This window comes from Vicugna pacos, chromosome 7 (assembly GCF_048564905.1).
Source record: "Vicugna pacos chromosome 7, VicPac4, whole genome shotgun sequence".
Lineage (NCBI taxonomy): Eukaryota > Metazoa > Chordata > Mammalia > Artiodactyla > Camelidae > Vicugna > Vicugna pacos.
The window spans coordinates 85,550,277-85,692,086 of NC_132993.1; the positions used below are offsets into that span (position 1 = coordinate 85,550,277).

Consider the following 141,810-nt stretch of genomic DNA (forward strand, 5'->3'; position numbering starts at 1 on the left):
TATCTAATATAACAACGGTATAGAGTTAGTCTAGGACTGTTAGACACATTGGTCCAATGCTGCTCTCAAAGACAGGAGGTTCTTTTTACCTTTCTTTTCCACCATGTTCAGTTTGACTTTATGTTCATGGATGCAAGACTGTAGTTGATTCAGATGAAATATTAAGATATAAAAATATGCAGGTGAAGAAAAGGACTATCTCTTTCCATGTTCTCTAAGGAGAACTGAAAGTCATTGTAAAACTTTTGCTCACAAATCATTTGCCAGGATAGGCTTGTATGTAAATCACTGCCGAGGGGCATAGGATTGCCATATTGACCAAGGTAAGTCATGTAGAGTGGAAAGGATGTTGGAAAGTCAACCACAAAAATCACCTTAATCATACACTCTTCCATTATTCACATATAAAGAGTCATCATATGTATGCATAAATCTTAACATGAAAATACAGGCTTCTGAGATGGTTTCTTAAAAAATATTCAGAAGCCAGAAAAAATCCTGCACTCCAGATTAACACCTAAGTAGCTTTCAACTGATAAGTAAAAAAAAACAAAAAAAAAATAAGAATTTTATTTATTTCATCTGACCTCATGTAGTTGTTAATTACACATGCTTCTGTTTTCTCCATAAGGGTTCTCTCTTCATGCCAGAAAAAAAACACTGAGTTACCTACTTTCCACAGTTTCAGAAGGCAAGATGTTCACCAGGTGGTCAAAATATGTTCATTTCACTTAATTTCAGAATTTACAAGTAAGAGTAGTTGAAAATCTCAGCTTACATACTCAGAATTTTAGCATTTCACGATCACATATAAACAAATGAAAAAAAAATTATCAGATGTTTGAAGAAAGCCTCTAACATAAAAAAGTCTTAACAAAGAAAGGGGAAAATGGGAATTTGGAGGAAATAGAGAACAATTTGTAAACAGAAATCTCAGAGAGAAAATTTAAAATGATTATATGTATGAAAAAAATAGAATCCTATGATAAAAAATATTTAAAGAACAGAGTTAACTCCGTGTGTATAAAGTGTGTATGTATAACTATATATATAAAGATACAGTTGATAAAAATATCCAGTTTTAAAATCAAAAGACATGGGAATATATAAGAAAAATATATCAGTTAGGGAACCAGTCCAGAAGTATCAATAGCTAGAAATAAGAGTTCCAAGAAACATAACAGAGAATATGGAAGTGAACATTTATATTTAACAGCAAATGTCCCATAACTGAATAATAGTTTCCAGAAGAATCAGAAAAGCCCCCATAGCAATGACCAGAAAAACACCTATACCAAAACCAGTCACCCTAAAATTTCACAACAGTGGATATGAAGTGAAGAGTCTAAACTCTTACAGAGGGAGAGAAAAGAAAACAGGACCCTCCACAGGATCATGATACAGAACATCCTTAGCCTTCTCATTGGAAACTAGGAGAAGGTGGAATGATGTTTTCAAATTTCTGAGACAAGATGGTGTGGATCCAGCCAGACCACCAACCATGTATGAAGGTTGTCTAAAGGATTTTCAGATAGTCAAAGTCTTGATGCACATATTCATCCTCAAGAAGCTGACTGGAGTTTGTGCTCTGCACAGAGAAAGTGGAAGAACGGATACACTGGAAAGAGCTTTCCTGCAGAAGAGGAGTGACAGCTGATTGGCAAGAGAAAGAAATCCCAAGATGACCACCCAGCAGGAAGTCTAGACAGCAAATGATTCAGACTGGAGCTGGAGGATGAAGGACTTCAGGAGGAAGACCTCCAAGAAAGAGCAAAACTGAATAGGAACGTATTTAGGTCCTTTGAGGAGACATTTAAAGATTGTTTGAGGATGAACTTGTGATGGTCACACTGAGAGGTGACCAAATGAAAAAAGTAACCCTAGGGCAACAATGAATTGGGCAGAATATGAAATATAATGTTAATATACTACATGGCATATTCTACGTGGCTTTGCTATGAATACTATTTACATAGTCACATAATGCAAATATTGACTATTGAGTTAACTGCTAAATACTAAGAATCTGATTTATGTAATTTTTTGGGAAGAAACGTTGTGTGTGTGTATGTGTTCACAGGTATATGCTTATACATGTGGCTGTAAATACGAGCTCTTGCAGAGAGAGGGCAGCATAAGAAAGCTCAATTTTTCTCCTGTGTTTTCCATTTTGGCAGGTCCATAGATACTGCTTATGACTGAATAATTAAGAAAGAATAGGATACCCATGTGATTCAGAAAATGGAGTAACTAACAGAAGGAACAGCTGAAATGTTAAATGGAGTATGGTATCTGGGGTTTACAATCTGAAGTATGGGAGAGCAGAACAAAATACCTGTTTTGGTGCAAGATTCATAGAGCTATCAAACTCTTTCAACAATAAGTGGTCTAATTTTGCTAAAAATAAGAATCAAAGAAACAATGGGTAGAATACTCCTGAAAATGAAGTAGCTCCTAGTGAAGAAAGGAAATGAATGAATGGCCATGGAACAGTTGTTTTTTTTAATTTGTCAATTATTTTATACCTGTAAAATAAGTATGCCATGTGTATATATAATCTATTCAAAAGTTAATCATATGATATGTAAAGGGAAAAAAAACACAGAGACTATGATGTTATATAATCATGCCCCTCCAGAATATATACACAGTTTTAATGAAATGTTGCCTGAAATGCAGGCACAAAATAGACCATAAGTATGTGTGGGATACCTTGAAGGAAATGTCATATAATGAACTTATCACCTTCCATCTTACGGTATTCCATTATGAAATATATAGCTTAAAATTTGAGACTATATCTTGAAATTAGTATCTCTTGAAAAAACTTTTGCTGGACACTTACCTACTTTTTAAATTTTCTATTCAATAGAAACAAATGATGCTTCATCTTAGTGATTTCATAATTGATTATCCTGAAAATTAACATTTTCAAGTTTTGATATTTTATGCAGTAAAGGCATTCCATTTTTTACATTATTTGTATTCCACCATGGGAGTTTATAAATATAAGATGGATCTATCCCAGAATAGCAACTACCTAGTAAATAGGTCCATATGTTTAGGAGAACAACTTTCCACCTGCATGTCTGTAGGACTCCTTTGCCTTCTCCCTCTCCACCTCCCACCAAGTCCCCTTCTGTCATATCTTACTTGATGTAGCAGATGTGGATTAACTAGAGATATACAACAGCTTTTAAAAAATTGAATAATTACAGATTTTATCAGCATGGTAATAAAAAGTTTTATCTTTCAAACTCAGAAAACCATTGGGTGCTAGAAAACATTTAAATAAGTTTACATTTCTCACATTAAGATTCCCTGATTTTTCAAAGAATAATTCATACTGACAGCTACAAAGAGCTTTACGGAGGGGAGTGTTTTTTTTCTTGTAATATACATAGTCCAATCTAAATGTAATGGCTGCATTTGAACCCACTTAGAGTTAGAGACACGGGGAAGCTTAGTTTCTTGAGTCCTATGTAATATAACAGTATGTCTTTAGAGAAATCTGTCCTGTTGGGAGAAAGGGAACTCTAGTAATATCTTGAATGTACCCCAGGGTGGATCTATTCTTATGCAAATACAATAACCTCGGTTCTGTATTTCTATGCATGATGCTGCTCCTGAGCCAAGCTACTAGGGGAGAGAAAAATGACTGTACGGTATGTCAAATTGATTCTGCCTCTCTTGTGGAGCATGTCAAATACATTGCATTTTTCCTGAGCCCATTTAGATGGAGTATCATCCTGCTGTGTTCCTTTGGATCCTGTACAGACTTCTGATTGCTGAATTGTAACACTAATCATAATAATTATCTATGTAACAAGTTCACAATATGAATTGCTACAGATGGTCACATTTTCTTTCACAGAGCACTCAAGCTTATTTGTACAATCTACTTGCTCCCAGATAAAACAAAAGGCAACATGTAGGTTTTTGTATTTCATCACATAATATAAGTGGCAATTTAGGCCTAGTACATCAGAGGAAATGAGAGATGATAAGAGAGAGTGCTAAAGAACTTTTCAATAAAGCATATTTGGATTTTGCTATTAGTTTTACAGATATTATCATTACATCTCCAATTAAATACTAAGGATTTGTTTTTTCACAGCAAGCAATTTTGTTTTTTCTATCTAGAATCTGATATTCATTTTGACCAAAGAGGACATGCAAATGAATTATAATTCAAATATAATACTGTAAGTATAAGTTATTGAAATAGAACATAGAGCAAATTTATGACCTTCAAAAAATGGTCTTCTAGGATTGACTGCAGCTGGAAACAGTTTACCCTCCCTGTCACTTCAACAATTGCCATGTGGGCCTTTAGTTCCAATCTGGTCACCACTTAACAGGTGGCAGCAGGACTGGAGAGAGATTTTGCTGATATTGACACTGATGCTCTGCTGAAGAGATATTTTACTTTTGTCTTGTTTCTGATTCTGAAACATGGCCCATTTTGCTGACCAATGTTTTCTACAATTTGTATGCCAACAAATTCACTACAGCAAAGGGGAAATTCCTTCTCCTCTGACTTTTATTTAATATTTTATCAAAATCAAAGGAGCCTCTGGCATTATGAGGATAAATGCACAGAACATGAAAAGACTAGGAACCTTAGTTGAGTGTCTTACGGTGTCTAACTTGTATCTACTTATGACCAAATAGAAGCAAATGTTCAATATACATCTATAAAGGTGACCACATCCCATTTCTCTGCTCTGAGTTCATTTTTGGTTTCACTAGTGGTTTAATTTTTAGCCACTAGGATTTTATATGGTCCATCCTGAAATAAGAACCAGACGTGATTTTTGCATAGTAACTTCATACCCTAGTCACTGGTCTATACTGTGCCTTCTGCACTGTGTCCTCAGTATTGAAGTAGTTGCTGAAGTATCAGGAGTGAAATTATGTAACAGCTTTTTAATTAATCATGTGACTCATACATTTTAAACTGAACATCATAAATCCATTTGAATAGACACCCAACAGTTGTAAAGCCTGAGAAGTGAAGGGCTCAGATATTCTTTAGAAAATAAAAACATATAGAGTACATTTTTCTTGAGGTCCATCTGATAGTTTATCCTCTTCACATTAAAGTGTACATGATAAAGTGAATGCTATCTTGTAACTCTTTTTTTCACTACCACTGCCATTTTTATTTCCTGAAAACTTGATTCCTCTTTATTGTAAAGAATAAAATTTAAACTTCCTGTCTTTCTAACTTGAAAAACCAAGGAATGAAAACTCTGTTCTGGGACAGCTAGAAGATGTCAATTAATTCATTTAAACTACAACAGGAAATAACAGAGTAACAGACATCAGATTCCTTTGGATGGATGGCAGATAATTAACCAAATGATTTCAAAATGGGGGGTGAGGGTATAGCTCAGTTGGTAGAGAGCATGCTGAGCATGCATGAGGTACTTGGTTCAATTCACAGTACCTCCATTTGAAAAAGAAAAAAAAAAAGAGAAACGAAATGATTTCAAAACGTTCAAATATAGATAAATAATTCAAAGTCAATTTTATTTTTACTAGATATTAAAGGATGCATGATGCAATACAAGCCATATTAATATGCCACAGAGATTTCCATACCTATGCTATTTCTCTCTGACTCCCAAGGATGTGCCTTCTTATAAGACCATGATGATATATAAATGATTTTTAAGCTAATATATATATTTCTTTTGATATTTTTCAAGAGTGAAAGTTACAATAGCTAACATTTATTTTTATAAGATAAGAAAGACATCTTTCTCATTGCAGAGTCGCAAAATACTTTTCAAGGAAAGTATTTAGGGGTATAGAGGGTATAGAAATTAAAAACTTATCTATAAATAAATTTTCTTACAAAATATTGCTTCCAGTTTCTAGATATGGAATCATAATTTTCTCAAGTTAAAATATTTGCTACATCCAAATACCAAGTGCATGCTTTTCAAAGATTTATTAGCTCATTAATGATTGAAATAGTTAAAGGGTAAAGCTGTTCCAAAGAGCATTTTGAGGAACCAGGCAAGCATAGGCATTTAAAATTCAGGACTCAGTGTGCATGAAGACCCCGAACAGGTGAAACTATCTGACTGTGACAGAAGCCCGGAGCATCTTATGGTTCAGAGAGAGACAAGAGAAAACTTATGAAATGCTGAAGGTGCTCAATGTCTTGAACCATGTCTTGGTTGCAGGGGTTTAACCCTATGTCAACATCCACCCAGCCGTAGACGGGATTGGTGTGCCATCTCTACACGTTACCTGGGTATGGATTTTATAGCCTGAGTGAAAAAAAAGAAAGAAAAGTCCATTCTACTGACCTCGTGATACTGGTTAGCACAGTGCTTCAGCACAGGCTCTGAAGGCAGGTCAAATCAGTCCACCCCTAATAAGATATCTGACCTTTGATGATAGACTTAACCTCTCTAAGCCTTGGATTTCTTCTCTCTGGAAGGGAGATGCATGGTAACACCGACCTTGTAGAGTCCAGGGAAGAATTCAGTAAAACGGTGTTCACGAGGCACATGGCACTCACCCTGGGCCCCCCCACCTGGCCGCGGCCCCCACGTACCAGCAGAGCCTCCGGGAGGTTGTGCCCCTCCGTGAAGGTGATGATGGCAGAGGTGATGCCCAGGACGCTGAGCTCCAGAGTGGCGGTGCTGATGGTGTCGGCATCCTGGGCCCAGCCCGCCTGGAAGAACACGGCCACCTTCCTGAGCAGAAGGCCCGAGCGCACGCGCTTGAACAGGTGTCTTGCCACAAACCTCGTGGCGCCCCCGAGGCTCCTGCTGCCGGAGGGCACTGCCAGGGCTGCGTCCCCGAGCGCCCGCAGGAGCGCGGGCCTGCCCCGGTAGTCGGAGAAGCGAACCAGGTGGTCTGTTCTGCTGTCGTCTGAGACCGCGGCCACCCGGGCCCCCGTGGGGCAGGTACCCCCACTTATGTCCATCTTCATCAACAGAGAGACAATGTCTATCCTCCTCTCAAACTCCAGCTGGGAGACGTCATTTGATGTGTCCAAGGTGAAGACCAGGTCAGTTGGGAACACTGGGCATCTGGAGACACCTAGACACACGGACACGCAGATTTGGGATTGTCTGCAAGGCCTCTCAACAGGGGAAGGCGGGTGTGAATAAGAAGAAATGCTATTTACCTATTGAACAAGCTGGAAGGGGGACGATTTGGGAGAGAAGAGAAGACACCGTTAGTTACCACAGGCAACAGCGTGTTTGACACGCGAGGTCTTCGGCTGAGAACCATCTCCTCTGAGACACTCGAGCCTCCCTGCCTCCTGCCTGAGTGTGGCAGAGACCTTGACTTGCTCCCCAATGCCCACTCTCCCTTTTTTCCAGAACAGAACCCCAGTCTCTGGCCAGGGGTCTGGCTGCCTGGAACAAAGACGATATTTCCCGGGGTGGGTAGCCAACTTACTTAGTTCTGGATAATAGAATCAGAAACCTGGCGGGCACAATGTTCTTCTCCTTTTCTTTCCTTTCCCTGCTGGCTGAAGCTTGATAGACATCTTGGACCACGAGGTGACTGGGAAATAGCATCCTCGCCCCAATGGCAGAGCAAGAGAATACAAAGAGCCTGCCTCTCTGAGCACCGTGGAGTTCCAGTAGCACTGACTGGCCCCGTCCAGGCTCCAACTTGGGAACTACATTTGTGTCTGTGCTTCTGGGCACTGAGCTCACACTGTGCTCACCTTCAACCTGATACCCTGAGCTACTCTGCAACTGTATCCACACATACCCACGCACATACACACACACACCTTAAAGTACATACATATAATACAAAATACATTAATTAAATTATGTGAGTGTGTGTACACAAGTTATTTTCATGGAAAATAGCAGAAAGCAAAAAAATTAAAATCACCCTTAATTTATCATATGTATGTGTACATATGCACAGATATACTTTGTTGTTTTATTTTATAAAACTTGGAGCTCAGGGTATGTTCTATTCTGAATCTTTTTTTTCCCCCTTATTGTGTGATAAACATCTATTCTTTCCAACAATAAATTGAGAGCAAAGTCATCTGGCGTAACATGGACATCTCATAACTTCTTCCGCCAGCATCCCTTACTGGAACGTGCATCTGTGCATATCTGTCCAATTACAGCCCCATATTCTGATAATGTTGATGTGCATTGCCCAATGGCTCTTCAGAAAATGTGTGCCAATGGACGTTTTGGATTTCTCAGCTTTGGATAGGGATTTTTTTCCCCTCATTTTAAAAATCTTTCCAATTTGAGCCACAAAAGAGTATCTCATTTTAATTTGTATTTTTTGACTTCTCGTGAGGTCAAACAATGGCAGGTTTATTGTATTTTTTCTTTTCTGAATCCTCATTTATGTCTTTGGCCTGTTTTCAGTCTAAAAGACCTTTTTGCATTTAGGTTTAGCAAATATGAAATCTCCATGTTTGTAGATGAAAATGGTTGAGTAGCAGCAAGTTTACATATTTCAACATGATAGGGTAAAGAAGTTAGGACCTTTGCCTAGGTTCATGGCTTGTAGTGCATATTTTTTCCCCCTTTTTCTGTTTGGTTTTGACTACACAGTGCTCTTGAATGCAAAAGGGGTTTAACTTTTTATACAGCCAACTCTGAGACTCTTTCCCTTGGTGGTCAAGATGATGGTATTATTCTTTATGATTTCAAGGAAAAAAGATTCCAGATATCCTTGAACTGCAACTGGATGGGAATGGACAGAACGTGGAAGAGTTAGCATCTTACAGGGCAGGATGATAGTGGAGAAAATCCAGCTAAGCAATTTGCCAGATCAGCATTCTCTTCCTGTTGCCAGTGAGCAGAGAAATGTGCATATTATAGGATGCAAATATCCCAGAGAACATTAAGGACAGTAAAGGAATTCCAATCTGGGAACGTGACAAGGCATTACTTAGAATTCAATGATTCATCTTTCCATTTTTAAAACAAATGTTAACTCAAAAGGTCACATTCTGCAGAATAGATAAACAAGATTATACTGTGTAGCACAGGGAAAAATATATAAGATCTTGTGGTAGCTCATAGTGAAAAAATGTGACAATGAATATATAAATGTTCATGTATGACTGAAAAATTGTGCTCTACACTAGAATTTGACACAACATTGTAAAATAAGTATTACTCAATAAAAAATGTAAAAAAAAAGATATGCAAAAGGTCACGTTCATTACTAAAGGCTCTCCATTAATCCCTCTTCTTTAAATGGAGGAAATAAAAGAACAGAGCTCCTCTCTCCCTGTCTTGTGATAAAGAAGTGCCAAGCTTCAGACACGCAGGTGCGTAATTGTCAGTGTGTTGCATGAGGCGCCATATCGTGGTGGAATTTTTCTTCCTGCCTTTCACCCACTTCATTTCTGAGACCACACTTGGGATGATGACTTACCCAAGGTGGGGACTGAGCTGAATGTTAATTTATAATAGCCTTTTATGATGGACCACCTCAGTCAAATCCCCAGATGACTTCTGTCCCCAGCCCACGATCCATCCCCACTTCACACCACTGGCTCCTTTGGAGCCTTTCCCACACAACTTACGGCAGTTTTCTTGAGCAAGATGGATGATTTCGCAAGGCTGTGAGAAAGATGGAGAAAGAGAGGAAACGGTATTTAATTTGAAGCATATCTCTCCTCACCCTCATGACTTAGAAATGCCATATGGATGTTATCAGTGCCTATCTTAAGCTTCTGAATCCACAAAAGGAAACCCAAAAGTTCTTGCAGCAGATGGAACTCCCCAGAAGACATCATTCTAGATCCAGTGGATATTTTAAAATATTTGTAGCATTTTATATACAATAGAGTGCCCATATGATTAGAGACAGGCAGATGAGGGGACCTCTTTTTTTTTCCCCTGAAGGAATCAAATCTGCTTTTGAAGAAGCTGAGTTCCAGGAATCTCAGCCCAGAAGGCAGAGGAATGCCTTCAAGTCTTGGAGCTTGTGTATTAGTGATTTCTGTGACACTTCTTTAGAATGGCGGCCAATATCCTCCAACCCCAACACCTCCCCTAGAATTCTGTTTCATCCTCTCAATCCTGTTCTTCCCTCGACCTCACCACTTCTGGCTTCTCAAGTGCCCCGAGATCTGCCTCCACCTCTCCCATAGGTACCTTGCTCCTGGGAGATGAAAAATCATCGTAACTTTTGAGAGTGGTTCCAGGTGGACCATAAGACAGAGTGGTCTGTACTACACTACATGTTGACTTATAAATACTTTATAAGCAATTTTTGAACTTACAAAAAGGCTTTCTTTTTTTTTTTTTTTTTGCACAGGGCTAGTAGCCTCAAAGTCTTTCATTTTACGTCAACTAGTGTTACTTTAAAATATCGAGATTTAGACTCTTATTCTACACTTTAAATTATTTAAGATATTATTTAAGCATTTAAAATATTATTCTGCTCCTTTGATTTGGTCATAACCTACCAGAGCAAAGTCTATAAACTAAGAACTTGTGAAAGAAGAAACTAAGGAACCTTTACAGAGTTCCATTTTGTGAAAGTGGAAAACTCTGTGTTCTGAAAATAATCAAGTCTAGAATTAAAATCTTCACATACCGTCATATCTGCCAAACCTTGGGGGCCCTTGATGCCGTGGAAGGAACAGAAATGGGTTCAAAATGCAAGATTCTGGCATTCCAATACATTATGGTGAAGATGGGATCCAATTAAATTTAAAAGCTTTTGCACAGCTAAGGAGCCCATCAACAAAACTAAACGACAACCTACAGAATGGGAGAGAATATTTGCAAATGATGTGACCGACAAGGGACTAATTTCCAAAATACACAAACAGCTCATACACCTTAATATCAAAGAAACAAGCAACCCAATCCAAAAATGGGCAGAAGACCTAAATAGACATCTCTCCAAAGAAAACATCCAGATGGTCAACAAGCACATGAAAAGATGCTCAACATCACTAATTGTTAGAGAAACGTAAATCAAAACTACAATGAGGTGTCACCTCACACCTGTCAGAATGGCCATCATTAAGAAGTCTACAAATGATAAATACTGGAGAGGCTGTGGAGAAAAAGGAACCCTCCTACACTGTTGGTGGGAATGTAAACTATTGCAGCCACTATGGAAAACAGTATGGAGATTTCTTAAAAAACTAAAAATAGACCTACCATATGATCCAGCAGTCCCACTCCTGGGTACATATCTGGAGAAAAATATAACTCTCAAAAAGACACCTGCACCCCAATGTTCATAGCAGCACTATTTACAATACCCAAGACATGGAAACAACCCAAATGTCCATCGACAGATGACTGGATAAAGAAGCTGTGGTATGTGGTATACAATGAAATACTACTCAGCCATAAAAAAGAATAAAATAATGCCATTTGTAGCAACATGGATGGACCTGGAGATCATCATACCAAGTAAAGTAAGCCAGAAAGAAAAAGAAAAATGCCATGTCATAAAGCTAGTATGTGGAATCTAAAAGACACAAATGAACTTATCTACAAAACAAGAACAGATTTATGGACATAGAAAACAAACTTATGGTTACCAGCAGGTAAAGAGGGTGGGAAGAGACAAATTGGGAATTCAAAAATTGCACCTCTTGGAAAGTGATGGAAATGTTAGCTACCTTGATTGTGGTTGTGTTTTCTTGGGTGTATACATCTACCAAAATTCATCAAACTGTACATCTGAAATGTGTGCAGTTTGCTGTACAGGAACCATACCACAATAAAGGTGTTAAAAAAAAAAGTTGGCAAGAGAGTTTGAGAAGGTTCACCGTGTTACACAGAACACCTTCTGCATCACTTGTGGGCCTGGAGTTCTGTCTGACTCCTGAAGGAAGGAGTCAGAGTGTGTAGGGGATGAGTCCCAAACCCTGGAGTGCAGGATGCCCAGGGAGATGGTACATAAAGACTCCTAGAAGATCATTCATTTAGAGACCAAGTCACAGTCTGGGACAAATTCAGGAAGGGACCATTCAAGACCCCAGGACCATTTATAGGCAGCTCTCAGGTAGACCCCATTCCTCCCATCCTTTCTCCTCCGGCCACCCCCCACCACTCTATCTACTCCCTAGTGTCGCACGAGCCTTCAGAACAGAGCCGCCTGACCCCAGCCACTCTGGGAGTCTTAAGATCTTTGTTCTTATTTGGACTCTGCAAGGTAGACATCTGTGACTTCCAGCCACTCATTAAAATCTTCTCAGCTTTTGTTTCCTCATCTGTGAAATGGGTATGAGTGGTCCTTCTGCTTTTAAGATGTTTTTATTCTACTTTTGATTTCAGCTGCACCCCTCCGGTAAACCCCAAACTGCAGTGAAATCACCTGGTCCAGCCCCCGGCTGCCTCACCATCCCATCCTCCACGAACGATGGCCTAGCCTCTTAGGACGAGATATGGGGTGAAACAACAACAGCCTTGAGACTTTCCTTTCAGACCAAGTACCTTCCAGGGAATTTTAGAAAGCTCTGTGGGCTTGCAACATCATCTGTTCAGGTAAGATTATATAAATGTCAGATTTTGTTAGGAGTTCTTTCTGTTTTTTGCATAATTATTGTTATGCATCTGGATTACATGGATAAACTCACTCTCCGGTGAGTTTTACAAATTGTTTTTTGTGTATTTAGACAGATTCATAAATCTCCACCCAACAGTGTAAATCAACTGTAATTCAATAAATTTAAAAATAAATAAATCTCCAGCCACTCTAAAATCTTCCCCACATTAAGTCAAAATATCTATACTTAATAAGTACCATACTGTGTAAGGACTTGAGGCTAATGTCCTCTAAAGCAAATCTGACCCACCCCCTATGTTGCTCCAACTGTGCATTTGAAATGTTCATTTCTTCTTAGAGATGCCTCTTGTCAAATCCTTATTTGTTTTTACAGAAAGGTTGAAAATAAATGAAAGGAGAAGTCCACGTTACCACTGGTCCTGGAGGGCCTGGGTCTCCTGGAGGTCCAACAAACCCAGGAAGTCCAGCATTCCCCTAAAAAGGAGCAAAACCAGAGGAATAAGCCGCTGCCCCCACCGTGAACACAACGTGATTAAAACCAACAGACCCGCTCTGGGATTCCAAGGTGTCATATATCTAAGGTCCAGCGAGGCTGCTATGGACCAGCCAATTTATGAACCATGATCAGTAGAGTGAGACTCAGAGGCTAGAAAGAGAAGGGGGTCTCTTTGAGGGAACCTTCTCAATCCCCCTACATACCTGACCCCTGGCAACAGGTGTACACACACGCACGCACGCACACACATCCGAACAGTTTTAAATCACTTCTCAATCCTCCGCTGAGGCTCCAGGTCATGTAATTAAAAGAATGCAGGAAATGTGTATTGAGGGCCAGGCATCAGGAGAAAAGAAACTCCCCAATTGCCTTCAGGTCTTCAGTGTCTAAGAAAAAGTATATGCTAACCACCGACTCACTGCCCGTCTTACAGGTATTTGAATGGATACAGTGTGATTTGCATGTAATTGGTGCTTTATCTTTTTTTTAATTTTAAACAAGAGAGAGAAGTCCTTCTGAGCAGGGAGCAGGCTAATCCTAGCCAGCAGCAAGCCAAGTTAGGCATAGATCAGATTTTTCTTTATGTCCTTGCCAGGGTATAAAAACATCAATTACTGAGTGCCCAGAGGGTACACATCCTCTTTCCATTCCCCTTTTCTGCCCTGAACACTAGTCCATGGCCTTTTCCCAGAAGGCCTTCCTCTCTAATGTTTATCAGCTAAACAACCAAAGTTCTAGATATCCACAGGGTTACCCTTCCCAAAAAGGGCTGCTAATGATTGCGGCTCTTTAAGACTGACTCTTCTGAACCTAACAGAATGGGCTTTTCCTGGTAGATTCTCTAAAAAGCACAGTGAAAACATGACTCAGAGTCCACCAAGATGGCAGCCACATTCTTGACAGTCTAACCTGGAAGAGTCTAATCCTTGGACGAATCTTACAGAAATGGTAATGCTTGCCTTGCTGTTAAAGCAATACCCTTCCAAATGATGTTCAGATTTACCAAAGACAGCGGTGCCCCCAACTTTGGTTTTTTAAGGTTGATATTGCATAACTGAACCTCCAACTTCAATTTCCTGTCGTTATGGTTTGGTGAGCTGCATTTGCATTCAGAAGATGAAGGACAGCAGGACTAAGTAGGGAGTGACCAAGGAAGGTGCAGGATATCCTGAGGAGGACACAGGCTTCCTGCTAAGAAGTCCATTAACCCAGTGGAAGTACATTCCTGTGAGGAAAGTGTCATGATGTGACCTTCTGTGGATTTGGGGACATTCCCTTGGTTCTTACCTTCTTCCCTCTGATTCCTTTTGCCCCCTTTTCTCCTTGGGGGCCTGGATCACCATCTTCTCCCTTAAAAGAATCAAAAGTAGGACCTTGAGTGTAAAGAAAAATAACAAGTGCAAACAAATGACACATTCTGCATACTGGAGTGCCAGGTACTTAAAGATATCTTCTTACTTGTGCACCAGGGTAGCCAGGAAACCCAGGTTCACCCTAGTGTCAGAAATGAGATAAGGTCTTATTTAGTGTCATGTGATTAAGATCTTTCTTTGACATTCCTTGGTGGGGGGGAGGGAGAAGAAGCTATCATTGGAAATAGACTCAAAATAGGCACCAGAAAAAAAAAAAATTATCACGCAAATGTTTTCTTGAGTTACTCCCAAATGGACATATTGTATTTCAATTATCCAATGTAATTGAGTTTTACAAATTCTTCCTCCCTCCTTGATAATGAAACTTTCCTCTTAAGCATTTTTTAATCTACAGGTTTAAATAACCAGATGGATGATCCAATGGAAACCAAAGGGAAGGGAAGGGCCACCACACCGATTGCTGGGAGGCAGGTGCTCACTGTCAGACCAAAGACGGACTACAAAGCAAGTATTCACTCAACAAATATTCACTTAGCACCTACTCTGTGCCAGACACTCCTCTCGGCACTAGGAAGTCAGTGGTGAACAGACCAAAGACCCTGCTATCAGGGAACCGACCTGCTAGTGAGGAAGAAATGCACAGTCTGTCAGGGGGAGCTCAATGCTATTCAAGAAAAAGGACTAAGGAATAAAGAATGACACGGGTAGGGGCAAGGGGGGTAACTATTTTATATAAGGAGGTCAGGTAAAAGCTTTTTGTAAAGGTGGCATTTGGGTAAAGACCAGCATGAACTGAAGAAGCAAGCCAAGCAGATATCTGGGAAGAAGAGCATCCCGGGGGAGGAGAGAGGATGTGAAGACTGTGAACAAGGGTGTGAGTGTGTGCTGTGCTGGAGGAGCAGTGAAGCAGAATGAGGGGCAGGGGAGGGGCAGGAGGCAACGAAGTCAGAGAGCTCACGGAGGGGCCAGCTGACGTGGAGTCTTGTAGGCCATCTAACAGTGGGGCAACTCTGAGTGACATCAGAAGCCACAGCCAGGCTTCGAGTAAAAGAGAGACAGGATCTGACATGTTTAAAGGATGGCTCTGGTTCCTGCAAGGAGAGCTCACCATAGGAGGTGGGGGCAGAAGCAGGGGGAAAAGGTCGGTGGCTGTTGCCTTAATCCAGGTGGAAAATCACATTGGCTTGACTCAGAGGGTGGCAATGGCGGTGGTGAGATGTGGTGCAATGGTGGACAGACTGTGAAGACAGACTCACCATTTGTTGATGGATTAAGTGCAGCGGGTAAGAGAAAGAGACTTATTTAAGACGACAGAAGCATCTGTCTTGAGTAACTGGCAGGATGGAGTCTCCACTCCCTGAGATGAAGGAGCGAGGTGCTTTATTTAGGAACACTGCATTGTGCATTTAGGAGCACCATGCATTCTGTCTGGGGAAACTCAGTGGGGCATCCACATGGAGAAGACGGTGGTCTCAGAAAAGGAGTCCAAATTGTCCAGAAGAGGGAAATGGGGAGGGACATCTCAAAGAGAAGCAAGAGTATTTGCAAAGGTAAGACACGGACAAAAGGTCTGGCACACCCGGAGCTGGGGTGGGACCATCCGGCACAGATGGAAGATGAGGTAAGGAGTTTGGCTTTTAAATAAGGGAGAAATAAAATCAGCTTTTATTTTTTAAGGAGGGAACTATGGCAGCTATGAAATGTCATAAACAACCTATAGAAATGATTTCCGGCATATGCTTGGGTAATAACCCTTATTCTAGTAAAATAAAATAAAAACTCTGGTCCTTGGTTGAGAATTCTCTGAAAGGTAACCCTCACCTTTGTTCCTTTTCTTCCTGGACGTCCATATCCATCTGGGCCAGAAAGACCCTAAGAAAATAATACACAATGAATCGTAGAGTCATCCAGATCAATAATTGGTCAATAAAATCATCTGAACACAGATAAATCAGCAGCACAAAGAGGCAGGGGAGGCAGAATGGGCTTGGCGGAGGTTTATCCCACCTTTGTAGGATAAACTTTAGACTGCCTTCCTAGGGTTAGGAGGTGATAAGGGTTTAAAACTTTGAAAGACCATGAGATAAGTAAGCTTGTGTGGGTGTGTGCTTTAATTTTTAACCCCATCTTCAGCAAGATTCTGACCTCAGCAAGAGGCTACCTAGGTTGCAGGAAGCCAAATCATTGCACAAAAGTTCCCCTCGAGCTAAACCTGCTTTCTTTGTAGGATAAAGTAACAAAGGAAGAAGCTCGCAAGCTGATAGATCTCTAGGTATGAAGACAAATTTGGAGGGGAAAGGATAGAGGTAATGTCATTTAGTGAATAAGTGCTTATGATATAAACCCAGACAGACCTGAATTTTTATTCCACTTCCAACACTGATTACAGAAGTGACCTTGGGCAAGTTACTCAACCACTGTAAGTTTCAGTGTCCTCATCTGTTAATTGGGGATAATAATATCATCTAAGTATCAGGGTTTGGGGAAAGATTAAGTGAGATTGTGCATGGAAAGCATGATGCCAGGCACACAGACAGTACTTGTTAAGTGGCCCTGATTCTGCTGCTCACAGTGGCCGTAGTAACAGTGATGCTGGTGGGGGGTTAATGGTGGTGGTGATGGTGGTGGTGGAGGTGCAGATGGTTCACGGTGGTAGTGGTGATGGTGATGATGGTGTTGTTGACAGTGGAGGCAGTGGGGAGGGAAGTCAATGTGGTGATGTTCATAATTATGAAAACGTTGATCATACTGCTGGGATCCTTAGCATCCGAACATACAGACAGTGAGCATTTCATAATAAAGGGTGAATTCAGAAACCTTTGAGATATTTTTTGCCAAATGGACAAAGATGGCACCTACATCAAGTAGGTCAACTGAGAAGAAAGATTTTAAAATTTTAAGCCATAAAAATCAGTGCTATAACTAAAGGAGGAAAATGTGAACTATTAGAAAAGAAAGAAAACAAGATAAAGAAAATGGCCCAAAATAAATTATCTGCAGGGGGGAAAGGATGCAAATGATATTCAGTTGCTGTTATTCCAGCTTCTCTCTCACATGCCGTGTCCCCAGCACTGGCAGCCCCAGGTGCCCAAACCGAGCATTTTGGAGATGTCCCCTCTGATGTGACACCTTCAAGAAAGGCATTGCTGCTCAGTTTGTCTGGCCCAGGGAGAGGTCAGGACACAGAAGTTTGCATTGTTTTAAATCAGGATTCTTTATAAAGTTTAACAGTATTAAGGTCATCATCTGAGTTGAGTATAGATGCTAAACGTTATTTGCCACACTTGATAGTAATCCCATTCTTTCATTCTTTTCTTTCCCTTTCTGCATTAAAGTTTAAGTTTCTTAGGCCTGTTTTTTGTTTCCTCTCGTTGCTAACAACAGATGCAATTTCAGTGCTGAGTGCAGAACAACAGCAGGTCCTCCCTAATGAAAGAAATCTCAGAAATGTGAGCTGCAGGAAAGACAACATTATGCCCTATCATAAAGCTAATTCCCGTGAGGCAGCAAATTGGAAAGAGTCATGAAATAACTAACTTACTCTCGTGTTTGGAGAGATGACTGAGGTAAAAATGCATAGCCTGCAGACCATCCTTGGTCTCCAAAGACTCTTAAAATTTAAGTCTGCAACTCTGATTGGCTGTCTTATTTATTTCTCTGGGGGAAAAATATTGTTTCCTTGAACATTTCCGTATTCCTAAAGGCTCAAATGCTCCTAAGACATCTTGGTCTTCCAAAGAGAAGAGGGTCCTTGGAACTTCCCTCTTCGACAACATGCGAGAAGGCAGGATAAATTCCAAAGCATCTTTGGATTCTTTATTAATCTGAGGAGTTTGGGAGTCTCTGGACTGAGTGGATTCACAACAGCTCTAGTGATGGTCACATATTTGTAACCCCAAATATTCATCAAGAATATTAGAATTTTGTGTGAAGCAAGAACAAACAACAAAAAATTCGATCAGGAATCCAAAACAAAGACTGAAGGCTTACAGGTTGCCCTCTTGGTCCTTGTTGACCCAGTGGTCCTCTTTCTCCTGGAATACCACGTTCTTCCTTGTATGATGAAAAGTAAACACAAAATTAATTTTCTGCTGTGAGTTCATGCAATGATATGTCATTTTCCTCAGATATGTTGCAGTCACTCTTTTGAAGTCCTATTGGCATCATCCTACAGTCTAAGGTCAGTATCTTCCTCTAGACTTTGTTAAATACAGGTTAACTAGCAAATCTAGGAAAGATTTTGGTGCTGAAAATTAGCAAGCTCAGGTACGCAGTGCCAGTTACAAAATTTCACATTACCCTGGCTTTCTCTAGGGGTGCGTGTATGACTCTATATTTGAGTCCTTATGTTTATCTATCTATTGATGTGTCCTTGTCTACTAATCTATGTAACCCTCTATCTGTCCATCTTTCTGTATGTCTTGTCTATACATCTTCCCTTGTCTATATCCACCTATCCAGCTGTGAGGTAATGGACAGTCAGTATCGTTACCAATGACATCAGACACTCAAGCCAGAAATGATCTCATAATTCATAGAAGAGACCCCAAGCTGCAGTCAAGGAAAGGTGTGTTTTGTGACACTTACCTTCATTCCTCTTGGTCCGTCTTTTCCTTTGGAACCATTTGGCCCTGGAAGCCCAGCATTCCCCTGTAATGACACCACAACCCAAATTATCCGTAATGTTTTAGACAATTAATTTCATCTTCCAAAGTGCAACATATACACATGTAGCCTCTGAGCTGGGGGCTTGGGGCGGAGGAGCAGTGTTCTGAGCAAGAAGTCACCTCCCCCACATATCAAGAATGGGAGGGAGGATCTGGCTACCAGAGGGGAAGAACACCATCTGGCTAAGAGATTAGGAAGACAAATGCCTGGACTTTTAGTCACTCTGAATTAAAAATACGATCAAATGAGAATGAAAACAATACCATCGGTTATGAGGCTAGACATTTCCCGAACAAGAGAGAGGTGGCTCAGGCCTTCTTGGAGCTGCTGTTTGAGTCTCCAGGTACTCTAACCCCTGACTTACATCATGCTGCTCAGGTGTTTCAAGCTCTCTCAAATACTCCTTTGCCGCGCCTGATTGCCTGCCTCCATCTGATCTGACCCTTCCACGAGCCCCTGGAAACAGAGTGGGCGAGGCTCTCATCAGGCTCCAGAAAGAAAGACCCGAATTGGAGGCCAAGTTCAGCCACTTAAACGATCCAGATGAAGAGTCATTTCATCTCTTTGAGCCTCAGTTTCCTCATCTCTATAAAAGTAGGGTGATTTTAAGTAATGCTTCCTTATATGATTTTGAGGAAGACGTTAGTCATTTACACCCCTTTACACTACTGTTTTTCTCTTGAACTCTACATAAGGATAAGCCTGTGTCACACACCTTTGAGCCTCAAGCCCAATCTCATTAGTCAGTATATCCCCCAAACACCTAGAGTAGAAGGGGGACGGAGCTGGTGATCAAGGGCTACTTCCTTGAAACAGCTCTTTTTAGAAATTCCTGATGCCCACAGATCCCAGAACAAATGGGGTAGCCTTATGTTGTTTGCCCAGGAACATGCAGGTGCATGAACTGGCCCTTGGTAATGAGCAGCTATGTTGTAGCTGTCAGTGTCTCAAACCTACCTGAGCACCCAGTGAGCCTTTTTCTCCCAAAGTTCCTGGCGGTCCTTGCCTTCCTCTTGGTCCCTGGTCCACAGATGAAATTTAAATTCAACCAATTTTTATTGAGCTATTTCTTTTCCATGTACCACAAGACCATCTTGGATGCTGATGGAGGCACAAATGAAGGTGCTCTGACCCACCATGATCTCATTCATCACACTTGAATCAAGCAGCCTCATCACCCTGAAGCACCCACTCCCTCCAAACTCCCTCCATCAGGACACGAGTCCTCAGTATCTATATTTTTAACCTCCTCTCCAGCTGAATCTGACAAACACTAACAATTGCTTCCGTGTTTTAATTCACCCAACTAATTTTAAATCCTAAAAGGGGAATGAGAAAAGCTGTCAGGAAATTGATCTCCTTTGAGAAATCAACCTTTTCTTTCTCCACATAAAGGCTAAGGACAAGCGTTCACATTCTGATGTTATCAAGAGTCCAAACACATGGAAAAGTGGGCTAATCTCACTGTGCACCTTGCTAGGGGGTGTTCATTTTCTCCCCGATCTATTTTACTGTACTTACTTTACTGACTTTTTCTGCCACTTTAGATTTTCTCCCACTTTTCTGAGAGATGCTTTCCTCTGTGAAGGACTGACCGGGCTTCTCCATCCCTGGGTGAGGTTTTTTAATCACCATCCCATACCATCCGTAGTGGGAAGGTGAGAATCCAGGGGAGCTTTTACCGATTATCTCCCTCATGGTTCACGACATGACTTGCTCTCCTGTGTTCAGCCATACAATAAAGTGAACCCAAAGGAGAAACCCAGGACACAACAGTGGTGGGGGGGTCCACAGTTGAATTTGAATTGAGCCAGTGTTCAAGAGGAAAGCCGTAAGTATCTCTCAGCTCTTTCCCCCTAGGTTGTGGACACTATTTTCTACCATAAAATAAATACAATCGCATCTCTAATTACACTCTGATTTGATCCAGCTCTTTCTTCAGTACCTTTGTCAAGTGCCAAAACAGCAGAAACTTTCTTAAATGACCATCTGACACTCATAGGATTTTTAACGTTACGGAGAACGATTCAATGCATTAGTAAAATTTGTTGTTACAAAGTTTTTCCTTTTAAGGGTACTTGGAAATAATGTGGTTTAAAAAAAAATGTAGAAAGTGTCCCAGAATGGTTTACAGAATGACAGATTTGGGTTATGCTTAGGAGATTTCAAAGGAACTGGTTATCACTCCATAGTTTACAAGGCCCCACCGGACTGAATCCTTCAGGGTGAGACCCTGGCCTTCATGGTCTAAACGACCCAGCCTGTTTGCAAAGTGCCCTGTGTATACTGGCTACTCAGTAAACACTCTGCTGATTTTTCCTGCCAAATTGATTCCAATTTTAAAGAATTAAATCCTATTTGAGTAATTTGCACTCACAGCTTCAGAGGCAGTAATTCAGAGCACAGGCTTCATAACTAGACTGCCTGCGCCTGAACCTGGCCTCCATCACTTCCTAGCTGTGCGAGCTTGGCCAGTTTACCTCACTTTTCCAGCCCGCCCCCCTCCCCCGCCATTTCTCCCCTCTAAAACGAGGAAGATAAAACCTCCCCACTGAAGGCTTAAATGAGTTAAGATAAGTGTCTAGGGCCGTATCTAGGACACAACAAAAGCTCAATAAATATTAGCCATCGGCATTTAACCTCCCCAGAAAAGACGCTACATATTTTGCTTAGGGAGGCCCTGGCAGGGAGCATCGTAGAACATTCCAATACATGTTAAATTCCTATCAGAGAAGGTAAAATTTCAAACGAATATTGCTGAGCACTAAAAGCAAGTTCACTGATACAACCTGTGAGCCTGGATGGCCAAGCTCTCCTGGGTAACCTTGTTCGCTGGATTCTCCACCCCATACCCTGTCGAAAGGAAGAAAACTCAGTGAGTTCTCCAGGCATCTTCAGTGTTCCTGTTGAAGGCAGCCTTCCCTGCAAGAGGTCACTTGAAAGCCACAAGAGAAAGGCAAAATAATCTGAAGGTCTGCGCTCAGTCCTCTTAGGACACAGAATCAGGGAGGAGGTGTGTGAGGGGGGTCCCACTTATTTGCTTAGGACATTCTTATTGTCTTTTCCAGTCTCCTTCCAAACAGCTAGTTGTTTAAATATAAAAGCACTTTGTTTAAATAACCCAAACCCCCAATTTACACAATAACAGTTCCTAAAAGCCCATCCATCCCTTTTAAGGGCTAGATGGTCCCTGGTGTTAAGGACCTTTATCCCCTGTGAGGAAACTCAGAATGTCAAGCACAGCAGCAAGTGTGGCATTTGGGGACAAAGGCACACACAGCACACAAAGAAATAGCAGAAAACTGGCTTTAAAATCCTACAGATCCCTACAGCACTGAGCTAGCTCTCTAGGCACAGGGTGAGCTATTAAAATAATTCATCTGGTAACTGATTTAATTCCTCCCTCAAATTAATATTTCCATTTCTACAGAGAAGATACATATTCCAAGATTGAGGACAATACCTGTTTTGTGACCAGTGCTGCCTTCTTTTTCACACTGCTCACTGTTGACCAGGCTACTGATTAGTTGTAGATTTGCAAAGACAAGAAACCCTAAGCTCAGAACAAAGCAATACGTGGATCAAAGACTTGTGCTTCTTAAGTTTTTTAAACCATTCAGATAAATGGGAAGCTCTCCTACTAATCATTCCTGTTAAATTGTTCTATTCTTCAAGAGTTGATTTCTAGATTCGTAAGTGTGAGTCACATTTTAAAAGGCATGTAGCTAGACATTTTGAAATCGTTTGGAAGATGTGGGCCAATTTGCTCATCACATTAGTGACATTTGTAGTACAACAGATTGGAAAATGATGCGGCTCTGTACAGCAAAGTTCAGACTCTTTCACATTTATACTAGGGAAATCATTACAGCAAAGAAAAGCAAGAACAGAACAAAAGCCCTGTAATACAGCTTTTTCTTTTCATCACTGTCATATTTAAACAAATAGAAATTATCTAAATGTTCAATATTAGAATGGTTTAGTAAATCACTGTTCTTCAACAGAGTAGAATATAATGCATTAAAGTGATACTAGTAAGATTTGGAAACATAGAAAAGCAGAATATAAACTAGTATATACATTAAAAACAGCTCTTTATTATGTATGCAAATAAAGGAAACATACAAACAGGAAAATAATTGCAGGAGGGCGGTGGGTTTGTGCACATTTAAAAAATTAATGATATTCTTAATTTTATCTTAAGTAACAAAAAGTTTTCCCTTATTGCCAAATAATCTGTGCATTGATTTGTTTGCCATAGTACAATCTTTTCCATAAATAAGATCTTATTTAAAATTTCATTTTATTATGCACCTTGCAAAAACCAGCACATCTAATTTATACCCAATAACTTCCCAAGGTCAAGGGATACTGTAATCTGGAGTTCAGCACCTCTTTAAGCCACATTTTCCCAATAATACTGACTGATCTTTAGCAAGTTACAGCCTCAAAACTTAAATGAGTCCTATGACCACGGCTCCAACACTGGGTTAACTAGCAAACCACTGACTTGTTGGATAAACCTAGTTCACTCTAGAACCTGCAAGTAATTATAAATTTTCCTCTTATTAAAAACTCAAACTTGAATAGAAACAACAACAAACAACTACAGTGATTCTTGAAAAGAGCAAAAAGTACAGGGATTCATCAAGATTATGATGCATTAAAGGGAGAGGTTTTCTATTAAAGATGGCCATGGTCACACATTTTCCCCAGCTCCCAAAATGAAAGATTGTTGTTCAAAGTCTGTCCCCAGAAGACAACAGTGCAGAGGCCCAGAGAGCAATCAGCCCGGATTAGAGCAGGAGGACAGAGGGCTCAGGAAGGAGGAAACTAAGAAAAATAAACCTCACATGTTAGAATATATTGGGAGGTTAGCAGTTTTGTGGAAAACCTTTATGATTAACTAGTAATAGGCACCTGGGGAGAGAGGGTGACTCAAGGAATACAAAAGTGACGGATAAATATCACTTACAGCCATTTGTGATGTTTATCAGTCATCATCTGAATGATGAATTGATTTGACCAAAAGTAGAGAAAATAAGTGTATTATAAGGATGAGTTGAGGGGAAGTGTATGGAAGAGATGGACAGGTTAAGAAAAATCTTTGTTCTCCATCAGAAGAATTCAATAGAAAAACATTCAAAATGGAAAACAAAGAAATAGCAAAGTAAGCAATCTGACTTTAAATTTATGCACAGGCTGAGCTCTGGTTCAAATTAAATAAAAAGGAAAGACATAGGAGACGGAGTTCAGTTTAACAAACCAAAAATAACCAAGACCCAACTGGGCAGAGGACCCACTGCCGATGGCTAGTTAGATAAACCACACACAGGATTGCAAAAATATTAAATAATTCAAGAGTAAGAAATTCTTTCCACTGAGCCATTTAATTTCTCCAGAACTTAGCCTAGTCAAGTTGTAGTCTATTTCTTTCTGCCTTTTGGGGGCTAAAAACAATAGGCTACAATGATAGTTCAAGACATTATTTCACAAATGTTCAAACTGAATTAAAAGCATAAGAATCTATTTCAAGCCTCAACATTTTATGAGAAGTCATATTTTACTTAGTGTCAACAAAGATTGTTTGCATTTTTGAGACTTGAAATTTCTCAGTAGCCATGCTTTTCCAACATGTTTAGTTTGAAGACACAGGAGTCTCACCTTCTTTTGTTCTGAGGAGGTCACTGCCCACCCATCACACACACACACACACATACACTCAGCCATTCCCAGGCTCAGAAATGACATAAGTCAGTCTCTGACCTCTCCTCCACCCCTAAATCCTGAGAATGCTAGGGGGAAAAAAATACCAGCAGAGCAGGACCAAACCACATTAGAGAGGAGTCCACGTAACTCTCGTTTTGAACAAAAATTTCCAAGAGCATCTTGATCTTTGGATTTGAATCCTGTCTCCACCACTTACTTATTAGCTATGTGGTCTCTGACAACTAACTTCACTTTGCTAAACCTTTATTTCCTCTCTTATCCATAAAAAGTAACCAATGATGCTCATAACTCCTGGGGTTGTAGAAAGGTTACATGAGGTCATATAAATAAAGTGCTAGACAAATGCTTTGTAAAATATGATTCCCCTACAGAGATGCCCCACCCCACCCTCAGATAACACCCACCAACCCTTCTTCGGAAATTGTAACCGCTTGGTCTTTTCTCTTTATTTAGTGACTATGAGACCCCCTTATGCACCTGTAGTAAGTCCCACTTCTTTAAATGAAAAAGTCACTATTTCAGAGGTAAAAGCAATTCTTTAAGATGTTAGCTTATTTTCAATCTAGGTGAACTGTTACAGCAGGTTGGGGAGGGAGCAGAGAGGAACCATATAAACTTTCCCTTCTCCATGGAAACCTCTCAGGGATCACGCAGCCTCCATCAGCCCAACCAACACCTGCCTTGACCCCAGACAGAACTATTTACAGAAGCCATATGTGTGGAATAAGAAGTAACTCTTTCCAGAAAACACTGACCTTCAATCCTGGCAGACCTTGTCTTCCTCTTGGACCCTAAGGATAGAAGGAAAGTGGAGACCTTAGAGAAGGAAACAAGCCAGTTTTCACCCCAGCCTCTCTCTCTCTCCCACAAAAGCAGATAAAATACATCCAACAAGTGGCTATACCTACCTGAGGGCCAACACTTCCTGTTCCCCCGTGAGGTCCATCAATATTAGAACTTCCCTGACAAGAAAGAGGTAAAGTGATTGGTTTAGATAGCCACACATTTCCGAGTTTACCCTCTAGATATGGGCTGTCCCACACAGAAACCACTAACTAGCCTGTGGCTCTTAAATTTAAATTAACCTAAAGTAAGTTAAATATAAAATTTAGTTCCTTAGTTATAGTAGGTACATTTCAAGTGTTCAATAACCACAGGTGGCTGGTGGCTACCATATTGGACAGTACAGATACAGAACAGTTCTGTGATCTAGAAAATTTTGTTGGTCAGCATTCCTCTAGAAGCAAGTGGATTTAATTTGGTGTTCTGAAATATCCACATTGTGGGCATTTTCTCCCCAGATTGTTTGTTTGCTGAACAATATCCAGCAAGGGTTCACCATGCTGGGACAGTAGTCATATGTACTTGCCAAGAAGCCAGGTTTAATACTTGAAAAATGTGCAAAAGGAAACAGAAGACTGGTCTCTGCACATGTGGAGTGATGGGTAGACCAGACGGTGCAAGGGGAGGCTATTCAGTCATGATGGGGACCCTTCCTAGAGCTCTCACCTATTTAAGGTCTGAAGTGGGAAAATAAGTGGTGTCCAGAGAAAACCAAACTGAGTCCACATTTCAGGAGAATGGAAAAAAACATCTTGGGTCCCAAATAGGGATATTTTAGATAATTACTCAGTGAAGTTGCATGCTAACTCAGTAAGAATCCATAAATTGGCAAAGAATATGAAATACAGAAACATACAAAACAGAAACAGATTCACAGACATAGTAAACAATTTTATGATTAATGGGGGAAAGAGGGTGGGAAGGGATAAATTTGGGAGTTTGAGATTTGCAAAGGTTAACCACCATATATGAAAATAGAGTAAAAAACAAGTTTCTGCTGTACAGCACAGGGAACTGTATTCAATACCTTGTAATAACCTTTAATGAAAGACATATGAAAATGAATATATGTGTATATATATACATGACTGGGACATGATGATGTACACCAGAAATCAATACATTGTAACTGACTGTACTTCAATTAAAAAAAAAATTTTAATACAGAAACAAAAACAATTTGTGCAAAGCTATTCTTCTGTTATTTACAACAGATCAAATTCTGATACAATCTAAATATTCCATGAAGTGAGAGATGTGTTAATTACATTATGGTAGAAATGCTTTTGTAATCACATAAAAACAATCAAAAACTATATTTATCAGAAGTTTATAAAGTAGAAAAAAATTGTGCTATCATGTTGTTCTTTCCAAGTATGCTAAATTTTGTAAGTAAATAATTTATCCAGATAAGGAGAAAGACAAAATGGTGATTCCTCATTTTTTATATTGTTGTAGAACATTTCTTAATAAGCTCATGGGATCCTCATCTGAATGTCTCAGGGAGAGTAACTTTGCCATCAACAAGTTAGGAAGGTCTAGTAAGCTGATGGTTTTCTTAGTCACTGGAACTCCTGAATTTTTTTCTCTACATTTTACATTTCTGTACTCTCAAATATCTGTGGTGTTACTTTTATAATCAGAATTTTTACAGTGAAGTAGATTTTATGAGGGAGAAGGCTTTAGGTAAAACACTCACAATTTGTCCAGATGTAATAAAGATTCTTTCTTAAAATGGTTATCATTTTCTCATTTCAACAGTAAGTAATTTATTTGCAGCCAACATAGTAAAGAAATTATTTGGGCAGATGCTAGAATCATTGGGTAAAAGATGGTTGGTAAATAAGAACTATGCAGTCTCAGGGTGTCATCTTCCAAATTAATCACTGGACAGAGGGAAAAGTATGTTCACAGTGGATGAATCTGGTGGACACCATCTTAATCAGATGACAAAATTAATGCACCAATAATGAGGGAGACTGGCAGTGTCCCACCTGGTGACTGAGAACGGTCCAGCATTGATTAATCTCCTTTCACAAATGCTAACCTGAATCTAGCCATGAGGAAACAATCAGGTAAATTCTAATTGAGGGATGCTGGTGTACTGGTCTAGATCATCAATGTCATGTGAACAAACAAATAACTGGGCAATGGTTGTGACCAAGACAATGAAATGCACCACATAATCCTTGACTGGGTCCCGGGACAACAATAAAAATAGTTGTAAAGGGCATTATTGAGGCAAGTGTGGAAATCTGAATGTGGGCTGTATATTAGAAAAACATTTTGCATTGATACAAAAATTTTTCAAATGTGATGACTGTATTTTGCTTGTATAGGAGAATGCCTTTGTTCCAATTAGTCCTCAAATGACTCAGCAAGATATGTACATATATTACCCATGTATTTGTACAGAGAGACGAAAAGCGGGGTCAGTGGTAACAATTGGTGTCCATTACACTTGTCTTGAAACTACAAATTTTTTTGCAGGTTTCAAATTTTTCAAAATAAAAAGTTGAGGTAAAATGTAGAACAGGTTCATCACATACTATTTCAACAATTCAGAGAACAAGGTTAAAGAAAATAAATGCACTTCTGGCTGTTTATCCTTCTAGGAAAAATAGATACGGGTATCTTCTACCCATTTGGACCCCTTGTGGAGTACAGAGTTTTGTAATCTGGTTTTTTTCACTTAATATCATACCATGAATGTTTTCCTTGTTAGAAATAGTCTTCTAAATTATTTTTCATGGCTTAATAATATTTTATCGTGTTGGTACACCATCATTTATACGAACAATCCCTTTTCATTGAACACGTAGGCTTTGCAGTGATTAAAAATCATCACCTTGACCATCTTTGGAGTTAAAACCTTGTTTGATCCATGATATGTTTCTGGATAAATTTTTAGAGCTGGGAAGACTGGGTCAAAGGATGTGCACATGTTAAGTCATGGCAGGCACAGTTGGCGACCATGCAACAAACCCTCCCCTTTCTTCCTTGCTGACAAAAATCTCAGTTTTGTTTGGTGCAACAACATGCCCCACTCTAAGGGCTGAGTTACAACAGGTCGAAGCCAATCATGACAATCTCATCTCTTCTGTCAGAGACGTGCTTTCTCTGGTGCTCTTAAAATGGGGTGAGGGTGGGTGGGGAGCCCAGGACCCAGCCAATGAGCCAAATGAGCTATAAACAGAGTATTGCTGGGAGTGCCCTGATGAAGGCAAGCCCCTCTCCTGCTGCCATTTCATGTAACAGTGGAGATGAAATCCTTAATGCCCAGCCCAAGAACCACACTGCAGATGGCACCCTGGAAAGAAGGAGCTGAGCCCCTGATGACATCACTGGGTTTTGATGACATCACTGGGTTTTGATACACCGCTGAGCTCATGTACCAAACCTGCCCCCACCTGGATTATCAAACACATTTATCAGCTAAAGCCTGCCAGTCAGGCTTTCTGTCACTTGCATATTAAAAAACACAAACAAAAAACGGCTGTTCTAACTGACATATGTTGACTGATTGCCTTCCACAAAGGTTGTATTGCTTTTCATTCTCCCGGAAGTGTGAAGCCGTCACTGGTTTCCCATCCCTTCCCCAAATTCTAGGCATAGAATAAAGTTCCTCTGTGGTTTGAAAGACGGCTTCATCAGGGCCCCTTCTCCAACCAGGTTACAGTCAATCTGCTCTTTGGTAAAACCGAGGAAAGACTGACCCCTAGGGGGCTCTCGTCTCAAAGCACCTAACAGGCTAGGCCGTCAGCATGCACCGGCTGCAGGCTTGTGGAACTGGCAGGAGTGACTTCCATCATCCAAATCTACGCAAAGAACCCTTAGTTAGGAGCCTTCTTTGAGCTCAGCATGGGAGTAGCGAGCACAGGAAAGGAAAATGCATCATGACGTGGCGCTGTTTCAGGTACCTTTTTGCCTGTACGCACAATTCAGGCATCCGGTGTTCAAGGTTAACCCTTTAGCTAAAGTCAGCAATGGACACCTCAGACACCTCGGAAAGCTGTGAGCAGGAGGGTCCCCCCGGTGCCGAGACGGATGCAGCAGCGGACAGTTTGTCTAGAGACCTGAGTTCCTTTCCAGCAGTGAAACCATGAGCAAATCACAGCTGATACAGATCAAGACCTTTCTTGCCATGATAACCACTGACTCCTGGAAACTTTGAAATGGTTTCTCTACTAGTCCCACCCTGCGGATGAGGAAACTGGGGCCGGGATGGGTTCAGGGTGGCTGCCCTGCTGTTCCCTTAGCTCAATCCCATAGCTGATTGAGGCAATTCACATGGCTCTCTGATCTCAACTCACCAAAGAAAATCCTCACAGTTGGTCCAAAACAACTGTAATCGACAACAGGATGAGAAATTCTTGCAGCAAGTCATGACGATTTTCTCACATAGCTGTGTAATAATGATCTTGTTACAAACTGGACTTTATTCAGAACCTGGGCGTATATAAAATGGTTGCGAACTAGCCAAAATTCATGAAGGAGAATGGATGTCCTAAGGTTTTTGTCAAAGGATGCAAATAGGAGTTCTAAGCAAACGGAAGTTCCTCTACAGTTGTGAACATTTTGCTATGCACACCCCATTCCTGGAAACTGGGAAGGATGAACTCTGTGGATGGAGGTACCTGGGTTATTTCAGTCATTATTCAGAATCTTGCATTTTAATGTCTTGGGAGTAAAAATCTAAAAATACCTTTCAACAAATCGGTCTCTGTCAAGATAGCAAGTCTTTTTCCTTCTGTGATGACTCTTATCACAATGCTTCTAGTATTTAGAACTAGACAAAGATCTTCTCTTTAAAAATGGATGGTACCCCATACACATCAATTGACAGTTGCCATGACAGAAAGCAAGCCAGCGGGGTGATGACCCTGAGCATTTTTTAAATCGAGGCATCATTATAAAATTGGAGAATTTTAAAACTGAAAGGGCTTAGGCATCATTGAGTCCCATATTTTCAATTCGGAGATGAGGAAACCAAGGACAAAAGAGGTAAAGTAAATTACTAATGCTGTGGGAGGTAAGATCTGTACAAAAAAATAATAATAAACCAGGAGACAAAAATGCTAGGACAAGGATATAAGTAGAGATTAGCATTCAGAGCTCCTGTTCCCATGGACAGTGGAGACCATACATTTTCACTGTGGTTTTCTCTGCTGATCCAACCTGAATGCCCACGACTCCTGCCCCAGCCAGCATCTGCTCCCAGGGCACCAGTATCCCCAGAGGGAGGGAGACCTTCTTACCTAGTGTCCATGCCTCCCTTTTTCCCCCTTGGGGCCTTGGGTGAATCTATGAATTCCAGGATCTCCCTGGGAAAATAAAAGGTTGCTTAGCTCAAATGGGTAGGAAAATTATGATTATTAAAAAAGAAAAGGCACCAAAGTGGACCCTTTCAGTTGTCTGAGCCTGCTCAGTATTCCAAATACCCAGTGCAGTTAAAATTCTAAACACTTTAAGAGCCCAAACGTTGTATAAGATGGACTTCCTTTCAAATCTCCTATTGGTCACAATACTAAGACAGGCTGAACAGATGCCTCATTAATGAATTATTCATTGTCCTCTGCCTTTGTGCCCAAGCAAACAATTCACAGTCCCTGGATTAGAGCAGCAGAAATCCCTGAAGCCCCACTACTCACAAAATCTCCCCTCTCCTCTCCATGCTCACCAGGTCATCCAGGTGGCCCAGGCAAGCCCTTAAATCAAATTTTTAAAAAGTGTCACTTTTTAAAATCATCTATTGCCTAAAGGGAAATGGCAAATGAGATTCAAATTAAAAGAGCAATGTAGTACGTGAACTTTAAAGCATTAGCTGCCAAAGAGATGAGGTTGAGACACAGAAAAGAACATACTTTTATTGGAAATCTGGGATACACTTGGCCTTATATGTGCATTGCCTCACAATTCAAGAATTAACCTGCTACATATGAGGAAACTGAGGCTCAGAGAAGTCAGACCCTGTCCCCCTACCACCAATACCCTGGATCTTTTCACAACTTCCTGATGCTCCTACACAGAAATACACGTAAGGAAAAGAAGGCTTTCTCCATCAGTACTAGCAGCGCAAGATCTTATGAAAAAGAGAAGAAAAGAGAGAGAAATGCTTCTGGAGCTCCTGACTGCTACAGGCAGGGAACCAGAGAGGTGGAGGAACTTGCCATTAGACTATGACATGAAAAGCAAATGGTTGCTTCTCTTAAAACCTGCTGTTAGATACACATGACTGTATCTAAAATAGATAAACACAAGGTCCTACTGTATAGCACAGGAAACTACATTCAATACCCTGTAATAACATATAACGGAAAAGAATATAAAAAGAAAAAAATATATGTGTATGCATATGTACAAATGAATCACTTTGCTGTACTCTTAAAGCTAACATTGTAAGTCAACTACAATTCAATAAAAAAAAATGTTTGTTAAACCTTGCTGTTAGTGGTACCACCTCTGTGCCATAGTTCCTACAGAATCACAGAATTGGGGAGAGCCCCCCCATGCAGGAGCCTTCCTCGGATGATGTTATGTACCTGGTTCTGGAGGGTACACACCACGCCCTGAGAATAGTAAAGTGGGGCCCCCTCTGAAATCTGACTCTCAGACACACAGGAAATGGGATGTTCTCTGGTTTCCACACGAAGTCACCTCATAATGTCACTGGAGACCTTTCTTCACGTCTTCCCCGGTCTGATACAATGGTAAGAAGGAATTAGTTAATTCTAAATTTTAATCCTGCTGTTTAATTGACAACCAAGGCAAATTTCTTTGACTTCTCAGTTCAAAACAATTTTCTCATCGGTGAAATAGACATACTTATCTTATAGGGCTGTTACAGGGATTCAATGGAATAGTAAATTAAAATGCTGAGTACAGGGCCTGACATATGGTGCCTATTATGTTTTGTCCAACATATAGTCCTTCCTTTTTCTGACCCAGACACTGGCTTCCAGAGTAATCTTCCAAATCTGTAGCTTTGAACACATGTCTTACTTGCTTAGAAACTTTCAACAGCACCTGGTGACTCAGCAGAAAAGAACAAAACCCTTAAAACATGGCATTAAACCGGTTCCGACTTGCCCTTCCAGACTGTCCTCCCACTCTTTATACTTTTGATCTCACCCTCCACTTCTGTTGAAGTGGAATCTTTGTTTGTCCAAAACCACTCTGAGTTCTTTTAATCTAAGCCTTTTCTTTTTCTTAACCTGGAATACTGTGTGTGTGTGTGTGTGTCTCTCACAGAAGTCTCAGTGGAGAATGTCTTGATTTCCTGTGTTCCCTGGGAATGCCTGAGTCTTCTCCACCCTGAGCACATTCTCAAATGCCACAGGACCTCAGTAGGGAAGGCTGGTCTCACATCCCCTTCCTCCTCCCTCACCATCTTTTAAATTTCATTCCATCATTACTCCCTCACTGAAGCCTTCCTGACTGCACAGGCTGGATCAGATCCCAGTGCCATTTCCCTGCCTTTCATGTACTTATCTCAGCAGTAATCTTACACCTATTTCCATGATTATTTCATTAATATCCGTTTCACCCCATAGAGGCAAATCCTGAGAAACAGAACTTATGCCTATTTTGGTCCCCATTCTACAGTCTTCCCTAAATTACAATACATGCTCAGTGAATTTTGTTGACTGATTGGATGGAGAAAGGCCACTCTACCTGAGATTCCTCTCCAAGTCACTGGGCTCCCATTGATTCTTTATTTGTACCATTCTTACAGCCTTTTTCTTATCCTATCTTGTATTAGAGTTATTCCTGTACAAATCTTATCTCCTGCACCAGCAAACCAGCTCTTTATTGGTCATAACCTTGACTCATTTACTTCTGAACCCTTCTCTGTGTCCGCCAAAATGCCCTACAGCTAGGAAGCACTTGACAGGCGTTTACTGAGTTCAACTAATTTTGGTGGAAACTGAAGGCTCTCCAGTCTTGAAGGGAATGTAGCGTGCTCCACCTTCTCCAAAATCTGACCCACAAACTGCAGGTTGGAAATTAAACCTCAATAAAGAGTCATGTCTTGCGACTCTCTGTTTCATGTATCAGGAAATCAATCCATGCCTAAGGGTAAAAACATTGCTCTAATTCCATAGGGGTAATAGAAACATACGTAAATAAATTTAACCCTCTTTATCTAATCCAGTGAATCAACAGAAGCTGATTACAGTGCTGTGTCAAGTTGGATCCTTCAGGCTGGAATCCATCATCAGTTAGTAATGTCTACATGGGCATGGGAAGGGAAATTGATAAGTAATGTCTGCCTGGGCACAGGAAGGGGGAGTTGCAGTACATACACCAGGAACCTGCCCTCCCTCACATGGAGAGAGTGACCAGCACAGTGCACAGTCGCAGTCAAGCAGATAGTCCAAACAATGGACACTGGGAGATGCAGAGAAGGGGGAGGTCACTACAGACTGACATGGTCAAGGAGGGCATCATTAGGATGAAAGAGAGGAGGTGGAAACTGAAGGAAAGGTGAGGTTCAAGTAAACACTGAAGATGGATGCAGGGGAAAGGCGTTCCTGGATGAAGTACTGAGTGAGGGTGAGACACAGAGCTTGGCATGCAGAAGGAATCTCCAGGGGACAGTGAGGAGCCCAGTTTGACTGGGAAGGACACTTTTGGACTGAGATTAGTGAAGAATGTGGTTGAAAGGCCTTGCGTGTCAGACTACATCACTGGTGACAGGAAGCCATGAAAAGCTTGAGCAAAAGGGAATGATGCCCATGATAAAGCACAAAAAGTTAAGTAAGCTGGTTCCCATGACCCATTTCACTATCAGCAGAGTCAGGCCTTAAGTAGAAGTTCCAAAGACTAATCTAATATTTATCACCCTTTCACTCCCAACCCAGTACTAGTGCTACCAGACGACGCTTTCCCAGAGCTTAGAAATAAGCTATCCAGGTCAGTTTCTGCAGCAGGAATCTGAGAGATGTGGGAGAAGAATCTTCTCACACTTTACCCGATTTCCCATTTCCTTTTCCTCCAGATGACCCTGGGACTCCACGATCACCCTAGAAAAAAACAAAGAAATACAAAAAGAATCTGTATTACATAAGTCACACACACCAGGAAATTTTTTCACATAGTTTCACATTCTAGCCAAGAGTAGAAAGTTCTAAATCTGACTATGTGGCAGACTATATGCCCTGAACAATCTTCCCTTCAAAAAACAATTTAAAATCCAAATAACAAATTAAATTACATCTTACATGCATCCATGAGCTGATAAAGAAAAAGAGAGATGCTTAGAGTTTAGACAAAGAGAAAGCAGGAATCTAGAAGAGTCACAGCTATTGGCTGCCGGAGGACTCCTGATCACTCTGGACATGTGTGGTGTGAAAACCCACAAGGTGATCACTCATTTTAAAGTGGTCCCAGGAGGCAGTGCCACCAAGTATGTGGCAGAAGCAAACAACCTCCACTCAGTGGCTTCTCACAGATAAAGTTCCATCAAAAATGAGTGTCAATCAAAAGTTACAACACATAGGAGGTAGACACCATGAGGGAGAAGCCAGCAGATCCAACAGACAACAAATTAGACTTATAATGACTATAGATTTTGCAATTATCACAATGTAAAATAAATATCTTTAATCATTTAAATAACTCAAAAAATGAGCTAAGGAAAAAAAAGCATCTATATTTTAAAAAAGGGTGGGGGGCAAGCAGATTTGAGAAAGAATCAAACAGAACTTCTTGAAGTGAAATTAGAATAAATGAAATCAAAACTCCAATCAGCAGGTTAATGGCACATTAAACATTTAACATAAGGATTGGTGAACTAGAAACTGAAGAAGTTATTCCGAATGCAGCACAGAAAGATAAAGAAATAGAAAATATGAAAGAAAGGCTAAGAGACATTGAGGATAAAGTGAGAAGGTCTCCAAATTTCTAATTAGACTTCCAGAAGGAGATACGAGAGAAAGTGGGAAAGATTAAAATTTCAAAATGATCATCTGCTAAGGATTTTCCAAAACCTGGAGACACAAATGCTCCGATTCAAAAGCTTACTAAGTCCCAAATAGGATAAGTGAGAAGAAATTCATGCCTAGAACACCATATTGAAACTGCAGAAAACGAGAAACAAAGGAAAGCTGTAAAGCAGCCTGAGATTTTTTTCAAAGATTGCTAACAAAGGGACAACAGTTCCTTGACGGATAACTTCTTAAAAGCAAAGATGAAAGTCAGCCAGGAGAGGATGAAATTAATTTCCAAAGTGCTGAGAGAAAATAATTGTATACCCAAGAGTGATCTTTCAAGAAAAATGGTGAAATCATGAAATTGTCAGAGTAAAAAAAAACAAGGAGCATTTACAACCTTCATCAAAGAAAAATATCTACAAGTTGTATTTTAGGCAAAAGAAGCATATGATCTTTTCACGTTCCTTTGAAGGCATCAGTGATTAATAAATGCGATGGTAAAGCTAGGTAAGTACTGATTAAATAAAGCAATCATTATAACAATGTCCAGTTACTAGAATTAACAAAAGTAAAAGGTGAAAATAAAACTCCGACAGCAACATGTGATATGAGAGCTAAGTTTATAGGTTCCTTGTCTTTTGAACACAAGAACAAACACACAAATTAACTTTAGACATTGGTGAGCACGCATGTTTATTTAAATTTCCAGACTAGTTGTGAGAAACATGGAGAGTATTAATTGCAAACTCATGAGGGTGGGGATAGCTGGGGAAATAGAATGAGAAACTGTCTGTACCTGTTCTCCATCCAAGCCGTCAAGACCCTCCTCACCAGGGCTGCCCTGTGGAGCAAAGGAAGATGAGGACATTAGGGACCAGAGGACCAGGTATCCCTGGTTACTGCTTGCATGTTAATTTCCTTGCTAATATTATTCTCAGAAGGTAGAAGAATCTAGGTCTTCCAAACAACACTTATATTCGGCATTCAAGTATTAAAAAAAATGTTAAAAAAAAATAAAAAAATAAATAAAAATAAAGCTTGCTGTAAAAAGCAGTGATTATTTTCTTCCTGAAATGGATATTAGCAATATATACTGTTTTTCCTGACAGTTTCAGATGCTAAAGAAAAATAGAAGAAAAAAAGAAATTCATATTTTGAATGGATAGAAAGGCTTCCTTTTAAAGTTTTACACTGGGACAAGCATGGTAACTCTCACCGGACCGAATGAAACATTTCTCACTGGTTGTCTACGATGGTCCTTGTGTCACTGACCTTTTTTTTTTTTTTAATGTAAAAAGACTGGCAAAGAGAGGAGGGTATAGCTCAGTGGTAGAGGGCATGCCCAAGCATGCACGAGGTCCTGGGTTCAATCCCAGTACCTTCATTAGAAAAATAAATGAATAAATAAACACCCCTATTTATCCTCCCCCAACAAAATAAATAAGTAAATAAAAAGACTGGTAAACATGCCTGAATTCATCTGCATAATGGAAACTCCAAAGATCACAGATTAAGCAGGAATTAAATGAGTGTGTTTGGACGTGTGTGCATTTGGAAAGACTTATGACTTAAAAAAAGAAAAAAAGACTTCTTTAGAGAAGAGCTGAAAAGCTGGGGCTGACTACGATAAGAGTAAGAACTGGCCGCGGCATTGTGCTACCCCATCAAGCTTTCCATCGCTTTCAAATCACAGGCTCGTTGTTTTACCAACCAACTCAAAAGGACAGAGAATCTATTTATTATAAAGCATCTTCTGAAGAAAAAACAAAAAGATTCAGAGTGTTGCAAGCAGAATAAAATGCATTTTACACACGTGGGGTGGTCGATGTACTCCTACTGGCCACATGAGGAAATCAAGTTTCAGGCATTTTTGTTTTAGCCAAAGGACAGCTGATTTTAGTGAATGAAAATACACATAGGAAACTCTAGGACTAAATCCCGTGCTACATTTGGCACAGGACATAGTGGTCCCAGGAGACCTGATAAATGAGATCCATCAGCCCTTGTCTGATCCATTCATCACTTGGTATTCATTCCCTAGGATAATGCGGGGAACATAGCGGGTACCTAATACATGTTTGTTGAATGAATGAATGAATGAATGGGCAAATGGGTACTTGGCTTCTGAATCTGGATGTAAAGCCACTCCCTGCTGCACCAGCACCTTACCAGCCCTGTCCTGCATCCCTCTCCCACGTGATACCTCACGTGACCAAACCCTCCTGAACATACCTTGAATTCAGGACCAACTCTTTCAGATAAACATGATAATCTTGTGGCTCCATCATTGTAGTCAGCAAGGCTTGAAATTTATCTTATAGATCCAGATTCAAACCTGAAATACTTACCTTACAGACAGCCATTCATTAGCATGACAGTTTGGCTGTTAACACCACCTGACACATCTATCCCCAAGTATTAAGCCCCTTTGCTGATTACTCAAGCAAAGGAAAAAATCAGTGAACTTGATGTTGTGTTTCCCAAAGAAGCCACCCCCAGTTTGAGAATAAGGAAGACCACTCACCTTTTCTCCAGAAAATCCTCTTGCTCCCTAAAATTCAAAACAAATAAAAACAACTGAGCTTGAATGACACTTTTAAGCCACTGTTTCATTTAGGAAACCATATGTTCCCTAATTTCAAGAAACTGCAATTTTGATACACACATTACTATATATAAAATAGATAAACAACAAGAAACTACTGTCTAGCACAGGGAACTATAGTCAATTTCTTGTAATAACACACAGTGGAAAAGAATCTGAAATATATATATGTATGTATGACTGAATCACTTTGCTGTACAGCTGAAATTAACACTGTAAATCAACTACACTTCAATTGAGAATAAAATTTTAAAAAAAGATACTGCAAGTTTTGGATCAAAATGGAGATTTCTTCTCTAGTGACCATATGGACATCACTGATTACTACCACTCCCCTGCACCATGATGTGGAGAAAAGTGCACCTTGTAACTCCTCCCACAGTAGGGGGAGAGCCAGAAACAGCAGTAACCTGTAGTTTATGACAACAATCATACTCTTCCAAACAAAAATGGGAATACAGAGTCACAAGCATGCAAAGGCTTCCGGGAACAATAAGACAAAGTAATTGAAAGACAAACTTGGTAGAAGATACAGAATATGGTCACTGTGATCAGAAGAACTCCAGAGGACTCTGAAGCTGGCTGTAAAAATAATTCTCTGGCCTTATTAAAGGACATTCTCTAATCCTAGAAGGTTAAGAGACATTTAAATCAACCACTAAAAAAGGGTTTCCCACTCATGATCCCTAAATTTGGCTTTTAATTTATTTGTTTGTTTGTTTGCTTGTTTGTTTGTTTTAATGGAAGCACTGGGGATTGAACCCAGGACCTTGTGCTTGTTAAGCACAAAGTCTACCACTGAGCCTTTAAAATCTCATTGTTCTCAAGCCCAGCTTCCAACTGCCACCTCTGTGGGTCTCCTCCTGAGGGCTTTTCCTGGTATCGGAAGTCTGTCCACACACGAGACCGGCCAGAAGTGCTGGGGTACCAGTGTCCCCTGGGAGCAGCCCTCAACTAATGCCCAATGGGATCTGGTGCACACATACCCCCGCTCCCTCCCCCTGGGGGTGAGTTGTGCTCACTGCCCCCACTGCTTCTCAGCAGGATTAAGCTCTATCCACCCACAGTGTAATCAAATAATAATGCACTCTTTTTAGGCCACCTTCCCTTCTAACTTCTCTACTCCCCTACTTGGGTTTACTGTGACCCCCAGCCCCACCCCCCAAATAAACACTAGATTTTGCACTGGATGCCTTTCCTCGGGCTCCACTGCTCCACTCCCTCAGTCTGAGAAAGAGCTGAAACACCAGAACTATGCTGAAGAATTAAGATTTTCCTCAAACTCCAGAGACAGGGAAAGATCTCCACAGCTTGAGGCCACACTCACCTTGGGTCCTCTCCTGCCCCAGCATCCATCCTCACCTCGGAGTCCAGGAAGACTTTGGGGACCTCTTTCTCCCTGTGGAGTAAAGATACACATGGAGACAGTCAAGCAACAACCTCTGTCCCCATCCAACCAATTCCAGCCAGCAATGAGCAACTGTCAGAACGGGTAAAATAACAACATGGTCCTTGCAATCACTTTTACATCCTCAAAGACGTGGTTGGATGACCTGCAAGGCAATCAGAATGTTCACCCATCAACTGCCCACACTGATGACTCCAAATCACACGAATCTGAACTCTCTCTATGTTCAATCAATTCAGTCAAGGCACATGAGCAAAAACTTAAGCATTCAAATCAAACAGAAGTTGTCTCTGAACATTTCCTTCAGGCAGCTAAAACTGGATGAAGGTTTCCTCATGGCTCCACAAAGAATAAACCACTATTTAACTCTTTCTTTTCTAGATGAAATCCAGCCTCTGTCTAAGGTGTAGATCATAGGTCATACGTCCTCTCCTGAGAAGCTTTTACTGTTATATTGCTTGTTATTATGTTTTTGTGTTCTATTCCTGGTATATTGTGAGCTTCCTGGAGACAAGGACAACGTCTCATTTATTTATCTCTGGATTTCCAGCCCTAAGTACAGCGTCTGGCACACAGTAACATCCAATCAGGATTTGAAGAATGATTCCCTGAATTATGTTAATGAACGTAACCTTTTGATCTAGGTATTGAATAAGGAATGGAATGGGAGATGTCAGGCCTTTTACTAAGTTGATCAAATATAAATTAGAAAGCACTATACATCCCAAGACCTTTCATCAAAAAGAGGGTCTACAAAATGTAATATCTAACTTTCTCTTAACAAGGCTGGATGACTTCCCTGTGTGAGCTGCCCAGGACAGCAAAAGGGATCACGGTAAAGTGAGAGGTCCTCCGGATCTGGAATGAAAGGACCTGGGTTTGAGTCCCAGCTCTGCCTCCAGCAAGTTTTGTGAGCACATGACTCTGTGAATTACAATTTCCTCCACTGGCAAAAAAAAAAAAATATGGATCTGGATAACATGGATTCTAACCACTCATAGGATTGTTGTATTGAACGCATGAGCTATTGTATTGAAAGGATGTCACAAACCACATGGATTGGACAAATGAGGTGCTTTATGCCTAACAGACTGCAAGTGATAGCAGAGCACAACACAAGACATGGGTTTGGACACACCTGCAATGCTGTCTACCTGACCTTAGCAAGTCACTTACTCTCTCTGAGTTTCTATTTCTGAATATACATAATGAAAGTATTAACACATATCAGTAGAGTTGTGATGAAGGTTGTGTCAAAATATACACAAAGTGCCTAATGCAGAGCCTAACACACAGGAGGTGCCAAATAAATGTCTGTTCTCCTCTTTCTTCCTAGCCTATAAGAATTTTTACGTTCAATATATGGTGTTTAAGCTTCATCTGGAAAACGTAACCCTCACAGATCTGCTGGTTTACATTGCACTATCCAGTGTCATCAATCATGAATAAATGGTTGTCATCTTTATTAGAAAATAATTGTTATATATAAAACAAACATCCCTAATAAAGCAAGGACACTGAGGAAAAATTCTTAGTTTTATTTTTAACAAAATGTTAAAAATAAACCCATTCAGAATCTTTAAAAAAATGATACAAATGAACTTACTTACAAAACAGAAAGAGACTCAGAGACTCATAAACATAGAAAACAAACTTACGGTTATCAAAGGGGAAAGGGGGGAAGGATAAATTAGGAGTTTGGGATTAGCAGATATAAACTACTATCTATAAAATAAACAAACAATAATGTCCTACTGAATAACCCAGGGAACTTTATTCAATACTTTGTAATAACCTCTAATGAAAAAGAATACCAAAAAGAACATATATATATATAGGTGTATCACTATGCTGTGCACTAGAAACTAACACAACATTGTAAATCAACTCTACACCAATAAGATGAATAAATAAATAAAGTAAGTAAGTAAGTTAATCTTGGAAATAAAAAATAAAAAAATTTCTAAAAACTCACTCAGGATGGCTATTAGCAAGAAACAAACAAAAACAAATGTTGGCAAGGATGTGAAGAAGTTGGAACCCCAATGCATTTGGGGTGGAAATAGAAAAGAATATAGCTGCTATGGAAAACAGTATTGTAGTTTCTCAAAAAAAAAAGTAAAAACAGAATTACCACTTAAGCCAACAATTCCACTTTTGGAATATACACCCCTAAAGAATTGAAAGCTGAGTCTCAAAGAGATCTCTGCATACCCACAAACACAGTAATCATTCACAACAGCCAAAAGGTGGAAGCAACCCAAGTGTCCATTGATGGATGGATGGAGACACAAAAGGGGACATACAGATACCAAGGAATATTATTCAGCCTTGAAAAGGAAGGAGATTCTGGCATGCTACAACATGGATGAAACTTGAGGACATTATGCTGTGTGAAATAAGCCAAAAAGACAAATACGGTGTGATTCTACTTAAAGAGACATGTGGAGTAGTCAAATTCATAGAGACAGAAAGTAGAACAGTGGTGGCTAGGGGCTGGGGGAGAGGGGAACGGGAAGGTAGTGTTAATGGGTACGGAGTTCCAGTTTGCAAGATGGAAGAGTTCTGGAGATGGGTGGGGGGAGGGGCCACACAACGTGAATGTACCTGACGTCACTGAGCGTCACACTTAGAAGCAGTTAGGACCATCAAGTTTACGTTACCTGTGTTTTACTACACTTAAAAATTAAAAAGAAACATGATGAAAAAGGAAAAGACCCACTCCTATGACTTCTATTTATAATTTCTAAAGTTCCAGTTGTTGTATCTACATGATTAGGTATCTGTTTTTTTCAAAATCAGTCCTCAGGGAAAAAAAGAGTATCCTTAATTTGAGTCTTCACAAAGTCTCCCGTATTTCAGAGCCCTCTCTCCATTACTTGGCTTTGAACAGCGTAGGATTGACACCCAGTCAGAGGTAATTTGAGATATTTATGGGATGTTTATGGAAGTCACCTACCAGATCAGTTAAAGAAGAAAGGAGATAAAGAAATCTGACAGAGATTATTTATTATATTTGAGGGTGAGACCTCACAATTTCAAATGTTAGACCATGAAACAGGACTTTTAAAAATCACTTTTACAAACAGCAGAATTTGTAATTACATTCCTGAGTGCCTAAAAATACTCTCACAAGAAAAATGAGGCAACAGGTTTTTGAAGCCAGAAGTAAAATTTGCAGTGAGATTTCATAAATAGACTTAAAAGTGGTTTATCTGAAAAACATTTAGAAGTGAACACAATATACTCTAGAAAACCTGGTGCGATGCTTCCAGAAAGTGGCTCCAGGAATGCCAAAGAAATATAGAAATTACATGGAATGAGCTACAAAGATATGTTGCACAAAACAGGGAATATGGTCAATATTTTATAGTAACTATAAATGGAGCATAACTTTTAAAAATTGTGAATCACTATATTGTACACCTGTAACATATAATACTGTACATCAACTATACTTCAATAAAAAAAGAATAAATATACTTCAATAAATTAAGAAAGAAATTACATGGGAAGAGTTTTGAAAAAAACGGCTTGATAAAATATGAGGAAAAAAAAGAATTTCCAGGGCTGGGCCTCATCCTTCCTCCAGCTGTGGATCCGGCCCCCAGGAGGTGTCTCAGGGGAAATCAGAAACCCAGCAGGGGCCACTGGAGTGCCCAGTGCACATAGGCTTCTTATGTGTCACTTCACCAACCTTCACAACATCCCTACATGGAGGGGCTTACACTGTGCCCATTTTCCAGATAGAGAGACTGAGACCTGGAGAGTCGACTCATCCCCCAAATTGATACAGGTAAGTGGCAGAACCCAGGACAGGCTGAATCAGGACCCTTTCCCAGGATGGACGCTGGGTACCATGGAACCGCAGCTGTAACTAAGTTAAATATTGTAAGTAAATAGTTGTTCAATTCACCTGCATCCCTAATAGATCCTGTTTTCTAATTGGGCAGAACAGCTCCAGGATGTTCTCATAAGAAATGGAAATTGCTTTATGATGGGCAATAGGCTAAATTGTTTTGAGAGGGCAATTTGGGCTCCCTGTGTTTCTCATTAGGAATTAAGTTCTACTGCATTTAAAAATCGATGATCGATTGCTCACAGGGGCTGCTTAAAGCTATTGATTAAAATCAGGATAGTGGAGAGAATTACATCAACAAAGCTTTTCGAATGCTGGGCTGGTGCAAGTTATTCTATGAGAAAAGGGAATAAGATGAAGAAAAGCAAATTATTTTGTGGATGAGATAAGAAGAGAAAACATACGCACGTGTAGCCATGCAACTAACACATACAAAGCTCCCAACAAACGTGAGCTGGTTGTGTTTGTGTGTGTGTGTGTTTTAAACGTTTTACTTTGAAATAATTTTAGATTTATAAGAGTTGCAGAGACAGGACGCAGGGCTCCCGGACATGAAGGGCGGTGCAGACTGTCACCTGGAGGCCTCTTGTGGGCAGTGACGTCGGAGAACAGGCTTGAAGGAGGTGAGGAAGGAGCCGTCCAGGCAGAGGGACAGCCAGCCCGGCCCACGAGGCGGGAGAAGCCTGTGTCGTCCCAGAACATCCCGGTGGGCTGAGGCCGTCGGAGCCCGAGGGTGGGTGCGGTCCTCCGGTGCGGCCCCGGAGGGGCCTCACCAGGTTTCCTTCTCCTCGAGGTGAAACCAGCATCCCTGAGCAGGGGAGGGGTGAGGGTCACCACCAGACAGATTCCATCTGGGCCCTTCTGACCGCTGTGCGTGTTGGGGGGGCTCCCGCAACCGTCCAGGCGAGAGGGCAGGGCGTGCGCGCGGGGAGCGGGAGGAGTGCCGCGTTCCAGGCGCGTTTCCCCCCCCCTCCCCCGGGCTGGGCTCAGTCCACCGCTCTCAGGGCGCTTCTGCCTGGAGGTGCTTCCCCGGGTTCTTGGTTCTCCTTCTGTCGGCTGCAGCCCGCGTTCTCTCCCCGCACTGACCACAGCTTCCATCCTCTATGGGTAGAGAGAGTCTAAACATTAAGGCCCTATAAGGAACTTCTATATAACATGTACACTTTGTGTAATCGTGACATTTCACTGCCAGCCAAAAAGCTGGCTTCCAGGCACCACAACTTCCGTATCCAGGTCTCCAGGAGGAAAGGTCTAGACTGCTCCCCACTGTTTGCTGGTAAGTAATCACACTAGTACACACATCTTCACACATGGATTTTCTTATTTCTTCCCTATCTGCTTTCCCAGCCCACCCTCACGCAGCAGATGCAGGTTTCTGACTTCCACCCGCTGTGAAAGGAGGGCTCAGTCAACACCCACCATCCCATACAGACACAAAGACAAAAGATAAGGGAACACGCTCTTTGCCTTGTGATGAGAACTCAACGTTGACTCTCTTGACAACTTTCCCGTGGATCACACAGCAGTGGTAACGGGAGTCACACGTGGCCCATTATTCCCCTAGCATGCACTTACCTCACACCTGGCAGTTTGTACCTTTTGGCCACCTTCCTCCAGGTCCCCTTCCCCCACCCCGCTGGTAACCAAGTCTCATCTCTTTTTCTATGAGTTTAGTTCGTTCTTTTTCTTTCCTTCTCTCTTTCTTTAGATTCCACATATAAGTGAGCTAAAGCAGTATTTGTCTTTCTCTGCATGACTTGTTCCACTTACCCCAATAGCCACTATACATGCTTTTTTTTTAACATTTTTTTGAGTTATAGTCATTTTACAATGTTGTGTCAAATTCCAGTGTAGAACACAATATTTCAGTTCTACATGAACATACATATATTCACTGTCACTTTTTTTTGTGTGTGAGCTACCACAAGAGCTTGTGTATATTTCCCTGTGCTATACAGTATAATCTTGTTTATCTATTCTGCATATGCCTGTCAGTACAGATTTTGAACTCCCAGTCTGTCCCTTCCCACCCCTCACCCTCTTGGCAACCACAAGTTTGTATTCTATGTCTATGAGTCTGTTTCTGTTTTGTATTTATGTTCTTTTGAGGGGGGTTCTATATATGAGCGATCTCATATGGTATTTTTCTTTCTCTTTCTGGCTTACTTCACTTAGAATGACATTCTCCAGGGACATCTATGTCGCTACAAATGGTGTTATGTTGTCAGTTTTTATGGCTGAGTAGTGTTCCATTGTATAAATATACCACTTCTTCTTTATCCAGTCATCTGTTGATGGACATTTAGGCTGTCTCCATGTCTTGGCTATTGTAAATAGTGCTGCTATGAACATTGAGGTGCAGGTGTCATCCTGAAGTAGGGTTCCTTCTGGATATATGCCCAGGAGTGGGATTCCTTGGTCATATGGTAAGTCTATTCCTAGTCTTTTGAGGAATCTCCATACTGTTTTCCACAGTGGCTGCACCAAACTGCATTCCCACCAGCAGTGTAGGAGGGTTCCCTTTCCTCCACAGCCCCTCCAGCATTTGTCATTCGTGAACTTTTGAATGATGGCCATTCTGACTGGTGTGAGGTGATACCTAATTGTAGTTTTGATTTGTATTTCTCTGATAATTAGTGATATTGAGCATTTTTTCATGTGCCTATTGATCATTTGTATGTCTTCCTTGGAGAATTGCTTCTTTAAGTCTTTTGCCCATTTTTGGATTGCGTTGTTTGCTTTTTTCTTATTATGTTGTATGAGCTGCTTATATATTCTAGAGATCAAGCCTTTGTTGGTTTCATCATTTGCAAAAATTTTCTCTCATTCATTTTGTTTTACTTATGGTTTCCTTTGCTATGCAGAAGCTTGTAAGTTTCATTAGGTCCCCTTTGTTGATTCTTGCTTTTATTTCTATTGCTTGAGTAAACTGTTCTAGGAGAACATTTTTGAGATGTATGTCAGATAATGTTTTGCCTATATTTTCTTCTAGGAGGTTTACTGTATCTTGTCTTATGTTTAAGTCTTTGATCCATTTTGAGTTGATTTTTGTATATGGTATAAGGGAGTGTTCTAGCTTCATTGCTTTACATGCTGCTGTCCAGTGTTCCCAACACCATTTGCTGAAGAGACTGTCTTTATTCCATTGTATATTCTTGCCTCCTTTGTCAAAGATTAGTTGACCAAAAGTTTGTGGGTTCATTTCTGGGCTTTCTATTCTGTTCCATTGGTCCATATGTCTGTTTTTGTACCAATACCATGCTGTCTTGATGACTGTAGCTCTATAGTATTGTCTGAAGTCTTGGAGAGCTATACATGGCTTTTTAATAGTGGGTTTGCTGGTCAAAAAACAGGCATTGTTTAATTTTTGATAAATTCTTCCAAATTATCCTGCAAAAAAACAGGTGTCTTGCAATCAACAGTGATGAGAGTGGCCACTTCCCTGCCCCAGATATTATCAATCTTTTACATTTTTTCAATCAGGCTAGCATAAATAGAATATGTTCTTATTTTCATTTTCCTGTATTTTTACAAAGTCAAACCTCTTCTTGGGTACTTATTTTCCATTTGCATTTCTTTTTCTGCAAATTACTAGTTTATCCATTGTCCACTTTCTATTGAATTTCTACCTCTTACTAATTTATAGAACATTTCTGTGTGTTCCAGATATATTTGCACTGTTTAACTGGTACATTTCTCTCTATATGTGATGCTCGTCCTTCTAACTTTATCCATGGTGTCTGTCCTTAAATGCAACTCTTAAATTTGGAGTCAAAACTATCAATTGTTGCCAAGACTTGGAAGCAACTTAAATGTCCATTGACAGAGGGCTGGATAAAGAAGCTATGGTATATTTATACAATGAAATACTACTTAACCATAAAAAAGAATAAAATAATGCCATTTGCTGCAACATGGATGGATCTAGAGATTGTCATTCTAAGTGAAGTAAGACAGAAAAAGAAATAAAAATACCATATGATATCACTTATATGTGGAATCTAAAAAAAAGAAAAAAGAGGACACTATAAACTCATCTACAAAACAGAAAGACTCACAGATACAGTAAATAATCTTATGGTTACCAGGAAAAGGGAGTGGGAAGGGATAAATTTGCGAATTTGAGATTTGTGATTATTAACTAATATATATAAATAGATTGAAAAACAAGTTTCTTCTGTATAGTGCAGGAAACTATTCAATATCTTTATAATAACCTTTAATGAAAGAGAATATGAAAACAAATCTATGTATGTATGCATGACTGGAACATTGTGCTCTACACCAGAAATTGGCACATTTGTCACTGACAGTACTTCAATAAAAACAGTAACAAACTATGTGTTGTTTCCATATGACTTCTGTTACTACTCGAACTTTCATAACTAAACGCTCACGATTGGCTCTTGCATCTGCAGCAACTCTGGTCTGTGTGGGGTGAAGCGCTCTCTCCTCTTACACCCCATGAAGGACCACTTGTCCCGCGCCAGGTATTAATCCTACGTCACACTAATCTTCATATGCACTGAAGTCCTTTCTTAGAGCCCTTGCTCTGTTTTTAAACACCACGCTAAGGGCTGTCCCCGTGATCTGTGAGGCAGGCTCCCCAACACACCAGCATCGCTCAGCCCAACAGCAGGACCAAGTCACGCCCACTGACTCCATACTGGCACCACACTGAACTACAGTTCCGCCTGACAGAGCCTGGACTCTCCCACGCTGAATCTCCCATCCACGAAAATGGTGGGTGACTCCATTTGGACCCATTACCCAGTCTCCTTTGTGTTTTCCATTAAACTTTCATCACGTTCGCGCCTGCTTTTAGTCATTTACTGCCACGTTGTCTGTGATGCTTCTTGCTGCCGTTAAAAGTCATAAATGCTGTTTACTGTTAGAGCTTTTAGTTGGTTTCCAGCGGCACTGCTGGTCCCAGGGATGCTCACCCCACTATCTGCGCCCCTTGTTGTGTGTCTTAATGATGTTCTCCCCTGGGTGTGGTGACCAATCCTCCCCCGGGTGCGGTGATCAATCCTCCCCCACCCGTGGCCAATGGGCTGCAGCAAGGTGTCCTGGTGCTGGCCCTGGAGGAAGCTTGCTTGGAGGAAAGGCCAGTTGGACGAGCCCCGCGCTCACTCAGAGGATGCGTCCTGGTCGCAGGGTTGGACGTTCAAGTCAGAGAGCAGCCGGAAAAGCACCACCAACAGTAACAGCATTTGCTCCCTGCTGGACGCTGTTCCAAGTGCGTTTCCCACCTTGGCTCATTTAGTCCGCACACCTAGGATGCAGGTAGGGCTATCCTTCCACACAGATGAGGAAACAACACAGTCTGTACACTTCAAGAGGCAGGAAGCTGAAGTTCCAAGAGGAAGAGGGCGACGCCTGTGGAAGGGTGGGCAGATGCCAAGAGCCAGGTGCCAGTTTCTTGCGAGAAGGCGTGCCTTGCCTCGCGGCATGCCGGTTTTCTTACGTAACTATTTTTTGTGACCGTAGATAACCTGACTTTTGTACTATCTAATGAAGCCTTCATGTGTGACCAGTTCATATTTAAACCACCATCTCACAGTAGGTAAATTTTGAAAATACATTGAATCCGTGATTCTGACCAATTGTGCTTTCCAAGGATGGCCACACCAAAAGCTCCAAGTTCTCCTGCCATGCACGTGACCTTGCACTCCCGTCTCAAGATGAGGGTTCTGATCGCCCACCTTCTTTTGAATCTGGTCAGGCCTTAGTGATGCCCTTGGACCCAGCAGACTGTGGTCGGCAAGTTACCGCCTGACTTCTGAGCATGCTCAGAGCCCGGTGGCTTCAGGCTGATCCCTTGGTTGCTCCCTCTCAAGTCTGCCACTCCCTGTGAGACCCAGCAGCCTTGCAGGACCACCTCTACCTGCCCTTTCGCATTCGAAGCTCACCAGGGCAGGGAAAGGAAGTCACCTCGGGTCCTCCAGCCCAGCTGAGACCCTAGACACCCAGCATAGGACTGCCCACTGTTCCCCTCTCAGCTTCATCACCCACAGAGCCCTAGAGGGTGACTGCTGTTCTGCAACACTAAGGGTTGTGTCTGGGTTTGTTGTTGTTGCTATTTGGGAAGTGGGAACAGGGATGGAAAGATAATAGGAACAATGAGTTAATTATCTGTCTTCCTACACTTTGAACGTTCTTGAACCTATGAATTCTGGGCAGATTCTGAAACCTGTCAACCAGCAAGAGCTGTCTCTGCCATAGAGGAGACCAGCCTGATCTGCTTTGCGGAGAAGTGACATTAAAAGCCATTGTTATACTAGGTGAAGTAAGACAGGAAGAGAAAGAGAAATACCACATGATATCACTTATATGTGGAATCTTTTAAAAATGACACAAATGAACTTATCTACAAAACAGAGACAGACTCACAGGCACAGAAAACAAACTTATGGTTACCCAGGGGAATGGGAGTGAGGACGGATAAATTGGGAGTTCAGGATTTGCAGATACCAACTACTATACATCAAATAGATAAACAACAAAGTCCTACTGTATAGTACATAGAGCTATATTCAATACCTTGTCATAGCCTATAGTGAAAAAGAATGTGAAAAATAATATATATGTATGTGTATAACCAAATCAATATGCTATACACCAGAAATTAACACAACATTGTAAACCTACTATACCTCAATTTTTAAAAAAGCTATTCATTGGGAGTTCAAAATTTGTAGATACTATATATAAAATAAGCAACAAGTTTCTACTGTACAGCACAGGGAACTGTAGTCACTATCTTGTGGTAACCTATAATGAAAAAGAGTATGAAAATGAATGTATGTATGTATATGTATGACTGAAACATGCTGTACACCAGAAATTGACACACTGTAACTGACTATATATACTTCAATTAAAAAAAAAAAGCCACTCAGAGGGTGATGTAGTTTGAAGTCACCTCTCTTGCGAGAAATGAAACAAAAAAAGAATGAGTCCTACAGAAGGCAGTGTCACAATCAGTAACCACAGGTGGCTGCTGAGACCTTAAAATGTGTCTAGTCCAATTGAGCTCTAAATGCAGATACACACTGGATTATGAAGTAGCATATTTTTAAAAATAAATTATCTCATCAATATTTATATTAATTACATGTTGAAATGATTACATCTTGGATATACTGGGTTAAATAAAATATGCTAATAAAGTTAACTTTGCCTGTTTTTTTAAATTTTTTGTTTGCTACTAAAAATTTTTCATTATATAAAATTACATACGTTGCTCACATTCTATTTCTAGCTCTGTACTAGACGGTCTTTATAAGATATGTTGGTTTTGAGATGTTGAGACAGCAGAGAAAGGGGACAAAATCATCCTCCACCCTAGACAGGCATTGCTGGCTTATCCAAGTTGTCTGAAATTGGCGTCAGTGGTCCTAATGGGCTAGTCAGACCTTAAGTTATTCTCTTAACTTTGATCAGGCATATTATGAAGCCAGAGGCCAAGCAGAAAAAATAACACTTAAAAGACATTTTAAAACATCTTAAAAACAGGAAGAAATAATTTCACTACTGCTCAGCAAAATCATGTAAGCTCACAATTCACATTTCTGAACATATTTCTAACATCTGAGACTACGCTTACTGAAGCAAAATAAAGAGGAAAGTGGAGTGATTCTCCCACAAACATCACCAAAGAAAAGGGTGGGCTTACACAAATCTCAGTGGCTACATTTTTCTCTAATTTCTGCTTCCTTTCCAAGCTCAGGCAACCTAAAGATTCTAATAATCAACAGACTACTCTAACTGGGGCAATTAAAACACTAATGCTTGTGTATACCAGGAGTGTGAAAAGTTTGGCCCAAAGACCCCTCAGGCCCCCAAGACCCTTTGGGAGGTGATGCTCACAAAGTTAAACCTTTTTTCCCAATTACACTAAAATGCTATCTTTTCCTTTTTCATTCATATTCTTTCCCAAATGTGCAGCAGAGTTTTAAAAAACTTTATTGTGGTATAATTTCTGTACAGTAAACTACACATATTTCAGATGTACAATTTGATGAATTTTGATAGATGTGTACACCCATGAAACCATGACCACAATCAAGACAGCTAACACTTCCATCGCTCCCCAAGAGATGCAATTTTTGAACTACAAATTTATCCCTCCCCACCCCTTCTACCCCTTGGTAACCATAAGTTTGTTCCCTATGTCTGTGTACAGTAGTTTTTAAGAGGTCACAAAGCAAGCGATATCACAACAGACTCTACAGAAGTGGATATAACAATCCAGCTGCCTTCTAATAAGCTAGACATTAAAGACATTTGAAAACACATAAAAGAATGCCACTCTTCTCACTAATGTATTTTGTTTGGGAAAATAGTTATTTTTTATAAAGGAATATGTGATTTATGTTATGGGTTTATTTTTATTATTTTGAAAGAAAATAAATGATTTTAAATTACTTTGATTTTAATTTCTAACATGGTAAATATCAGTAGCTAGATACCACACCAACAAAAGCTCTTCGAGCTCCATAATCTTTTAGAATGCAAAGCTATCTTGAGACCAAAAAGTGTAAGAAACAGTAGTATATAAAAGTCAGATTTAAAATTGACCCCTGTGGGTGAGTGGTTTCCCATCATCTAAAATTAACTGAAAATGATGGGCTTTTAAAATCCTTTCAGTATTTATATGATGTAATAAAGATGGTCCCAACCACATTCCAGTCCCCAAGCTAACAACTGTCTCTGTGACACACATTGTTCTCCACAGCCAATCACATGGTAACTTTTCTTTGCCCAGGGATGTGTCCAGGGTTACATACAAATTGTCAGCAGGTGATGACAACTCCATCACCTTTTCAGTCACTCAGGAAGGCATCTGAGTGATCTTGTTGTAAGAACAGCCTTAGTTCTTTAATTGATTCTGTTAAACCACTTACAAGCATGGCTGTCTCCTTAATGGTAACAAGCTACCTGTTATTCAGCTCATGATTAAGAACTGCTCTTCAATGTATGCCTGTCAGACACAGAGCACATTTTCAGTTGTCCAAGAATCACTGACTGAAAACCAAAATGACCATACTTCATCACCAAACACCTTCTGGAGATTATATCTTTACAAACTCAGTCCACCAAACATTTGTTGTAACAGATGATTATTTTTATATAGATATTTTAAATCCACCTTAAATGGCATGGATGTGAAGAACTTTGATGGCTTAATGCAATTAAGTATTCCTAATAGATGACCCATTTACCATACTCCCTCAAAGAGAAAAACAGATTCAGTACTTACAGGACCACCTTCTTCACCAGGGTGACCAGATAATCCATCAAAACCCCTCTCTCCCTGAGAAAAAATCAAAATAAATATTTTGGACTCCTAATCCTTCATTTCTCAAATCTATGTGAAATAAAAATGGTTACTAATAGATACCCTTGTTTCACTGAGTTGACGTTTTACTGAGATTCTACTAAATGTGGAGTGTAACACACAGAGACGTAGAGACACTGTTGGCCTGTCTTAGAGTGAAACTTGCATACCTGTTTGTCTTCATAGTCCGGGACCCCAGTCTATTTTTATTTTTCTAAAATATCTTTTAAGCCATGCTATTGTGAAAACCAAAGTCAAAACTAGTTTCTAATTAAACATTTCAGGAAGACTATTACTTTAAAGGGGGCTTTGAGCTGGTTTTACAAAACATCAGTAAACAAAGGTGTTACAGCCCGCATTACTTATGAGAAATGGTTGCTTATTTCTGTGTGACTAAACTGTTTAGTCTCTTTTTTTTTACTCTTCTTAGATAACTAAACCCACAAACCATTTCCTGTCAAGGAAGTTTGGCTTAACATTTTATAGCCAGAGGTTTTTATTTAGTCGAAAACCTGGTCAACAAGATGTGGGAATCATAGTCTCCTTGTAATTAACAAAGATATGAAAGTAACATGACCAAGCACTGAATTCTGAGCAGAGAAGTCAAGAATTCAGGACACTCCCGTCTTTGGCCTTTGAGGCATGGTCCTCAAGTTGCCAAAAAACATGTCAAGAGATTCCCAGGCTTGATTTTCTGAACCTCCAATCCCATATTTAAGAAAAACAAGAGGGAAGAAAATTCTAGTGCTGGGGCATAATTATAATTTATTTTTCAAAAAGTAATTACACAGTGTTCAAAATTAAGATTGATCTGCAAAGGCAGGAAGAGCTCGTTTCAACCACCTCATGGGAAACCTTACAACAAGAGAACATGAAAGCCCATGGGTGTGATTCAACCTTACATGTGAATTGGTGATTATACCCCCATCTTAAAGCTGTCGTCCCATGAGAATGGAAGCCTGTGTCCCTGGATAGCTGAGGACCATTTCTAACAAGAGTCTCCCTGAAAAGCATGAAGTGATCTTTTTCCTACCACTCAGTCCTACAGTTAGGGAAAGTGTCTGTAAAATAAATATAAGTAGAGCACAATAGGGTGGACAGGAAGTACGCCTTGGAGTCAGGGAGACATAGGGGCTTAAATCCCAAAATATCTCTTGGCAACCATGCAACTTTGGGGAAAGTGGTGTTCCCTCTCTGAGTCTCGATTTCACACCTGTAAAATAGGTTGTAAAGAGCACAGAACTAAAAAAGGCATGTTAAAGGCATAACACAGGCTGGTGTGCAGTGGATACGAAATGTCATCTCTCTCCCACACACCCCCCCAACAAATCCTCACCTTCCTCCCAGGGCTCCAACCATCACCTCTGTGCCTGTCATCTCCAAAACACTTTGCATATGTATTGCAGCACGTTCTTTCTACAATTGCGTCCTGAAAACAGAATCCACATCACGTAAAATTTTTTTTTTCATCTGTATGAACCTATGTCACATGACACACTAAAGAAACAAAATTCCCTCAAGGTTTTTAAAGTTATTAGAATGTACAGATCTGGTGAAGGATGGTGTCAAAACAAACAACCACCAGAAATTGACACAACATTGTAAACTGACTATACTTCAATAAAAAAGTAATTAATTAATTTAAAATCTAAAAACAACTTACAAGTTGCTTCTGTAAGATGCTCGGGAGGGATGGCAGTGTGATGCTGAGAGGCTGATGATACACAAATCCTCTGCCAAATTCTAGCTCCTGGACCTCCTCCAATTTATACACACCTTCCAGGCCAATAGTAAGGAGTCCAGAGAATCCTTCAAAACACCAACAGGTGGGGGATTTCCTTGCACATCTTTTGAATGGTCTGTCTTTGGGCCCCAATATCCATCACCGCTCCTACAGCCTCATCAATCTTGTCTCAAACTGCATTTCTTTTAAAATCAAAGCTAGCTCATGACATGCCTTCTTGAAGAATTGGTCTGACATCTTTCAATCCCTGCAGCTGAAAGTCAAACAGTTACATGGAACCACAAAGGACCCTCAGGGCTCTTATAGCCCCAGTTTTCTATTTGAAAGAGTTTTCCTCTGTTACAGTATGAAGTTACATCCTTTAACCCCATGCTTGAAGTAGACTTGTGGTTTACTCTGTGACCATCTTGCGGGCTGTTCACAAATATTCTGGTTCCTCTACTGAAGAGGACGAGGTAAGACTTCACTTTTTGGGGGAAATTATAAGCTTTCATTAAGCCCCAATTCTTTACCTGCAAAAATACTATCTCATGAAATTTACAACTGTCCGCACGGCTGGCTCTGACCAATGAAATATGAGCAGAGGTGACACTGGTCACTCCCTGGGAGAAATTTTAAGAGCAGTGCACACTTCAGCCCATTTTCTTTCCCCTCCCACAGAAACAGATCCCTCCTTCAGCCTGGGTCCTCGACTGATGAGAAAGAGGCATGGATGAAAGGGCACGAAGTACAAGATGGAGACAATCTTGCTAGTTTAAGCCACTGAGATTTGAAGGTGGTCATTGCAGAATAACAACAGTCTCCTACTGATGCAGACACTGAGAGATCATCTGGGTTTTTCCATGTAACAGAAAACATAGTGACAAGAACATTTCTCAAATCTGGCCAGAAGTCAAGTAGAATTTCCAAACAAATATTACCGTTAATACTTAAACAGTAAATTCACACACACATGCACACACATCAGCTCTTGGCTATGGTAAACAAACTGCTTTAAAATCCTGTGGTTAACAGTTGTATACAAATTCTTAATTACTCCTCAAAATAAATTCTTGGAAATGGAATTGCTGATCTAGCTCGTAGGCAAAGTTTGCAGTCCTTTGTCATGAACTCCCAGTTCCCTTCGAGAAAAGTTGCAATGTTTTAAACTTTCAGTGGAAATCTATGCAGTAAATTTAGTTGAAAGCAAATTGTCAGAAAATATTCCACTTAATGCAATCCTTAGTAAAGTACCCATGACAGTTTTCACAGAACTAGAACAAATGATCCTAAAATTTATATGGAACCATGAAAGACCCTGATTTGCTAAAGCAATCTTAAGAGAAAAATAACAAAGCTGGAGGTAACATGCTCCCTGACTTCAGACTATATTACAAAGCTACAGTAATCAAAACAGACACATACTGGCACAAAAGCAGACACAGAGATCAATGAAACAGAATACAGAGATCATAAATAAACCCACACACCTAAGGTCAACTAATCTATGACAAAGGAGGCAAAAACATACAATGGAGAAAAGACAGTCTCTTCAATAAGTGGTGCTGGGAAAACTGAACAGCTACATGTAAAACAATGAAATTAGAACATTTTCTCACATCATATAAACCTCAAAAATAAACTCAAAATGGATTAAAGACCTAAATGTAAGACCAAAAACCATAAAACACTTCAAAAAACAACAGGCAAAACACTCTTTGACATAAATTGTAGCAATAATTTTTTGGATCTGGCAAGAAAACAAAAGCAAAAACAGTATGATCTAATTAAATGTAAAAGCTTTGCACAGCAAAGGAAACCATCAATGAAACCATCAACGAAACCAAGGCAATCTACTGAATGGGAGAAATATTTGCAAATGATATGACCAATAAAGGGTCAATACTCAAAACATATAAGCATCTCATAAACTCAATATTGAAAAAACATACAACTCAATCAAAAAATGGGCAGAAGACCTGAATAGACCTTTTTACGAAGAAGACATACAGATGGCCAACAGGCACAGGGAAAGATGCTCAATATCCTTAATCATCAGAGAAATGCAAATGAAAATGACAGTAAAATAAAACCTCACACCTGTCAGAATGGCTATCATCAAAAAGTCTACAAACAACATACTGGCAAGGATGTAGAGAAAATGGAACTTTTGTACACTGTTGGTGGAAGTGTAAATTGATGCAGCCACAATGGAAAATAATATGGAGGTTTCTCAAAAAACTAGATACAGAACTAACAAATGATCCAGAAATTCCACTCCTCGGTATGTTTCCAACAAAAATGAAGGCACTAACTCAAAAAGATACATGCACCCAGTGTTCATAGAAGCAGTTTTTTAAATAGCCAAGATATGGAAGCAACCTAAATGTCCATCAATAGAGGAATGGATAAAGAAGATGTGGTATATACAGTTGACCTATGAACAACATGGCTTTGAACTGCGTGGGTCCACTAACATGCGGATTTTTTTCAATATATAACCACTATAGTCCTACATGATGCGTGGCTGATTGAATCTGTGGATTCAACTATGGATGAATTGTGGATACAGAGGTTATATTGAGGTGGGAAGCCCCATAAAAAAGACCGGCAGGACCCCCAGGCATGGCCACTACTCTCCTGCCAGCACCATCCAGTTTCCTGGCCCAGTGGCTCTATCTCACTTTTTGCCTCTGAAACAGCTTACTTCTAGGAAAGTGGAACTTACCCCTAAAATTCTATTTGTTCCCTGAGCTCACTCCTGATTGGTTATTTCCTTCATTCCTGATTGGTCCATTTCCCTAACTTCTGATTGGTCCATTTGTAGTACTTCATTTGCATGGAGCTTACACCTGATTGGTTCTTTCTCTCCCTCCTGATTGATCCTAATTAGACAACTATTGTTATATCTTATTTGCATATGATGTTGCAAAGTGTAAACTGACAGCCTATTAAAAGCCTGTGTAAACCTACAGATGGGGTCCAGAGCTTGGAGTGTTAACTCCTCTGGGCCCGCTGGCATAATAAACCTGAGTTCTCCTACTCTCCGAGTGCTGCTTGGTCTCTCACCCGGATCCAGGCTGCTGTCACAACTGAGCTGTAACACTGAACCATAACACTGAGCTGTACCACTGAGCTGTCACACATTTTTCTGCAATAATATAGTTATACATGAGTCTTCAACTGTACTCAGGGTTGGTGCCCCTAACCCCCGGTTGTTCAAGGGTCAACTGTATATTCAAAGGTATACTACTCAGTCATAGAAAGAATGAAATCTTGCCATTTGCAACAACATAGTCGGACCTGGAGGGTATCACTTTTAGTGAAATAAATCAGATAAAGATAAGACTATGTTATTTATCACTTATGTGGGGAACCTAAAAAATAAAACAAACAAATGAATATAACAAAACAGAAAGAGACTAACATAAAGAGAACACACTAGTGGTTACCAGTGTGGAGAGAAAGAGGGGAGTGGCAAATTGGGGGAGGGAATTAAGAAATACAAACTATTATGTATAAAATAAATAGGCTACATGGATATATTGTACAGCACAGGGAATATAACCAATATTTTATAATAAATTTAAATGGAGTATAATTTGCAAAAATATCAAATCACTATGTTGGACACCTGAAACTAATACAGTAATGCAAACTAACTATACTTTGATTATATACATATATATGTACATATACACGTATGTATGCAGCAGCCCTTGGAGATGGATAAAGAAGAATCAAGGAGGAAGGACAGTAGAAAAAGTAAGACGCAGCTTTAGGGTGATTTTAGAGTTTAGGAAAGAGAGACGGTTGGACCCCTGGGTAGCTCAAAAGAGCAGAGAGCACCCACTTCCCACGAAGCAGGGGTTGTACCCACAACCTTCTGAACCAGATGCTGGACTGGTAACTGGTCAGCCCTGTCTCAGTCAGAGAGACCCAGGGGTCTCTCAGCCCTCAATAGCCCCCTTTTTCATACGAAGCCAGAAACTGGGCAGCAGCCTCGTGGGCACTGAGCTCCAATTACCTGGCTTAGCCTTCGGGGGCTCAGAGATCACTGGGCCCTCCGGAATCTGAAAGACCATCTCTGCCCCCATGGGAGGAACAAAATCATGCACTTACCTTTGCTGCGGAGAAGCTGGGACGTTTCCTTCAGTCTCTCTAAATCATCATCCAATACGTCTGTAAACACTAAAAGGACCTGTTGTTTATGAGAGGGGGTTATGGGAGATGCAGGAACAGAGGGACCAGGGAGAAGGAAGAAGAAGGGAGGACAGAGGGGAGGGGCAATGGAAAAGATGGATGCTGTAAATCGCACGTTTCTTAAAAAATGCAAGGGTAAGCTATAACCAGCCTTTCACCCTGTTCTATTCCATTTTACCCATTCATTTATTACTTTATTACACACTCACTTGCCCTCCATGTCCTCCCACACACACCCCCACCGCTGAAAAAGAATTTGAAGCAGCTTAATGTGTTCACTTAAAGATATCGTCCAAAAATTGTCTTACAATGTTCTTTACCTCTGTTACCTTTACTCATAGAAAAACTGAATTTAAAAAGTGAATTACATTTTTTTAAGAAATAAATCCATCGGATGCATGATGGAAGGAAAAAATCAATGTAACTTTCAAAGTTTGGGGAGGTCGTTTCCTAATAGATGTCATATGAGATCTTTTTACCCCTGTGACTTCTGTGGGTGCATGGTTCTGGGGCAGCAGAAAAGAGAGGAGGGGGGTTATGCTAACATGCCATTAACTGTCACTAAAGATGGTTCAGGGGGCTGATTACAAAAACAATGGGTCCTACAAACTTACGGTTACCAGAGTAGGGAAGGGGTTGGGAAGGGATAAATTGGGAGTTTGAGATCAGCAGATACTAACTACTATATACAAAAAAGACAAACAACATGGTTCTACTATATAGCATACGAAGCTGTATTAAATATCTTGCAGTAACTGATGTCAAAAAAAGAATATGAAAAGGAATAGATGTATGTATATGAAACATGATGTTGTACACCAGAAACTGACCCAACATTGGAAATTGACTATATGTCAATTAAAATAAATAAATAAACAAACAAACAAATAAATAAATAAAATCATGAAAGAGAGAGAGTGAAAGAAAGAGAGAAATAATGGGTTCTTACAATGAGTGACCATGAGGAGCTAACATCTTCCAAGCTGTCTTTGGAAGGAATTTATGTCATGGAAAACCTGGATCGCTAAGCTGTGGGCAACCCAAGGGCAGTGACTTTAACCTTTTACATCTAATGACATTCAGCAAAGAGCCTCTAGCACTTAGTAAATACTTCTTGATTGAATGAAAACACATCTCTTGTCAATCTTGACTGAATAAGACTAGTATTCCTCTATGCAAGATCCTTTGTGAAGAACAGTTTATTTGTCCTTAGTCCCAAAATCCTTATCCCTCTCCATGCCTAATGTTTCGATAATGTGGGTTCTCAGCATTTGTTACCTTCACTTTAGCAGAAGAGAGACGGAGAGCACTATATCCCAGGGACTGCAAAAAATCCACATCCATGTGGTTACTATTGGTAGCCTGCAGAATCAAGAAATTCTGAATTCTCCCATCACTGTGCTTTTCAAAACCTGAGTCAAAGATGAGCTGGCCACTTGAGCCAGGAACCACGTAGGAGAACATGACGTTGGTCTGACCAGGAAGGCTACAGCTGATGTTGGAAAGCAAGGCTAGCACTCCAGGGAGCCTCCAGGACTGGGGTCTTCCTTCCTTCATGTGGGTAGTGTCTTTCCCCTCCAACCCCATAGCTGCTGTCATCTGCAGGGACTGGGATCCTCCAACTGACATCTCATCCTTGTCTGGCTCCCCCTCCACCACATACAGCCCAGACCTAGCCCTAGCCCTAGTCCTAACACTAACCCCTAAACCTAACCCCTACCCCAAGTCCTAACCCTAACCCAGCCCCTAACCTTAACCCTAACCCTAGCTTTAACCAGAACCTCAAACCAGAACGAGACACAAACCCTAACCCTAAATCAAACCTTAACTTGACCCAACTGCTAACTCAAACCTTATCCAACTCCTGTTTCTTCTCCCCTCTAACCTTAACCCTTCTCCTCATTCTCCCATAACTCTAACCCCAACGCCTAACCCTAACACAAACACCTACCCTAACCCCAAACATATCCCTAAACTCCTGCAGCTCCTGATACTCCTGAAGGTCCCGCATCTCCTGCTGCTCCTGAAGGTCCTGCAGCTCCCGCTGCTTCCAAAGCTCCTGAAGATGCTGCACCTGCAGCTGGACCGCTGGGCCACGGACAGCCAGTTCAGGCGTCAGCAGCCCCTGGGGCTGAGCCCCCTCTGCGCCCACCCGCACCTTCTTCTTCAAAATCCCACCGTGAATCCCCTCCCGCACCCGACCTTGACTCCCATTCCCCTGAAGTGATTTGTGTTTGGTTTTTCTTCACTTGCCTCTGTTTCTTTCATATCGGTTATGGCATCCTTTATCTTGCCTTTTTAAGTTTCTTTTAATAAAATATAGACTTTGTCCCTCTGAAATTGTGCAATTCAGGAGCACTAGGTGCCTTCACGATGCCGTGCGACCATCACTGCCATGCAGGCTCACACCATTCCCTTCTTCAAGGTAAAAACTTGGATCCACAACACGCACTGCCCCCCACGCCCTCACCCCCCAGCCCCTGACAGCCCCGAGTCCTCTTCCCCTCTGGGTGTCTTTACCTCTCCTGGGTGTTCCCTGTCAATGAAGCCACAGGAAAGCTGGCTTTGCGTGCCTGCCCACGTGGCTTAAGCGGGGGCTGGGGATGTTTTCTTTTGTTTTCAACTGAAATCGCATTTTGATTATTGGAAAGGGAAATCCAGGTGGGCTAAAGATGTCATGTGCAAAATGAAGCCCTTTCGGTAACTCTCTGCATAACCTCGGGGGAGGCACTGCTCTTCCCCCTGGGACGCCACAGCCACAAGACAGAAGGGAGATGCTTAGCTCTTCCTGGGGCAAAAAGAAAAGCACACAAACCAAGAAACCAGCAAAAGCCCAGAAATATACCCGGAAAGAGACTCCACGACCCGCGAGGTCCCAAGCTTGGAGAAAGGCTACACATCCCCGGGGTCCAAAAACCTCTCGAAACCCAGCGCTCTAAACAAACACAACACAAACGGGGAGTTCCAAGGAGAGGCACAGCAGGTGGCCAGTGTGCGTTAGACGAGCTCAATGTCTCGGGGGAGGACACAGGCAGACGGACACACTGTGGAGACAGCACTGGTCACCATGACGCTGGCAGGTCTTTACCCTGGTTTCAGTCAGCCGTGGTGACAACGTGAGGAGGCAGAGGCCCCAGCAGATCCCCCGGAGGAATGAGAGAACAGACACACCTCTCCAGGGAAACAGTGTGCAGGATGCATCACAGGGCCATAGGCTCATCAGCCCTTCCCCGGCAGTGCCGATCCTTACAGCTGACCCCACCAATGTGCTCGCACAACTTGCAAAGAAGTTTTTACTTCAGCATCATGAAAAGAATCAGGATGTCATCAAGCCATTTTGAGAAGTGACCTACCATGGGCCCTAACAATACAAACACGTAAATACACAGATACGCACGTAAATATACATGCACATGTATCCCGGAAAAGACACAGAGAGACTGAAACACAGAGAGGCAGACGGAGAGAGCAACAGAGAGAGAGAGATAAGACAGGTGCTGAGAGACAGAGAGGGGTAGAAGGAACACCGGAGCTGGGAACGAGCAGAAGTCACACCCATTTTCAAAGCAAAGATACTGAGGATGAAAAGCTTATTTCACTTATTCCAGAAACAAAGCTACTCATAGTCTATTTTTGTTGAGAAAACTAATTCTCCCCATCGTTATTTACTACCATAATATATTGAATGGAATATATATATGTTCTATTCGACGTATACATAGGTATATGCTACACAATATATGTTATACACAAATATACATATTTACACACTCAATTTTATATTCCATAAAAGGATCCTGAAATAATTTGAAGGGCAGAGTAAACACTTGTACAAAAACCCACCTTTCAAAACACATTAGGCGATGTCTTTCCTATTTCTCTGTAACTCCTATGCTAGCCAAAGGAGCCACTAAGCAACCTAAAGATCTGTAATGAAGGGTGCCTCTCTTTGCTACTTTTATGCTTTTCACGCGCACAGCATAATCGGTGCTAGGAAGAAACTGATTTTTTCGGCCTTGGACCTAAATGTCACTATAAATTTGGTTGGCTTAGCCTTTCCAAACAATCAAATCATGCCTATGTCACATCAAAGTAACTGCTAGAAAACAAAATTGTCAAAGGAGAGTTATAATTTCCTAAAATGGAAAAAGAACCTACCTTGTGAGAATGGGAGTTTTTCCAAATCATACAGGAGTCAGATCAGTGGGGTGGGGCGGCGGGAGGCAAGGGCACCAGCCCCTTCTGGCCCCATAGGGTGCGAGCGACTTCAAGAGTCCAGGTGCGGGGCAGGCTCAGTGGCGGGCTAAGCCCCACTGAGGCTTCCGCGCCCATCCTCAGAGCGCCCAAGCAGCGGGGGCACAATTTTGGGGCCGCGGGAAGGGTGCGGAGCGACAAGGGCCCCGGGGTGCCCAGTGTGGGGAGCGACAAGGGCTCGGGAGTGCCCAAGGTAGGGAGAGGCAAGGCCTCCGGGGTTCCCAGGGTGGGGAGCGGCAAGGCCTCCTGGGTGCCCATGGTGGGGAGCGTCACGGGCTCCGGGGTGCCCACGGTGGGGAGCGACAAGGGCTCCGGGGTGCACAGGGTGGGGAGCGAAAATGGAATCCTGGTGCCCAGGTTGGAGAGCGATAAGGGCTCAGGTGTGCCCAGGGTGGGGAGCCACAAGGGCTCCGAGGTGCCCAGGTGGGAAGCGACAAGGGCTGAGGGGTACCCAGGTTGGGGAGTGACAAGGGCTCCTGGGTACCCAGGTGGGTAGCGACAATGGCTCCGGGGTGCCCAGGTGGGAAGCAACAAGGGCTCAGGTGTGCCCAGCGTGGGGAGTGACAAGGGCTCCTGGGTACCCAGGTGGGGAGCGAAAAGGGCTCCGGGGTGCTCAGGGTGGGGAGCGACAAGGGCTCCCGGGTGTCCAGGGTGAGGAGCGACAAGGGCTCCAGGGTGCTCAGGGTGGGGAGAAACCAGGGCTCCGAGGTGCTCAACTGCGCTCACAGCCATGGCCCCTGGCGCCCAGAGTGCCGGCGCCCGCACTCCCCGCCCCGCGGAGGCCCGCGGGGCCTCCCTCCCCCCGCGCGGACCCGGGGCGGCAGCCGCCGCATCCCCCTCCTTCCAGCGCCCCGCGACCTGCCGCCGCCGCCGTACTCACCTCAGGGACGCAACCGGCACAGCCGGCCGTCGGCCTCGTTCCCGCCGAAGCGTCTCACTGCGGTACTCCCTGCGTGGGCGGGCTGTTCCCTGGCGGTCGCACGGGGTTCCGGGCTGGGGGTGCGGGGAGCAACGAAACGAAGCGCCGCCTGCTGGCATTTTCCACAGGCCAGCGCCACCGCAGCCGCCTTGGGTCCGCACAGCCCCCTGCCGGCCGCAGCTCTTGCTGTCTCGCCGAGCCGACAAGCCTCCGAGGACAGGGGACGGAGCCGCGGCGCGAGACGAAGGCCGGCCGGGGGTGTGCGCAGACTCTTTCCTGTGGGGACTGCGCGCATGCGCACCAGTGGGGCGGGGCGAACGGCCGCTGCGTGGGGGCGGGACCCGTGACCGCCGCGTGGGGGCCGGCCCCGCCCAGGGGCGCTGGTCCGGCTCAGCCAATCGCGATCGTCGGGTACCTCTTGGCGCGGGCGGTTTGAATGGTTCGTGGACCGCCGGAGGCAGCGGCAGGGTGGCCACGCTGCTGCCGTTTTGGGAGCTTTTCCGAGATCGGGATGGGAACTCGCCCCTCATCCTTTCGCAGGAGCCCCTGGGAAAGTAAAACAATAGTGACTTCAGGTAACGGTTACCTCGCGCCCTTGGGGGGGGGGGAGTCTCAGTGGCCTCGCCCCCCAACACCCCACCCACCCCGCCACTTGACAGCACCGCGCCCGCCTCCCAGGAGAAGGCTGCCTGCGACACGTGCACCCCATGAACATGGGGAAGCAAGACCGGCGGGGTCCAGGCCGCGCGGGACTAGGGCACACATCCAGGGGCTCGCACCGGGCAGCCCCCATCCCCCCGCGGCCGCAGCCGCCGCGGCCCCGAGACCGCACCGCACCCGCCCCCTGGGAGCAGGCCACGGTCTGAGAGCCGGTCGCAGGTGCTCCGGGGCCGTCAGGAGCCCTCCCACCTTCCGGAGCTGCACCTGCTTCTGCAAACCCCGGCATAAGTGGCAGCGGAGACGCGCCGTTCAGGGGCTACTAATGTGGGGAGGCGGGGTACACTACGAACCAGGGCGGTGAGCCCGGACCCGCCACAGGGCCCTAACGGGAAGCGCGGCCGGGACCTCACCACGCACCCCTCACTGTGCGCCTCCCCAACGGCACAGCCCAGGCCTCACCCGCCGACTCCCCGACCTGCGCGCCCCCACCAGCGCCCCCTTACCTGCCTGGCGGCGGCAGCGGAGACGACTACCCGCGGCGGCCCAGACCCCAGGCCGCGTTCCTCCTCCGGGAGCTGGTTCGGGAGCACCTGGCTCTCGCCCAGCTTCTACACGCTTTGGGCGGTTTCCGGGGTCTGTGCGTCTGCGCGTGCGCGCCCCTCCTCCTCCCGCCCGCAAGGCGGACGCTGGGGCGGGGTCTCTTGCTGTATCGCCCTTGGACAGTGGGGCAGGGCGGGACCGGGCTGGAGGGGCGGGGCCGGGCAGGGGACCGCCCCCCCGGCCCGCCCTACCTGCCCTGCCCGCCCTGCCTGCCCTGCCCGCCCTGCCAGGTCTCCATCCCCAATGCCCCCACCCCACCACCCCACCACCCCACCAGCAATCGGGTCCGCACTCAACCAGGACTATCAATGGCCCGGGCCGGGGACACATCGCTCGGCCCCACTTCCCTAGGCCCCATTCCCCTCGGCCCCACTTCTCCTGCTCTCCTCCCTCTCCCCGTTACTGCCTCCCAGACCCGGGCCAGGCCCAGTTTCCAACTGGACCTCCAAGATGGGGCTCCCTCTCTTCACACCAAGAAGCAAGCACAGGGTCTCCCTGCAGGGCTGGTGGAACTGGACCCAGTCCTGGACCTCCTGCAGGAGCAGGCTCTGGGTTAGTGTTGGGGTTGTGGTTGGGGTTGGTGTTCAAGGTTAATGTTAGTGTTGGGGTTGGGGTCGGGATCAGGTTAAGGGATTTGGGGTTAGGGTTAGGATTTCAGGTGAGGGCTGAGGGGTTAGGGGTTAGGGGTAGGGGTAGCTTTAGGGTTAGTGTTTAAGGGTTAGGCTTACTGCTAAGGTTAGGATTTGGGAGAAGGAGGAGTTGTTAGGGTTAAGGCTAGGGGTAGGGATAGGGTTAGGTTTAGGGGTTAGGGTTAGGTTTAGAGCTTAGGGGTCAGGAACAGAGCCAGAGTTTAGGGATAGGTTTGGGGTTAGGGTTAGGGGTTGGGGTTAGCGTTAGGGGAGAAGGAGGAGAAGGGTTAGGGTTAGAGGGGAGGAGGAGCAGGAGTAGCATAAGGTTAGAGTTAGCAGTTGGGTCAAGTTAAGGTTTGTTTTAGGGTTAGGGTTTGTGTTCTCGTTCTGGCTTGAGGTTCTGCTTAAGGCTAGGGTTAGGGCTAGTGTCTGGGTTAGGGTTAGGACTTGGGGTAGGGGTTAGGGTTAGGGGTTAGTGTTAGGACTAGGGCTAGGGTTAGGGCTGGGCTGTACGTGGGGGAGGGGGAGCCAGACTAGGATGAGATGTCAGTTGGAAGATCCCAGTCCCTGCAGATGACAGCTGCTATGGGGTTGGAGGGGAAAGACACTACCCACATGAAGGAAGGAAGACCCCAGTCCTGGAGGCTCCCTGGTGTGCGGGGGTTCCTGCCATCAGTGGTCCCATCACCGGGAGGGAGAAAGAACCACTGGGAGTCATACATAGCTATCAAAGGAATAAAACCAAACACAAAATAAGAATCAGCAGAATGCGGTAATCCAATCATAAAGGACAGTCAAATGTGCTTATACATATTCAAGAAATAATTCATGTTAGTTATAAATAATAAGTAGTTCTTTTGTGTCATTATTATTATTATTATTATTATTATTATTATTATTATTTAGATTCCTCATATAAATGATGTTATATGGCATTTTCTTTCTCTTTCCGGTCCAATTCACTTTGAATGACATTCTTCAGGTCCATCCATATTGCTGCAAAGGCATTATTTTATTCTTTTTCATGGCTGAGTAGTATTCCATTGTATATATGTAACCAAGCTTCTTTATCCAGGCATCTGTTGATGGACATTTGGGTTGTTTGCATGTCTTGGCTATTGTAAATTGTGCTGCTATGAACATTGGGGTGCAGGTGTCTTTTGAGTTATATTTTTGTATATATTTATATAATGAAAGGTCATAATATATGAATATCACTCATAAAGGAATATTTTCCTTGTATCAATGTAAACATATCACAAAAAGTTAATTTGCATAAATGTATAAAATGCTGTACAGTAATAGTATAAACTGATTGTCACTATATAAAATCAATATAGACAAATGTATTAAAAAAACTCAATAGACAGGTCAAGATAAATAACATTGTGTGAATTTCTAAACACTGTGATGTTAGTATGGCTTTGTTCTAGTGGCAAAGGCACTCTTTCATATGAGAGTATTTTGAGTGAAAAACAATGCACAGTTTTAGAAGTGAAATAAGTATATGGTATGAACAAACTTTATAAAATTCAATATAGATAAATAACCCAAACCTTTAAAACTATTACATGGTCAGCACTCAACAGTACCTAGTGTATAGATAATGCAAAAACAGTCTCTTAAACTGTAATACTTTATTAACTCTAAAATACCCTGTGATCCTAACATGTATATTAATTATGAATATCAAAATGTATTTTTGAGAATTTCTTTTTGGTGACATTTTTACAGCCTATATATTCTGGCAAGTAAAGATCAAGATCATTTTCTAATTTATCTAAGATGAAACATTTATATCTCAAAATTAGTGAAATCCTTATTTGAATAAAAGTTACATTTAAATGTGAATTGCTGGATCATGTTAATCAGTCAATCAACCAATCAGTCTAGAATTTATCGAGCAAATGACCCTCAGTAATGATGCTTAAGACTTATGGTCCACTAAGCAGGACCAGGTGAGGAAGGCAATGAAAATGTCTTATTTACTTATTTATGTATGTATTTATTTATTTTTATTTAACATTTTTTATTGCTATATTCATTTTACAAGGTGGTGTCAATTTCCCATGCAGAGCACAATTTTTCAGCTATACATGAACATACATATATTCATTGTCACATTTTTTTCACTGTGAGCTGCCACAAGAGCTTGTGTACATTTCCCCGTGCTGTACAATATAATCTTGCTTATTTATTCTGCATATGCCTGTAAGTATCTACAAATTTTGAACTCCCAGACTGTCCCTTCCCATCCCCCTCCCCCTTGGCAACCACAAGTTTGTATTCTCTGTCTATGAGTCTGTTTCTGTTTTGTATTTATGTTCTTTTTTTTTTTTAAATTCGACATAAGAGTGATGTCATATGGTATTTTTCTTTCTCTTTCTGGCTTACTTCACTTAGAATGACATTCTCCCAAAATGTCTTAATATTGCATCTAATTAGAAGAATGGTGGATGATCTGGGGTCCACCTTCAACCACATATTATGCTCCTGGGAAATAAATAAATCTTATGGGATTGTCAGCTAGAATCCAACTTAGATGTATGATTTGAAGCAGACCACTTAATTTATTGTTTTTATGTGTATAAAGTTAAGACTGTATCAATTGTAAACAATTATCCAAATCTAAAATCTATGCTCACTTCATTCCATGAAGTCGAGGATATCACAGACAGCAATGCCTCTTTCAAAGAAAAGCGGTAAATCTAAAATGCTGAAAATTGTATTATCACTTTTAATAATGTATTAAATCTTTCAGTGTAAAAATTGCCACACATAATACGAGAGAGAGCGTGTGTGTATCCTCCATGTATTTAAAAGCATGAGTCACTATGAATGGAATCATTCTATCAGTTTGCCACATCCTCCTCTAATTGCTCACTTTCGGTGGTGATCAAAGCAGACCTGGGACCAGGTGACGCAATGGACTGCAGCAGTAGCAAAGGAAGGGAGCTCCTTTAGTAACGACAGTCCTAGAAGGCAGTTCTGAGGTGATAGTTGTGTTGACATGTAAGTAACTGATGAGCAAGAAAAGTCATGGGAATGGTCATGTGAAAAGCCCTGTAGGTCAAAAGGACAGGAAGGCAAAAAGTCTTCATGTCTAAGGGAGAGAAGGGCAGACATAGAAACAGACCTGAAGTGGAAAGAGAAGCCAAGGAGAGAATACAGAGTCTTCTGGGCTGTGATAGGTCATCTAGAAGCCTCACTAAGGATGCTGAGATACCACTAGGTTAATAACATTATCTGATTTAAATACATACCGGACATACTCTGACTGCTATGTGGAGGATGGAGAGTAGGGGAAAGACTGAAGACATGGAGATCAACTATGAGACATTTTTCATTGTCTCAGTTGAGAGATGTTAGTAACCTCAGCAGTGGAAGAGACAGCTAAATTGGAGACTAAAGAATAGCATGAGAATAAATTTTAAAGTAAGCTGGGTTTGCTGGGGGTGTGTGTGTGGGAGCCGAGTGAGAGGACATTGGACTGTCCTTTATGATTGGATTACCGCATTCTGCTGATTCTTATTTTGTGTTTGGTTTTATTCCTTTGATAGCTATGTATGGCTCCCAGTGGTTCTTTCTCCCTCCCGGTGATGGGACCACTGATGGCAGGAACCCCCGCACACCAGGGAGCCTCCAGGACTGGGGTCTTCCTTCCTTCATGTGGGTAGTGTCCTTCCCCTCCAACCCCATGGCTGCTGTCATCTGCAGGGACTGGGATCTTCCAACTGACATCTCATCCTAGTCTGGCTCCCCCTCCCCCACGTACAGCCCAGCCCTAGCCCTAGCCTTAGTCCTAACACTAACCCCTAACCCTAACCCCTACCCCAAGTCCTAACCCTAACCCAGCCCCTAACCCTAACCCTAGCCTTAAGCAGAACCTCAAGCCAGAACGAGAACACAAACCCTAACCCTAAAACAAACCTTAACTTGACCCAACTGCTAACTCTAACCTTATGCTACTCCTGCTCCTCCTCCCCTCTAACCCTAACCCTTCTCCTCCTTCTCCCCTAACGCTAACCCCAACCCCTAACCCTAACCCCAAACCTATCCCTAAACTCTGGCTCTGGTCCTGACCCCTAACCTCTAAACCTAACCCTAACCCCTAAACCTAACCCTATCCCTACCCCTAGCCTTAACCCTAACGACTCCTCGTCCTCCCAAATCCTAACCTTAGCAATAAGCCTAACCCTAAAACCCTAACCCTAAAGCTACCCCTATCCCTAATCCCTAAGCCCTCAGCCCTCACCTGAAATCCTAAGCCTAACCCCAAATCCCTTAACCTGATCCCGACCCCAACCCCAACACTAACATTAACCTTGAACACCAACCCCAACCACAACCCCAACACTAACCCAGAGCCTGCTCCTGCAGGAGGTCCAGGACTGGGTCCAGTTCCACCAGCCCTGCAGGGAGACCCTGTGCTTGCTTCTTGGTGTGAAGAGAGGGAGCCCCATCTTGGAGGTCCAGTTGGAAACTGGGCCTGGCCCGGGTCTGGGAGGCAGTAACGGGGAGAGGGAGGAGAGCAGGAGAAGTGGGGCCGAGGGGAATGGGGCCTAGGGAAGTGGGGCCGAGCGATGTGTCCCCGGCCCGGCCCAGTGGTAGTCCTGGTTGAGTGCGGACCCGATTGCTGGTGGGGTGGTGGGGTGGTGGGGTGGGGGCATTGGGGATGGAGACCTGGCAGGGCGGGCAGGGCAGGCAGGGCGGGCAGGGCAGGTAGGGCGGGCCGGGGGGGCGGCTCCTTGCCCGGCCCCGCCCCTCCAGCCCGGTCCCGCCCTGCCCCACTGTCCAAGGGCGATACAGCAAGAGACCCCGCCCCAGCGTCCGCCTTGCGGGCGGGAGGAGGAGGGGCGCGCACGCGCAGACGCGCAGACCCCGGAAACGGCCCAGAGCTTGTAGAAGTTGGCGAGAGCCAGGTGCTCCCGAACCAGCTCCCGGAGGAGGAACGCGGCCTGGGGTCTGGGCTGCCGCGGGTCGTCGTCTTCGCTGCCGCCGCCAGGGAGGTAAGGGGGCGCTGGTGGGGGCGCGCAGGTCGGGGAGTCGGCGGGTGAGGCCTGGGCTGTGCCGTTGGGGAGGCGCACAGGGAGGGGTGCGTGGTGAGGTCCCGGCCGCGCTTCGCGTTAGGGCCCTGAGGCGGTTCCGGGCTCACCGCCCTGGTTCGTAGTGTACCCCGCCTCCCTACATTAGTAGCCCCTGAACGGCGCGTCTCCGCTGCCACTTATGCCGTGGTTTGCAGAAGCAGGTGCAGCTCCGGAAGGTGGGAGGGCTCCTGACGGCCCCGGAGCACCTGCGACCGGCTCTCAGACCGTGGCCTGCTCCCAGGGGGCGGGTGCGGTGCGGTCTCGGGGCCGCGGCGGCTGCGGCCGCGGGGGGATGGGGGCTGCCCGGTGCGAGCCCCTGGATGTGTGCCCTAGTCCCGCGCGGCCTGGACCCCGCCGGTCTTGCTTCCCCATGTTCATGGGGTGCACGTGTCGCAGGCAGCCTTCTCCTGGGAGGCGGGCGCGGTGCTGTCAAGTGGCGGGGTGGGTGGGGTGTTGGGGGGCGAGGCCACTGAGACTCCCCCCCCCAAGGGCGCGAGGTAACCGTTACCTGAAGTCACTATTGTTTTACTTTCCCAGGGGCTCCTGCGAAAGGATGAGGGGCGAGTTCCCATCCCGATCTCGGAAAAGCTCCCAAAACGGCAGCAGCGTGGCCACCCTGCCGCTGCCTCCGGCGGTCCACGAACCATTCAAACCGCCCGCGCCAAGAGGTACCCGACGATCGCGATTGGCTAAGCCGGACCAGCGCCCCTGGGCGGGGCCGGCCCCCACGCGGCGGTCACGGGTCCCGCCCCCACGCAGCGGCCGTTCGCCCCGCCCCGCTGGTCCGCATGCGCGCAGTCCCCACAGGAAAGAGTCTGCGCACACCCCCGGCCGGCCTTCGTCTCGCGCCGCGGCTCCGTCCCCTGTCCTCGGAGGCTTGTCGGCTCGGCGAGACAGCAAGAGCTGCGGCCGGCAGGGGGCTGTGCGGACCCAAGGCGGCTGCGGTGGCGCTGGCCTGTGGAAAATGCCAGCAGGCGGCGCTTCGTTTCGTTGCTCCCCGCACCCCCAGCCCGGAACCCCGTGCGACCGCCAGGGAACAGCCCGCCCACGCAGGGAGTACCGCAGTGAGACGCTTCGGCGGGAACGAGGCCGACGGCCGGCTGTGCCGGTTGCGTCCCTGAGGTGAGTACGGCGGCGGCGGCAGGTCGCGGGGCGCGGGGCGCTGGAAGGAGGGGGATGCGGCGGCTGCCGCCCCGGGTCCGCGCGGGGGGAGGGAGGCCCCGCGGGCCTCCGCGGGGCGGGGAGTGCGGGCGCCGGCACTCTGGGCGCCAGGGGCCATGGCTGTGAGCGCAGTTGAGCACCTCGGAGCCCTGGTTTCTCCCCACCCTGAGCACCCTGGAGCCCTTGTCGCTCCTCACCCTGGACACCCGGGAGCCCTTGTCGCTCCCCACCCTGAGCACCCCGGAGCCCTTTTCGCTCCCCACCTGGGTACCCAGGAGCCCTTGTCACTCCCCACGCTGGGCACACCTGAGCCCTTGTCGCTTCCCACCTGGGCACCCCGGAGCCATTGTCGCTACCCACCTGGGTACCCAGGAGCCCTTGTCACTCCCCAACCTGGGTACCCCTCAGCCCTTGTCGCTTCCCACCTGGGCACCTCGGAGCCCTTGTGGCTCCCCACCCTGGGCACACCTGAGCCCTTATCGCTCTCCAACCTGGGCACCAGGATTCCATTTTCGCTCCCCACCCTGTGCACCCCGGAGCCCTTGTCGCTCCCCACCGTGGGCACCCCGGAGCCCGTGACGCTCCCCACCATGGGCACCCAGGAGGCCTTGCCGCTCCCCACCCTGGGAACCCCGGAGGCCTTGCCTCTCCCTACCTTGGGCACTCCCGAGCCCTTGTCGCTCCCCACACTGGGCACCCCGGGGCCCTTGTCTTTCCGCACCCTTCCCGCGGCCCCAAAATTGTGCCCCTGCTGCTTGGGCGCTCTGAGGATGGGCGCGGAAGCCTCAGTGGGGCTTAGCCCGCCACTGAGCCTGCCCCGCACCTGGACTCTTGAAGTCGCTCGCACCCTATGGGGCCAGAAGGGGCTGGTGCCCTTGCCTCCCGCCGCCCCACCCCACTGATCTGACTCCTGTATGATTTGGAAAAACTCCCATTCTCACAAGGTAGGTTCTTTTTCCATTTTAGGAAATTATAACTCTCCTTTGACAATTTTGTTTTCTAGCAGTTACTTTGATGTGACATAGGCATGATTTGATTGTTTGGAAAGGCTAAGCCAACCAAATGTATAGTGACATTTAGGTCCAAGGCCGAAAAAATCAGTTTCTTCCTAGCACCGATTATGCTGTGCGCGTGAAAAGCATAAAAGTAGCAAAGAGAGGCACCCTTCATTACAGATCTTTAGGTTGCTTAGTGGCTCCTTTGGCTAGCATAGGAGTTACAGAGAAATAGGAAAGACATCGCCTAATGTGTTTTGAAAGGTGGGTTTTTGTACAAGTGTTTACTCTGCCCTTCAAATTATTTCAGGATCCTTTTATGGAATATAAAATTGAGTGTGTAAATATGTATATTTGTGTATAACATATATTGTGTAGCATATACCTATGTATACGTCGAATAGAACATATATATATTCCATTCAATATATTATGGTAGTAAATAACGATGGGGAGAATTAGTTTTCTCAACAAAAATAGACTATGAGTAGCTTTGTTTCTGGAATAAGTGAAATAAGCTTTTCATCCTCAGTATCTTTGCTTTGAAAATGGGTGTGACTTCTGCTCATTCCCAGCTCCGGTGTTCCTTCTACCCCTCTCTGTCTCAGCACCTGTCTTATCTCTCTCTCTCTGTTGCTCTCTCCGTCTGCCTCTCTGTGTTTCAGTCTCTCTGTGTCTTTTCCGGGATACATGTGCATGTATATTTACGTGCGTATCTGTGTATTTACGTGTTTGTATTGTTAGGGCCCATGGTAGGTCACTTCTCAAAATGGCTTGATGACATCCTGATTCTTTTCATGTTGCTGAAGTAAAAACTTCTTTGCAAGTTGTGCGAGCACATTGGTGGGGTCAGCTGTAAGGATCGGCACTGCCAGGGAAGGGCTGCTGAGCCTATGGCCCTGTGATGCATCCTGCACACTGTTTCCCTGGAGAGGTGTGTCTGTTCTCTCGTTCCTCCGGGGGATCTGCTGGGGCCTCTGCCTCCTCACGTTGTCACCACGGCTGACTGAAACCAGGGTAAAGACCTGCCAGCGTCATGGTGACCAGTGCTGTCTCCACAGTGTGTCCGTCTGCCTGTGTCCTCCCCCGAGACGTTGAGCTCCTCTAACGCACACTGGCCACCTGCTGTGCCTCTCCTTGGAACTCCCCGTTTGTGTTGTGTTTGTTTAGAGCACTGGGTTTCCAGAGGTTTTTGGACCCCGGGGATGTGTAGCCTTTCTCCAAGCTTGGGACCTCGCGGGTCGTGGAGTCTCTTTCCGGGTATATTTCTGGGCTTTGGCTGGTTTCTTGGTTTGTGTGCTTTTGTTTTTGCCCCAGGAAGAGCTAAGCATCTCCCTTCTATCTTGTGGCTGTGGCGTCCCAGGGGGAAGAGCAACGCCTCCCCCGAGGTTATGCAGAGAGTTACCGAAAGGGCTTCATTTTGCACATGACATCTTTAGCCCACCTGGATTTCCCTTTCCAATAATCAAAATGCGATTTCAAGTGAAAACAAAAGAAAACATCACCAGCCCCCGCTTAAGCCACGTGGGCAGGCACGCAAAGCCAGCTTTCCTGTGGCTTCATTGACAGGGAACACCCAGGAGAGGTAAAGACACCCAGAGGGGAAGAGGACTCGGGGCTGTCAGGGGCTGGGGGGTGAGGGCGTGGGGGGCAGTGCGTACTGTGGATCCAAGTTTTTACTTTGAAGAAAGGAATGGTGTGAGCCTGCATGGCAGTGATGCTCGCACGGCATCGTGAAGGCACCTAGTGCTCCTGAACTGCAGAATTTCAGAGGGACAAAGTCTATATTTTATTAAAAGAAACTTAAAAAGGCAAAATAAAGGATGCCATAACCGATATGAAAGAAACAGAGGCAAGTGAAGGAAAACCAAACACAAATCACTTCAGGGGAATGGAAGTCAAGGTCGGGTGCGGGAGGGGATGCACGGTGGGATTTTGAAGAAGAAGGTGCGGGTGGGCACAGAGGGGGCTCAGCCCCAGGGGCTGCTGACGCCTGAACTGGCTGTCCGTGGCCCAGCGGTCCAGCTGCAGGTGCAGCATCTTCAGGACCTTTGGAAGCAGCGGGAGCTGCGGGACCTTGAGGAGCAGCAGGAGCTGCGGGACCTTGAGGAATAGCAGGAGCTGCAGGATCGTCAGGAGCAGTGGGAGCTGCTGGAGCGGAAGGAGCTGCAGGAGCTGCAGGATCTTCAGGAGCAGCGTTAGCTGTTGGAGCTGCAGGAGCAGCAGGAGGGAGCTCGGGGTCTCCTGCTGGATCCTGATGGTCCTGGTTTTGGTCTGTGGCATCTTCCCCTGCCCGCGCCTGCTCTGGATCTGTGACTGTTGGAAGTGGAGAGAGCTTTGAGTCTCGTGGATGCGCTCGCTCGTGCTTTGAGAGAGGAAAACTTGAGCCACGTGCCTCCCTTTCCGTGGGCCTCTTCAAGGGCGGACATCTTCCCAGAGCTTTGCGGACAGCTCCCACCCAGCAAGTGCCCACAGGATGTGTTTTGTGACTGAACTCTTGTAGGCAGGTGGTCTGAGAGCAACGTTTGCTCTGGTGCCAGCAGCAGCCTCTGGGGACGCCTCCCTGTGTGGCCCAGCCCTCGGCCCTCCCTCAGCTGCACACGTTCACCAGCCCCGCCCTTCTCACCTTGGGGCTGTGCCTCGGTGGGCTTCTGGTCCTCCTCCTGACTCGCAGGGAGCTGCTCCAGGTCAGAGCCGGGTCTGCTGAGCTGCCTGTCAGCCGCGGGCAGGACCCTGGCGTGCCGCCTGGGCGGTTTCTGGGGAGGAGGCCGTCGTGGTGGCGGGGACCCCTCCGTGTGCAGACTCACCCGGAGCTGGTGCTGGCCCTGAGAAGCGTGCAGCGGCCCCTCGCTCGGGGAGGCGGCGTGGGTGTCCTGATCCAGCGGCTCCTGCAGTGTCCGGCTCTGCAATGACAGTGAGCGGCAGCGGGCCCGGCCCGGAGGTCTCAGAGCCCGGCCCGGAGGTCTCAGAGCCCTGCCCGGCCAGGACCACTCCCGCTTCTGCCCGCTCGACCCTCTGCTGCCCGATCAGACTGGGACCTTGGTCAGCTGAGACGGCCACCCGGGAGGGAAGAGACACAGCCAGAGGGCACGGGCTTGGACTCGTGCGGCAGGTCCCTGCCCGGCTGGCCACAGCCCAGCCCGTCAGCTGGCACCTGGGGTGTGGACGTGACAGGCCCCCCAGGTCTCTGACCTGCTCGTGCTTGAGGCAGGCCCCCCCCACCCCAGCCCAACGTGACTGCCCACCTCCACCAGCAAAGGGAAAGGGATGTGGGGCTATACCCGGGTGGGGTCTGAGTGGTGGCCTGGGCTGGTCGGGCCTGCCCCGGGCCTCCCTGGGTTACCTTTGGGTCCCTGTGGCCAAAAGGCCAGAGGCTCCTGGGGTGAGAGCTGAGCCAGCGCCGGCACCGCTGGCCCAGCCCCTGGCTGCGGGCCTTCCGGGCACCGCGGCCTCAGGGTGTTGGGACGCAGCAGAACATGGGTGACTGAGTTGAGCTGAGTTCACCAAGCGGGTGAGCCGAGTAGGGGCTTCTCGACAGAGTGGGTGCCCGGTGACCTCGGGTCTAAGTTCTGTTGGGTTCGGTTGCCAGGGAAGTGAGGTCACTTCCTGGGATCCCCTTCCCCAAGCTTCCTCCTTCCGTAGAGCTCCCCAGGGGCCTCTCTGGGCTGCTGACTGCTCACCTCCCAGCCCATGCCGTGTCCGCACACAGTGACGCCAACTCGGCCCCCCTGCCCAGGACCCTGCGGAGGCCTGGATGCAGCCAGGGCGCCAGCTCTGAGGACGCAGCTGGGTTCGGACCCGGCCCGCCGTCGTCCGCAGTGCTGTCACCCTGGACGAGCTGCCTGCCTCTCAGGGTCTCCCCAGTCCCCCGTCGGCACAGTGGGGATCATCCTGGCCCCTCCTTCCCGGGGAAGCCATCTTGTCTCCAGAGGCACAAACACCTGCCTCACCTGTCAGTCCCGCGGGCTGGCATCACAGGGAGCTCGCGCGCAGACTCAGCAAAGGGAGGGCCCCAGAGAGGGCTGGCGGAGCGCAGAGCACACCCCACACAGCCTGGGTGGGGTCTGCCCTGGGGTCCGGAGAAAGTCACTCCCCTTGCCACCTGCTTCCCAGCTCCCTGTCGGGGCGGGGGGTGGGGAGAAACTGAACATAACTGTGACTTCGTTCTCGCTGGCATACCACCTCCTGGGTCACTGTGTCATGTTTAGATTCAGGCCCAGTGTCTCATCTCGGCCCCTCGGGTGGGCTCCCCCACAATGCTCTCTGCTTTTATGCCTTCTGGTCACGTTTCCTCGTGTGAGCCCCCACCACACCCTCCCCTGCAGGGTGGATGGACATTGGGACCTGGTTGTGACATGCAGAGTGACGTGTGAAAATGGGCGTGACTTCCGCTCGTTCCCAGCTCCGCTGTTCCTTCTCCCCCTCTGTGTCTCTCAGCGCCTGTCTTGTCTCTCTCTCTCTCTGTTTCTCTCTCCCTCTGCCTGTCTGTGTGTCAGTCTCTCTGTCCCTTTTCCTGGATGCATGTGCGTGTACATTTACGTGCGTACCTGTGTATTTCTGGGTTTGTAATGTTAGGGCCCGGGGCAGGTCACTTCTGAAAATGCCTTGATGACATACTGATTGTTTTCATGTTGCTGAAGTAAAACCTTCTTTGCAAGTTGTGCGAGCACTTTGGTGGGGTCAGCTGTAAGGATCGGCACTGCCGGGGAAGGGCTGCTGCGCCTGTGGCCCTTCGATGCGTCCTGCACACTGTTTCCCTGGAGAGGTGTGTCTGTTCTCTCATCCATCCGGGGGATCTGCTGGGGCCTCTGCCTCCTCACGTTGTCACCAGGGCTGGCTGTCACCAGGCTAAAGCCCTGCCAGCGTCATGGTGACCAGTGCTGTCTCCACAGTGTATCCGTCTGCCTGTGTCCTCCCCCGAGAGGTCGAGCACGTCTAACGCACACTGGCCACCTGCTGTGCCTCTCCTTGGATCTGCGTGTGTGTTTGGTTTGTTTAGAGCGCTGGGTTTCGAGAGGTTTTTGGACCCCGGGGATGTGTAGCCTTTCTCCAAGCTTGGGACCTCGCGGGTCGTGGAGTCTCTTTCCGGGTATATTTCTGGGCTTTTGCTGGTTTCTTGGTTTGTGTGCTTTTGTTTTTGCCCCAGGAAGAGCTAAGCATCTCCCTTCTGTCTTGTGGCTGTGGCGTCCCAGGGGGAAGAGCAGCGCCTCCCCCGAGGTTATGCAGAGAGTTACCGAAAGGGCTTCATTTTGCACATGACATCTTTAGCCCACCTGGATTTCCCTTTCCAATAATCAAAATGCGATTTCAAGTGAAAACAAAAGAAAACATCACCAGCCCCCGCTTAAGCCACGTGGGCAGGCACGCAAAGCCAGCTTTCCTGTGGCTTCATTGACAGGGAACACCCAGGAGAGGTAAAGACACCCAGAGGGGAAGAGGACTCGGGGCTGTCAGGGGCTGGGGGGTGAGGGCGTGGGGGGCAGTGCGTGCTGTGGATCCAAGTTTTTACTTTGAAGAAAGGAATGGTGCGAGCCTGCAATGCAGTGATGCTCGCACGGCACCGTGAAGGCACCTACTGCTCCTGAATTGCACAATTTCAGAGGGACAAAGTCTATATTTTGTTAAAAGACACTTAAAAAGGCAAGATAAAGGATGCCATAACCGATATGAAAGAAACAGAGGCAAGTGAAGAAAAACCAAACACAAATCACTTCAGGGGAATGGAAGTCAAGGTCGGGTGCGGGAGGGGATTCACGGTGGGATTTTGAAGAAGAAGGTGCGGGTGGGCGCAGAGGGGGCTCAGCCCCAGGGGCTGCTGACGCCTGAACTGGCTGTCCGTGGCCCAGCGGTCCAGCTGCAGGTGCAGCATCTTCAGGACCTTTGGAAGCAGCGGGAGCTGCGGGACCTTGAGGAGCAGCAGGAGCTGCGGGACCTTGAGGAATAGCAGGAGCTGCAGGATCGTCAGGAGCAGTGGGAGCTGCTGGAGCGGAAGGAGCTGCAGGAGCTGCAGGATCTTCAGGAGCAGCGTTAGCTGCCGGAGCTGCAGAAGCTGCAGGAGCAGCAGGAGGGAGCTTGGGGTCTCCTGCTGGATCCTGATGGTCCTGGTTTTGGTCTGTGGCATCTTCCCCTGCCCGCGCCTGCTCTGGATCTGTGAGTGTTGGAAGTGGAGAGAGCTTTGAGTCTCGTGGGTGCGCTCGCTCGTGCTTTGAGAGAGGAAAACTTGAGCCACGTGCCTCCCTTTCCGTGGGCCTCTTCAAGGGCGGACATCTTCCCAGAGCTTTGCGGACAGCTCCCACCCAGCAAGTGCCCACAGGATGTGTTTTGTGACTGAACTCTTGTAGGCAGGTGGTCTGAGAGCAATGTTTGCTCTGGTGCCAGCAGCAGCCTCTGGGGACGCCTCCCTGTGTGGCCCAGCCCTCGGCCCTCCCTCAGCTGCACACGTTCACCAGCCCCGCCCTTCTCACCTTGGGGCTGTGCCTCGGTGGGCTCCTGGTCCTCCACCTGACTCGCAGGGAGCTGCTCCAGGTCAGAGCCGGGTCTGCTGAGCTGCCTGTCAGCCGCGGGCAGGACCCTGGCGTGCCGCCTGGGTGGTTTCTGGGGAGGAGGCCGTCGTGGTGGTGGGGACCCGTCCGTGTGCAGACTCACCTGGAGCTGGTGCTGGCCCTGAGAAGCGTGCAGCGGCCCCTCGCTCGGGGAGGCGGCGTGGGTGTCCTGATCCAGCGGCTCCTGCAGTGTCCGGCTCTGCAATGACAGTGAGCGGCAGCGGGCCCGGCCCGGAGGTCTCAGAGCCCGGCCCGGAGGTCTCAGAGCCCTGCCCGGCCAGGACCACTCCCGCTTCTTCCCGATCAGACTGGGACCTTGGTCAGCTGAGACGGCCACCCGGGAGGGAAGAGTCACAGCCAGAGGGCACGGGCTTGGACTCGTGCGGCAGGTCCCTGCCCGGCTGGCCACAGCCCAGCATGCCAGCTGGGACCCAGGGTGCGGACGTGACAGGCCCCCCAGGCCTCTGACCTGCTCGTGCTTGAGGCAGGCCCCCCGCGTCCCAGCCCAACGTGACTGCCCACCTCCACCAGCAAAGGGAAAGGGATGTGGGGGTATACCCGGGTGGGGCCTGGGTGGTGGCCTGGGCTGGTCGGGCCTGCCCCGGGCCTCCCTGGGTTACCTTTGGGTCCCTGTGGCCAAAAGGCCAGAGGCGCCTGGGGTGAGAGCTGAGCCAGCGCCGGCACCGCTGGCCCAGCCCCTGGCTGCGGGCCTTCCGGGCACCACGGCCTCGGGGTGTTGGGACGCAGCAGAACATGGGTGACTGAGTTGAGCTGAGTTCATCAAGCGGGTGAGCCGAGTAGGGGCTTCTCGACAGAGTGGGTGCCCGGTGACCTCGGGTCTAAGTTCTGTTGGGTTCGGTTGCCAGGGAAGTGAGGTCACTTCCTGGGATCCCCTTCCCCAAGCTTCCTCCTTCCGTAGAGCTCCCCAGGGGCCTCTCTGGGCTGCTGACTGCTCACCTCCCAGCCCATGCCGTGTCCGCACACAGTGACGCCAACTCGGCCCCCCTGCCCAGGACCCTGCGGAGGCCTGGATGCAGCCAGGGCGCCAGCTCTGAGGACGCAGCTGGGTTCGGACCCGGCCCGCCGTCGTCCGCAGTGCTGTCACCCTGGACGAGCTGCCTGCCTCTCAGGGTCTCCCCAGTCCCCCGTCGGCACAGTGGGGATCATCCTGGCCCCTCCTTCCCGGGGAAGCCATCGTGTCTCCAGAGGCACAAACACCTGCCTCAGCTGTCAGTCCCGCGGGCTGGCATCACAGGGAGCTCGCGCGCACACTCAGCAAAGGGAGGGCCCCAGAGAGGTCTGGCGGAGCGCAGAGCACACCCCACACAGCCTGGGTGGGGTCTGCCCTGGGGTCCGGAGAAAGTCACTCCCCTTGCCACCTGCTTCCCAGCTCCCTGTCGGGGCGGGGGGTTGGGAGAAACTGAACATAACTGTGACTTCGTTCTCGCTGGCATACCACCTCCTGAGTCACTGTGTCATGTTTAGATTCAGGCCCAGTGTCTCATCTCGGCCCCTCGGGTGGGCTGCCCCACAATGCTCTCTGCTTTTATGCCTTCTGGTCACGTTTCCTCGTGTGAGCCCCCACCACACCCTCCCCTGCAGGGTGGATGGACATTGGTACCTGGTTGTGACATGCAGAGTGACGTGTGAAAATGGGCGTGACTTCTGCTCGTTCCCAGCTCCGCTGTTCCTTCTCCCCCTCTGTGTCTCTCAGCGCCTGTCTTGTCTCTCTGTCTGTTTCTCTCTCCCTCTGCCTGTCTGTGTGTCAGTCTCTCTGTCCCTTTTCCTGGATGCATGTGCGTGTACATTTACGTGCGTACCTGTGTATTTCTGGGTTTGTAATGTTAGGGCCCGGGGCAGGTCACTTCTGAAAATGCCTTGATGACATACTGATTGTTTTCATGTTGCTGAAGTAAAACCTTCTTTGCAAGTTGTGCGAGCACTTTGGTGGGGTCAGCTGTAAGGATCGGCACTGCCGGGGAAGGGCTGCTGCGCCTGTGGCCCTTCGATGCGTCCTGCACACTGTTTCCCTGGAGAGGTGTGTCTGTTCTCTCATCCATCCGGGGGATCTGCTGGGGCCTCTGCCTCCTCACGTTGTCACCAGGGCTGGCTGTCACCAGGCTAAAGCCCTGCCAGCGTCATGGTGACCAGTGCTGTCTCCACAGTGTATCCGTCTGCCTGTGTCCTCCCCCGAGAGGTCGAGCACGTCTAACGCACACTGGCCACCTGCTGTGCCTCTCCTTGGATCTGCGTGTGTGTTTTGTTTGTTTAGAGCGCTGGGTTTCGAGAGGTTTTTGGACCCCGGGGATGTGTAGCCTTTCTCCAAGCTTGGGACCTCGCGGGTCGTGGAGTCTCTTTCCGGGTATATTTCTGGGCTTTTGCTGGTTTCTTGGTTTGTGTGCTTTTGTTTTTGCCCCAGGAAGAGCTAAGCATCTCCCTTCTGTCTTGTAGCTGTGGCGTCCCAGGGGGAAGAGCAGCGCCTCCCCCGAGGTTATGCAGAGAGTTACCGAAAGGGCTTCATTTTGCACATGACATCTTTAGCCCACCTGGATTTCCCTTTCCAATAATCAAAATGCGATTTCAAGTGAAAACAAAAGAAAACATCACCAGCCCCCGCTTAAGCCACGTGGGCAGGCACGCAAAGCCAGCTTTCCTGTGGCTTCATTGACAGGGAACACCCAGGAGAGGTAAAGACACCCAGAGGGGAAGAGGACTCGGGGCTGTCAGGGGCTGGGGGGTGAGGGCGTGGGGGGCAGTGCGTGCTGTGGATCCAAGTTTTTACTTTGAAGAAAGGAATGGTGTGAGCCTGCATGGCAGTGATGGTCGCACGGCATCGTGAAGGCACCTAGTGCTCCTGAATTGCACAATTTCAGAGGGACAAAGTCTATATTTTGTTAAAAGAAACTTAAAAAGGCAAGATAATGGATGCCATAACCGATATGAAAGAAACAGAGGCAAGTGAAGAAAAACCAAACACAAATCACTTCAGGGGAATGGAAGTCAAGGTCGGGTGCGGGAGGGGATTCACGGTGGGATTTTGAAGAAGAAGGTTCGGGTGGGCGCAGAGGGAGCTCAGCCCCAGGGGCTGCTGACGCCTGAACTGGCTGTCCGTGGCCCAGCGGTCCAGCTGCAGGTGCAGCATCTTCAGGACCTTTGGAAGCAGCGGGAGCTGCGGGACCTTGAGGAGCAGCAGGAGCTGCGGGACCTTGAGAAATAGCAGGAGCTGCAGGATCGTCAGGAGCAGTGGGAGCTGCTGGAGCGGAAGGAGCTGCAGGAGCTGCAGGATCTTCAGGAGCAGCGTTAGCTGCTGGAGCTGTAGAAGCTGCAGGAGCAGCAGGAGGGAGCTCGGGGTCTCCTGCTGGATCCTGATGGTCCTGGTTTTGGTCTGTGGCATCTTCCCCTGCCCGCGCCTGCTCTGGATCTGTGAGTGTTGGAAGTGGAGAGAGCTTTGAGTCTCGTGGATGCGCTCGCTCGTGCTTTGAGAGAGGAAAACTTGAGCCACGTGCCTCCCTTTCCGTGGGCCTCTTCAAGGGCGGACATCTTCCCAGAGCTTTGCGGACAGCTCCCACCCAGCAAGTGCCCACAGGATGTGTTTTGTGACTGAACTCTTGTAGGCAGGTGGTCTGAGAGCAATGTTTGCTCTGGTGCCAGCAGCAGCCTCTGGGGACGCCTCCCTGTGTGGCCCAGCCCTCGGCCCTCCCTCAGCTGCACACGTTCACCAGCCCCGCCCTTCTCACCTTGGGGCTGTGCCTCGGTGGGCTCCTGGTCCTCCACCTGACTCGCAGGGATCTGCTCCAGGTCAGAGCCGGGTCTGCTGAGCTGCCTGTCAGCCGCGGGCAGGACCCTGGCGTGCCACCTGGGTGGTTTCTGGGGAGGAGGCCGTCGTGGTGGTGGGGACCCGTCCGTGTGCAGACTCACCCGGAGCTGGTGCTGGCCCTGAGAAGCGTGCAGCGGCCCCTCGCTCGGGGAGGCGGCGTGGGTGTCCTGATCCAGCGGCTCCTGCAGTGTCCGGCTCTGCAATGACAGTGAGCGGCAGCGGGCCCGGCCCGGAGGTCTCAGAGCCCGTCCCGGAGGTCTCAGAGCCCTGCCCGGCCAGGACCACTCCCGCTTCTGCCCGCTCGACCCTCTGCTGCCAGATGAGACTGGGACCTTGGTCAGCTGAGACGGCCACCCGGGAGGGATGAGACACAGCCAGAGGGCACGGGCTTGGACTCGTGCGGCAGGTCCCTGCCCGGCTGGCCACAGCCCAGCCCGCCAGCTGGGACCCGGGGTGCGGACGTGACAGGCCCCCCAGGCCTCTGACCTGCTCGTGCTTGAGGCAGGCCCCCCCACCCCAGCCCTTCGTGACTGCCCACCTCCACCAGTAAAGGGAAGGGGATGTGGGGCTATACCCGGGTGGGGCCTTAGTGGTGGCCTGGGCTGTTCGGGCCTGCCCCGGGCCTCCCTGGGTTACCTTTGGGTCCCTGTGGCCAAAAGGCCAGAGGCGCCTGGGGTGAGAGCTGAGCCAGCACCGGCACCGCTGGCCCAGCCCCTGGCTGCGGGCCTTCCGGGCACCGCGGCCTCGGGGTGTTGGGACGCAGCAGAACATGGGTGACTGAGTTGAGCTGAGTTCACGAAGCGGGTGAGCCGAGTAGGGGCTTCTCGACAGAGTGGGTGCCCGGTGACCTCGGGTCTAAGTTCTGTTGGGTTCGGTTGCCAGGGAAGTGAGGTCACTTCCTGGGATCCCCTTCCCCAAGCTTCCTCCTTCCGTAGAGCTCCCCAGGGGCCTCTCTGGGCTGCTGACTGCTCACCTCCCAGCCCATGCCGTGCCGGCACACAGTGACGCCAACTCGGCCCCCCTGCCCAGGACCCTGCGGAGGCCTGGATGCAGCCAGGGCGCCAGCTCTGAGGACGCAGCTGGGTTCGGACCCGACCTGCCGTCTTCTGCAGTGCTGTCACCCTGGACGAGCTGCCTGCCTCTCAGGGTCTCCCCAGTCCCCCGTCGGCACAGTGGGGATCATCCTGGCCCCTCCTTCCCGGGGAAGCCATCGTGTCTCCAGAGGCACAAACACCTGCCTCACCTGTCAGTCCCGCGAGCTGGCATCACAGGGAGCTCGCGCGCAGACTCAGCAAAGGGAGGGCCCCAGAGAGGGCTGGCGGAGCGCAGAGCACACCCCACACAGCCTGGGTGGGGTCTGCCCTGGGGTCCGGAGAAAGTCACTCCCCTTGCCACCTGCTTCCCAGCTCCCTGTCGGGGCGGGGGGTGGGGAGAAACTGAACATAACTGTGACTTCGTTCTCGCTGGCATACCACCTCTTGGGTCACTGTGTCATGTTTAGATTCAGGCCCAGTGTCTCATCTCGGCCCCTCGGGTGGGCTGCCCCACAATGCTCTCTGCTTTTATGCCTTCTGGTCACATTTCCTCGTGTGAGCCCCCACCACACCCTCCCCTGCAGGGTGGATGGACATTGGGACCTGGTTGTGACATGCAGAGTGACGTGTGAAAATGGGCGTGACTTCCGCTCGTTCCCAGCTCCGCTGTTCCTTCTCCCCCTCTGTGTCTCTCAGCACCTGTCTTGTCTCTCTCTCTCTGTGTTTCTCTCTCCCTCTGCCTGTCTGTGTGTCAGTCTCTCTGTCCCTTTTCCTGGATGCATGTGTGTGTACATTTACGTGCGTACCTGTGTATTTCTGGGTTTGTAATGTTAGGGCCCAGGGCAGGTCACTTCTGAAAATGCCTTGATGACATACTGATTGTTTTCATGTTGCTGAAGTAAAACCTTCTTTGCAAGTTGTGCGAGCACTTTGGTGGGGTCAGCTGTAAGGATCGGCACTGCCGGGGAAGGGCTGCTGCGCCTGTGGCCCTTTGATGCGTCCTGCACACCGTTTCCCTGGAGAGGTGTGTCTGTTCTCTCATCCATCCGGGGGATCTGCTGGGGCCTCTGCCTCCTCACGTTGTCACCAGGGCTGGCTGTCACCAGGCTAAAGCCCTGCCAGCGTCATGGTGACCAGTGCTGTCTCCACAGTGTATCCGTCTGCCTGTGTCCTCCCCCGAGAGGTCGAGCACGTCTAACGCACACTGGCCACCTGCTGTGCCTCTCCTTGGATCTGCGTGTGTGTTTTTTTTGTATAGAGCGCTGGGTTTCGAGAGGTTTTTGGACCCCGGGGATGTGTAGCCTTTCTCCAAGCTTGGGACCTCGCGGGTCGTGGAGTCTCTTTCCGGGTATATTTCTGGGCTTTTGCTGGTTTCTTGGTTTGTGGGGCTTTTGTTTTTGCCCCAGGAAGAGCTAAGCATCTCCCTTCTGTCTTGTGGCTGTGGCGTCCCAGGGGGAAGAGCAGCGCCTCCCCCGAGGTTATGCAGAGAGTTACCGAAAGGGCTTCATTTTGCACATGACATCTTTAGCCCACCTGGATTTCCCTTTCCAATAATCAAAATGCGATTTCAAGTGAAAACAAAAGAAAACATCACCAGCCCCCGCTTAAGCCACGTGGGCAGGCACGCAAAGCCAGCTTTCCTGTGGCTTCATTGACAGGGAACACCCAGGAGAGGTAAAGACACCCAGAGGGGAAGAGGACTCGGGGCTGTCAGGGGCTGGGGGGTGAGGGCGTGGGGGACAGTGCGTGCTGTGGATCCAAGTTTTTACTTTGAAGAAAGGAATGGTGTGAGCCTGCATGGCAGTGATGGTCGCACGGCATCGTGAAGGCACCTAGTGCTCCTGAATTGCAGAATTTCAGAGGGACAAAGTCTATATTTTATTAAAAGAAACTTAAAAAGGCAAGATAAAGGATGCCATAACCGATATGAAAGAAACAGAGGCAAGTGAAGAAAAACCAAACACAAATCACTTCAGGGGAATGGAAGTCATGGTCGGGTGCGGTAGGGGATTCACGGTGGGATTTTGAAGAAGAAGGTCCGGGTGGGCGCAGAGGGGGCTCAGCCCCAGGGGCTGCTGACGCCTGAACTGGCTGTCCGTGGCCCAGCGGTCCAGCTGCAGGTGCAGCATCTTCAGGACCTTTGGAAGCAGCGGGAGCTGCGGGACCTTGAGGAGCAGCAGGAGCTGCGGGACCTTGAGGAATAGCAGGAGCTGCAGGATCGTCAGGAGCAGTGGGAGCTGCTGGAGCGGAAGGAGCTGCAGGAGCTGCAGGATCTTCAGGAGCAGCGTTAGCTGCCGGAGCTGCAGAAGCTGCAGGAGCAGCAGGAGGGAGCTCGGGGTCTCCTGCTGGATCCTGATGGTCCTGGTTTTGGTCTGTGGCATCTTCCCCTGCCCGCGCCTGCTCTGGATCTGTGAGTGTTGGAAGTGGAGAGAGCTTTGAGTCTCGTGGATGCGCTCGCTCGTGCTTTGAGAGAGGAAAACTTGAGCCACGTGCCTCCCTTTCCGTGGGCCTCTTCAAGGGCGGACATCTTCCCAGAGCTTTGCGGACAGCTCCCACCCAGCAAGTGCCCACAGGATGTGTTTTGTGACTGAACTCTTGTAGGCAGGTGGTCTGAGAGCAATGTTTGCTCTGGTGCCAGCAGCAGCCTCTGGGGACGCCTCCCTGTGTGGCCCAGCCCTCGGCCCTCCCTCAGCTGCACACGTTCACCAGCCCCGCCCTTCTCACCTTGGGGCTGTGCCTCGGTGGGCTCCTGGTCCTCCACCTGACTCGCAGGGAGCTGCTCCAGGTCAGAGCCGGGTCTGCTGAGCTGCCTGTCAGCCGCGGGCAGGACCCTGGCGTGCCGCCTGGGTGGTTTCTGGGGAGGAGGCCGTCGTGGTGGTGGGGACCCGTCCGTGTGCAGACTCACCCGGAGCTGGTGCTGGCCCTGAGAAGCGTGCAGCGGCCCCTCGCTCGGGGAGGCGGCGTGGGTGTCCTGATCCAGCGGCTCCTGCAGTGTCCGGCTCTGCAATGACAGTGAGCGGCAGCGGGCCCGGCCCGGAGGTCTCAGAGCCCGGCCCGGAGGTCTCAGAGCCCTGCCCGGCCAGGACCACTCCCGCTTCTGCCCGCTCGACCCTCTGCTGCCCGATCAGACTGGGACCTTGGTCAGCTGAGACGGCCACCCGGGAGGGAAGAGACACAGCCAGAGGGCACGGGCTTGGACTCGTGCGGCAGGTCCCTGCCCGGCTGGCCACAGCCCAGCCCGCCAGCTGGGACCCGGGGTGTGGACGTGACAGGCCCCCCAGGCCTCTGACCTGCTCGTGCTTGAGGCAGGCCCCCCCCACCCCAGCCCAACGTGACTGCCCACCTCCACCAGTAAAGGGAAGGGGATGTGGGGCTATACCCGGGTGGGGCCTGAGTGGTGGCCTGGGCTGGTCGGGCCTGCCCCGGGCCTCCCTGGGTTACCTTTGGGTCCCTGTGGCCAAAAGGCCAGAGGCGCCTGGGGTGAGAGCTGAGCCAGCGCCGGCACCGCTGGCCCAGCCCCTGGCTGCGGGCCTTCCGGGCACCGCGGCCTCGGGGTGTTGGGACGCAGCAGAACATGGGTGACTGAGTTGAGCTGAGATCACCAAGCGGGTGAGCCGAGTAGGGGCTTCTCGACAGAGTGGGTGCCCGGTGACCTCGGGTCTAAGTTCTGTTGGGTTCGGTTGCCAGGGAAGTGAGGTCACTTCCTGGGATCCCCTTCCCCAAGCTTCCTCCTTCCGTAGAGCTCCCCAGGGGCCTCTCTGGGCTGCTGACTGCTCACCTCCCAGCCCATGCCGTGTCGGCACACAGTGACGCCAACTCGGCCCCCCTGCCCAGGACCCTGCGGAGGCCTGGATGCAGCCAGGGCGCCAGCTCTGAGGACGCAGCTGGGTTCGGACCCGGCCCGCCGTCGTCCGCAGTGCTGTCACCCTGGACGAGCTGCCTGCCTCTCAGGGTCTCCCCAGTCCCCCGTCGGCACAGTGGGGATCATCCTGGCCCCTCCTTCCCGGGGAAGCCATCGTGTCTCCAGAGGCACAAACACCTGCCTCAGCTGTCAGTCCCGCGGGCTGGCATCACAGGGAGCTCGCGCGCAGACTCAGCAAAGGGAGGGCCCCAGAGAGGTCTGGCGGAGCGCAGAGCACACCCCACACAGCCTGGGTGGGGTCTGCCCTGGGGTCCGGAGAAAGTCACTCCCCTTGCCACCTGCTTCCCAGCTCCCTGTCGGGGCGGGGGGTGGGGAGAAACTGAACATAACTGTGACTTCGTTCTCGCTGGCATACCACCTCCTGGGTCACTGTGTCATGTTTAGATTCAGGCCCAGTGTCTCATCTCCGCCCCTCGGGTGGGCTGCCCCACAATGCTCTCTGCTTTTATGCCTTCTGGTCACGTTTCCTCGTGTGAGCCCCCACCACACCCTCCCCTGCAGGGTGGATGGACATTGGGACCTGGTTGTGACATGCAGAGTGACGTGTGAAAATGGGCGTGAATTCCGCTCCTTCCCAGCTCCACTGTTCCTTCTCCCCCTCTGTGTCTCTCAGCGCCTGTCTTGTCTCTCTCTCTCTCTGTTTCTCTCTCCCTCTGCCTGTCTGTGTGTCAGTCTCTCTGTCCCTTTTCCTGGATGCATGTGCGTGTACATTTACGTGCGTACCTGTGTATTTCTGGGTTTGTAATGTTAGGGCCCGGCGCAGGTCACTTCTGAAAATGCCTTGATGACATACTGATTGTTTTCATGTTGCTGAAGTAAAACCTTCTTTGCAAGTTGTGCGAGCACTTTGGTGGGGTCAGCTGTAAGGATCGGCACTGCCGGGGAAGGGCTGCTGCGCCTGTGGCCCTTTGATGCGTCCTCCACACCATTTCCCTGGAGAGGTGTGTCTGTTCTCTCATCCATCCGGGGGATCTGCTGGGGCCTCTGCCTCCTCACGTTGTCACCAGGGCTGGCTGTCACCAGGCTAAAGCCCTGCCAGCGTCATGGTGACCAGTGCTGTCTCCACAGTGTATCTGTCTGCCTGTGTCCTCCCCCGAGAGGTCGAGCACATCTAACGCACACTGGCCACCTGCTGTGCCTCTCCTTGGATCTGCGTGTGTGTTTTGTTTGTTTAGAGTGCTGGGTTTCGAGAGGTTTTTGGACCCCGGGGATGTGTAGCCTTTCTGCAAGCTTGGGACCTCGCGGGTTGTGGAGTCTCTTTCCGGGTATATTTCTGGGCTTTTGCTGGTTTCTTGGTTTGTGGGGCTTTTGTTTTTGCCCCAGGAAGAGCTAAGCATCTCCCTTCTGTCTTGTGGCTGTGGCTTCCCAGGGGGAAGAGCAGCGCCTCCCCCGAGGTTATGCAGAGAGTTACCGAAAGGGCTTCATTTTGCACATGACATCTTTAGCCCACCTGGATTTCCCTTTCCAATAATCAAAATGCGATTTCAAGTGAAAACAAAAGAAAACATCACCAGCCCCCGCTTAAGCCACGTGGGCAGGCACGCAAAGCCAGCTTTCCTGTGGCTTCATTGACAGGGAACACCCAGGAGAGGTAAAGACACCCAGAGGGGAAGAGGACTCGGGGCTGTCAGGGGCTGGGGGGTGAGGGCGTGGGGGGCAGTGCGTGCTGTGGATCCAAGTTTTTACTTTGAAGAAAGGAATGGTGTGAGCCTGCATGGCAGTGATGCTCGCACGGCATCGTGAAGGCACCTAGTGCTCCTGAATTGCAGAATTTCAGAGGGACAAAGTCTATATTTAATTAAAAGAAACTTAAAAAGGCAAGATAAAGGATGCCATAACCGATATGAAAGAAACAGAGGCAAGTGAAGAAAAACCAAACACAAATCACTTCAGGGGAATGGAAGTCAAGGTCGGGTGCGGGAGGGGATTCACGGTGGGATTTTGAAGAAGAAGGTGCGGGTGGGCGCAGAGGGGGCTCAGCCCCAGGGGCTGCTGACGCCTGAACTGGCTGTCCGTGGCCCAGCGGTCCAGCTGCAGGTGCAGCATCTTCAGGACCTTTGGAAGCAGCGGGAGCTGCGGGACCTTGAGGAGCAGCAGGAGCTGCGGGACCTTGAGGAATAGCAGGAGCTGCAGGATCGTCAGGAGCAGTGGGAGCTGCTGGAGCGGAAGGAGCTGCAGGAGCTGCAGGATCTTCAGGAGCAGCGTTAGCTGCCGGAGCTGCAGAAGCTGCAGGAGCAGCAGGAGGGAGCTCGGGGTCTCCTGCTGGATCCTGATGGTCCTGGTTTTGGTCTGTGGCATCTTCCCCTGCCCGCGCCTGCTCTGGATCTGTGAGTGTTGGAAGTGGAGAGAGCTTTGAGTCTCGTGGATGCGCTCGCTCGTGCTTTGAGAGAGGAAAACTTGAGCCACGTGCCTCCCTTTCCGTGGGCCTCTTCAAGGGCGGACATCTTCCCAGAGCTTTGCGGACAGCTCCCACCCAGCAAGTGCCCACAGGATGCGTTTTGTGACTGAACTCTTGTAGGCAGGTGGTCTGAGAGCAATGTTTGCTCTGGTGCCAGCAGCAGCCTCTGGGGACGCCTCCCTGTGTGGCCCAGCCCTCGGCCCTCCCTCAGCTGCACACGTTCACCAGCCCCGCCCTTCTCACCTTGGGGCTGTGCCTCGGTGGGCTCCTGGTCCTCCACCTGACTCGCAGGGAGCTGCTCCAGGTCAGAGCCGGGTCTGCTGAGCTGCCTGTCAGCCGCGGGCAGGACCCTGGCGTGCCACCTGGGTGGTTTCTGGGGAGGAGGCCGTCGTGGTGGTGGGGACCCGTCCGTGTGCAGACTCACCCGGAGCTGGTGCTGGCCCTGAGAAGCGTGCAGCGGCCCCTCGCTCGGGGAGGCGGCGTGGGTGTCCTGATCCAGCGGCTCCTGCAGTGTCCGGCTCTGCAATGACAGTGAGCGGCAGCGGGCCCGGCCCGGAGGTCTCAGAGCCCGGCCCGGAGGTCTCAGAGCCCTGCCCGGCCAGGACCACTCCCGCTTCTTCCCGATCAGACTGGGACCTTGGTCAGCTGAGACGGCCACCCGGGAGGGAAGAGTCACAGCCAGAGGGCACGGGCTTGGACTCGTGCGGCAGGTCCCTGCCCGGCTGGCCACAGCCCAGCATGCCAGCTGGGACCCAGGGTGCGGACGTGACAGGCCCCCCAGGCCTCTGACCTGCTCGTGCTTGAGGCAGGCCCCCCGCGTCCCAGCCCAACGTGACTGCCCACCTCCACCAGCAAAGGGAAAGGGATGTGGGGGTATACCCGGGTGCGGTCTGAGTGGTGGCCTGGGCTGGTCGGGCCTGCCCCGGGCCTCCCTGGGTTACCTTTGGGTCCCTGTGGCCAAAAGGCCAGAGGCGCCTGGGGTGAGAGCTGAGCCAGCGCCGGCACCGCTGGCCCAGCCCCTGGCTGCGGGCCTTCCGGGCACCGCGGCCTCGGGGTGTTGGGACGCAGCAGAACATGGGTGACTGAGTTGAGCTGAGTTCATCAAGCGGGTGAGCCGAGTAGGGGCTTCTCGACAGAGTGGGTGCCCGGTGACCTCGGGTCTAAGTTCTGTTGGGTTCGGTTGCCAGGGAAGTGAGGTCACTTCCTGGGATCCCCTTCCCCAAGCTTCCTCCTTCCGTAGAGCTCCCCAGGGGCCTCTCTGGGCTGCTGACTGCTCACCTCCCAGCCCATGCTGTGTCCGCACACAGTGACGCCAACTCGGCCCCCCTGCCCAGGACCCTGCGGAGGCCTGGATGCAGCCAGGGCGCCAGCTCTGAGGACGCAGCTGGGTTCGGACCCGGCCCGCCGTCGTCCGCAGTGCTGTCACCCTGGACGAGCTGCCTGCCTCTCAGGGTCTCCCCAGTCCCCCGTCGGCACAGTGGGGATCATCCTGGCTCCTCCTTCCCGGGGAAGCCATCGTTTCTCCAGAGGCACAAACACCTGCCTCAGCTGTCAGTCCCGCGGGCTGGCATCACAGGGAGCTCGCGCGCACACTCAGCAAAGGGAGGGGCCCCAGAGAGGGCTGGCGCAGCGCAGAGCACACCCCACACAGCCTGGGTGGGGTCTGCCCTGGGGTCCGGAGAAAGTCACTCCCCTTGCCACCTGCTTCCCAGCTCCCTGTCGGGGCGGGGGGTGGGGAGAAACTGAACATAACTGTGACTTCGTTCTCGCTGGCATACCACCTCCTGAGTCACTGTGTCATGTTTAGATTCAGGCCCAGTGTCTCATCTCGGCCCCTCGGTTGGGCTGCCCCACAATGCTCTCTGCTTTTATGCCTTCTGGTCACGTTTCCTCGTGTGAGCCCCCACCACACCCTCCCCTGCAGGGTGGATGGACATTGGGACCTGGTTGTGACATGCAGAGTGACGTGTGAAAATGGGCGTGACTTCCGCTCGTTCCCAGCTCCGCTGTTCCTTCTCCCCCTCTGTGTCTCTCAGCGCCTGTCTTGTCTCTCTGTCTGTTTCTCTCTCCCTCTGCCTGTCTGTGTGTGAGTCTCTCTGTCCCTTTTCCTGGATGCATGTGCGTGTACATTTACGTGCGTACCTGTGTATTTCTGGGTTTGTAATGTTAGGGCCCGGGGCAGGTCACTTCTGAAAATGCCTTGATGACATACTGATTGTTTTCATGTTGCTGAAGTAAAACCTTCTTTGCAAGTTGTGCGAGCACTTTGGTGGGGTCAGCTGTAAGGATCGGCACTGCCGGGGAAGGGCTGCTGCGCCTGTGGCCCTTCGATGCGTCCTGCACACTGTTTCCCTGGAGAGGTGTGTCTGTTCTCTCATCCATCCGGGGGATCTGCTGGGGCCTCTGCCTCCTCACGTTGTCACCAGGGCTGGCTGTCACCAGGCTAAAGCCCTGCCAGCGTCATGGTGACCAGTGCTGTCTCCACAGTGTATCCGTCTGCCTGTGTCCTCCCCCGAGAGGTCGAGCACGTCTAACGCACACTGGCCACCTGCTGTGCCTCTCCTTGGAACTCCCCGTTTGTGTTGTGTTTGTTTAGAGCGCTGGGTTTCGAGAGGTTTTTGGACCCCGGGGATGTGTAGCCTTTCTCCAAGCTTGGGACCTCGCGGGTCGTGGAGTCTCTTTCCGGGTATATTTCTGGGCTTTTGCTGGTTTCTTGGTTTGTGTGCTTTTGTTTTTGCCCCAGGAAGAGCTAAGCATCTCCCTTCTGTCTTGTGGCTGTGGCGTCCCAGGGGGAAGAGCAGCGCCTCCCCCGAGGTTATGCAGAGAGTTACCGAAAGGGCTTCATTTTGCACATGACATCTTTAGCCCACCTGGATTTCCCTTTCCAATAATCAAAATGCGATTTCAAGTGAAAACAAAAGAAAACATCACCAGCCCCCGCTTAAGCCACGTGGGCAGGCACGCAAAGCCAGCTTTCCTGTGGCTTCATTGACAGGGAACACCCAGGAGAGGTAAAGACACCCAGAGGGGAAGAGGACTCGGGGCTGTCAGGGGCTGGGGGGTGAGGGCGTGGGGGGCAGTGCGTGCTGTGGATCCAAGTTTTTACTTTGAAGAAAGGAATGGTGTGAGCCTGCATGGCAGTGATGGTCGCACGGCATCGTGAAGGCACCTAGTGCTCCTGAATTGCACAATTTCAGAGGGACAAAGTCTATATTTTGTTAAAAGAAACTTAAAAAGGCAAGATAAAGGATGCCATAACCGATATGAAAGAAACAGAGGCAAGTGAAGAAAAACCAAACACAAATCACTTCAGGGGAATGGAAGTCAAGGTCGGGTGCGGGAGGGGATTCACGGTGGGATTTTGAAGAAGAAGGTTCGGGTGGGCGCAGAGGGGGCTCAGCCCCAGGGGCTGCTGACGCCTGAACTGGCTGTCCGTGGCCCAGCGGTCCAGCTGCAGGTGCAGCATCTTCAGGACCTTTGGAAGCAGCGGGAGCTGCGGGACCTTGAGGAGCAGCAGGAGCTGCGGGACCTTGAGAAATAGCAGGAGCTGCAGGATCGTCAGGAGCAGTGGGAGCTGCTGGAGCGGAAGGAGCTGCAGGAGCTGCAGGATCTTCAGGAGCAGCGTTAGCTGCTGGAGCTGCAGAAGCTGCAGGAGCAGCAGGAGGGAGCTCGGGGTCTCCTGCTGGATCCTGATGGTCCTGGTTTTGGTCTGTGGCATCTTCCCCTGCCCGCGCCTGCTCTGGATCTGTGAGTGTTGGAAGTGGAGAGAGCTTTGAGTCTCGTGGATGCGCTCGCTCGTGCTTTGAGAGAGGAAAACTTGAGCCACGTGCCTCCCTTTCCGTGGGCCTCTTCAAGGGCGGACATCTTCCCAGAGCTTTGCGGACAGCTCCCACCCAGCAAGTGCCCACAGGATGTGTTTTGTGACTGAACTCTTGTAGGCAGGTGGTCTGAGAGCAATGTTTGCTCTGGTGCCAGCAGCAGCCTCTGGGGACGCCTCCCTGTGTGGCCCAGCCCTCGGCCCTCCCTCAGCTGCACACGTTCACCAGCCCCGCCCTTCTCACCTTGGGGCTGTGCCTCGGTGGGCTCCTGGTCCTCCACCTGACTCGCAGGGAGCTGCTCCAGGTCAGAGCCGGGTCTGCTGAGCTGCCTGTCAGCCGCGGGCAGGACCCTGGCGTGCCGCCTGGGTGGTTTCTGGGGAGGAGGCCGTCGTGGTGGTGGGGACCCGTCCGTGTGCAGACTCACCCGGAGCTGGTGCTGGCCCTGAGAAGCGTGCAGCGGCCCCTCGCTCGGGTAGGCGGCGTGGGTGTCCTGATCCAGCGGCTCCTGCAGTGTCCGGCTCTGCAATGACAGTGAGCGGCAGCGGGCCCGGCCCGGAGGTCTCAGAGCCCGGCCTGAGGTCTCAGAGCCCTGCCCGGCCAGGACCACTCCCGCTTCTGCCCGCTCGACCCTCTGCTGCCCGATCAGACTGGGACCTTGGTCAGCTGAGACGGCCACCCGGGAGGGAAGAGACACAGCCAGAGGGCACGGGCTTGGACTCGTGCGGCAGGTCCCTGCCCGGCTGGCCACAGCCCAGCCCGCCAGCTGGGACCCGGGGTGCGGACGTGACAGGCCCCCCAGGCCTCTGACCTGCTCGTGCTTGAGGCAGGCCCCCCCCACCCCAGCCCAACGTGACTGCCCACCTCCACCAGTAAAGGGAAGGGGATGTGGGGCTATACCCGGGTGGGGCCTGAGTGGTGGCCTGGGCTGGTCGGGCCTGCCCCGGGCCTCCCTGGGTTACCTTTGGGTCCCTGTGGCCAAAAGGCCAGAGGCGCCTGGGGTGAGAGCTGAGCCAGCACCGGCACCGCTGGCCCAGCCCCTGGCTGCGGGCCTTCCGGGCACCGCGGCCTCGGGGTGTTGGGACGCAGCAGAACATGGGTGACTGAGTTGAGCTGAGTTCACCAAGCGGGTGAGCCGAGTAGGGGCTTCTCGACAGAGTGGGTGCCCGGTGACCTCGGGTCTAAGTTCTGTTGGGTTCGGTTGCCAGGGAAGTGAGGTCACTTCCTGGGATCCCCTTCCCCAAGCTTCCTCCTTCCGTAGAGCTCCCCAGGGGCCTCTCTGGGCTGCTGACTGCTCACCTCCCAGCCCATGCCGTGTCCGCACACAGTGACGCCAACTCGGCCCCCCTGCCCAGGACCCTGCGGAGGCCTGGATGCAGCCAGGGCGCCAGCTCTGAGGACGCAGCTGGGTTCGGACCCGGCCCGTCGTCGTCCGCAGTGCTGTCACCCTGGACGAGCTGCCTGCCTCTCAGGGTCTCCCCAGTCCCCCGTCGGCACAGTGGGGATCATCCTGGCCCCTCCTTCCCAGGGAAGCCATCGTGTCTCCAGAGGCACAAACACCTGCCTCAGCTGTCAGTCCCGCGGGCTGGCATCACAGGGAGCTCGCGCGCAGACTCAGCAAAGGGAGGGCCCCAGAGAGGGCTGGCGGAGCGCAGAGCACACCCCACACAGCCTGGGTGGGGTCTGCCCTGGGGTCCGGAGAAAGTCACTCCCCTTGCCACCTGCTTCCCAGCTCCCTGTCGGGGCGGGGGGTGGGGAGAAACTGAACATAAGTGTGACTTCGTTCTCGCTGGCATACCACCTCCTGGGTCACTGTGTCATGTTTAGATTCAGGCCCAGTGTCTCATCTCGGCCCCTCGGGTGGGCTGCCCCACAATGCTCTCTGCTTTTATGCCTTCTGGTCACGTTTCCTCGTGTGAGCCCCCACCACACCCTCCCCTGCAGGGTGGATGGACATTGGGACCTGGTTGTGACATGCAGAGTGACGTGTGAAAGTGGGCGTGACTTCCGCTCGTTCCCAGCTCCACTGTTCCTTCTCCCCCTCTGTGTCTCTCAGCGCCTGTCTTGTCTCTCTCTCTCTCTGTTTCTCTCTCCCTCTGCCTGTCTGTGTGTCAGTCTCTGTGTCCCTCTTCCTGGATGCATGTGCGTGTACATTTACGTGCGTACCTGTGTATTTCTGGGTTTGTAATGTTAGGGCCCGGGGCAGGTCACTTCTGAAAATGCCTTGATGACATACTGATTGTTTTCATGTTGCTGAAGTAAAACCTTCTTTGCAAGTTGTGCGAGCACTTTGGTGGGGTCAGCTGTAAGGATCGGCACTGCCGGGGAAGGGCTGCTGCGCCTGTGGCCCTTTGATGCGTCCTGCACACCGTTTCCCTGGAGAGGTGTGTCTGTTCTCTCATCCATCCGGGGGATCTGCTGGGGCCTCTGCCTCCTCACGTTGTCACCAGGGCTGGCTGTCACCAGGCTAAATCCCTGCCAGCGTCATGGTGACCAGTGCTGTCTCCACAGTGTATCCGTCTGCCTGTGTCCTCCCCCGAGAGGTCGAGCACGTCTAACGCACACTGGCCACCTGCTGTGCCTCTCCTTGGATCTGCGTGTGTGTTTTGTTTGTTTAGAGTGCTGGGTTTCGAGAGGTTTTTGGACCCCGGGGATGTGTAGCCTTTCTGCAAGCTTGGGACCTCGCGGGTCGTGGAGTCTCTTTCCGGGTATATTTCTGGGCTTTTGCTGGTTTCTTGGTTTGTGGGGCTTTTGTTTTTGCCCCAGGAAGAGCTAAGCATCTCCCTTCTGTCTTGTGGCTGTGGCGTCCCAGGGGGAAGAGCAGCGCCTCCCCTGAGGTTATGCAGAGAGTTACCGAAAGGGCTTCATTTTGCACATGACATCTTTAGCCCACCTGGATTTCCCTTTCCAATAATCAAAATGCGATTTCAAGTGAAAACAAAAGAAAACATCACCAGCCCCCGCTTAAGCCACGTGGGCAGGCACGCAAAGGCAGCTTTCCTGTGGCTTCATTGACAGGGAACACCCAGGAGAGGTAAAGACACCCAGAGGGGAAGAGGACTCGGGGCTGTCAGGGGCTGGGGGGTGAGGGCGTGGGGGGCAGTGCGTGCTGTGGATCCAAGTTTTTACTTTGAAGAAAGGAATGGTGTGAGCCTGCATGGCAGTGATGGTCGCACGGCATCGTGAAGGCACCTAGTGCTCCTGAATTGCAGAATTTCAGAGGGACAAAGTCTATATTTTATTAAAAGAAACTTAAAAAGGCAAGATAAAGGATGCCATAACCGATATGAAAGAAACAGAGGCAAGTGAAGAAAAACCAAACACAAATCACTTCAGGGGAATGGAAGTCAAGGTCGGGTGCGGGAGGGGATTCACGGTGGGATTTTGAAAAAGAAGGTGCGGGTGGGCGCAGAGGGGGCTCAGCCCCAGGGGCTGCTGACGCCTGAACTGGCTGTCCGTGGCCCAGCGGTCCAGCTGCAGGTGCAGCATCTTCAGGACCTTTGGAAGCAGCGGGAGCTGCGGGACCTTGAGGAGCAGCAGGAGCTGCGGGACCTTGAGGAATAGCAGGAGCTGCAGGATCGTCAGGAGCAGTGGGAGCTGCTGGAGCGGAAGGAGCTGCAGGAGCTGCAGGATCTTCAGGAGCAGCGTTAGCTGCCGGAGCTGCAGAAGCTGCAGGAGCAGCAGGAGGGAGCTCGGGGTCTCCTGCTGGATCCTGATGGTCCTGGTTTTGGTCTGTGGCATCTTCCCCTGCCCGCGCCTGCTCTGGATCTGTGAGTGTTGGAAGTGGAGAGAGCTTTGAGTCTCGTGGATGCGCTCGCTCGTGCTTTGAGAGAGGAAAACTTGAGCCACGTGCCTCCCTTTCCGTGGGCCTCTTCAAGGGCGGACATCTTCCCAGAGCTTTGCGGACAGCTCCCACCCAGCAAGTGCCCACAGGATGTGTTTTGTGACTGAACTCTTGTAGGCAGGTGGTCTGAGAGCAATGTTTGCTCTGGTGCCAGCAGCAGCCTCTGGGGACGCCTCCCTGTGTGGCCCAGCCCTCGGCCCTCCCTCAGCTGCACACGTTCACCAGCCCCGCCCTTCTCACCTTGGGGCTGTGCCTCGGTGGGCTCCTGGTCCTCCACCTGACTCGCAGGGAGCTGCTCCAGGTCAGAGCCGGGTCTGCTGAGCTGCCTGTCAGCCGCGGGCAGGACCCTGGCGTGCCGCCTGGGTGGTTTCTGGGGAGGAGGCCGTCGTGGTGGTGGGGACCCGTCCGTGTGCAGACTCACCCGGAGCTGGTGCTGGCCCTGAGAAGCGTGCAGCGGCCCCTCGCTCGGGGAGGCGGCGTGGGTGTCCTGATCCAGCGGCTCCTGCAGTGTCCGGCTCTGCAATGACAGTGAGCGGCAGCGGGCCCAGCCCGGAGGTCTCAGAGCCCGGCCTGAGGTCTCAGAGCCCTGCCCGGCCAGGACCACTCCCGCTTCTGCCCGCTCGACCCTCTGCTGCCCGATCAGACTGGGACCTTGGTCAGCTGAGACGGCCACCCGGGAGGGAAGAGACACAGCCAGAGGGCACGGGCTTGGACTCGTGCGGCAGGTCCCTGCCCGGCTGGCCACAGCCCAGCCCGCCAGCTGGGACCCGGGGTGCGGACGTGACAGGCCCCCCAGGCCTCTGACCTGCTCGTGCTTGAGGCAGGCCCCCCCCACCCCAGCCCAACGTGACTGCCCACCTCCACCAGTAAAGGGAAGGGGATGTGGGGCTATACCCGGGTGGGGCCTGAGTGGTGGCCTGGGCTGGTCGGGCCTGCCCCGGGCCTCCCTGGGTTACCTTTGGGTCCCTGTGGCCAAAAGGCCAGAGGCGCCTGGGGTGAGAGCTGAGCCAGCGCCGGCACCGCTGGCCCAGCCCCTGGCTGCGGGCCTTCCGGGCACCGCGGCCTCGGGGTGTTGGGACGCAGCAGAACATGGGTGACTGAGTTGAGCTGAGTTCACCAAGCGGGTGAGCCGAGTAGGGGCTTCTCGACAGAGTGGGTGCCCGGTGACCTCGGGTCTAAGTTCTGTTGGGTTCGGTTGCCAGGGAAGTGAGGTCACTTCCTGGGATCCCCTTCCCCAAGCTTCCTCCTTCCGTAGAGCTCCCCAGGGGCCTCTCTGGGCTGCTGACTGCTCACCTCCCAGCCCATGCCGTGTCGGCACACAGTGACGCCAACTCGGCCCCCCTGCCGAGGACCCTGCGGAGGCCTGGATGCAGCCAGGGCGCCAGCTCTGAGGACGCAGCTGGGTTCGGACCCGGCCCGCCGTCGTCCGCAGTGCTGTCACCCTGGACGAGCTGCCTGCCTCTCAGGGTCTCCCCAGTCCCCCGTCGGCACAGTGGGGATCATCCTGGCCCCTCCTTCCCGGGGAAGCCATCGTGTCTCCAGAGGCACAAACACCTGCCTCAGCTGTCAGTCCCGCGGGCTGGCATCACAGGGAGCTCGCGCGCAGACTCAGCAAAGGGAGGGCCCCAGAGAGGGCTGGCGGAGCGCAGAGCACACCCCACACAGCCTGGGTGGGGTCTGCCCTGGGGTCCGGAGAAAGTCACTCCCCTTGCCACCTGCTTCCCAGCTCCCTGTCGGGGCGGGGGGTGGGGAGAAACTGAACATAAGTGTGACTTCGTTCTCGCTGGCATACCACCTCCTGGGTCACTGTGTCATGTTTAGATTCAGGCCCAGTGTCTCATCTCGGCCCCTCGGGTGGGCTGCCCCACAATGCTCTCTGCTTTTATGCCTTCTGGTCACGTTTCCTCGTGTGAGCCCCCACCACACCCTCCCCTGCAGGGTGGATGGACATTGGGACCTGGTTGTGACATGCAGAGTGACGTGTAAAATTGGGCGTGACTTCCGCTCGTTCCCAGCTCCACTGTTCCTTCTCCCCCTCTGTGTCTCTCAGCGCCTGTCTTGTCTCTCTCTCTCTCTGTTTCTCTCTCCCTCTGCCTGTCTGTGTGTCAGTCTCTCTGTCCCTTTTCCTGGATGCATGTGCGTGTACATTTACGTGCGTACCTGTGTATTTCTGGGTTTGTAATGTTAGGGCCCGGGGCAGGTCACTTCTGAAAATGCCTTGATAACATACTGATTGTTTTCATGTTGCTGAAGTAAAACCTTCTTTGCAAGTTGTGCGAGCACTTTGGTGGGGTCAGCTGTAAGGATCGGCACTGCCGGGGAAGGGCTGCTGCGCCTGTGGCCCTTTGATGCGTCCTGCACACCGTTTCCCTGGAGAGGTGTGTCTGTTCTCTCATCCATCCGGGGGATCTGCTGGGGCCTCTGCCTCCTCACGTTGTCACCAGGGCTGGCTGTCACCAGGCTAAAGCCCTGCCAGCGTCATGGTGACCAGTGCTGTCTCCACAGTGTATCCGTCTGCCTGTGTCCTCCCCCGAGAGGTCGAGCACGTCTAACGCACACTGGCCACCTGCTGTGCCTCTCCTTGGATCTGCGTGTGTGTTTTGTTTGTTTAGAGTGCTGGGTTTCGAGAGGTTTTTGGACCCCGGGGATGTGTAGCCTTTCTGCAAGCTTGGGACCTCGCGGGTCGTGGAGTCTCTTTCCGGGTATATTTCTGGGCTTTTGCTGGTTTCTTGGTTTGTGGGGCTTTTGTTTTTGCCCCAGGAAGAGCTAAGCATCTCCCTTCTGTCTTGTGGCTGTGGCGTCCCAGGGGGAAGAGCAGCGCCTCCCCCGAGGTTATGCAGAGAGTTACCGAAAGGGCTTCATTTTGCACATGACATCTTTAGCCCACCTGGATTTCCCTTTCCAATAATCAAAATGCGATTTCAAGTGAAAGCAAAAGAAAACATCACCAGCCCCCGCTTAAGCCACGTGGGCAGGCAATCAAAGCCAGCTTTCCTGTGGCTTCATTGACAGGGAACACCCAGGAGAGGTAAAGACACCCAGAGGGGAAGAGGACTCGGGGCTGTCAGGGGCTGGGGGGGTGAGGGCGTGGGGGGCAGTGCGTGCTGTGGATCCAAGTTTTTACTTTGAAGAAAGGAATGGTGTGAGCCTGCATGGCAGTGATGCTCGCACGGCATCGTGAAGGCACCTAGTGCTCCTGAATTGCACAATTTCAGAGGGACAAAGTCTATATTTTATTAAAAGAAACTTAAAAAGGCAAGATAAAGGATGCCATAACCGATATGAAAGAAACAGAGGCAAGTGAAGAAAAACCAAACACAAATCACTTCAGGGGAATGGAAGTCAAGGTCGGGTGCGGGAGGGGATTCACGGTGGGATTTTGAAGAAGAAGGTGCGGGTGGGCGCAGAGGGGGCTCAGCCCCAGGGGCTGCTGACGCCTGAACTGGCTGTCCGTGGCCCAGCGGTCCAGCTGCAGGTGCAGCATCTTCAGGACCTTTGGAAGCAGCGGGAGCTGCGGGACCTTGAGGAGCAGCAGGAGCTGCGGGACCTTGAGGAATAGCAGGAGCTGCAGGATCGTCAGGAGCAGTGGGAGCTGCTGGAGCGGAAGGAGCTGCAGGAGCTGCAGGATCTTCAGGAGCAGCGTTAGCTGCCGGAGCTGCAGAAGCTGCAGGAGCAGCAGGAGGGAGCTCGGGGTCTCCTGCTGGATCCTGATGGTCCTGGTTTTGGTCTGTGGCATCTTCCCCTGCCCGCGCCTGCTCTGGATCTGTGAGTGTTGGAAGTGGAGAGAGCTTTGAGTCTCGTGGATGCGCTCGCTCGTGCTTTGAGAGAGGAAAACTTGAGCCACGTGCCTCCCTTTCCGTGGGCCTCTTCAAGGGCGGACATCTTCCCAGAGCTTTGCGGACAGCTCCCACCCAGCAAGTGCCCACAGGATGTGTTTTGTGACTGAACTCTTGTAGGCAGGTGGTCTGAGAGCAATGTTTGCTCTGGTGCCAGCAGCAGCCTCTGGGGACGCCTCCCTGTGTGGCCCAGCCCTCGGCCCTCCCTCAGCTGCACACGTTCACCAGCCCCGCCCTTCTCACCTTGGGGCTGTGCCTCGGTGGGCTCCTGGTCCTCCACCTGACTCGCAGGGAGCTGCTCCAGGTCAGAGCCGGGTCTGCTGAGCTGCCTGTCAGCCGCGGGCAGGACCCTGGCGTGCCGCCTGGGTGGTTTCTGGGGAGGAGGCCGTCGTGGTGGTGGGGACCCGTCCGTGTGCAGACTCACCCGGAGCTGGTGCTGGCCCTGAGAAGCGTGCAGCGGCCCCTCGCTCGGGGAGGCGGCGTGGGTGTCCTGATCCAGCGGCTCCTGCAGTGTCCGGCTCTGCAATGACAGTGAGCGGCAGCGGGCCCGGCCCGGAGGTCTCAGAGCCCGGCCCGGAGGTCTCAGAGCCCTGCCCGGCCAGGACCACTCCCGCTTCTGCCCGCTCGACCCTCTGCTGCCCGATCAGACTGGGACCTTGGTCAGCTGAGACGGCCACCCGGGAGGGAAGAGACACAGCCAGAGGGCACGGGCTTGGACTCGTGCGGCAGGTCCCTGCCCGGCTGGCCACAGCCCAGCCCGCCAGCTGGGACCCGGGGTGCGGACGTGACAGGCCCCCCAGGCCTCTGACCTGCTCGTGCTTGAGGCAGGCCCCCCCCACCCCAGCCCAACGTGACTGCCCACCTCCACCAGTAAAGGGAAGGGGATGTGGGGCTATACCCGGGTGGGGCCTGAGTGGTGGCCTGGGCTGGTCGGGCCTGCCCCGGGCCTCCCTGGGTTACCTTTGGGTCCCTGTGGCCAAAAGGCCAGAGGCGCCTGGGGTGAGAGCTGAGCCAGCGCCGGCACCGCTGGCCCAGCCCCTGGCTGCGGGCCTTCCGGGCACCGCGGCCTCGGGGTGTTGGGACGCAGCAGAACATGGGTGACTGAGTTGAGCTGAGTTCACCAAGCGGGTGAGCCGAGTAGGGGCTTCTCGACAGAGTGGGTGCCCGGTGACCTCGGGTCTAAGTTCTGTTGGGTTCGGTTGCCAGGGAAGTGAGGTCACTTCCTGGGATCCCCTTCCCCAAGCTTCCTCCTTCCGTAGAGCTCCCCAGGGGCCTCTCTGGGCTGCTGACTGCTCACCTCCCAGCCCATGCCGTGTCGGCACACAGTGACGCCAACTCGGCCCCCCTGCCCAGGACCCTGCGGAGGCCTGGATGCAGCCAGGGCGCCAGCTCTGAGGACGCAGCTGGGTTCGGACCCGGCCCGCCGTCGTCCGCAGTGCTGTCACCCTGGACGAGCTGCCTGCCTCTCAGGGTCTCCCCAGTCCCCCGTCGGCACAGTGGGGATCATCCTGGCCCCTCCTTCCCGGGGAAGCCATCGTGTCTCCAGAGGCACAAACACCTGCCTCAGCTGTCAGTCCCGCGGGCTGGCATCACAGGGAGCTCGCGCGCACACTCAGCAAAGGGAGGGCCCCAGAGAGGTCTGGCGGAGCGCAGAGCACACCCCACACAGCCTGGGTGGGGTCTGCCCTGGGGTCCGGAGAAAGTCACTCCCCTTGCCACCTGCTTCCCAGCTCCCTGTCGGGGCCGGGGGTGGGGAGAAACTGAACATAACTGTGACTTCGTTCTCGCTGGCATACCACCTCTTGGGTCACTGTGTCATGTTTAGATTCAGGCCCAGTGTCTCATCTCGGCCCCTCGGGTGGGCTGCCCCACAATGCTCTCTGCTTTTATGCCTTCTGGTCACGTTTCCTCGTGTGAGCCCCCACCACACCCTCCCCTGCAGGGTGGATGGACATTGGGACCTGGTTGTGACATGCAGAGTGACGTGTGAAAATGGGCGTGACTTCCGCTCGTTCCCAGCTCCACTGTTCCTTCTCCCCCTCTGTGTCTCTCAACGCCTGTCTTGTCTCTCTCTCTCTCTCTGTTTCTCTCTCCCTCTGCCTGTCTGTGTGTCAGTCTCTCTGTCCCTTTTCCTGGATGCATGTGCGTGTACATTTACGTGCGTACCTGTGTATTTCTGGGTTTGTAATGTTAGGGCCCGGGGCAGGTCACTTCTGAAAATGCCTTGATGACATACTGATTGTTTTCATGTTGCTGAAGTAAAACCTTCTTTGCAAGTTGTGCGAGCACTTTGGTGGGGTCAGCTGTAAGGATCGGCACTGCCGGGGAAGGGCTGCTGCGCCTGTGGCCCTTTGATGCGTCCTGCACACCGTTTCCCTGGAGAGGTGTGTCTGTTCTCTCATCCATCCGGGGGATCTGCTGGGGCCTCTGCCTCCTCACGTTGTCACCAGGGCTGGCTGTCACCAGGCTAAAGCCCTGCCAGCGTCATGGTGACCAGTGCTGTCTCCACAGTGTATCCGTCTGCCTGTGTCCTCCCCCGAGAGGTCGAGCACGTCTAACGCACACTGGCCACCTGCTGTGCCTCTCCTTGGATCTGCGTGTGTGTTTTGTTTGTTTAGAGTGCTGGGTTTCGAGAGGTTTTTGGACCCCGGGGATGTGTAGCCTTTCTGCAAGCTTGGGACCTCGCGGGTCGTGGAGTCTCTTTCCGGGTATATTTCTGGGCTTTTGCTGGTTTCTTGGTTTGTGGGGCTTTTGTTTTTGCCCCAGGAAGAGCTAAGCATCTCCCTTCTGTCTTGTGGCTGTGGCGTCCCAGGGGGAAGAGCAGCGCCTCCCCCGAGGTTATGCAGAGAGTTACCGAAAGGGCTTCATTTTGCACATGACATCTTTAGCCCACCTGGATTTCCCTTTCCAATAATCAAAATGCGATTTCAAGTGAAAACAAAAGAAAACATCACCAGCCCCCGCTTAAGCCACGTGGGCAGGCACGCAAAGCCAGCTTTCCTGTGGCTTCATTGACAGGGAACACCCAGGAGAGGTAAAGACACCCAGAGGGGAAGAGGACTCGGGGCTGTCAGGGGCTGGGGGGTGAGGGCGTGGGGGGCAGTGCGTGCTGTGGATCCAAGTTTTTACTTTGAAGAAAGGAATGGTGTGAGCCTGCATGGCAGTGATGCTCGCACGGCATCGTGAAGGCACCTAGTGCTCCTGAATTGCAGAATTTCAGAGGGACAAAGTCTATATTTTATTAAAAGAAACTTAAAAAGGCAAGATAAAGGATGCCATAACCGATATGAAAGAAAAAGAGGCAAGTGAAGAAAAACCAAACACAAATCACTTCAGGGGAATGGAAGTCAAGGTCGGGTGCGGGAGGGGATTCACGGTGGGATTTTGAAGAAGAAGGTGCGGGTGGGCGCAGAGGGGGCTCAGCCCCAGGGGCTGCTGACGCCTGAACTGGCTGTCCGTGGCCCAGCGGTCCAGCTGCAGGTGCAGCATCTTCAGGACCTTTGGAAGCAGCGGGAGCTGCGGGACCTTGAGGAGCAGCAGGAGCTGCGGGACCTTGAGGAATAGCAGGAGCTGCAGGATCGTCAGGAGAAGTGGGAGCTGCTGGAGCGGAAGGAGCTGCAGGAGCTGCAGGATCTTCAGGAGCAGCGTTAGCTGCCGGAGCTGCAGAAGCTGCAGGAGCAGCAGGAGGGAGCTCGGGGTCTCCTGCTGGATCCTGATGGTCCTGGTTTTGGTCTGTGGCATCTTCCCCTGCCCGCGCCTGCTCTGGATCTGTGACTGTTGGAAGTGGAGATAGCTTTCAGTCTCGTGGATGCGCTCGCTCGTGCTTTGAGAGAGGAAAACTTGAGCCACGTGCCTCCCTTTCCGTGGGCCTCTTCAAGGGCGCACATCTTCCCAGAGCTTTGCGGACAGCTCCCACCCAGCAAGTGCCCACAGGATGTGTTTTGTGACTGAACTCTTGTAGGCAGGTGGTCTGAGAGCAATGTTTGCTCTGGTGCCAGCAGCAGCCTCTGGGGACGCCTCCCTGTGTGGCCCAGCCCTCGGCCCTCCCTCAGCTGCACACGTTCACCAGCCCCGCCCTTCTCACCTTGGGGCTGTGCCTCGGTGGGCTCCTGGTCCTCCACCTGACTCGCAGGGAGCTGCTCCAGGTCAGAGCCGGGTCTGCTGAGCTGCCTGTCAGCCGCGGGCAGGACCCTGGCGTGCCGCCTGGGTGGTTTCTGGGGAGGAGGCCGTCGTGGTGGTGGGGACCCGTCCGTGTGCAGACTCACCCGGAGCTGGTGCTGGCCCTGAGAAGCATGCAGCGGCCCCTCGCTCGGGGAGGCGGCGTGGGTGTCCTGATCCAGCGGCTCCTGCAGTGTCCGGCTCTGCAATGACAGTGAGCGGCAGCGGGCCCGGCCCGGAGGTCTCAGAGCCCGGCCCGGAGGTCTCAGAGCCCTGCCCGGCCAGGACCACTCCCGCTTCTGCCCGATCATACTGGGACCTTGGTCAGCTGAGACGGCCACCCGGGAGGGAAGAGACACAGCCAGAGGGCACGGGCTTGGACTCGTGCGGCAGGTCCCTGCCCGGCTGGCCACAGCCCAGCCCGCCAGCTGGGACCCGGGGTGCGGACGTGACAGGCCCCCCAGGCCTCTGACCTGCTCGTGCTTGAGGCAGGCCCCCCCCACCCCAGCCCAACGTGACTGCCCACCTCCACCAGTAAAGGGAAGGGGATGTGGGGCTATACCCGGGTGGGGCCTGAGTGGTGGCCTGGGCTGGTCGGGCCTGCCCCGGGCCTCCCTGGGTTACCTTTGGGTCCCTGTGGCCAAAAGGCCAGAGGCGCCTGGGGTGAGAGCTGAGCCAGCGCCGGCACCGCTGGCCCAGCCCCTGGCTGCGGGCCTTCCGGGCACCGCGGCCTCGGGGTGTTGGGACGCAGCAGAACATGGGTGACTGAGTTGAGCTGAGTTCACCAAGCGGGTGAGCCGAGTAGGGGCTTCTCGACAGAGTGGGTGCCCGGTGACCTCGGGTCTAAGTTCTGTTGGGTTCGGTTGCCAGGGAAGTGAGGTCACTTCCTGGGATCCCCTTCCCCAAGCTTCCTCCTTCCGTAGAGCTCCCCAGGGGCCTCTCTGGGCTGCTGACTGCTCACCTCCCAGCCCATGCCATGTCGGCACACAGTGACGCCAACTCGGCCCCCCTGCCCAGGACCCTGCGGAGGCCTGGATGCAGCCAGGGCGCCAGCTCTGAGGACGCAGCTGGGTTCGGACCCGGCCCGCCGTCGTCCGCAGTGCTGTCACCCTGGACGAGCTGCCTGCCTCTCAGGGTCTCCCCAGTCCCCCGTCGGCACAGTGGGGATCATCCTGGCCCCTCCTTCCCGGGGAAGCCATCGTGTCTCCAGAGGCACAAACACCTGCCTCAGCTGTCAGTCCCGCGGGCTGGCATCACAGGGAGCTCGCGCGCAGACTCAGCAAAGGGAGGGCCCCAGAGAGGGCTGGCGGAGCGCAGAGCACACCCCACACAGCCTGGGTGGGGTCTGCCCTGGGGTCCGGAGAAAGTCACTCCCCTTGCCACCTGCTTCCCAGCTCCCTGTCGGGGCGGGGGGTGGGGAGAAACTGAACATAACTGTGACTTCGTTCTCGCTGGCATACCACCTCCTGGGTCACTGTGTCATGTTTAGATTCAGGCCCAGTGTCTCATCTCGGCCCCTTGGGTGGGCTGCCCCACAATGCTCTCTGCTTTTATGCCTTCTGGTCACGTTTCCTCGTGTGAGCCCCCACCACACCCTCCCCTGCAGGGTGGATGGACATTGGGACCTGGTTGTGACCTGCAGAGTGACGTGTGAAAATGGGCGTGACTTCCGCTCGTTCCCAGCTCCGCTGTTCCTTCTCCCCCTCTGTGTCTCTCAGCGCCTGTCTTGTCTCTCTCTCTCTCTGTTTCTCTCTCCCTCTGCCTGTCTGTGTGTCAGTCTCTCTGTCCCTTTTCCTGGATGCATGTGCGTGTACATTTACGTGCGTACCTGTGTATTTCTGGGTTTGTAATGTTAGGGCCCGGGGCAGGTCACTTCTGAAAATGCCTTGATGACATACTGATTGTTTTCATGTTGCTGAAGTCAAACCTTCTTTGCAAGTTGTGCGAGCACTTTGGTGGGGTCAGCTGTAAGGATCGGCACTGCCGGGGAAGGGCTGCTGCGCCTGTGGCCCTTTGATGCGTCCTGCACACCGTTTCCCTGGAGAGGTGTGTCTGTTCTCTCATCCATCCGGGGGATCTGCTGGGGCCTCTGCCTCCTCACGTTGTTACCAGGGCTGGCTGTCACCAGGCTAAAGCCCTGCCAGCGTCATGGTGACCAGTGCTGTCTCCACAGTGTATCCGTCTGCCTGTGTCCTCCCCCGAGAGGTCGAGCACGTCTAACGCACACTGGCCACCTGCTGTGCCTCTCCTTGGATCTGCGTGTGTGTTTTGTTTGTTTAGAGCGCTGGGTTTCGAGAGGTTTTTGGACCCCGGGGATGTGTAGCCTTTCTGCAAGCTTGGGACCTCGCGGGTCGTGGAGTCTCTTTCCGGGTATATTTCTGGGCTTTTGCTGGTTTCTTGGTTTGTGGGGCTTTTGTTTTTGCCCCAGGAAGAGCTAAGCATCTCCCTTCTGTCTTGTGGCTGTGGCGTCCCAGGGGGAAGAGCAGCGCCTCCCCCGAGGTTATGCAGAGAGTTACCGAAAGGGCTTCATTTTGCACATGACATCTTTAGACCACCTGGATTTCCCTTTCCAATAATCAAAATGCGATTTCAAGTGAAAACAAAAGAAAACATCACCAGCCCCCGCTTAAGCCACGTGGGCAGGCACGCAAAGGCAGCTTTCCTGTGGCTTCATTGACAGGGAACACCCAGGAGAGGTAAAGACACCCAGAGGGGAAGAGGACTCGGGGCTGTCAGGGGCTGGGGGGTGAGGGCGTGGGGGGCAGTGCGTGCTGTGGATCCAAGTTTTTACTTTGAAGAAAGGAATGGTGTGAGCCTGCATGGCAGTGATGGTCGCACGGCATCGTGAAGGCACCTAGTGCTCCTGAATTGCAGAATTTCAGAGGGACAAAGTCTATATTTTATTAAAAGAAACTTAAAAAGGCAAGATAAAGGATGCCATAACCGATATGAAAGAAGCAGAGGCAAGTGAAGAAAAACCAAACACAAATCACTTCAGGGGAATGGAAGTCAAGGTCGGGTGCGGGAGGGGATTCACGGTGGGATTTTGAAGAAGAAGGTGCGGGTGGGCGCAGAGGGGGCTCAGCCCCAGGGGCTGCTGACGCCTGAACTGGCTGTCCGTGGCCCAGCGGTCCAGCTGCAGGTGCAGCATCTTCAGGACCTTTGGAAGCAGCGGGAGCTGCGGGACCTTGAGGAGCAGCAGGAGCTGCGGGACCTTGAGGAATAGCAGGAGCTGCAGGATCGTCAGGAGCAGTGGGAGCTGCTGGAGCGGAAGGAGCTGCAGGAGCTGCAGGATCTTCAGGAGCAGCGTTAGCTGCCGGAGCTGCAGAAGCTGCAGGAGCAGCAGGAGGGAGCTCGGGGTCTCCTGCTGGATCCTGATGGTCCTGGTTTTGGTCTGTGGCATCTTCCCCTGCCCGCGCCTGCTCTGGATCTGTGAGTGTTGGAAGTGGAGAGAGCTTTGAGTCTCGTGGATGCGCTCGCTCGTGCTTTGAGAGAGGAAAACTTGAGCCACGTGCCTCCCTTTCCGTGGGCCTCTTCAAGGGCGGACATCTTCCCAGAGCTTTGCGGACAGCTCCCACCCAGCAAGTGCCCACAGGATGTGTTTTGTGACTGAACTCTTGTAGGCAGGTGGTCTGAGAGCAATGTTTGCTCTGGTGCCAGCAGCAGCCTCTGGGGACGCCTCCCTGTGTGGCCCAGCCCTCGGCCCTCCCTCAGCTGCACACGTTCACCAGCCCCGCCCTTCTCACCTTGGGGCTGTGCCTCGGTGGGCTCCTGGTCCTCCACCTGACTCGCAGGGAGCTGCTCCAGGTCAGAGCCGGGTCTGCTGAGCTGCCTGTCAGCCGCGGGCAGGACCCTGGCGTGCCGCCTGGGTGGTTTCTGGGGAGGAGGCCGTCGTGGTGGTGGGGACCCGTCCGTGTGCAGACTCACCCGGAGCTGGTGCTGGCCCTGAGAAGCGTGCAGCGGCCCCTCGCTCGGGGAGGCGGCGTGGGTGTCCTGATCCAGCGGCTCCTGCAGTGTCCGGCTCTGCAATGACAGTGAGCGGCAGCGGGCCCGGCCCGGAGGTCTCAGAGCCCGGCCTGAGGTCTCAGAGCCCTGCCCGGCCAGGACCACTCCCGCTTCTGCCCGCTCGACCCTCTGCTGCCCGATCAGACTGGGACCTTGGTCAGCTGAGACGGCCACCCGGGAGGGAAGAGACACAGCCAGAGGGCACGGGCTTGGACTCGTGCGGCAGGTCCCTGCCCGGCTGGCCACAGCCCAGCCCGCCAGCTGGGACCCGGGGTGCGGACGTGACAGGCCCCCCAGGCCTCTGACCTGCTCGTGCTTGAGGCAGGCCCCCCCCACCCCAGCCCAACGTGACTGCCCACCTCCACCAGTAAAGGGAAGGGGATGTGGGGCTATACCCGGGTGGGGCCTGAGTGGTGGCCTGGGCTGGTCGGGCCTGCCCCGGGCCTCCCTGGGTTACCTTTGGGTCCCTGTGGCCAAAAGGCCAGAGGCGCCTGGGGTGAGAGCTGAGCCAGCGCCGGCACCGCTGGCCCAGCCCCTGGCTGCGGGCCTTCCGGGCACCGCGGCCTCGGGGTGTTGGGACGCAGCAGAACATGGGTGACTGAGTTGAGCTGAGTTCACCAAGCGGGTGAGCCGAGTAGGGGCTTCTCGACAGAGTGGGTGCCCGGTGACCTCGGGTCTAAGTTCTGTTGGGTTCGGTTGCCAGGGAAGTGAGGTCACTTCCTGGGATCCCCTTCCCCAAGCTTCCTCCTTCCGTAGAGCTCCCCAGGGGCCTCTCTGGGCTGCTGACTGCTCACCTCCCAGCCCATGCCGTGTCGGCACACAGTGACGCCAACTCGGCCCCCCTGCCCAGGACCCTGCGGAGGCCTGGATGCAGCCAGGGCGCCAGCTCTGAGGACGCAGCTGGGTTCGGACCCGGCCCGCCGTCGTCCGCAGTGCTGTCACCCTGGACGAGCTGCCTGCCTCTCAGGGTCTCCCCAGTCCCCCGTCGGCACAGTGGGGATCATCCTGGCCCCTCCTTCCCGGGGAAGCCATCGTGTCTCCAGAGGCACAAACACCTGCCTCAGCTGTCAGTCCCGCGGGCTGGCATCACAGGGAGCTCGCGCGCAGACTCAGCAAAGGGAGGGCCCCAGAGAGGGCTGGCGGAGCGCAGAGCACACCCCACACAGCCTGGGTGGGGTCTGCCCTGGGGTCCGGAGAAAGTCACTCCCCTTGCCACCTGCTTCCCAGCTCCCTGTCGGGGCGGGGGGTGGGGAGAAACTGAACATAACTGTGACTTCGTTCTCGCTGGCATACCACCTCCTGGGTCACTGTGTCATGTTTAGATTCAGGCCCAGTGTCTCATCTCGGCCCCTTGGGTGGGCTGCCCCACAATGCTCTCTGCTTTTATGCCTTCTGGTCACGTTTCCTCGTGTGAGCCCCCACCACACCCTCCCCTGCAGGGTGGATGGACATTGGGACCTGGTTGTGACCTGCAGAGTGACGTGTGAAAATGGGCGTGACTTCCGCTCGTTCCCAGCTCCGCTGTTCCTTCTCCCCCTCTGTGTCTCTCAGCGCCTGTCTTGTCTCTCTCTCTCTCTCTGTTTCTCTCTCCCTCTGCCTGTCTGTGTGTCAGTCTCTCTGTCCCTTTTCCTGGATGCATGTGCGTGTACATTTACGTGCGTACCTGTGTATTTCTGGGTTTGTAATGTTAGGGCCCGGGGCAGGTCACTTCTGAAAATGCCTTGATGACATACTGATTGTTTTCATGTTGCTGAAGTAAAACCTTCTTTGCAAGTTGTGCGAGCACTTTGGTGGGGTCAGCTGTAAGGATCGGCACTGCCGGGGAAGGGCTGCTGCGCCTGTGGCCCTTTGATGCGTCCTGCACACCGTTTCCCTGGAGAGGTGTGTCTGTTCTCTCATCCATCCGGGGGATCTGCTGGGGCCTCTGCCTCCTCACGTTGTTACCAGGGCTGGCTGTCACCAGGCTAAAGCCCTGCCAGCGTCATGGTGACCAGTGCTGTCTCCACAGTGTATCCGTCTGCCTGTGTCCTCCCCCGAGAGGTCGAGCACGTCTAACGCACACTGGCCACCTGCTGTGCCTCTCCTTGGATCTGCGTGTGTGTTTTGTTTGTTTAGAGCGCTGGGTTTCGAGAGGTTTTTGGACCCCGGGGATGTGTAGCCTTTCTGCAAGCTTGGGACCTCGCGGGTCGTGGAGTCTCTTTCCGGGTATATTTCTGGGCTTTTGCTGGTTTCTTGGTTTGTGGGGCTTTTGTTTTTGCCCCAGGAAGAGCTAAGCATCTCCCTTCTGTCTTGTGGCTGTGGCGTCCCAGGGGGAAGAGCAGCGCCTCCCCCGAGGTTATGCAGAGAGTTACCGAAAGGGCTTCATTTTGCACATGACATCTTTAGCCCACCTGGATTTCCCTTTCCAATAATCAAAATGCGATTTCAAGTGAAAACAAAAGAAAACATCACCAGCCCCCGCTTAAGCCACGTGGGCAGGCACGCAAAGCCAGCTTTCCTGTGGCTTCATTGACAGGGAACACCCAGGAGAGGTAAAGACACCCAGAGGGGAAGAGGACTCGGGGCTGTCAGGGGCTGGGGGGTGAGGGCGTGGGGGGCAGTGCGTGCTGTGGATCCAAGTCTTTACTTTGAAGAAAGGAATGGTGTGAGCCTGCATGGCAGTGATGGTCGCACGGCATCGTGAAGGCACCTAGTGCTCCTGAATTGCAGAATTTCAGAGGGACAAAGTCTATATTTTATTAAGAGAAACTTAAAAAGGCAAGATAAAGGATGCCATAACCGATATGAAAGAAACAGAGGCAAGTGAAGAAAAACCAAACACAAATCACTTCAGGGGAATGGAAGTCAAGGTCGGGTGCGGGAGGGGATTCACGGTGGGATTTTGAAGAAGAAGGTGCGGGTGGGCGCAGAGGGGGCTCAGCCCCAGGGGCTGCTGACGCCTGAACTGGCTGTCCGTGGCCCAGCGGTCCAGCTGGAGGTGCAGCATCTTCAGGACCTTTGGAAGCAGCGGGAGCTGCGGGACCTTGAGGAGCAGCAGGAGCTGCGGGACCTTGAGGAATAGCAGGAGCTGCAGGATCGTCAGGAGCAGTGGGAGCTGCTGGAGCGGAAGGAGCTGCAGGAGCTGCAGGATCTTCAGGAGCAGCGTTAGCTGCCGGAGCTGCAGAAGCTGCAGGAGCAGCAGGAGGGAGCTCGGGGTCTCCTGCTGGATCCTGATGGTCCTGGTTTTGGTCTGTGGCATCTTCCCCTGCCCGCGCCTGCTCTGGATCTGTGAGTGTTGGAAGTGGAGAGAGCTTTGAGTCTCGTGGATGCGCTCGCTCGTGCTTTGAGAGAGGAAAACTTGAGCCACGTGCCTCCCTTTCCGTGGGCCTCTTCAAGGGCGGACATCTTCCCAGAGCTTTGCGGACAGCTCCCACCCAGCAAGTGCCCACAGGATGTGTTTTGTGACTGAACTCTTGTAGGCAGGTGGTCTGAGAGCAATGTTTGCTCTGGTGCCAGCAGCAGCCTCTGGGGACGCCTCCCTGTGTGGCCCAGCCCTCGGCCCTCCCTCAGCTGCACACGTTCACCAGCCCCGCCCTTCTCACCTTGGGGCTGTGCCTCGGTGGGCTCCTGGTCCTCCACCTGACTCGCAGGGAGCTGCTCCAGGTCAGAGCCGGGTCTGCTGAGCTGCCTGTCAGCCGCGGGCAGGACCCTGGCGTGCCGCCTGGGTGGTTTCTGGGGAGGAGGCCGTCGTGGTGGTGGGGACCCGTCCGTGTGCAGACTCACCCGGAGCTGGTGCTGGCCCTGAGAAGCGTGCAGCGGCCCCTCGCTCGGGGAGGCGGCGTGGGTGTCCTGATCCAGCGGCTCCTGCAGTGTCCGGCTCTGCAATGACAGTGAGCGGCAGCGGGCCCGGCCCGGAGGTCTCAGAGCCCGGCCCGGAGGTCTCAGAGCCCTGCCCGGCCAGGACCACTCCCGCTTCTGCCCGCTCGACCCTCTGCTGCCCGATCAGACTGGGACCTTGGTCAGCTGAGACGGCCACCCGGGAGGGAAGAGACACAGCCAGAGGGCACGGGCTTGGACTCGTGCGGCAGGTCCCTGCCCGGCTGGCCACAGCCCAGCCCGCCAGCTGGGACCCGGGGTGCGGACGTGACAGGCCCCCCAGGCCTCTGACCTGCTCGTGCTTGAGGCAGGCCCCCCCCACCCCAGCCCAACGTGACTGCCCACCTCCACCAGTAAAGGGAAGGGGATGTGGGGCTATACCCGGGTGGGGCCTGAGTGGTGGCCTGGGCTGGTCGGGCCTGCCCCGGGCCTCCCTGGGTTACCTTTGGGTCCCTGTGGCCAAAAGGCCAGAGGCGCCTGGGGTGAGAGCTGAGCCAGCGCCGGCACCGCTGGCCCAGCCCCTGGCTGCGGGCCTTCCGGGCACCGCGGCCTCGGGGTGTTGGGACGCAGCAGAACATGGGTGACTGAGTTGAGCTGAGTTCACCAAGCGGTTGAGCCGAGTAGGGGCTTCTCGACAGAGTGGGTGCCCGGTGACCTCGGGTCTAAGTTCTGTTGGGTTTGGTTGCCAGGGAAGTGAGGTCACTTCCTGGGATCCCCTTCCCCAAGCTTCCTCCTTCCGTAGAGCTCCCCAGGGGCCTCTCTGGGCTGCTGACTGCTCACCTCCCAGCCCATGCCGTGTCGGCACACAGTGACGCCAACTCGGCCCCCCTGCCCAGGACCCTGCGGAGGCCTGGATGCAGCCAGGGCGCCAGCTCTGAGGACGCAGCTGGGTTCGGACCCGGCCCGCCGTCGTCCGCAGTGCTGTCACCCTGGACGAGCTGCCTGCCTCTCAGGGTCTCCCCAGTCCCCCGTCGGCACAGTGGGGATCATCCTGGCCCCTCCTTCCCGGGGAAGCCATCGTGTCTCCAGAGGCACAAACACCTGCCTCAGCTGTCAGTCCCGCGGGCTGGCATCACAGGGAGCTCGCGCGCAGACTCAGCAAAGGGAGGGCCCCAGAGAGGGCTGGCGGAGCGCAGAGCACACCCCACACAGCCTGGGTGGGGTCTGCCCTGGGGTCCGGAGAAAGTCACTCCCCTTGCCACCTGCTTCCCAGCTCCCTGTTGGGGCGGGGGGTGGGGAGAAACTGAACATAACTGTGACTTCGTTCTCGCTGGCATACCACCTCCTGGGTCACTGTGTCATGTTTAGATTCAGGCCCAGTGTCTCATCTCGGCCCCTCGGGTGGGCTGCCCCACAATGCTCTCTGCTTTTATGCCTTCTGGTCACGTTTCCTCGTGTGAGCCCCCACCACACCCTCCCCTGCAGGGTGGATGGACATTGGGACCTGGTTGTGACCTGCAGAGTGACGTGTGAAAATGGGCGTGACTTCCGCTCGTTCCCAGCTCCGCTGTTCCTTCTCCCCCTCTGTGTCTCTCAGCGCCTGTCTTGTCTCTCTCTCTCTCTGTTTCTCTCTCCCTCTGCCTGTCTGTGTGTCAGTCTCTCTGTCCCTTTTCCTGGATGCATGTGCGTGTACATTTACGTGCGTACCTGTGTATTTCTGGGTTTGTAATGTTAGGGCCCGGGGCAGGTCACTTCTGAAAATGCCTTGATGACATACTGATTGTTTTCATGTTGCTGAAGTCAAACCTTCTTTGCAAGTTGTGCGAGCACTTTGGTGGGGTCAGCTGTAAGGATCGGCACTGCCGGGGAAGGGCTGCTGCGCCTGTGGCCCTTTGATGCGTCCTGCACACCGTTTCCCTGGAGAGGTGTGTCTGTTCTCTCATCCATCCGGGGGATCTGCTGGGGCCTCTGCCTCCTCACGTTGTCACCAGGGCTGGCTGTCACCAGGCTAAAGCCCTGCCAGCGTCATGGTGACCAGTGCTGTCTCCACAGTGTATCCGTCTGCCTGTGTCCTCCCCCGAGAGGTCGAGCACGTCTAACGCACACTGGCCACCTGCTGTGCCTCTCCTTGGATCTGCGTGTGTGTTTTGTTTGTTTAGAGCGCTGGGTTTCGAGAGGTTTTTGGACCCCGGGGATGTGTAGCCTTTCTCCAAGCTTGGGACCTCGCGGGTCGTGGAGTCTCTTTCCGGGTATATTTCTGGGCTTTTGCTGGTTTCTTGGTTTGTGGGGCTTTTGTTTTTGCCCCAGGAAGAGCTAAGCATCTCCCTTCTGTCTTGTGGCTGTGGCGTCCCAGGGGGAAGAGCAGCGCCTCCCCCGAGGTTATGCAGAGAGTTACCGAAAGGGCTTCATTTTGCACATGACATCTTTAGCCCACCTGGATTTCCCTTTCCAATAATCAAAATGCGATTTCAAGTGAAAACAAAAGAAAACATCACCAGCCCCCGCTTAAGCCACGTGGGCAGGCACGCAAAGGCAGCTTTCCTGTGGCTTCATTGACAGGGAACACCCAGGAGAGGTAAAGACACCCAGAGGGGAAGAGGACTCGGGGCTGTCAGGGGCTGGGGGGTGAGGGCGTGGGGGGCAGTGCGTGCTGTGGATCCAAGTTTTTACTTTGAAGAAAGGAATGGTGTGAGCCTGCATGGCAGTGATGCTTGCACGGCATCGTGAAGGCACCTAGTGCTCCTGAATTGCAGAATTTCAGAGGGACAAAGTCTATATTTTATTGAAAGAAACTTAAAAAGGCAAGATAAAGGATGCCATAACCGATATGAAAGAAACAGAGGCAAGTGAAGAAAAACCAAACACAAATCACTTCAGGGGAATGGAAGTCAAGGTCGGGTGCGGGAGGGGATTCACGGTGGGATTTTGAAGAAGAAGGTGCGGGTGGGCGCAGAGGGGGCTCAGCCCCAGGGGCTGCTGACGCCTGAACTGGCTGTCCGTGGCCCAGCGGTCCAGCTGCAGGTGCAGCATCTTCAGGACCTTTGGAAGCAGCGGGAGCTGCGGGACCTTGAGGAGCAGCAGGAGCTGCGGGACCTTGAGGAATAGCAGGAGCTGCAGGATCGTCAGGAGCAGTGGGAGCTGCTGGAGCGGAAGGAGCTGCAGGAGCTGCAGGATCTTCAGGAGCAGCGTTAGCTGCCGGAGCTGCAGAAGCTGCAGGAGCAGCAGGAGGGAGCTCGGGGTCTCCTGCTGGATCCTGATGGTCCTGGTTTTGGTCTGTGGCATCTTCCCCTGCCCGCGCCTGCTCTGGATCTGTGAGTGTTGGAAGTGGAGAGAGCTTTGAGTCTCGTGGATGCGCTCGCTCGTGCTTTGAGAGAGGAAAACTTGAGCCACGTGCCTCCCTTTCCGTGGGCCTCTTCAAGGGCGGACATCTTCCCAGAGCTTTGTGGACACCTCCCACCCAGCAAGTGCCCACAGGATGTGTTTTGTGACTGAACTCTTGTAGGCAGGTGGTCTGAGAGCAATGTTTGCTCTGGTGCCAGCAGCAGCCTCTGGGGACGCCTCCCTGTGTGGCCCAGCCCTCGGCCCTCCCTCAGCTGCACACGTTCACCAGCCCCGCCCTTCTCACCTTGGGGCTGTGCCTCGGTGGGCTCCTGGTCCTCCACCTGACTCGCAGGGAGCTGCTCCAGGTCAGAGCCGGGTCTGCTGAGCTGCCTGTCAGCCGCGGGCAGGACCCTGGCGTGCCGCCTGGGTGGTTTCTGGGGAGGAGGCCGTCGTGGTGGTGGGGACCCGTCCGTGTGCAGACTCACCCGGAGCTGGTGCTGGCCCTGAGAAGCGTGCAGCGGCCCCTCGCTCGGGGAGGCGGCGTGGGTGTCCTGATCCAGCGGCTCCTGCAGTGTCCGGCTCTGCAATGACAGTGAGCGGCAGCGGGCCCGGCCCGGAGGTCTCAGAGCCCGGCCCGGAGGTCTCAGAGCCCTGCCCGGCCAGGACCACTCCCGCTTCTGCCCGCTCGACCCTCTGCTGCCCGATCAGACTGGGACCTTGGTCAGCTGAGATGGCCACCCGGGAGGGAAGAGACACAGCCAGAGGGCACGGGCTTGGACTCGTGCGGCAGGTCCCTGCCCGGCTGGCCACAGCCCAGCCCGCCAGCTGGGACCCGGGGTGCGGACGTGACAGGCCCCCCAGGCCTCTGACCTGCTCGTGCTTGAGGCAGGCCCCCCCCACCCCAGCCCAACGTGACTGCCCACCTCCACCAGTAAAGGGAAGGGGATGTGGGGCTATACCCGGGTGGGGCCTGAGTGGTGGCCTGGGCTGGTCGGGCCTGCCCCGGGCCTCCCTGGGTTACCTTTGGGTCCCTGTGGCCAAAAGGCCAGAGGCGCCTGGGGTGAGAGCTGAGCCAGCGCCGGCACCGCTGGCCCAGCCCCTGGCTGCGGGCCTTCCGGGCACCGCGGCCTCGGGGTGTTGGGACGCAGCAGAACATGGGTGACTGAGTTGAGCTGAGTTCACCAAGCGGTTGAGCCGAGTAGGGGCTTCTCGACAGAGTGGGTGCCCGGTGACCTCGGGTCTAAGTTCTGTTGGGTTTGGTTGCCAGGGAAGTGAGGTCACTTCCTGGGATCCCCTTCCCCAAGCTTCCTCCTTCCGTAGAGCTCCCCAGGGGCCTCTCTGGGCTGCTGACTGCTCACCTCCCAGCCCATGCCGTGTCGGCACACAGTGACGCCAACTCGGCCCCCCTGCCCAGGACCCTGCGGAGGCCTGGATGCAGCCAGGGCGCCAGCTCTGAGGACGCAGCTGGGTTCGGACCCGGCCCGCCGTCGTCCGCAGTGCTGTCACCCTGGACGAGCTGCCTGCCTCTCAGGGTCTCCCCAGTCCCCCGTCGGCACAGTGGGGATCATCCTGGCCCCTCCTTCCCGGGGAAGCCATCGTGTCTCCAGAGGCACAAACACCTGCCTCAGCTGTCAGTCCCGCGGGCTGGCATCACAGGGAGCTCGCGCGCAGACTCAGCAAAGGGAGGGCCCCAGAGAGGGCTGGCGGAGCGCAGAGCACACCCCACACAGCCTGGGTGGGGTCTGCCCTGGGGTCCGGAGAAAGTCACTCCCCTTGCCACCTGCTTCCCAGCTCCCTGTCGGGGCGGGGGGTGGGGAGAAACTGAACATAACTGTGACTTCGTTCTCGCTGGCATACCACCTCCTGGGTCACTGTGTCATGTTTAGATTCAGGCCCAGTGTCTCATCTCGGCCCCTCGGGTGGGCTGCCCCACAATGCTCTCTGCTTTTATGCCTTCTGGTCACGTTTCCTCGTGTGAGCCCCCACCACACCCTCCCCTGCAGGGTGGATGGACATTGGGACCTGGTTGTGACCTGCAGAGTGACGTGTGAAAATGGGCGTGACTTCCGCTCGTTCCCAGCTCCGCTGTTCCTTCTCCCCCTCTGTGTCTCTCAGCGCCTGTCTTGTCTCTCTCTCTCTCTGTTTCTCTCTCCCTCTGCCTGTCTGTGTGTCAGTCTCTCTGTCCCTTTTCCTGGATGCATGTGCGTGTACATTTACGTGCGTACCTGTGTATTTCTGGGTTTGTAATGTTAGGGCCCGGGGCAGGTCACTTCTGAAAATGCCTTGATGACATACTGATTGTTTTCATGTTGCTGAAGTCAAACCTTCTTTGCAAGTTGTGCGAGCACTTTGGTGGGGTCAGCTGTAAGGATCGGCACTGCCGGGGAAGGGCTGCTGCGCCTGTGGCCCTTTGATGCGTCCTGCACACCGTTTCCCTGGAGAGGTGTGTCTGTTCTCTCATCCATCCGGGGGATCTGCTGGGGCCTCTGCCTCCTCACGTTGTCACCAGGGCTGGCTGTCACCAGGCTAAAGCCCTGCCAGCGTCATGGTGACCAGTGCTGTCTCCACAGTGTATCCGTCTGCCTGTGTCCTCCCCCGAGAGGTCGAGCACGTCTAACGCACACTGGCCACCTGCTGTGCCTCTCCTTGGATCTGCGTGTGTGTTTTGTTTGTTTAGAGCGCTGGGTTTCGAGAGGTTTTTGGACCCCGGGGATGTGTAGCCTTTCTGCAAGCTTGGGACCTCGCGGGTCGTGGAGTCTCTTTCCGGGTATATTTCTGGGCTTTTGCTGGTTTCTTGGTTTGTGGGGCTTTTGTTTTTGCCCCAGGAAGAGCTAAGCATCTCCCTTCTGTCTTGTGGCTGTGGCGTCCCAGGGGGAAGAGCAGCGCCTCCCCCGAGGTTATGCAGAGAGTTACCGAAAGGGCTTCATTTTGCACATGACATCTTTAGCCCACCTGGATTTCCCTTTCCAATAATCAAAATGCGATTTCAAGTGAAAACAAAAGAAAACATCACCAGCCCCCGCTTAAGCCACGTGGGCAGGCACGCAAAGGCAGCTTTCCTGTGGCTTCATTGACAGGGAACACCCAGGAGAGGTAAAGACACCCAGAGGGGAAGAGGACTCGGGGCTGTCAGGGGCTGGGGGGTGAGGGCGTGGGGGGCAGTGCGTGCTGTGGATCCAAGTTTTTACTTTGAAGAAAGGAATGGTGTGAGCCTGCATGGCAGTGATGCTTGCACGGCATCGTGAAGGCACCTAGTGCTCCTGAATTGCAGAATTTCAGAGGGACAAAGTCTATATTTTATTGAAAGAAACTTAAAAAGGCAAGATAAAGGATGCCATAACCGATATGAAAGAAACAGAGGCAAGTGAAGAAAAACCAAACACAAATCACTTCAGGGGAATGGAAGTCAAGGTCGGGTGCGGGAGGGGATTCACGGTGGGATTTTGAAGAAGAAGGTGCGGGTGGGCGCAGAGGGGGCTCAGCCCCAGGGGCTGCTGACGCCTGAACTGGCTGTCCGTGGCCCAGCGGTCCAGCTGCAGGTGCAGCATCTTCAGGACCTTTGGAAGCAGCGGGAGCTGCGGGACCTTGAGGAGCAGCAGGAGCTGCGGGACCTTGAGGAATAGCAGGAGCTGCAGGATCGTCAGGAGCAGTGGGAGCTGCTGGAGCGGAAGGAGCTGCAGGAGCTGCAGGATCTTCAGGAGCAGCGTTAGCTGCCGGAGCTGCAGAAGCTGCAGGAGCAGCAGGAGGGAGCTCGGGGTCTCCTGCTGGATCCTGATGGTCCTGGTTTTGGTCTGTGGCATCTTCCCCTGCCCGCGCCTGCTCTGGATCTGTGAGTGTTGGAAGTGGAGAGAGCTTTGAGTCTCGTGGATGCGCTCGCTCGTGCTTTGAGAGAGGAAAACTTGAGCCACGTGCCTCCCTTTCCGTGGGCCTCTTCAAGGGCGGACATCTTCCCAGAGCTTTGTGGACACCTCCCACCCAGCAAGTGCCCACAGGATGTGTTTTGTGACTGAACTCTTGTAGGCAGGTGGTCTGAGAGCAATGTTTGCTCTGGTGCCAGCAGCAGCCTCTGGGGACGCCTCCCTGTGTGGCCCAGCCCTCGGCCCTCCCTCAGCTGCACACGTTCACCAGCCCCGCCCTTCTCACCTTGGGGCTGTGCCTCGGTGGGCTCCTGGTCCTCCACCTGACTCGCAGGGAGCTGCTCCAGGTCAGAGCCGGGTCTGCTGAGCTGCCTGTCAGCCGCGGGCAGGACCCTGGCGTGCCGCCTGGGTGGTTTCTGGGGAGGAGGCCGTCGTGGTGGTGGGGACCCGTCCGTGTGCAGACTCACCCGGAGCTGGTGCTGGCCCTGAGAAGCGTGCAGCGGCCCCTCGCTCGGGGAGGCGGCGTGGGTGTCCTGATCCAGCGGCTCCTGCAGTGTCCGGCTCTGCAATGACAGTGAGCGGCAGCGGGCCCGGCCCGGAGGTCTCAGAGCCCGGCCCGGAGGTCTCAGAGCCCTGCCCGGCCAGGACCACTCCCGCTTCTGCCCGCTCGACCCTCTGCTGCCCGATCAGACTGGGACCTTGGTCAGCTGAGACGGCCACCCGGGAGGGAAGAGACACAGCCAGAGGGCACGGGCTTGGACTCGTGCGGCAGGTCCCTGCCCGGCTGGCCACAGCCCAGCCCGCCAGCTGGGACCCGGGGTGCGGACGTGACAGGCCCCCCAGGCCTCTGACCTGCTCGTGTTTGAGGCAGGCCCCCCCCACCCCAGCCCAACGTGACTGCCCACCTCCACCAGTAAAGGGAAGGGGATGTGGGGCTATACCCGGGTGGGGCCTGAGTGGTGGCCTGGGCTGGTCGGGCCTGCCCCGGGCCTCCCTGGGTTACCTTTGGGTCCCTGTGGCCAAAAGGCCAGAGGCGCCTGGGGTGAGAGCTGAGCCAGCGCCGGCACCGCTGGCCCAGCCCCTGGCTGCGGGCCTTCCGGGCACCGCGGCCTCGGGGTGTTGGGACGCAGCAGAACATGGGTGACTGAGTTGAGCTGAGTTCACCAAGCGGTTGAGCCGAGTAGGGGCTTCTCGACAGAGTGGGTGCCCGGTTACCTCCGGTCTAAGTTCTGTTGGGTTTGGTTGCCAGGGAAGTGAGGTCACTTCCTGGGATCCCCTTCCCCAAGCTTCCTCCTTCCGTAGAGCTCCCCAGGGGCGTCTCTGGGCTGCTGACTGCTCACCTCCCAGCCCATGCCGTGTCGGCACACAGTGACGCCAACTCGGCCCCCCTGCCCAGGACCCTGCGGAGGCCTGGATGCAGCCAGGGCGCCAGCTCTGAGGACGCAGCTGGGTTCGGACCCGGCCCGCCGTCGTCCGCAGTGCTGTCACCCTGGACGAGCTGCCTGCCTCTCAGGGTCTCCCCAGTCCCCCGTCGGCACAGTGGGGATCATCCTGGCCCCTCCTTCCCGGGGAAGCCATCGTGTCTCCAGAGGCACAAACACCTGCCTCAGCTGTCAGTCCCGCGGGCTGGCATCACAGGGAGCTCGCGCGCAGACTCAGCAAAGGGAGGGCCCCAGAGAGGGCTGGCGGAGCGCAGAGCACACCCCACACAGCCTGGGTGGGGTCTGCCCTGGGGTCCGGAGAAAGTCACTCCCCTTGCCACCTGCTTCCCAGCTCCCTGTCGGGGCGGGGGGTGGGGAGAAACTGAACATAACTGTGACTTCGTTCTCGCTGGCATACCACCTCCTGGGTCACTGTGTCATGTTTAGATTCAGGCCCAGTGTCTCATCTCGGCCCCTCGGGTGGGCTGCCCCACAATGCTCTCTGCTTTTATGCCTTCTGGTCACGTTTCCTCGTGTGATCCCCCACCACACCCTCCCCTGCAGGGTGGATGGACATTGGGACCTGGTTGTGACCTGCAGAGTGACGTGTGAAAATTGGCGTGACTTCCGCTCGTTCCCAGCTCCACTGTTCCTTCTCCCCCTCTGTGTCTCTCAGCGCCTGTCTTGTCTCTCTCTCTCTCTGTTTCTCTCTCCCTCTGCCTGTCTGTGTGTCAGTCTCTCTGTCCCTTTTCCTGGATGCATGTGCGTGTACATTTACGTGCGTACCTGTGTATTTCTGGGTTTGTAATGTTAGGGCCCGGGGCAGGTCACTTCTGAAAATGCCTTGATGACATACTGATTGTTTTCATGTTGCTGAAGTAAAACCTTCTTTGCAAGTTGTGCGAGCACTTTGGTGGGGTCAGCTGTAAGGATCGGCACTGCCGGGGAAGGGCTGCTGCGCCTGTGGCCCTTTGATGCGTCCTGCACACCGTTTCCCTGGAGAGGTGTGTCTGTTCTCTCATCCATCCGGGGGATCTGCTGGGGCCTCTGCCTCCTCACGTTGTCACCAGGGCTGGCTGTCACCAGGCTAAAGCCCTGCCAGCGTCATGGTGACCAGTGCTGTCTCCACAGTGTATGCGTCTGCCTGTGTCTTCCCCCGAGAGGTCGAGCACGTCTAACGCACACTGGCCACCTGCTGTGCCTCTCCTTGGATCTGCGTGTGTGTTTTGTTTGTTTAGAGTGCTGGGTTTCGAGAGGTTTTTGGACCCCGGGGATGTGTAGCCTTTCTCCAAGCTTGGGACCTCGCGGGTCGTGGAGTCTCTTTCCGGGTATATTTCTGGGCTTTTGCTGGTTTCTTGGTTTGTGTGCTTTTGTTTTTGCCCCAGGAAGAGCTAAGCATCTCCCTTCTGTCTTGTGGCTGTGGCGTCCCAGGGGGAAGAGCAGCGCCTCCCCCGAGGTTATGCAGAGAGTTACCGAAAGGGCTTCATTTTGCACATGACATCTTTAGCCCACCTGGATTTCCCTTTCCAATAATCAAAATGCGATTTCAAGTGAAAACAAAAGAAAACATCACCAGCCCCCGCTTAAGCCACGTGGGCAGGCACGCAAAGGCAGCTTTCCTGTGGCTTCATTGACAGGGAACACCCAGGAGAGGTAAAGACACCCAGAGGGGAAGAGGACTCGGGGCTGTCAGGGGCTGGGGGGTGAGGGCGTGGGGGGCAGTGCGTGCTGTGGATCCAAGTTTTTACTTTGAAGAAAGGAATGGTGTGAGCCTGCATGGCAGTGATGCTCGCACGGCATCGTGAAGGCACCTAGTGCTCCTGAATTGCACAATTTCAGAGGGACAAAGTCTATATTTTATTAAAAGAAACGTAAAAAGGCAAGATAAAGGATGCCATAACTGATATGAAAGAAGCAGAGGCAAGTGAAGAAAAACCAAACACAAATCACTTCAGGGGAATGGAAGTCAAGGTCGGGTGCGGGAGGGGATTCACGGTGGGATTTTGAAGAAGAAGGTGCGGGTGGGCGCAGAGGGGGCTCAGCCCCAGGGGCTGCTGACGCCTGAACTGGCTGTCCGTGGCCCAGCGGTCCAGCTGCAGGTGCAGCATCTTCAGGACCTTTGGAAGCAGCGGGAGCTGCGGGACCTTGAGGAGCAGCAGGAGCTGCGGGACCTTGAGGAATAGCAGGAGCTGCAGGATCGTCAGGAACAGTGGGAGCTGCTGGAGCGGAAGGAGCTGCAGGGGCTGCAGGATCTTCAGGAGCAGCGTTAGCTGCCGGAGCTGCAGAAGCTGCAGGAGCAGCAGGAGGGAGCTCGGGGTCTCCTGCTGGATCCTGATGGTCCTGGTTTTGGTCTGTGGCATCTTCCCCTGCCCGCGCCTGCTCTGGATCTGTGACTGTTGGAAGTGGAGATAGCTTTCAGTCTCGTGGATGCGCTCGCTCGTGCTTTGAGAGAGGAAAACTTGAGCCACGTGCCTCCCTTTCCGTGGGCCTCTTCAAGGGCGCACATCTTCCCAGAGCTTTGCGGACAGCTCCCACCCAGCAAGTGCCCACAGGATGTGTTTTGTGACTGAACTCTTGTAGGCAGGTGGTCTGAGAGCAATGTTTGCTCTGGTGCCAGCAGCAGCCTCTGGGGACGCCTCCCTGTGTGGCCCAGCCCTCGGCCCTCCCTCAGCTGCACACGTTCACCAGCCCCGCCCTTCTCACCTTGGGGCTGTGCCTCGGTGGGCTCCTGGTCCTCCACCTGACTCGCAGGGAGCTGCTCCAGGTCAGAGCCGGGTCTGCTGAGCTGCCTGTCAGCCGCGGGCAGGACCCTGGCGTGCCGCCTGGGTGGTTTCTGGGGAGGAGGCCGTCGTGGTGGTGGGGACCCGTCCGTGTGCAGACTCACCCGGAGCTGGTGCTGGCCCTGAGAAGCGTGCAGCGGCCCCTCGCTCGGGGAGGCGGCGTGGGTGTCCTGATCCAGCGGCTCCTGCAGTGTCCGGCTCTGCAATGACAGTGAGCGGCAGCGGGCCCGGCCCGGAGGTCTCAGAGCCCGGCCCGGAGGTCTCAGAGCCCTGCCCGGCCAGGACCACTCCCGCTTCTGCCCGCTCGACCCTCTGCTGCCCGATCAGACTGGGACCTTGGTCAGCTGAGACGGCCACCCGGGAGGGAAGAGACACAGCCAGAGGGTACGGGCTTGGACTCGTGCGACAGGTCCCTGCCCGGCTGGCCACAGCCCAGCCCGCCAGCTGGGACCCGGGGTGCGGACGTGACAGGCCCCCCAGGCCTCTGACCTGCTCGTGCTTGAGGCAGGCCAACCCCACCCCAGCCCAACGTGACTGCCCACCTCCACCAGCAAAGGAAAGGGGATGTGGGGCTATACCCGGGTGGGGCCTGAGTGGTGGCCTGGGCTGGTCGGGCCTGCCCCGGGCCTCCCTGGGTTACCTTTGGGTCCCTGTGGCCAAAAGGCCAGAGGCGCCTGGGGTGAGAGCTGAGCCAGCGCCGGCACCGCTGGCCCAGCCCCTGGCTGCGGGCCTTCCGGGCACCGCGGCCTCGGGGTGTTGGGACGCAGCAGAACATGGGTGACTGAGTTGAGCTGAGTTCACCAAGCGGGTGAGCCGAGTAGGGGCTTCTCGACAGAGTGGGTGCCCGGTGACCTCGGGTAAGTTCTTTTGGGTTCGGTTGCCAGGGAAGTGAGGTCACTTCCTGGGATCCCCTTCCCCAAGCTTCCTCCTTCCGTAGAGCTCCCCAGGGGCGTCTCTGGGCTGCTGACTGCTCACCTCCCAGCCCATGCCGTGTCGGCACACAGTGATGCCAACTCGGCCCCCCTGCCCAGGACCCTGCGGAGGCCTGGATGCAGCCAGGGCGCCAGCTCTGAGGACGCAGCTGGGTTCGGACCCAGCCCGCCGTCGTCCGCAGTGCTGTCACCCTGGACGAGCTGCCTGCCTCTCAGGGTCTCCCCAGTCCCCCGTCGGCACAGTGGGGATCATCCTGGCCCCTCCTTCCCGGGGAAGCCATCGTGTCTCCAGAGGCACAAACACCTGCCTCAGCTGTCAGTCCCGCGGGCTGGCATCACAGGGAGCTCGCGCGCAGACTCAGCAAAGGGAGGGCCCCAGAGAGGGCTGGCGGAGCGCAGAGCACACCCCACACAGCCTGTGTGGGGTCTGCCCTGGGGTCCGGAGAAAGTCACTCCCCTTGCCACCTGCTTCCCAGCTCCCTGTCGGGGCGGGGGGTGGGGAGAAACTGAACATAACTGTGACTTCGTTCTCGCTGGCATACCACCTCCTGGGTCACTGTGTCATGTTTAGATTCAGGCCCAGTGTCTCATCTCGGCCCCTTGGGTGGGCTGCCCCACAATGCTCTCTGCTTTTATGCCTTCTGGTCACGTTTCCTCGTGTGAGCCCCCACCACACCCTCCCCTGCAGGGTGGATGGACATTGGGACCTGGTTGTGACCTGCAGAGTGACGTGTGAAAATGGGCGTGACTTCCGCTCGTTCCCAGCTCCGCTGTTCCTTCTCCCCCTCTGTGTCTCTCAGCGCCTGTCTTGTCTCTCTCTCTCTCTGTTTCTCTCTCCCTCTGCCTGTCTGTGTGTCAGTCTCTCTGTCCCTTTTCCTGGATGCATGTGCGTGTACATTTACGTGCGTACCTGTGTATTTCTGGGTTTGTAATGTTAGGGCCCGGGGCAGGTCACTTCTGAAAATGCCTTGATGACATACTGATTGTTTTCATGTTGCTGAAGTCAAACCTTCTTTGCAAGTTGTGCGAGCACTTTGGTGGGGTCAGCTGTAAGGATCGGCACTGCCGGGGAAGGGCTGCTGCGCCTGTGGCCCTTTGATGCGTCCTGCACACCGTTTCCCTGGAGAGGTGTGTCTGTTCTCTCATCCATCCGGGGGATCTGCTGGGGCCTCTGCCTCCTCACGTTGTTACCAGGGCTGGCTGTCACCAGGCTAAAGCCCTGCCAGCGTCATGGTGACCAGTGCTGTCTCCACAGTGTATCCGTCTGCCTGTGTCCTCCCCCGAGAGGTCGAGCACGTCTAACGCACACTGGCCACCTGCTGTGCCTCTCCTTGGATCTGCGTGTGTGTTTTGTTTGTTTAGAGCGCTGGGTTTCGAGAGGTTTTTGGACCCCGGGGATGTGTAGCCTTTCTGCAAGCTTGGGACCTCGCGGGTCGTGGAGTCTCTTTCCGGGTATATTTCTGGGCTTTTGCTGGTTTCTTGGTTTGTGGGGCTTTTGTTTTTGCCCCAGGAAGAGCTAAGCATCTCCCTTCTGTCTTGTGGCTGTGGCGTCCCAGGGGGAAGAGCAGCGCCTCCCCCGAGGTTATGCAGAGAGTTACCGAAAGGGCTTCATTTTGCACATGACATCTTTAGCCCACCTGGATTTCCCTTTCCAATAATCAAAATGCGATTTCAAGTGAAAACAAAAGAAAACATCACCAGCCCCCGCTTAAGCCACGTGGGCAGGCACGCAAAGCCAGCTTTCCTGTGGCTTCATTGACAGGGAACACCCAGGAGAGGTAAAGACACCCAGAGGGGAAGAGGACTCGGGGCTGTCAGGGGCTGGGGGGTGAGGGCGTGGGGGGCAGTGCGTGCTGTGGATCCAAGTCTTTACTTTGAAGAAAGGAATGGTGTGAGCCTGCATGGCAGTGATGGTCGCACGGCATCGTGAAGGCACCTAGTGCTCCTGAATTGCAGAATTTCAGAGGGACAAAGTCTATATTTTATTAAGAGAAACTTAAAAAGGCAAGATAAAGGATGCCATAACCGATATGAAAGAAACAGAGGCAAGTGAAGAAAAACCAAACACAAATCACTTCAGGGGAATGGAAGTCAAGGTCGGGTGCGGGAGGGGATTCACGGTGGGATTTTGAAGAAGAAGGTGCGGGTGGGCGCAGAGGGGGCTCAGCCCCAGGGGCTGCTGACGCCTGAACTGGCTGTCCGTGGCCCAGCGGTCCAGCTGGAGGTGCAGCATCTTCAGGACCTTTGGAAGCAGCGGGAGCTGCGGGACCTTGAGGAGCAGCAGGAGCTGCGGGACCTTGAGGAATAGCAGGAGCTGCAGGATCGTCAGGAGCAGTGGGAGCTGCTGAAGCGGAAGGAGCTGCAGGAGCTGCAGGATCTTCAGGAGCAGCGTTAGCTGCCGGAGCTGCAGAAGCTGCAGGAGCAGCAGGAGGGAGCTCGGGGTCTCCTGCTGGATCCTGATGGTCCTGGTTTTGGTCTGTGGCATCTTCCCCTGCCCGCGCCTGCTCTGGATCTGTGAGTGTTGGAAGTGGAGAGAGCTTTGAGTCTCGTGGATGCGCTCGCTCGTGCTTTGAGAGAGGAAAACTTGAGCCACGTGCCTCCCTTTCCGTGGGCCTCTTCAAGGGCGGACATCTTCCCAGAGCTTTGCGGACAGCTCCCACCCAGCAAGTGCCCACAGGATGTGTTTTGTGACTGAACTCTTGTAGGCAGGTGGTCTGAGAGCAATGTTTGCTCTGGTGCCAGCAGCAGCCTCTGGGGACGCCTCCCTGTGTGGCCCAGCCCTCGGCCCTCCCTCAGCTGCACACGTTCACCAGCCCCGCCCTTCTCACCTTGGGGCTGTGCCTCGGTGGGCTCCTGGTCCTCCACCTGACTCGCAGGGAGCTGCTCCAGGTCAGAGCCGGGTCTGCTGAGCTGCCTGTCAGCCGCGGGCAGGACCCTGGCGTGCCGCCTGGGTGGTTTCTGGGGAGGAGGCCGTCGTGGTGGTGGGGACCCGTCCGTGTGCAGACTCACCCGGAGCTGGTGCTGGCCCTGAGAAGCGTGCAGCGGCCCCTCGCTCGGGGAGGCGGCGTGGGTGTCCTGATCCAGCGGCTCCTGCAGTGTCCGGCTCTGCAATGACAGTGAGCGGCAGCGGGCCCGGCCCGGAGGTCTCAGAGCCCGGCCCGGAGGTCTCAGAGCCCTGCCCGGCCAGGACCACTCCCGCTTCTGCCCGCTCGACCCTCTGCTGCCCGATCAGACTGGGACCTTGGTCAGCTGAGACGGCCACCCGGGAGGGAAGAGACACAGCCAGAGGGCACGGGCTTGGACTCGTGCGGCAGGTCCCTGCCCGGCTGGCCACAGCCCAGCCCGCCAGCTGGGACCCGGGGTGCGGACGTGACAGGCCCCCCAGGCCTCTGACCTGCTCGTGCTTGAGGCAGGCCCCCCCCACCCCAGCCCAACGTGACTGCCCACCTCCACCAGTAAAGGGAAGGGGATGTGGGGCTATACCCGGGTGGGGCCTGAGTGGTGGCCTGGGCTGGTCGGGCCTGCCCCGGGCCTCCCTGGGTTACCTTTGGGTCCCTGTGGCCAAAAGGCCAGAGGCGCCTGGGGTGAGAGCTGAGCCAGCGCCGGCACCGCTGGCCCAGCCCCTGGCTGCGGGCCTTCCGGGCACCGCGGCCTCGGGGTGTTGGGACGCAGCAGAACATGGGTGACTGAGTTGAGCTGAGTTCACCAAGCGGTTGAGCCGAGTAGGGGCTTCTCGACAGAGTGGGTGCCCGGTGACCTCGGGTCTAAGTTCTGTTGGGTTTGGTTGCCAGGGAAGTGAGGTCACTTCCTGGGATCCCCTTCCCCAAGCTTCCTCCTTCCGTAGAGCTCCCCAGGGGCCTCTCTGGGCTGCTGACTGCTCACCTCCCAGCCCATGCCGTGTCGGCACACAGTGACGCCAACTCGGCCCCCCTGCCCAGGACCCTGCGGAGGCCTGGATGCAGCCAGGGCGCCAGCTCTGAGGACGCAGCTGGGTTCGGACCCGGCCCGCCGTCGTCCGCAGTGCTGTCACCCTGGACGAGCTGCCTGCCTCTCAGGGTCTCCCCAGTCCCCCGTCGGCACAGTGGGGATCATCCTGGCCCCTCCTTCCCGGGGAAGCCATCGTGTCTCCAGAGGCACAAACACCTGCCTCAGCTGTCAGTCCCGCGGGCTGGCATCACAGGGAGCTCGCGCGCAGACTCAGCAAAGGGAGGGCCCCAGAGAGGGCTGGCGGAGCGCAGAGCACACCCCACACAGCCTGGGTGGGGTCTGCCCTGGGGTCCGGAGAAAGTCACTCCCCTTGCCACCTGCTTCCCAGCTCCCTGTCGGGGCGGGGGGTGGGGAGAAACTGAACATAACTGTGACTTCGTTCTCGCTGGCATACCACCTCCTGGGTCACTGTGTCATGTTTAGATTCAGGCCCAGTGTCTCATCTCGGCCCCTCGGGTGGGCTGCCCCACAATGCTCTCTGCTTTTATGCCTTCTGGTCACGTTTCCTCGTGTGAGCCCCCACCACACCCTCCCCTGCAGGGTGGATGGACATTGGGACCTGGTTGTGACCTGCAGAGTGACGTGTGAAAATGGGCGTGACTTCCGCTCGTTCCCAGCTCCGCTGTTCCTTCTCCCCCTCTGTGTCTCTCAGCGCCTGTCTTGTCTCTCTCTCTCTCTGTTTCTCTCTCCCTCTGCCTGTCTGTGTGTCAGTCTCTCTGTCCCTTTTCCTGGATGCATGTGCGTGTACATTTACGTGCGTACCTGTGTATTTCTGGGTTTGTAATGTTAGGGCCCGGGGCAGGTCACTTCTGAAAATGCCTTGATGACATACTGATTGTTTTCATGTTGCTGAAGTCAAACCTTCTTTGCAAGTTGTGCGAGCACTTTGGTGGGGTCAGCTGTAAGGATCGGCACTGCCGGGGAAGGGCTGCTGCGCCTGTGGCCCTTTGATGCGTCCTGCACACCGTTTCCCTGGAGAGGTGTGTCTGTTCTCTCATCCATCCGGGGGATCTGCTGGGGCCTCTGCCTCCTCACGTTGTCACCAGGGCTGGCTGTCACCAGGCTAAAGCCCTGCCAGCGTCATGGTGACCAGTGCTGTCTCCACAGTGTATCCGTCTGCCTGTGTCCTCCCCCGAGAGGTCGAGCACGTCTAACGCACACTGGCCACCTGCTGTGCCTCTCCTTGGATCTGCGTGTGTGTTTTGTTTGTTTAGAGCGCTGGGTTTCGAGAGGTTTTTGGACCCCGGGGATGTGTAGCCTTTCTCCAAGCTTGGGACCTCGCGGGTCGTGGAGTCTCTTTCCGGGTATATTTCTGGGCTTTTGCTGGTTTCTTGGTTTGTGGGGCTTTTGTTTTTGCCCCAGGAAGAGCTAAGCATCTCCCTTCTGTCTTGTGGCTGTGGCGTCCCAGGGGGAAGAGCAGCGCCTCCCCCGAGGTTATGCAGAGAGTTACCGAAAGGGCTTCATTTTGCACATGACATCTTTAGCCCACCTGGATTTCCCTTTCCAATAATCAAAATGCGATTTCAAGTGAAAACAAAAGAAAACATCACCAGCCCCCGCTTAAGCCACGTGGGCAGGCACGCAAAGGCAGCTTTCCTGTGGCTTCATTGACAGGGAACACCCAGGAGAGGTAAAGACACCCAGAGGGGAAGAGGACTCGGGGCTGTCAGGGGCTGGGGGGTGAGGGCGTGGGGGGCAGTGCGTGCTGTGGATCCAAGTTTTTACTTTGAAGAAAGGAATGGTGTGAGCCTGCATGGCAGTGATGCTTGCACGGCATCGTGAAGGCACCTAGTGCTCCTGAATTGCAGAATTTCAGAGGGACAAAGTCTATATTTTATTGAAAGAAACTTAAAAAGGCAAGATAAAGGATGCCATAACCGATATGAAAGAAACAGAGGCAAGTGAAGAAAAACCAAACACAAATCACTTCAGGGGAATGGAAGTCAAGGTCGGGTGCGGGAGGGGATTCACGGTGGGATTTTGAAGAAGAAGGTGCGGGTGGGCGCAGAGGGGGCTCAGCCCCAGGGGCTGCTGACGCCTGAACTGGCTGTCCGTGGCCCAGCGGTCCAGCTGCAGGTGCAGCATCTTCAGGACCTTTGGAAGCAGCGGGAGCTGCGGGACCTTGAGGAGCAGCAGGAGCTGCGGGACCTTGAGGAATAGCAGGAGCTGCAGGATCGTCAGGAGCAGTGGGAGCTGCTGGAGCGGAAGGAGCTGCAGGAGCTGCAGGATCTTCAGGAGCAGCGTTAGCTGCCGGAGCTGCAGAAGCTGCAGGAGCAGCAGGAGGGAGCTCGGGGTCTCCTGCTGGATCCTGATGGTCCTGGTTTTGGTCTGTGGCATCTTCCCCTGCCCGCGCCTGCTCTGGATCTGTGAGTGTTGGAAGTGGAGAGAGCTTTGAGTCTCGTGGATGCGCTCGCTCGTGCTTTGAGAGAGGAAAACTTGAGCCACGTGCCTCCCTTTCCGTGGGCCTCTTCAAGGGCGGACATCTTCCCAGAGCTTTGTGGACACCTCCCACCCAGCAAGTGCCCACAGGATGTGTTTTGTGACTGAACTCTTGTAGGCAGGTGGTCTGAGAGCAATGTTTGCTCTGGTGCCAGCAGCAGCCTCTGGGGACGCCTCCCTGTGTGGCCCAGCCCTCGGCCCTCCCTCAGCTGCACACGTTCACCAGCCCCGCCCTTCTCACCTTGGGGCTGTGCCTCGGTGGGCTCCTGGTCCTCCACCTGACTCGCAGGGAGCTGCTCCAGGTCAGAGCCGGGTCTGCTGAGCTGCCTGTCAGCCGCGGGCAGGACCCTGGCGTGCCGCCTGGGTGGTTTCTGGGGAGGAGGCCGTCGTGGTGGTGGGGACCCGTCCGTGTGCAGACTCACCCGGAGCTGGTGCTGGCCCTGAGAAGCGTGCAGCGGCCCCTCGCTCGGGGAGGCGGCGTGGGTGTCCTGATCCAGCGGCTCCTGCAGTGTCCGGCTCTGCAATGACAGTGAGCGGCAGCGGGCCCGGCCCGGAGGTCTCAGAGCCCGGCCCGGAGGTCTCAGAGCCCTGCCCGGCCAGGACCACTCCCGCTTCTGCCCGCTCGACCCTCTGCTGCCCGATCAGACTGGGACCTTGGTCAGCTGAGATGGCCACCCGGGAGGGAAGAGACACAGCCAGAGGGCACGGGCTTGGACTCGTGCGGCAGGTCCCTGCCCGGCTGGCCACAGCCCAGCCCGCCAGCTGGGACCCGGGGTGCGGACGTGACAGGCCCCCCAGGCCTCTGACCTGCTCGTGCTTGAGGCAGGCCCCCCCCACCCCAGCCCAACGTGACTGCCCACCTCCACCAGTAAAGGGAAGGGGATGTGGGGCTATACCCGGGTGGGGCCTGAGTGGTGGCCTGGGCTGGTCGGGCCTGCCCCGGGCCTCCCTGGGTTACCTTTGGGTCCCTGTGGCCAAAAGGCCAGAGGCGCCTGGGGTGAGAGCTGAGCCAGCGCCGGCACCGCTGGCCCAGCCCCTGGCTGCGGGCCTTCCGGGCACCGCGGCCTCGGGGTGTTGGGACGCAGCAGAACATGGGTGACTGAGTTGAGCTGAGTTCACCAAGCGGTTGAGCCGAGTAGGGGCTTCTCGACAGAGTGGGTGCCCGGTGACCTCGGGTCTAAGTTCTGTTGGGTTTGGTTGCCAGGGAAGTGAGGTCACTTCCTGGGATCCCCTTCCCCAAGCTTCCTCCTTCCGTAGAGCTCCCCAGGGGCCTCTCTGGGCTGCTGACTGCTCACCTCCCAGCCCATGCCGTGTCGGCACACAGTGACGCCAACTCGGCCCCCCTGCCCAGGACCCTGCGGAGGCCTGGATGCAGCCAGGGCGCCAGCTCTGAGGACGCAGCTGGGTTCGGACCCGGCCCGCCGTCGTCCGCAGTGCTGTCACCCTGGACGAGCTGCCTGCCTCTCAGGGTCTCCCCAGTCCCCCGTCGGCACAGTGGGGATCATCCTGGCCCCTCCTTCCCGGGGAAGCCATCGTGTCTCCAGAGGCACAAACACCTGCCTCAGCTGTCAGTCCCGCGGGCTGGCATCACAGGGAGCTCGCGCGCAGACTCAGCAAAGGGAGGGCCCCAGAGAGGGCTGGCGGAGCGCAGAGCACACCCCACACAGCCTGGGTGGGGTCTGCCCTGGGGTCCGGAGAAAGTCACTCCCCTTGCCACCTGCTTCCCAGCTCCCTGTCGGGGCGGGGGGTGGGGAGAAACTGAACATAACTGTGACTTCGTTCTCGCTGGCATACCACCTCCTGGGTCACTGTGTCATGTTTAGATTCAGGCCCAGTGTCTCATCTCGGCCCCTCGGGTGGGCTGCCCCACAATGCTCTCTGCTTTTATGCCTTCTGGTCACGTTTCCTCGTGTGAGCCCCCACCACACCCTCCCCTGCAGGGTGGATGGACATTGGGACCTGGTTGTGACCTGCAGAGTGACGTGTGAAAATGGGCGTGACTTCCGCTCGTTCCCAGCTCCGCTGTTCCTTCTCCCCCTCTGTGTCTCTCAGCGCCTGTCTTGTCTCTCTCTCTCTCTGTTTCTCTCTCCCTCTGCCTGTCTGTGTGTCAGTCTCTCTGTCCCTTTTCCTGGATGCATGTGCGTGTACATTTACGTGCGTACCTGTGTATTTCTGGGTTTGTAATGTTAGGGCCCGGGGCAGGTCACTTCTGAAAATGCCTTGATGACATACTGATTGTTTTCATGTTGCTGAAGTCAAACCTTCTTTGCAAGTTGTGCGAGCACTTTGGTGGGGTCAGCTGTAAGGATCGGCACTGCCGGGGAAGGGCTGCTGCGCCTGTGGCCCTTTGATGCGTCCTGCACACCGTTTCCCTGGAGAGGTGTGTCTGTTCTCTCATCCATCCGGGGGATCTGCTGGGGCCTCTGCCTCCTCACGTTGTCACCAGGGCTGGCTGTCACCAGGCTAAAGCCCTGCCAGCGTCATGGTGACCAGTGCTGTCTCCACAGTGTATCCGTCTGCCTGTGTCCTCCCCCGAGAGGTCGAGCACGTCTAACGCACACTGGCCACCTGCTGTGCCTCTCCTTGGATCTGCGTGTGTGTTTTGTTTGTTTAGAGCGCTGGGTTTCGAGAGGTTTTTGGACCCCGGGGATGTGTAGCCTTTCTGCAAGCTTGGGACCTCGCGGGTCGTGGAGTCTCTTTCCGGGTATATTTCTGGGCTTTTGCTGGTTTCTTGGTTTGTGGGGCTTTTGTTTTTGCCCCAGGAAGAGCTAAGCATCTCCCTTCTGTCTTGTGGCTGTGGCGTCCCAGGGGGAAGAGCAGCGCCTCCCCCGAGGTTATGCAGAGAGTTACCGAAAGGGCTTCATTTTGCACATGACATCTTTAGCCCACCTGGATTTCCCTTTCCAATAATCAAAATGCGATTTCAAGTGAAAACAAAAGAAAACATCACCAGCCCCCGCTTAAGCCACGTGGGCAGGCACGCAAAGGCAGCTTTCCTGTGGCTTCATTGACAGGGAACACCCAGGAGAGGTAAAGACACCCAGAGGGGAAGAGGACTCGGGGCTGTCAGGGGCTGGGGGGTGAGGGCGTGGGGGGCAGTGCGTGCTGTGGATCCAAGTTTTTACTTTGAAGAAAGGAATGGTGTGAGCCTGCATGGCAGTGATGCTTGCACGGCATCGTGAAGGCACCTAGTGCTCCTGAATTGCAGAATTTCAGAGGGACAAAGTCTATATTTTATTGAAAGAAACTTAAAAAGGCAAGATAAAGGATGCCATAACCGATATGAAAGAAACAGAGGCAAGTGAAGAAAAACCAAACACAAATCACTTCAGGGGAATGGAAGTCAAGGTCGGGTGCGGGAGGGGATTCACGGTGGGATTTTGAAGAAGAAGGTGCGGGTGGGCGCAGAGGGGGCTCAGCCCCAGGGGCTGCTGACGCCTGAACTGGCTGTCCGTGGCCCAGCGGTCCAGCTGCAGGTGCAGCATCTTCAGGACCTTTGGAAGCAGCGGGAGCTGCGGGACCTTGAGGAGCAGCAGGAGCTGCGGGACCTTGAGGAATAGCAGGAGCTGCAGGATCGTCAGGAGCAGTGGGAGCTGCTGGAGCGGAAGGAGCTGCAGGAGCTGCAGGATCTTCAGGAGCAGCGTTAGCTGCCGGAGCTGCAGAAGCTGCAGGAGCAGCAGGAGGGAGCTCGGGGTCTCCTGCTGGATCCTGATGGTCCTGGTTTTGGTCTGTGGCATCTTCCCCTGCCCGCGCCTGCTCTGGATCTGTGAGTGTTGGAAGTGGAGAGAGCTTTGAGTCTCGTGGATGCGCTCGCTCGTGCTTTGAGAGAGGAAAACTTGAGCCACGTGCCTCCCTTTCCGTGGGCCTCTTCAAGGGCGGACATCTTCCCAGAGCTTTGTGGACACCTCCCACCCAGCAAGTGCCCACAGGATGTGTTTTGTGACTGAACTCTTGTAGGCAGGTGGTCTGAGAGCAATGTTTGCTCTGGTGCCAGCAGCAGCCTCTGGGGACGCCTCCCTGTGTGGCCCAGCCCTCGGCCCTCCCTCAGCTGCACACGTTCACCAGCCCCGCCCTTCTCACCTTGGGGCTGTGCCTCGGTGGGCTCCTGGTCCTCCACCTGACTCGCAGGGAGCTGCTCCAGGTCAGAGCCGGGTCTGCTGAGCTGCCTGTCAGCCGCGGGCAGGACCCTGGCGTGCCGCCTGGGTGGTTTCTGGGGAGGAGGCCGTCGTGGTGGTGGGGACCCGTCCGTGTGCAGACTCACCCGGAGCTGGTGCTGGCCCTGAGAAGCGTGCAGCGGCCCCTCGCTCGGGGAGGCGGCGTGGGTGTCCTGATCCAGCGGCTCCTGCAGTGTCCGGCTCTGCAATGACAGTGAGTGGCAGCGGGCCCGGCCCGGAGGTCTCAGAGCCCGGCCCGGAGGTCTCAGAGCCCTGCCCGGCCAGGACCACTCCCGCTTCTGCCCGCTCGACCCTCTGCTGCCCGATCAGACTGGGACCTTGGTCAGCTGAGACGGCCACCCGGGAGGGAAGAGACACAGCCAGAGGGCACGGGCTTGGACTCGTGCGGCAGGTCCCTGCCCGGCTGGCCACAGCCCAGCCCGCCAGCTGGGACCCGGGGTGCGGACGTGACAGGCCCCCCAGGCCTCTGACCTGCTCGTGTTTGAGGCAGGCCCCCCCCACCCCAGCCCAACGTGACTGCCCACCTCCACCAGTAAAGGGAAGGGGATGTGGGGCTATACCCGGGTGGGGCCTGAGTGGTGGCCTGGGCTGGTCGGGCCTGCCCCGGGCCTCCCTGGGTTACCTTTGGGTCCCTGTGGCCAAAAGGCCAGAGGCGCCTGGGGTGAGAGCTGAGCCAGCGCCGGCACCGCTGGCCCAGCCCCTGGCTGCGGGCCTTCCGGGCACCGCGGCCTCGGGGTGTTGGGACGCAGCAGAACATGGGTGACTGAGTTGAGCTGAGTTCACCAAGCGGTTGAGCCGAGTAGGGGCTTCTCGACAGAGTGGGTGCCCGGTTACCTCCGGTCTAAGTTCTGTTGGGTTTGGTTGCCAGGGAAGTGAGGTCACTTCCTGGGATCCCCTTCCCCAAGCTTCCTCCTTCCGTAGAGCTCCCCAGGGGCGTCTCTGGGCTGCTGACTGCTCACCTCCCAGCCCATGCCGTGTCGGCACACAGTGACGCCAACTCGGCCCCCCTGCCCAGGACCCTGCGGAGGCCTGGATGCAGCCAGGGCGCCAGCTCTGAGGACGCAGCTGGGTTCGGACCCGGCCCGCCGTCGTCCGCAGTGCTGTCACCCTGGACGAGCTGCCTGCCTCTCAGGGTCTCCCCAGTCCCCCGTCGGCACAGTGGGGATCATCCTGGCCCCTCCTTCCCGGGGAAGCCATCGTGTCTCCAGAGGCACAAACACCTGCCTCAGCTGTCAGTCCCGCGGGCTGGCATCACAGGGAGCTCGCGCGCAGACTCAGCAAAGGGAGGGCCCCAGAGAGGGCTGGCGGAGCGCAGAGCACACCCCACACAGCCTGGGTGGGGTCTGCCCTGGGGTCCGGAGAAAGTCACTCCCCTTGCCACCTGCTTCCCAGCTCCCTGTCGGGGCGGGGGGTGGGGAGAAACTGAACATAACTGTGACTTCGTTCTCGCTGGCATACCACCTCCTGGGTCACTGTGTCATGTTTAGATTCAGGCCCAGTGTCTCATCTCGGCCCCTCGGGTGGGCTGCCCCACAATGCTCTCTGCTTTTATGCCTTCTGGTCACGTTTCCTCGTGTGAGCCCCCACCACACCCTCCCCTGCAGGGTGGATGGACATTGGGACCTGGTTGTGACCTGCAGAGTGACGTGTGAAAATTGGCGTGACTTCCGCTCGTTCCCAGCTCCACTGTTCCTTCTCCCCCTCTGTGTCTCTCAGCGCCTGTCTTGTCTCTCTCTCTCTCTGTTTCTCTCTCCCTCTGCCTGTCTGTGTGTCAGTCTCTCTGTCCCTTTTCCTGGATGCATGTGCGTGTACATTTACGTGCGTACCTGTGTATTTCTGGGTTTGTAATGTTAGGGCCCGGGGCAGGTCACTTCTGAAAATGCCTTGATGACATACTGATTGTTTTCATGTTGCTGAAGTAAAACCTTCTTTGCAAGTTGTGCGAGCACTTTGGTGGGGTCAGCTGTAAGGATCGGCACTGCCGGGGAAGGGCTGCTGCGCCTGTGGCCCTTTGATGCGTCCTGCACACCGTTTCCCTGGAGAGGTGTGTCTGTTCTCTCATCCATCCGGGGGATCTGCTGGGGCCTCTGCCTCCTCACGTTGTCACCAGGGCTGGCTGTCACCAGGCTAAAGCCCTGCCAGCGTCATGGTGACCAGTGCTGTCTCCACAGTGTATGCGTCTGCCTGTGTCTTCCCCCGAGAGGTCGAGCACGTCTAACGCACACTGGCCACCTGCTGTGCCTCTCCTTGGATCTGCGTGTGTGTTTTGTTTGTTTAGAGTGCTGGGTTTCGAGAGGTTTTTGGACCCCGGGGATGTGTAGCCTTTCTCCAAGCTTGGGACCTCGCGGGTCGTGGAGTCTCTTTCCGGGTATATTTCTGGGCTTTTGCTGGTTTCTTGGTTTGTGTGCTTTTGTTTTTGCCCCAGGAAGAGCTAAGCATCTCCCTTCTGTCTTGTGGCTGTGGCGTCCCAGGGGGAAGAGCAGCGCCTCCCCCGAGGTTATGCAGAGAGTTACCGAAAGGGCTTCATTTTGCACATGACATCTTTAGCCCACCTGGATTTCCCTTTCCAATAATCAAAATGCGATTTCAAGTGAAAACAAAAGAAAACATCACCAGCCCCCGCTTAAGCCACGTGGGCAGGCACGCAAAGGCAGCTTTCCTGTGGCTTCATTGACAGGGAACACCCAGGAGAGGTAAAGACACCCAGAGGGGAAGAGGACTCGGGGCTGTCAGGGGCTGGGGGGTGAGGGCGTGGGGGGCAGTGCGTGCTGTGGATCCAAGTTTTTACTTTGAAGAAAGGAATGGTGTGAGCCTGCATGGCAGTGATGCTCGCACGGCATCGTGAAGGCACCTAGTGCTCCTGAATTGCACAATTTCAGAGGGACAAAGTCTATATTTTATTAAAAGAAACGTAAAAAGGCAAGATAAAGGATGCCATAACTGATATGAAAGAAGCAGAGGCAAGTGAAGAAAAACCAAACACAAATCACTTCAGGGGAATGGAAGTCAAGGTCGGGTGCGGGAGGGGATTCACGGTGGGATTTTGAAGAAGAAGGTGCGGGTGGGCGCAGAGGGGGCTCAGCCCCAGGGGCTGCTGACGCCTGAACTGGCTGTCCGTGGCCCAGCGGTCCAGCTGCAGGTGCAGCATCTTCAGGACCTTTGGAAGCAGCGGGAGCTGCGGGACCTTGAGGAGCAGCAGGAGCTGCGGGACCTTGAGGAATAGCAGGAGCTGCAGGATCGTCAGGAACAGTGGGAGCTGCTGGAGCGGAAGGAGCTGCAGGGGCTGCAGGATCTTCAGGAGCAGCGTTAGCTGCCGGAGCTGCAGAAGCTGCAGGAGCAGCAGGAGGGAGCTCGGGGTCTCCTGCTGGATCCTGATGGTCCTGGTTTTGGTCTGTGGCATCTTCCCCTGCCCGCGCCTGCTCTGGATCTGTGACTGTTGGAAGTGGAGATAGCTTTCAGTCTCGTGGATGCGCTCGCTCGTGCTTTGAGAGAGGAAAACTTGAGCCACGTGCCTCCCTTTCCGTGGGCCTCTTCAAGGGCGCACATCTTCCCAGAGCTTTGCGGACAGCTCCCACCCAGCAAGTGCCCACAGGATGTGTTTTGTGACTGAACTCTTGTAGGCAGGTGGTCTGAGAGCAATGTTTGCTCTGGTGCCAGCAGCAGCCTCTGGGGACGCCTCCCTGTGTGGCCCAGCCCTCGGCCCTCCCTCAGCTGCACACGTTCACCAGCCCCGCCCTTCTCACCTTGGGGCTGTGCCTCGGTGGGCTCCTGGTCCTCCACCTGACTCGCAGGGAGCTGCTCCAGGTCAGAGCCGGGTCTGCTGAGCTGCCTGTCAGCCGCGGGCAGGACCCTGGCGTGCCGCCTGGGTGGTTTCTGGGGAGGAGGCCGTCGTGGTGGTGGGGACCCGTCCGTGTGCAGACTCACCCGGAGCTGGTGCTGGCCCTGAGAAGCGTGCAGCGGCCCCTCGCTCGGGGAGGCGGCGTGGGTGTCCTGATCCAGCGGCTCCTGCAGTGTCCGGCTCTGCAATGACAGTGAGCGGCAGCGGGCCCGGCCCGGAGGTCTCAGAGCCCGGCCCGGAGGTCTCAGAGCCCTGCCCGGCCAGGACCACTCCCGCTTCTGCCCGCTCGACCCTCTGCTGCCCGATCAGACTGGGACCTTGGTCAGCTGAGACGGCCACCCGGGAGGGAAGAGACACAGCCAGAGGGTACGGGCTTGGACTCGTGCGACAGGTCCCTGCCCGGCTGGCCACAGCCCAGCCCGCCAGCTGGGACCCGGGGTGCGGACGTGACAGGCCCCCCAGGCCTCTGACCTGCTCGTGCTTGAGGCAGGCCAACCCCACCCCAGCCCAACGTGACTGCCCACCTCCACCAGCAAAGGAAAGGGGATGTGGGGCTATACCCGGGTGGGGCCTGAGTGGTGGCCTGGGCTGGTCGGGCCTGCCCCGGGCCTCCCTGGGTTACCTTTGGGTCCCTGTGGCCAAAAGGCCAGAGGCGCCTGGGGTGAGAGCTGAGCCAGCGCCGGCACCGCTGGCCCAGCCCCTGGCTGCGGGCCTTCCGGGCACCGCGGCCTCGGGGTGTTGGGACGCAGCAGAACATGGGTGACTGAGTTGAGCTGAGTTCACCAAGCGGGTGAGCCGAGTAGGGGCTTCTCGACAGAGTGGGTGCCCGGTGACCTCGGGTAAGTTCTTTTGGGTTCGGTTGCCAGGGAAGTGAGGTCACTTCCTGGGATCCCCTT

The 141,810-nt window shown here is 51.7% G+C and overlaps 1 protein-coding gene across 13 annotated transcripts; it reads right to left on the reverse strand.

Moving 5' to 3' along the window:
* Positions 1-5,508: 5,508 nt before the first annotated feature.
* LOC140697485 (uncharacterized) lies at positions 5,509-65,116 on the reverse strand. Of its 13 annotated transcripts, none has more exons than XM_072965330.1 (24): positions 65,030-65,116; positions 63,828-64,412; positions 58,613-58,691; positions 54,104-54,196; positions 52,690-52,743; positions 39,485-39,556; positions 38,077-38,103; positions 36,349-36,393; positions 34,592-34,643; positions 25,683-25,736; positions 25,530-25,565; positions 21,834-21,897; positions 20,002-20,064; positions 19,409-19,500; positions 18,964-19,026; positions 18,367-18,429; positions 16,198-16,248; positions 14,291-14,353; positions 12,919-12,981; positions 9,554-9,590; positions 7,154-7,165; positions 6,575-7,065; positions 6,406-6,450; positions 5,509-6,284 (listed from the first exon to the last, which is right to left on the reverse strand). In XM_072965330.1, the coding sequence occupies exons 4-24, from the start codon at positions 54,160-54,162 to the stop codon at positions 6,261-6,263; spliced, it is 1,530 nt and encodes a 509-aa protein (XP_072821431.1). In that variant the 5' UTR covers positions 54,163-54,196; positions 58,613-58,691; positions 63,828-64,412; positions 65,030-65,116; the 3' UTR covers positions 5,509-6,260. The 13 variants fall into 13 exon arrangements, with proteins under 13 accessions (XP_072821431.1, XP_072821425.1, XP_072821435.1 ...); XM_072965332.1 differs by having other exon boundaries at positions 6,237-6,284; positions 6,406-6,479; XM_072965324.1 differs by having other exon boundaries at positions 6,406-7,065; positions 58,613-58,681.
* Positions 65,117-141,810: the final 76,694 nt, after the last annotated feature.

What these genes read in the sequence shown, in the direction of transcription:
- LOC140697485 (XM_072965324.1), bottom strand. Translation starts at nt 54,162, where the DNA reads ATGCAAAGTGTTTTGGAGATGACAGGCACAGAGGTGATGGTTGGAGCC. An exon ending in ACGGCTTGGATGGAGAACAG is followed by an intron (nt 34,644 to 36,348) that starts GTACAGACAGTT and finishes GTTTTTTTCTAG; the next exon opens with GGTGATCGTGGAGTCCCAGG. An exon ending in CAGGCCCTCCAGGACCAGTG is followed by an intron (nt 9,591 to 12,918) that starts GTAACGTGGACT and finishes TCTTTCTCACAG; the next exon opens with CCTTGCGAAATCATCCATCT.